Here is a 107,843-nt window from a genome sequence, read left to right on the forward strand (position 1 = left end):
TTATTTAACATCATATATACATTAAATATTGTACATAGTACTATACTCTATACATAGTTATATATTTAAAGAAGGGGAAAATAAATTAACCTTAGTATCAGCCTCAGTTACCACCCCTATATATTTATTTCAAAATACAATATACACTGTGTGGTTGCTTGTCGCAATAACCCCCTCACAAATTCACAATCCCACCCTCACAAATACACACAAATATTAACCACCTCCATAATTCCCTCTCTCCATTTTTCCATTATATACATATATATCTGTTTTTGAATTAGAACAGTACTAAAATCATCCCCTCTATATTTTCCTTTTCTATATTTTTTCTTTTCTTTCTTTTCATATTTTCATTCTTCTATTGATGCTGCAATTGTTGATATCCTCTGTTGAATTCGGTGTTTCATCCACGATGGATCGTCTCTTGGTCTTGTAATTTGTATCAATTTTTATATCATTTATTTGTGACATTTTACAAGTGATTTGTGATCTTTAAAAAATACTTGTTTAACCGATTGACAATTATTTTCAAATATTGTGATATAATATTAATAATTTTTATTTTTAATTATTTATTTGTGTTTTTTTTTTTTGTTTGTGTAATTAAAATGTATTTTTCAAGTGTTTAAATTATATTTTTTTTTTTGTTTTTATTGTATTATATGAAGATTATCTTGGTATGAAGTTTGAATCGGGGGAAGACACTTTCATTTGGTCTTGAACGTTGGTTGGTTGAAAGCCAGGACGAATGAGACATTGCGACATTGCGCGGGGTAAGCATTGCGCATATAAACCCCACTTTGTTAACTTGATGATGATATATATTTTTTTTTAAATATATATATACTTTTTTTGGATTTTTTAAACCGACGGTAAATTCAGCAATTGTGTACATAAACTCAATGAACGTGATAACATCCAGTGATCAAATTGATACAATATATATCAAAATAATAACAATTTTTTTCTTCTTTTTAAAAATTAAATTATAAATAAATAAATAATTTAAAATGCTACGATAGTGTGAAATAAAAAAAAATAAATTAAATTATATTTAAATTAATTTAACAAGTAGATTAATTTAAAAAAAAAAAAAAAGTGTGTTGCCAGTATGTCATTACCAAGAGGTGTTGGTTTAGGTGTTGATGTTGGACAGTTGATGCAACATCAACAACAACAACAGCAACAACAACAGCAACAACAACAACATCATGTATTACCAGCAGCATTTTTTTTACGTGCAAGTGCTGAACGTTATCAAAGAACTCCAAAATGTGCTAGATGTAGAAATCACGGTGTTGTATCAGCGCTAAAAGGACACAAACGTTATTGTCGTTGGCGTGATTGCGTATGTGCTAAATGTACATTAATTGCTGAAAGACAACGTGTCATGGCTGCTCAGGTTCGTGCCAATATTTTAAATATACCTATATACTATTACACTAATTCCCCTGATTAAAAAAGTAAAAAAAAAAATTAAAAATTCAAAAGGGTTGTTGTAAATTCCGTTACTATGTCGAGTGTATACATAAAATGTTGATTTAATTTTTATAAGTATATAATTCATACAACTACATTAAAAACATCAAAGGTGAAAATAAAAAAAAATTGTCGAGCTCCACCTCTACCCTGTGAGAGGAGAAAAAAATAAAAAATAAAATAATATGTATACATCCCTCGTAAGAATAACACTTTTGTAATTCAAGTATTTTTTTTTTTTTTTCATATTTATTTCAATTATGGGGACACAGTGTATCACGTGTGTTATAAAAATTCATCAGTCGAATGAACAAGGGGTGGGCAGGTAAAAAGCTAGGTAATATAACCGGCCTATCGTGTCACATTACGAGCCTAAAAAAAAAAAAACATGAAAATCATATATACCAAGATCCCCATATACTTGAAAAAAAAAAAAAATATATAATTTTATAGGATATTGTAACCCTCAATGTATACATCAAAGTTCATCTTACAATTTGTGTTAAATTTTATATTTCTATTGTCCCGAGAAAAACGACACTTGTATTAAATCCAAAAATAAAAATCAGGGAGGGATTATTGATAATATGAATTTATAAATAAAAAAAAAATTTAATGATTTAATTTAGGTTGCATTGAGAAGGCAACAAGCGCAAGAAGAAAGTGAAGCTCGTGAATTAGGATTACAATTGCAGTATAATAATGGTACATGTCAAAATGGACCAGTAATACCAGCAGCATCATCAACAGCACCTCCACCACCACCACCAACAACAACAACGACAACAATAACAACAGAAAGAAGTCCACCACCTCCATCACATCAAACTCATGTTGGTAGTCCAACTGGTTTAGCAATTGCTGCTGCTGCTGCACAAATACAAACACAGCTACATCATCAGCATCATCAACAACATCAACAACAGTCAGATTGTGGTGGTCTCCTTCGAATGAGAGTTGAACAAGATGATTACACATCGTCTGATAAAAATGACATTAATATGTCACTTGGACCAATGACTGGTAAGTCATTATTTATAATAAATACAATTAATTTTTTTATAATTTATTGTTTGATTAATGGTACTTGATGACTGGCACGTGACTTGCCTCAGGCTAAAATTTATATACACAAGATGCCAATAAGAGTATTTTTTAAATAACACCTTAAGCATACTTCGAGGGTGAACGCGTGGCCAATGGCATTTACCAGCCACAAGGGACTTTATCAAAATATATAAAAGAAATTATATTTTATTTTTTTTTTCTTTATTTCTTTTTATTACGTCAAAACGATATCAAATTTTTATTATATATTAAGTTAGAGTGTCGTTCAAGAGTTTATTATATATTTTTCAATTGTTATTGAATTTATTTTGTCGCGTGGCTAGTATAATTGTTTAATATATTTTTTTTATTTTTAATTATGCCATTGATATATTTAAATGGAAATCAAGTGGTGTTGATGTGTCAGACAATTTAATATACTGTCTGACTATTTTCTTGTATTTCTACTTGAAATAATTATAGCGTTACATTTTTTTAAATTAAAAAACAAAAACAATATCTCGTTATATTTCCTATTTCAATAGAAAGAAAAGAAAAAAGTCAATCTTAAATTTAAAAAGTATAATTGAATTTTTCGGTTGAATGATTTTTAACTTTGCAAAGAGAAAAGTCGTGATGCTTCGTTGGTTGGTTAGTATATTTGGTTTGAATTTAGCTAGAAGTAAAACTAGATGAAGAAGAAGATAACAAGTAAAGATCAAAATGTGCAAGGGTATAAAAGGTATATAGAATATGTATAACTGACATTGAGAAAAGTTGGACGATGATCCAAGTGTCTACCTAAACTCTCTCTCTTGAAAATATATGTACTAGACTAGATCTATATATGCGAACACTTAAATTGAGGAAATATCATATAATATACAGACAAATGGATATACGAGTTTGTGAATAACATAATAAAAAATATTTGTGTGTGTAAGAATGTGTTGGTGGGGTTGTGGTTGTATATTTGTGTGTGAGAAAAGGAATCCACTTGAAACTCTGGAGTTCATGCAACTTTGGACTTTGCTCTTTTCCCCCTTGGATCTTATACATCTTGTATATGTATATAAATTGTACCAGGGACATCATCATACACACAAAACATTTTCTTTGGTTATTACAAGAGGATATTATTCTCAGGTTTTCTCACTGTGAATATCATTTTAAAATTCAATTGCAGGAGGCTACTTGTGTATAGATATATTTATTTTTCCTTTTTCTTTTTAGGACAATTTAAAAATAAAAAAATATTGAGACTAAAAGTTTTCATGAATAGCCAAGAAAGTTTTATTTTTTATTTTTTTTTTTTTATCAACTTGTTTCCGGTTCTGTTTGCGACACCAGGAAATTATTTTTCAAATTTTTCTAACAACCGCTATTTAAATGATAATGAAAAAAAAAAATTAAAGAATAATTATTTAAAGTTTGTAGAAAAAAAATTAAATTTGATAATAAAGTTTTTAGAATATTTTTTAATTTAAATTAAAAAAAAAAAATAGAGAAACGTAGTCTCGAATGAAACCTCAATAAATAATGAAAAAAAAAAAATGATTTTTTTTTTTTTTTTTATATAAAAATAGATATACCCTTTGAGGTAGAAATAAAAATAAAAAAAAAGTTTAAAAAATTTACGAAAGGCTTCATTTATAATTGCTTGGATTTTTTTTTTATTTTTTATTTGTATCGTTGAAAATGAATATGTAACGTAGGGGTTGAAATAAAAAATATCCAAATTCGATGCAAAAGAGAGCATATCGATGTTTTTTTTATAAAATAAATAAAAATTAAAATAAAAAAAAATGAATAAGAGAAAACAAAAGGCAAAACTTGGCGTGAAACAATTAAAAACGTTTTGCTCGATCGCTTTCACACATACACCCACCCCTTATCAAAAAAAAATTTCTTTATTTTTTTCTTCACTTGCAAAAAAAAAAAAAAAAGGGGTGAAAAGCTTAACCCGATTACCCTGGTATGCAGTTTCTTTTTCTCTTCTTCTCAATTTTATTTTTCACCCCTCTCGTTTGAGCGAATCGAAGGAAAAAAAAAACGAGCCAAGAAGTCTAAATAAAAAAATAATAATAATACTAAATATTAAATATTGGGAGACCAATATATACGTGTCGAGGGTGGAGAAGAACAAAAGACAAATCGGCGACGATTTAATGACTGATCGCACGCTGTTGCTTGCTTCCATTCAACACAAAAACTAAATTAATAAAAAAATAAAAAACATTTTTCATTATTCGTATATATACAGTTGATTAAACTCCTTATTTTTTTTTTTTCACCTTTTTATTTTGCCCTCAGTAATCTATTGTTTATTAAATTTTTTTTTTCCATTTTCATACAATTATTGCTTTTTTTTTTTTTCGATTCGTAATAATGAGATTTTTATAAATAAATAAATTTTTATTTTTATTTTAGATATTAATTTTAAGTAAAGCTACAATTACAAAATAAATTTGCTAAAAAAAATCGTGTTAATTTAAATTATAACGAAAAAAAAAAAAATTTCGAAAAAAAAAAATTTCGAAAAAATAAATTTCGATATAGAAAAAAATATTAAAAATCAAAATAAAAATATTAAAATTAATTAATTAATTAAATTTAACTATTTTAAATTTATTATATTAAAAATTTAAATGATTTCTTTATTATATAATTTTTTTTGTCGCAATTTATTTGAATTTATTTGAATTTAATTGAAATATTTACAATTTAAAAATAAAACACATAAATTATTAGTTATTGTGTTGTGATATTAAAATATAGTTAAATTAAACAATGAATTTTGATAATTCATGAGGTATGTCTGCAACAAGACTTGATGATAATTTCAGTATGAACAAAGTGCCATAATATCTGAAAGCCAAGAGAGGGTAATGGGCGGGTTGGTATGACTGTGCTTGAAAACTGTGACGCCTCACTAGTTAATTTATCACCCTTAGCTATATAGTCGCGAAAAATTATTAAAATTATATTATATATATAAAAGAGCTTTCAAACTGAAAAGATAATTTTATCTCTTTGCTGAATTTTATTATTTTATAACCACAAGAATATTGAAACAATAAAAAAAAAAAAATTATTATCATAAAAGCTCAAATAGAAAAAATGCAATTTTCAAATTTAATTATTCAAGAGTTAAAATTAATAACCCGAATTCCAATTAAATTTATCATTTAAATAGTCATCTAAATAATAATTAAAAATATAAATAATATTTATTTATAAATATAAAAAAAAAGAGAAATGAAAAAATAAAAAATAAACATTGTGTTAAATATCAAAAGCAGCTGATGTTGATGAATGAAGAGAGTTAATCTAAAATTTATGGATATGTTTCGTGTCCTCAACATTAGCCAGGATCCCTTCCAAGTTCCACAAACCACCAGAGGGTGGTATAAAATTTAAATTTATATACATATATATGTGTGTCCTATTGCTCTATTCTCAAAGTTCCATTATACATAATATAAATACATAGACATGCAACCGTTGAATATGATGTGCAAGCAAACCACACATACATCTACACACATATACAAATATGCATCATAGATAGACCAAAAGCAACCTATCTATATTATGCCATTCTAAATTATTCTGTATTGTTCAAGCTTGATTCTATTGTTCATGTCTGTCTCCAACGTGACTATCACCGAGATACGCGACGCGACGCAACGTATTCGCGACGCCTGTTATCACACACACACACACATACATATGTTGAATGCATGCTTGTTTTCAACATCTATATATACACACCCCTTTTTTGATCTATATATATCAAACATCCCTTGTATTATATATATATTAACTGTCTCTTATTCTCATTCAAGTTTGACCCTTGAATATATTATTTTCATCCTGATACACACACACTCACATACAAATTATACCTTAATAAACATGTTAATAAAATTTCAAGTTATATTTATTTCAAGGACAATTTAATTATGCAGACAATTGTGTTATTAGATTTTATATATTTATAAAATTACGACCTGGGCAATTTTTTGTAGAAAAATTATCGAAAATCGAAATATTTCTATGGATTTTTAAATTTTATTTATGATGGTTATTTTTTTTTTTTTTTTAATTATAAATAAAATATGTAATTAAAAATTATAATTAATAATGTTTAATTTGTTTATATTTTTTTAATTTTAATATGATGGTTTAGTTGAATAATTATGATTTAATATTATGATATTGTCGAGAAATGTTCAACAGAGAATTTAAGGAATTGTCGAATAGTTAATTTTAAATGTAATAGAACGAGTATTAATGTATAATTTCTAGATTATAATATTCTTTGAATATAGACACTTGTGTGGAAGATTTTTAATAAAGTGTCGCCGACGTATTGTCGCATGGCAATGTCTATAATCTTGGCAATAAGTACTTATTTCGATGAGGTATTATATGAGGGTTATAAATTGAGACGAGGTCACACACCCCTGTTATACTTGAATTCTTGGCATGCCATTCGGATCATCCCCCTTGCAAGTGTTAATAATTTTTTTTATTTCATTAAATATATAAAATATTTTTTCTTCTTAAATTATATTATCATCTAAATTAAATTACATTTTAATATATCAAACAGTTGAATAAAAATCATAAATAAAATTCGCATTTCTCTTGGCTAAAAACGGAATATAATTTCAATCTTTTGTATACAATATATCATGTTAATATTAATTTTTTTTTTTAAACTAGAGTATGTATATGTGTGTAAATATTTTTTTTTTTTTTAAGGTGTATCATCCCTTTCACCCTTGACGCTGGTCTTTGAGAAAGAAAAATGATACGATGCTTTGAAAATTTGATGATTGTGTTGTTCGAGTGTATTTCGATACGAGAATAAAAAAAAAATATAAATAAAAAAGTTAATATAAGAAGATAGGGTGGGAAATGATTTCATATCAAACAACAAAAACTCTATACAAAAACCAATATAACACTGAAAAGAAAAATATAATATTAAATTTATATAGAAAAAATAATAAAAAAAATATTGCATTAAAATATTGCAAAGTATTTTTTTTTTATTTATTTCTTTATATTATTAATATTATTTTATTTGAATAAAAAATTATATGAACTGATGGTTTTTATTTAAATTAAATATGGCCAATTTAAAAAGTGACCATTGCAGGATTCCGCTGTTTTGAGTGTCTGATATACTTGAAGGGGTTGGTTTTAGTTAAAATATATTCAAGCGTGGGTTTGAGAAAATAAAAAAAAATTATTACTACGTTTGAATTGAGTATTTAACTAGGGGTTTAAAAATAATTTTTTTTTTTTTTTTTACTACTGAGTTTTAGCAAGAGTGGTTGAAAATAATTGCTAAACTGAAATTTTTTTGAAACTGAAAATAGACACTCAATATATAATGAAATAAATTTTTATTAAAAATTTTTAATTTACATTAATATTTTTTTTTTAAATTAAATTTTCGAAAAATTATTTATACAAAAGAAAAAAAAATATTTATTAATATAAATTTCCAATTTTGTTAAATCCAAAAATACAATAAAAAATTTTTTTTAAATTACATTGATTTATACAAAAGAACATGATGAAAAGCAACAACATAAATTCCAGTGTATTTATAAAAAAAATATAATTGTACCTGTCGATTGAACCTGTACACAAAATTAAATACAAAAAAGTACAAAAGTACTCTTGTAATACAGAGTATAAAAAAGTAAAAAAAGTAAAACCTCTTGAAGGGCTGATACAACAACAACAACAACAAAAAAAATGTGTTTAGAAAAATAAAAAGTAAAATAATAAATAGGAGTATATATATAATAAATAATAATATATACATGTATGTTGTAAAATCACGAAAGTTACCCGCAAGTGCACGTGTACTATACGCACTCACTGGGATAATGGCCGTGTTTCAAGTGGTGGTGGTTTAACTTTCAAGGACTATTAACGATAGTATATATAATATACATATATAACTTGTGCGGTGGCACGAGTATTCGCCCTCCTCTTTGCCTCGTTAGCAAGATTCATTCGAGCGAGGGACCAACGATTTTCAACAACTTATACTATAAAATAAAAAATAATATTTAAAAAAGAATCAAAAATACCCATCGGATATCAAAACTGTCCATTGTCCAATATCATCCCTTGCAAGATATACTTTTTACCCTATGAAATAACCTTTTAAAAAAATTTTATTCTCCATCAATACCTTCGTATTGAAAATTCAACATGGTCCATTGATAAATCATCTATACAATTTTACAAATAAATAATATTTTATATATTGATGTTGATTATTTTTTTTTTTCAAGGTAAAAGAACAAGACAAACTCTTCAAGATTCAATAAATGAAGATGACAGAGATTCAGATTCAGGAACAGAAGCAACACATGTATCAATAAAAGGTAGATCATCACGTTCACGTTCACGTTCAAGATCACATTCAGCAAGTCGTACACATGCTAGTGGTTCAAGTGGAGGTGGTCATCATGGCTTGACAACAGAAACTGAATCAATAAATGGTGTTAGAAAACGTGAAAATAGTATTAATGATTCAGATGATGCAAGTCCAGATCCAGCAACACCAAGTCCAACAAATACACCACCATTAACACCAGCATTAACACCACAACGTATTGATACACCATTACCAGAAAATTTAAGTTTAAGAAAAACAACAAATTCACCACAAACACATATACAACCTGTAGATCTTGTACAATCAAGACCAAGTCCACCACCAAATTCATTAGCTGTTGCTGCTGCTGCTGCTGCAGCTGCACATTTTTCACCTTATGCACCATTATATGGTCCAGCTGGTGCTTTATACTGTTCGCCAGCACTTTATCAACATCATCATCATCATCATCAACATCAACAGCAACAACAACAGCAACAACAACACATTAATGCTGATACACGTGATTTACAAATGCAAATGCAAATGCACATGCAAAATGTACAACAATCTTGTGGTATTCAAGTACAAAATCAACAAAGTCAACAGCATCAACAACAACAACAACAACAGAGATCACCTGTTGATGTTTTATTGAGAGTATTTCCAGGTAGACGTAGAGCTGATGTTGAAGCACTTCTTCATCGATGCAAAGGTAATTAAATTTGATTTTCATTTTTCAATTTGAAAATTAATTTTGAAATTTTTTGGTAGGTGATGTTGTATCAGCAATGGAGGCACTAGTTTGTGAAGATAATTTACAACCAAAATCAGCATTTTCACCACTTGCTGGAGCACTTGCATCAGCAGCAGCAGCCGCGGCTGCAGCAGCATCATCAACTGGTGCATATGTATCACGTTCTGGCTATTGTGGACCAAGTCCACCAACAAGACACAGATTTTTAGCTGCACCATATACAGGAACTGGATATTTACCAACAGTTATTAGACCACCAAATCAAGGCTCACATACAAATGGTGATGCATATAGAGAAACAAGTCCTGATGATGCTAGTGATAAAACAAGTTATTCCGAGTGACCTAATGAATTTTTACATCAAATACACTGGTCCTATCATCATCCATAGTTTTCGCAATAAATATATATATTCAATTTTTATTTACCTTTTTTTTTTTTAACACTTTATAGTATATATATTAACAATTAATAAAAATTTTAAATAAAAAAGAACTGAAATAATAAAAAATAAAAATTTTCATTTTTTCAGTTTTAAATCATTTTATGTGTATGTAGATAAATTTATATTTAAAAATTAAATTAATAAAGACTTATAGCGTGTCTAGCGTAGAATCGTTAATAAAAATAAAAATTTAAAAAAAAAAAAAAAAAGTGTATACACACATTGTAAATAATCGTTCACAATTTAAAATAAATAATAATCAAAATTATTTAAAAAAAAATATCACTTGCAATATGCTTTTAAAAAAAAAATTAAAATAAAATCATACATGTGTCCACTTGATGGTATCAAGAGAAAAACGTATTATAAAAATTCTTATATAAAAAAAAAATCAAATTATATATATATAGAGGTATAGAAATGGAAAAAAAAAAAAAAATTGAATTTTAGCACGTGATTGTGCGAAGATCAAATTGTATAGACCGGAAAACCTCAATAAATCAATCATCGAATAAAAAAAAAAAAAGTATCTGATAATTTTTTTTGACAATAATTTAGTATAAAATTTCACATGATGTCTCTTTCAGTTTGTATTTTTCCATAGGTTAATCTTGGATGATGCTCAGCCACGAAGAAAAAAGCAAAATAAACTACGTTAGCTGAATGAATTGTCCATTGAGCCATGAGTAATTCAGTCGTCCAAGAGTCCCCTCAATTAAGTCGTTCAACAAAGTATTCAATTTCCGGTAAAAATTTTCAGGTCAAAAAAAAAAAAAAATACATACATCCACCTCAACAAAATGAAATTGATATTATTCATGAAAATTTTTCTTCGCTTCTACGCCCACAAACGTCAAGTGTTCAATAAAATAAAGTAAAAAAATTTGAATGAAAAGATAAATAATTAAATCAAGATGTTGAATCGAGAAGAAATTTTTATCTTTTTCTAAAAAAAGCAGATGTTTATAAGGTAATAAATATAAAATATCAATTGCGTATGGTATTATGATGAATTGAATTGTGTGGTTTTGTTTCGTCTAGGTTTAATATTAAACAATGAAATTGGACTATCGATATACTAGCATATAATCCAGCATAAAGTTTATATCTTCAAAATATTTTATAACAATAGCTGGGTGTTATTAACGATCCCCGATTTATTTGTGTGTGTGGGTATTGACGAAGGGTTGCAAAATACTGGGTGGGAGTGCGCCCAACGAACAATATCACAACAGAAACTATAAACTGAATTTATATATTGTGATAGACACCCCCTTGACCCCTTCCCCTTCCACCCCGGACAATGACAATTAGAAAGGGATGATGGACAAAAAAAAAGAATGTGTTTTTTTTATATTAAAAATTATTTTTAAATTAGGTTTTAAAATGTTTATTAGAATATCAAGAAATTTTTGGAGTTTTTTTTTTTTTTTTTGGATGAAAGGTTTATGCGGATTCAATGAAATTTAAAATTCCCAGCTTTGGTTGTTAGTATGAGCTTTATGTTTGATGCTGCTGCTTGATTTTATGGGGAGCTTGAAGCCAGGGTTACACTGCGGGGGTTATATTGTCTGCAATTTGCAGCTAAATAGAAAATTCGGATGGAATTTTTAGCCCTATTTAATTGATATAAGGCAATTTACTATTATTTTTTTTCTTTAGATACTGTATTTATGTTAACTATATGGAATAATTTAAAAATATATTTTTAATCAATTTTTGAAAATTAAAAGAATTGTATATTTTTTTTTCTAATAAACGTGGGGATTTAAAAAACAAGAAAAAAAATCAATTTATATTTTTTAATTATTATTTAATATTTAGAATAAAAAAATTTATTTTTTTATAATTATTTGTACTAATAACTAGTAGGCATTTTTAAAACCTTGAAAGAATTTTTTTATAAATTGATTTTTAAATTGCCATTTAAAAAAAAAAAAATACAATTTCAATTTAATTTTTTAAAATGGTACTTATGATTCTTGACCTTTGATACGACAACATATTGATATCCAAATATTCTCCAAGTTATATATTATTGTTTTACTGTACTTTTAAATATTATCATAAGAAAAAAAATGAAAAAAAAAAAAAAAATACATTTCTAAGAATCATAATAAGAGATTCAAGTATCCGATGAATTTACTGTACTTGAAAAATACTCAACAAATAGACATTCATTTATACAAAGTCGGCAACACTTTTTATCTTTTTTTTTTTTTATTCTAAATATATATTTTTTTTTCTATAATAAATGAGACAGAGGCATAATATAAAAACTATATACTCGCCACCTGTGTGACGAGTATATATATTTAATAATATTTTTTTATTCAGTATATATTTTGTCTTTTAAAAAAATTTTATTTTTCATCTGAACAATGTATACATGATTTTTTTTTACCTCAAAGATATAACAGGTAGGTAGATTTTAAGAATATATTGGTATGCCACAATGAGAATATATATGTCTTGGGCAAAGTGAACACACTCGGCAAATATTGATACACCCGTACGCGGTTAAAAAAAAAAACGCTAAAAGCGAAAGAGCCACCATCCATCTACCGTTTCAAATATTATATTAAATATATTTTTTTTTTTTAAATTTAACAATTATTATTTTATTTTCTTTTTGCTTCTCTATGTAATCATATGTATTTTTTTTTTCTTTAAATATATTTTGATATTATTTTTAAGAAACTTTTCTTTAAATATTTAAATTCATATTATTTTTAATTGAAAAAATTACAATAAATAATTATTAAAATGTAAATTTATTGACAAAATAAATTATGAAAAATTTAATTTTAATAATATAAATTAATAAAAAAAATAAATCACAATGAAAATAATTTTTTTTCAAATTTTTATACATGAAAAACCATATGATAATAATTTAAATTTAATTTAAAATTTATTTCATCATAAATTTATATTTTTACTAATGCATTTTAACAAAATTCAAATCGTAATTTATTTTTTTATAATTTATTAAATTCTGTTGTAAATTTATATTATAAAAAAATTATTTAACTAATATTTAAGGATTAATTAAAAATAGTTAATTATAAAAAATAAATTAAATAAAAGTTGACAAAAATAAAAAATAAAATATTGAGTAACTAAATGTAAATTAATTGAGAATCAGTGTATAAGAACAGTGCAAGAGAGTTGGTGTAAAGAGGGTAATGGTATAATATTATTATGGATTTAATTAATATTTCATTTGTATGCTATTTCTCGCTTGTACGAATAACTCATTCCATATTGCAATTAATATCCCTTGACAATAAATATACATGTACAAGTCACAGCCTCAAAATTTCGTCAACTAATACACTAATCCAAGGGCCAAAGGGCCAACAAGTAGATTTAAAAAAAACAAATAATATATTACTACTTATTAAATTGAGTTGTGTTGGTCACAAACACCAAGCTACTATTTATTTTATTTTATTATCAAGTTTTATTTACAATAGTATATTTATATATTTGTATTTAATTTAATTTGTATATATTAAATCAGTATATATATATTCAAACGAGAGAAGACAACTACCAAGTCTGTATTTCAATTTAGCAGCTCTATTGTTTGATACTAATATTATTCAGTTGGGAATTGTTTCGTCGAAATTCCACTAAAGTCAAGATATAGAACAAAGTTTTGCAATCAAGACAATCTCACTAAAATCTGAATCAAAAAATAAAAAAAAATTATATATTTCATTTATTTAAATTAACAAAAGATTTAAATTAAAAAAAAATATAAATAAATTATTTTTATAAATTTTTAATTAATAATTTTATTTTATTTAAATTTTTTTTTTTTTTTCGATTCTAAACAAGTTGTTCGCTAATTTATTAACAATATTTTAATTATTTTTTTTTAGATGTTTTTTTAAATATAAGTATAAGGTATAAAAATACAATATCTACTTGAAAATTAAATTTTTATTTTTTTTGAAATATAGGTCGATGTGAATGTGTATGGATAAAAAAAAATAATATTTATTGAATGTGGAAAATGGGTTGTAATTTAGAAATGGTTTTGCGGTGACAATGAACATACCAAAGATCTTTCTCTCGTGTAATTCAGAATCATTCAAGACGAATTGTTAAATAATAATAAAAAAATATATATTGAATACCTTTTCACATACACAGTGTCAGATGAAATACTTTTATCTATTTTTTTTTTTATTGAAGATAAAAGTAAAACAAGTGTGTAAGAAGAGAATCCTTTTATTTATTTTCACATTTCTTTTGTGTTTTATTTCATTTGTATTTTAACTGGACAGTATATGTTTATTGAAAATTGTCTCTTTTATTTGATATTAGAGATAAAATATTCAACCCCTGGGTAAGAAGTCAACTGACAGGTTTTAATTTATTATTACTTATTGCTTTATTCGTATTGATAAATTTTAATATTTTATTTATCGCGAATGGTAAATACTCACAGACACGATTTTCCCCTTTCACAAAAGGACTATACGAGAATGGAATTTTCATTTATATACGTGACAATGAATTTATTTGATACCCATTGCACGTTGTATACGTGAGCTTGGTTATTATTACATTCTGACTATTTTTTTTCATTTTTTAATTTTAATTTTTAATGAATTTTGTATTGTAAATATATATACACTGTAGTTTTTTATTTTTATTTTTTAAATTTTTAATATTCATGTTTATATTAATTATTTATTTAAAAAAAAATAAAAAAATAATTTTAAAATATTGAAAAAATATAAATTTATTAAATTATAAATTTTAAATGTATTAAAAAAATTAAAAAATCATTTTTTTTAAATATTAAATAATATTTCTAATTTTTATAAAATTCAAAAAAATATATTTACTTAATTTTAAAAGCTAAAAATATCATGAAATAATTTTAAATACTCCGCAAGCAAATATAACACTTTTAAAATTATTAAAAATTTTTTTTCCTCCATGTTCACACAGTTTAAATAACACGCAGAAAAAAAAATAAAAATAAATAACAAAACTACCATTTAATATAGGGTGAATTTAAAAATTAAAAAAAAAAAAAAAAATATTTCACGACTTAATTTTAAAGCGATTAGCTACACGCGCGACAGAGCAAAGGTGTCGACCTGCAATTGACAACACACGATGAAGATAAGCCGAGGGTTGATTTTACGGGGGTGAAATATACCGCATTGATAAAAATAGCCACAAAAGCCACAATTTAAATTACCCAACAATCTTTAAATTAATATTTTTAAAACTATAAATAAATAACAATCCATCCATCCAATTATTTATTACAAAAAAAAAAGAAATCAACAATTTAATTGACAAATTGAATTAATTGACAGTCAACAAGTCAATTATATATATTTTATTATATTGATATATCACTTGATATCATAATGTACAATAATAAAATAAAACAACTTATAATCCCAGCCATTTGGTAAAATTTTTTAGTTAATGTTAATTAGTTGACACTGACATGATTGAGACTACTTGTCATGAATTTCGTGATGTCAATTTCAAAAACATCAAAATTCACTCATCAACATTTCCCCAATTAAATATTTAAAAAATTCAAATTTTAAAATTAAAAAAAAATAATTTACATAAATTTATTGTTGCACTTTTATTTAAATTATTAATTATTATTTATTTCAATCCCACCCTCATGTGGTGAACGATAAAAATAATAAAAAAATTTTTTTTTCTTTTTTTATATTTCGAATAACATTATCGAAACGTTGACGCGCGCGCGCGCCGTGTTTCCACTCGTAATACATATTACAGGATAAAAGTATATTATAAATAATATAAAAAGTTCAAGGATCCATTGTTGTGAATTGTTTTTGATGGTGGCCATGAGTGATATATGCAATGGATCAAAAATAAAACTAAAAGGGTAAAGAGAACATTAAGTATGTGCGTGGTTTTTATTTGAAAAAAATTAAAAAAAAAAAAACATTGAAGACGACGGGGTGTTCACCACGGGATTCTATAGTATGTTTTCCACGTAATTCACCAATCTCAATAAACCAGTAATAATATGTGCCTATGAGTTAAAGCATCAAATGTTCAGTCTATTACCAATTTTTTATATTTTTAAAACGCCCTCTTGTTAGTTTTGTTGTTTTTTTTTTTTTGTTAAAAAATTGAACCACGGGATATTGCAGAAGCTAGATGTTCGAGTGGATCACGGATACTTAAATACAAATTTTTATAATACTGATTTTTATATAGACCATATGAATTCAATCATTGAAATTTATTATTTAACTTTTTTTTTATTCATTTATTTTTCAAGATGAAATTATGATCTAAGAAAATTTCCAGATCACTTACAACAAATAACCGTAAATAAATTTTTTTTTTTGATTTTTTTTGGGAAATGTCTTGGCTTGGTGTGTTGTATTATGATGGGCGTTATTTTAAAATATTAAAATTAACATATCAAGACAATAAACTTGAATTTTACACGAAAAAAAATTATATATTTTGATTTTTTTTTTGATTTTTTTTTTTTTGGCTTTTTGGCATTTTGCGATGGTTGATGCAGCTGGATATATGAGTGTTGACTATTTCTGGTGACTCTGAATGAGGTGAAATATAAAAAATAAAAATAACACGTATCGCGGCTGTGAAAATCTCTCACAAATGTGGTTTGTACAAGTGCATACCCCAAAGCTATTATCTACCCGTTAACGCATCTGTTTGATATTGCTCTCGATAAAAATTTCCATGCAAATTATCATCACACGCCCCTATATTTTATTTTTAACATAAATATATTTACTTTTTTTTTTTTTTTAGATGTTCATTTTGTTATTTAAATTTTTTTTTTATTATTAATAAATAACTGAATGAAAAACCTGAATTTAAATATCAATTTTTTACTTGAAAAAAAATTTTTTTAATTTAATCGTTAATTTAGCAATAAATTTAAAAATCATTAATAATTTTTATTTGTATTTTATTTGTTATTATTCAATAAATAAATTAAAAAATATTAAATATAAATTATGGTAAATTAAATTGTTTAAAATTGACGGGGAAAGTAATTGAAATATTTTTTTTTTCTTTGAATTTTACCTGGATACAAAGCAAGGGGTTAATTCAACTGTTGCAAATTTAAACTGAGATAATATATCAAAGGAAAATTTACAAATGGGTTGAGAAAGGGTGGAGGAAGGAGGTAGTTCTTGTTTCGGCTGGTTAATCCTTGTTTTTTGATTGGTATGTCGATTCGCATGATGAGATTTTAAACCGCCGGACTAATAGTTGACACGTGCCACTTATTTTCCTTCCTATTTTGTAATTTTTTTAAACCAAAGGGGAATTAAATATACACACAACAAATTTACTTGTAAATTATTAAACATTTTTCAATATAAATTAAAGATAAAAAATATAAATAAATAAATTAAATATAGAATAATTTGTTATAGAAAAAAAATAAAAATACAAAAATGAGCTTGAATTTTGATTTTATATTATTTATTTTTAATTCTTTTGATTCATCTCTTGTGATCCATACGCACGACCATGAGTCCATCGAAAAACCATTGTCCTTTGTAAATATATCTATTCTGTCAAATGCAATGCTACCTTATATCTGGCTACCCTTTTGAATCTAACTGGAAAACGCGCGCGCGCCCGTCGCAAACTATTTTATAGCTTTTCTATCTCATCACCCTTTTTTTTTTTTTTTCTATGGTATTATATTTTCTTTATTGCACATTTGTTTCAGACCTCCCCTAAAAAATAAATATTAAAATAAATAAAAAAAAAAAAAAAACAATCTGTATCTTATTTCTCGTAATTTTTTTCACATTAAAAACAAAAGTTTCAAACTTTAATTTGTACTTTTTTATTTTTCAAAATAAATATATAAAAATACTAATTAAAATTGAAAATTATTTATTTTAAATAAAAGAAGACTCTATATATTTTCTTCGACTAATTAAATCGCCAATTTTAATTTTTTTTTAAATTTAATTTTGTATTTTAAATTATGAAATAAATATTAAAACAAAAAAAAAACAATACTAATGAGAATTTAAAAAGAAAGTTTTTCGTAAATAAATTATTTTGAATATATAAATTTGTTGGTCGAGTGGGTTTGGCTTTAAAATATGAATTTATAATTCTGAAACCTTGAGACTATACAGAATGACATTAAATCATTTCTCAGTATATAAAAATATATGTTAAAAATAATAAAATATTATATAAAAGAGATGGTATTTGCTGCTGTTTAAAATATATTTGTCTTTCTTTAAATGATTTCTTATATAATATATAAAACCTCCACACGAACAGGGCCATAATTTGAAAAACTTTCGGACGTTTAACAAAAGTAAGGACTTTTGTTCCAAGTTTTAGTTCGCGATAGCTGTTTGCGAGGTTAAAACGACGCCCCTGACAGTGTTTTGTTCGCTTTGTCATTCTTCCTGTAAGGTATATATAACTGCCATCGGCCACCCTTTTTTCAACCTCATCCACCCTCTCTTATATTATTTCATTTTTTTGTTCCTTCATCTTCTTCTTATTAATACAATTTTTGCTTCTTTTAACTATACTTATATACATAGCTCCAAAAGCTCCACTAAAAGCTCTTCAAATAAAATTATATTCAAACAATCTCAACACGCAAAATCTCACATGTAATTTCGATGCACAAAAATTATTCTTTGGATATAAATTTTTTCTTCTTTCCTCGCATCCTTTTTTTTCATTTATTTCTTTATTATTTATTTACAACTAAATACTGAATGGACAAGAGTAATAAATGTAAAATAAAGGAGAGAATAAAAATTCCAAAAGACCTTTGGAACTGAAGAGGGTAGTAAGGTTGCGACGTGAAATCTTGAGACAAAAAAATCTCGAATTCCCTTGAACAAATGGTTTCATTCTTTTTTTTTTTTATAATATTTCAATGTGTTTAGTCGTCTCTTACAGTCTTTCACATTTATTATTCTTATTTTTTTATTTTTATTATTTAGTTTTATATAAACCACAAGAAAATATAAATATAAATCTCGTATTACATTAATCGCAATAGATATTTATATACTCCGCCTTTTTAAATTTACCATATATATCGTAACTGAATTACATTGTTCCTCAATTACAGTGTAAAACGAGACAATATGTATATTCCAATAAAAAAAAAAAATCAGACAAAACAATAAACTTGGCTTCATTTTTCAATGAAGATAAAAAATATAAATGAAACTAATATTTTCATCATCAAATTGAACATGTATACAACAAAACTTTCTCATAAAAAAAACCTAAAAATAAAATATAAATAAATAAATAAATAAACACAAAAAACAGTTTAAAAAAAAAAGTAAAAGGGGCGATAATATAAAATTAAAAAGAAGAAGAATATAATAATTAAAATAGATTTTATATTTATTTTTTTTTGAATATGATCGAGTGATAGTCGAGTGACGATTGTATTAATGAAGTTGAAATGACATCAAGTCTAACAAAACATTCAAGAGAGAGAGGATAAATGACCCATGACAGAAATGCCTAGGCAGGACATAGTTGACGACAACGTCGTTGGATTAAACCCTCCTTGCCACTCGAAACAAACAACAACAACAACAACAACATCAACAATAATAATAATGATAATAATACAAGTACATGTTCTATATATTTTATGTAAATAATACATTGCACTCACTATCAACATATATATCTTCATCGTCGTACAACAGGACATGAAGCAAAGAGCTCCAGAGACAAGGGAAACAGACAGAGTTCCTGATCGGACAATACAATCGGAACAATGATGATTTTTAAATTTAACAATAGAAAAAAAGGGGAAAGAAAGTATTTAAATTGTCGTCTAAATTTTTTTGATATATTTTTTTTTTTTATCATTTATTTTATGGATTTAATAGTGAAACAAATTTGAGAATTAATTATGATTTTTTGTTTTTGGGAAATTTATTTTTTTTGATTGACAATAAAAAGAGAAATTAGAATTTATAAATTGAAGGTATTGAAGGGGAGGAAATAATATTTAGATGGAATTTTAAAGAGAGTTGAAATTAGAAATTTTGTTGAATTTTTCGGTGCGACAGGTAAATAGTGAGTTTGATGCTTTAATATTGTATTTTAAAAATTGAAATAAAGACGAAATTAATTGAGTTTAATTAGTGTGATTTATATGGTAATTTAATTTTAATCAAATTAAATTATTAAAATTAATAATTATATTAAATTTTTTAATGTCTATTGCTTGATTCTTATTTAAGAAATAAATTAGAAAAATGATATTTGTAACTTTAAAAATAATTTTAATATTTAAATAATAATATTAAAAATTATTTATTATTATTAAAATTGCAATATATTATAATTTAATAACGAAAAAAAATATAATCTTTAGAAACTTCCATCTTGAAACCAAAATAAAAAGACAAATTTCTTAAAAGAATTTTAAATATTGTTTATGAATAGAAATAATTTTTTTATTTTTATTTTCATTGATCAAAATAATAATATGAAAAATAAACAACAAATAAAAGTAATACAGGCTCAACTGGCAGTGGATAAAATAAAATGAGCAAAAAGAATTAAAAAAAAAAAAAAAAGACATATTGATGGGTTTTTGATGATGTGTAATATTGAATTTCGATTTCGATTATATATGAATGGGTTTTAAAAATAAAAGGGGTGAGTATATATATTTTTTAAATGATCCTCCGGCAATATCTTGTATTTTGATCAATTGTGGGTACATCAAATACATTAAATCTCAATTGAATAATATTGTCGTGGTTAAATAAAAAAAAAAAAACCTCGAGGCACGGATACAAATTAATGTCAGACAACAACTATTGTTATATTTTATTTTAAAAATAAACAAGTTACTCCCACGCTGTCGACTTTAACAAATTTTCTTCCCTTTTAAAATCCCTTTTTTTAGTATTATTTATAATCATTTAATTCGTCTCATTATTGATTATCTATCAAATTTTCTAATTTATATTTTTCTCCGCTAAAAAAAATTCCCTAAAAAATAATTTATAAAATTATTAACAATTAAATGCTTGTAATAATTAAAAAAAAAATATCGTCAATCGTTTTAGCATTATATTTAAATACTCTGTAAATAATTTTATAAATTTTTAATAATTTTATAAATGTTAAACACTCGCTAAAGCTCCGCCACAAATTTCGAAAAAATGAATTTTCAAATAAAATTAATCATTGAAAAAATATAAATTTTCTAAAGAAAAAAAAATTAAGGGTTAAATAATGATATCATAAAGATCTAAAAAAATCCCCTAATATAAAATAATGCATGAGTGAAGTTGGCGTAATAAATTTAATAAATAATATATTTAATATTCGTTATTCGTACAATTAGAATCTCTGGAGCATCGAATAGACTACAGATAATAAATACAATAGAACACAATAAAATAAATAATAAAAAAAAAATGAAAATTTAAAAATAGATAAAATATAATAATAATAATAATTAAATAACCCATCATGGACAAAATAAGGGCAATGTGTACCCAGGTGTTTGGAGAATTTGATTTACGCATGAACAAGTTATTTCATATCTTGTCAATTGGTCTTCCACCGTTCACTATAATAAATATGTACTGCACATATAATTTTTTTTCTAAATTATATTAACTTAAAGATCTTGATGTTTATATTTTTTTTTTTTTTTTTTCATATATACTTTGACTGGGTTTAATTGGAAAGGTTGAGTAAAATGATCATAATCAGTTGACGCACGTTCTTTGAATTTAAAAATGAAAAAAAAAATAAAAATAAATAAATAAAATAATTCTCATTTAGTTTACATGATTAAATGGTCAATTATTTTATTTTAAAACTCACCCTTATATTTTTTTATAGTATCAAAAAGGGCTATAAAATACCTGCTTTTAAAATTTTTTCTTTAAAGCTTTTAAACTCAAGTAAGGTCATGTTTTTAAAAAAAAGAAATGACCGCAATTTGAATGTAATTTAATTTTATTGATATATCATGTATATATATTTTTATTGAATAAAAAAAAAAGAGCTATGGTATATAATAGTAAAAAAAAAATAATAAAAATTGAGATAGAATTCAATATGAATGAAAGAGAGAAAGACGTTTAGTTGAATCTTTGGAGAAATATATATATTGGTGGCTGGATATTGAAATACTTGTTGGTAGTTTGAGTCTATCGAAGAAAACGAATACGTCGATGATAAAAGGGGGATGATGGTGACGTTGGAACATGCCATTCTCGATGCCATCTTGATTGTGCTATCGAGAAATCATTCGTATCAAATATATGCAATCAATTGATATCATGTATTTCAAATGAAAAATTACAGAAATTTTATAACAAAAAAATAATTTAATAGTGTCTTGAAATTTTTAATTATTAAATAAATATTTTTTTATCAATAACTTTTTAAAGTAACAAAATAATTAAATTGTAAAAATTGGGGATATAAATTCAATTAAAAATTCAGTTTGAAAAAATATAAAAACGAGTAAATTTTATCAAGAAAAAAATATATTTTTTACACTTTATACATTGATTTTTTTATGTAAAAAAAAATTAAATCAATATATATATATAAAAAATACGACAAGTGCGATAAAGATAGTGAATTTCATGGTGAAACGACAAGCGAGTCTCGAGAACGATACGACAGGATAGATAGAGTCAAGATTCAATTAGCTCTATCTGTCAGTCGCATGATACTTGTCGTCGATTCAATATACATTCAATAATATTAACTCGGCTGTGTCACAGTGTACATCCTCACCAGGCTAACTGCTGCATAATCAAATACATCAACCCCTTGTATACAATATAACAACAGATTTTAAAAATATATATCAATCCAGCAGGTCATCTTCAATCTTCATTTGCATATGACAAAATTAAAATATCCGCATAAAACATAATTAAGAAAATTTATAAATTTAAATTCAATCATCATTTTGATGAAACAAATATAGCATTGTAAAGATTTTCCATTTAAATTTCAAATTTATATTAAAATTTATATAAAAAAATTTAATATAGATTTGTAAATTTTTGTTAATTTTGAAAATAAAAATTTCTATTCTTACTTACGCCTTTTAACGCCTGAAAAATATACAATTTATTGTAAAAAAAAAATATATTGTTAAAAAAATAAAAAATAAATTGTATAACGGAGTTATTGAGGGAGGAAAAAAGGTGAGGATTGGAGGGTTGGAGGGTTATATCCAAGGCAGCTGGGCGATCCCAGAAATTTTCAATTTATTTCAAGTAGCTTTTGGTGGTGGCGGTGTGGTTTTCAGCGTGTAACTTGAAGATGAAAATTTTAAAATAAGTTGAACGTGATATAACAACAGATAGATACCTATGTATCTCCCCTACCAAATAAATAATTATTTTTAAATTTATCATTAATCTATTAACAAAAGAAAATTCATTTTATAAATTCAAAAGATAAAAATCGCATTCATAAAATTAAAAAAAAAAATATTACAAGGGTATAACAATTTTAATTCTTAAAAAAATTGGAAAATAATTAATTAGCTTTTTTTTGTTAATTAATAAAGATGCAATATAATTAAAAATATTAATTTAATTAATTATAATTAAGCTATTGTTTTGAAAAGGAAATTTTAATTTTTTTTTTTATTTCACTCGTGATAAGTGTCTGTTTAATAAGATACATAAAACATGTTAAAAAAATTACCGTACTTGCAAGTATGTGTACACAAGCATTAACATCGTTTTACCTTCGTAAAAGGACAATAAGTTAAAAAAATAAATGTAAAAAAGCCAAATAAATATAGTCACGTATTAACCACACGCGTCGAGTTTAACTACGAGACAAACACAGTGTTGAACAAATATTCTCACATGTTCATGTACATATTGTTAATGTACATATGTATATACTTTTGATGAGTCCCAGTTGACGATGCTTATTTCTTTGAAGCATATTGGTCTGCGTGAAAAACTTGTTTAATATAAATAACTGCTATTTTTTTATTTTAAAAATAATAAAAAAACAAATTTCATAATATTAAGAAAATTGTAAAAGAGAATCAAAAGAAAAAAAAAAAAAAAGGTCGTTGGTAATTAGCGAGATTACTAGGTACTTGAAAAAACGCAAGACTCATTTCGAGTTGGCATTTTACTAATTTAATAAACAATGCAAACACAAGTTGAAAAAAAAATTTAAAGCTAGGTGGTGGACTACTTGAAACTGTGTTGTGGTAAAACCAACAAGTATTTATTTTCAGTTTATTTTTAATTTTCATATTTGTAGAAAAAATTTAAAAATCTTTTGTTAAATTTACCTCATTCATTAACATTTTTATTTCGAATATTTAATTTTTTAATTTTTCCTGTTGACTAATAAGTATTTCTATAAAAATTTTTTTCGATTTATTGTCATAGAAATTTCTACCTGACAAAGACAATATTTTAGTTGATAAAATTTCATCTGTAAAATCATTAAAAAGTTAAAAAAAAAAAATATTAGATAAAAAAATAAATCTCTTCAAGTGTGTAATATAGTTACAGAGAGAAATGTAGTAACAAGGAAAAAAAAAGGGAGAATATATATAAGTAAAATTTTCAAGTAGTTTTACAATATATACATGACAAAACGACAGAGAAACCTGAACGAGTTTTACGCCTGCACGATTCTACAAAACCGTTTGAAAATGTGGAAAGGACCGCCAGTGAAAATAATACAACTTTTGGTATGTGTATGTGTATTTCTTGCGCGGGATCAAAGAGAATTGCACTGAGAATTTGAGAATAAGTAAAGACACGATTTAAATGTATATACCAAGTTGAATAAGGGTTGGATACCAAAGAGAAGAAACTATATACAGAATAAGCAAAAAGAAAAATAAAGAAGATGATGATGATACACCCTCACCTCAAGATGATATACCACTACCACCACCACGACCACCACCATAGTTTCATTTTCTTTCGAAATTATTCATCCAAAAGATTCGCCAAGATTTAAAATCCATTATCTTGTTTTAATTGTAAATTATCTTTTTTGTCATTTCAAATTTTAACAAGTTGCTTATCATTATTTTTAATAATTATTATAATTGTTTTTGATGATTAAATTTCTGGCAATGGATTTCGACCATCATTGTCAATAACTTGCTGCATAACTTTGATAATTTGACTTGGTGAACTGTAAAAATATTTGTGTTCTTCATCAGCATCTTGATGACGATTATAAGCATTTAAAATTAATTTTCCTTCTGGTGTAAAAAATAGTACTCTTGGTACATATGTTCCATCAGGTGAGTAATTTATACTTTTTATTAATTCAGAATCATTTTCAATGTTTATCATGACAAAACTAAAATTGAAAAAATTATTATTAATTTTTTTATAAATGTAAATGTGATTTGTAGACTAACCAACGTGATAGCTCAATGAGTTTTATTGATTTTGAAAATTTATCCTTGAGTTCAATGCAAGCTGGACAGGTTAATTTATGAACAACAAGAAATATTGGTTTTTTTAAATGTTTAGCTTGTTTGAAACCTTGGGTTAATGATTGCCATTTATATTCATTACCAAAACCATTGTCTGGTTGGACATTACTATTGCTCAATGATAAAACAACCTTATCAGCAAGAGATATTATACTAAAGCTTGAAAAATATTTGAAATATTGACGCATAATTTATGAATTCAAAATTAGTGACAGTTTAAAATAAATTTAAAAAAAAAAAACATATGAATAACTCGTCATGTTGATTTTACATAAAGAGATATATATATATTTCATGTTTTTTTATTTTTTTTTGTAGAAAAAAAAAAAGTCTGCTGGTTGATGCTTAACTGAGCGCGTAATTTTTAAGATCAACCCTCGTTTTGCGGCAAGATAACGAAACCGAGGTAACGCGTACCGACTCTTCTTGATGTTAACCGAATCCACTTGATATTTTTATTTTTTTAAAATAAAAAAAATTTTTTTGGGGACATATATGTACTTGCAACAGCATTGTGATAGTTTTTTTTTATTATATTTATTTTTATTGTGCGTATTTTATTTGAACTCGACAAGAGGCGACGGGAGCACATCCCTCACAGTCTGGCTGGTAAATGTAACATTCTGTATCTTGTGGACAATAATGACTCAAACACAAATCATCATAATCATGACAAGATTCATACACTAAAATTATAAATTATTCATATTATTAATAGTAAAAAATGTTATTTATAAATTTAAATAATTAATGATATTTATAATTAGTTTAAAATTTTTTCGATTGAATTTTTTGCTAATAATAATATTGTTAAATTAGAAAAAATAATTTTAAAATTAAATGAAATTTAAATTCTATTATTTAGCTTAATTTTTTTGTTATTAATAATTATTTTTAATACTGTTATTAATAATTATATTAATTAAAGTTTTATTTAATATCTTAAATTTATTTTCAAGTTTTTTAAAATGTATTTGTTATTGAAATAATATTGTAAAATTTAAAGAAATAATTTTAAAATTAAATTAAGATTTAAGTTTAAATTTATCATTTAATTAATAATAAACAAAATAAATCTTATCATTTGTTAATTAACTAATTATTTAAAATTAAATCAACTTACTCATGATACACTGATTATTTCGACAACAGCCACCACAACAAGCAGCATCATCAGAACACTTGAAAAAAATATTAAAAATTAAATAACAATAATTGCAATATTAATCCAAAAAAAATATATAAATAATAATTAACAAACAAAGTGACCAGGAACAGCACAATCTTGTGAAACAGCTAAATTTATGAAAATTGATAATAAAATTAGTAACTTAATGTTAAACATATTTTTAGTATTATTTTTGTATTTTTTTTTTTATTGAGGTGAGTTGATAGTGGTTTCACTTGTGTCTACTGACAATTTTTATTCAAGTAAAATTATTATATGCTGCCTTGATAAGTGTGACTATGTTAGTGATACTAAAACAGTTGTTTTTATTTGATTTACGAGTAATAATTTACGAATGTCTCGATTGGTGAAGGACATTTTATTACACGATCTTTATCATTGACATAACTATTTTTTTTTTATATTTCAAATTTTTTTTATTGCGTGCAACTTGAGTAAATAGTTGATGGTGTTGATAATATTCACATTACTGTTAATTCAATTTTTTTTTTTTGTCAATTAAATGACCCAGTTCAAGATGACATTGAAACGCTTGAAATAATTTTGCTGACAATTGTTGTAAAATATTAAATTGTTAGTTAATTTTTCAATTAAATTAATTCATGTTATATTAATTTATGAGATCTATTAAACACAGATAATAATTTTAATTTGATAAATTAATAAATTGAAATTTAAACTTTACTTACTTGCTTCTATTGCGAAAAAAATATTTAAAATAAATTGTTTTGTTGATTTTAAAAATATAATTCAATTACTTAACTATTTAAAAATAATTAGATAATTTTTTCAGTTAATAAATACTATTGTTTTTAAATAAATTATTTTATTTAAAAAAAAATCAGTACCTACATTTATTATTTGTATATTTTAATTTATTTATAAACCACCTTTGTAATCTTTGAGACTGCGAAGTTTTTTCTTTTCTCTGTACAGAACATTTGCTTGAACTAAAAATAAATAAACAACAATATTTGTTAAATATTTAACGGTGTTAATTGAATGTCTAATAAATTATTTTAATATTTTTAATTACCATGTGGATCAAATCCTATGAATTCTAATTTATCTCCAAGACGTTCACGAATTCGATTCATACAATGACCCGACACCATACTCTGGACCATCACCAATATATTTCTAAAAAAAATAGACAATTATAATTGACAATCAACAACATAATAATCATCATTAAAATTAAATATTATTGTCAAATCAAACTGTCATACTCCAAAAACTCAACAAACATTTTTTTTTTTTTTTTAAATAACTAAAAAAAAAATATATACAGGTATAAAATAGCTATAAAAAAATTAAATAATAATTTTTTAAATATAATTAACAACAATAGAATATGTCAATTTAATATTTGTGTTATTATTGCGAATTTATTAGTAGAGATTTATAATATAACCTTATTTTTAATGAATGTTTTTAGAGAATTTATTTTAACAAATTAAATTGACTTACTTGGTCTTTGTTTTTTTGGCTAATAATACAAGTGACAATTGCATTTTTAAATTAATTAATTAATAATATTTGTTTATTTATTTATGTATGTTTTTTTTTTTCTTATATGAAAAATGTGTTTGTCGGTTTTATTTTGCAGCTGATCTAAGGCTAAAGCAGCGTTTACAAAATTCTAGAAAAAAAAACGCCATTAATTATTAGCGGTAGGAATATCAACCATCTATTGTTTATAAAAAAAAAAAAAACTAATTATTTAAATTAATAAAAATTATGAATTTCATCTTAAATAATAATTTTTTAATCTTGAATAAAACAAGAATAATTATTAAACAAAAAAAAAAGCACAAAAAAAATATATTGTCAATTTTAATTTATTAAATAATTTTTTAAACGTCAATAATTATTTATTATTTTTTTTTGTAATTAAATAATTGTAATTAATTTATTGTCACACAAAATACATCTCAAAAAAATGATTTACCAATACCAAAAAAAAAAAAAAAAACCTTTTGATATTTAAATTAACCAAAGAAAGAAAGAAGAAAAAAAAAAGAAAAATTCAATATTAATTTTATAAAAAAAATTGCAAATTCATATGAAATTTATAATTGACTAAATTATCAGTACCAATACAAACCTGATAAATAAATATAATTACAATATCATTATGTATAAATAATCTCCATAAAAACTATTGGAGTAGTAAAGAAAAAAAAAACTAAAAATTATCATTCGAAATAATCGAAAAAGAAAAAGTGAAAAATCGAATTTAAATGTTTTTTTTTTATACTCTCAATAATGAATTTGCAATTCCTTCAAGCTTACTGATATTTTTGGCAAGTGATAAATCATAATCAAGATGAAGATAAACAATTTTTCTAACAATCCTAAAATCCATCCATCCTGGAATTTTTTCACATATTAATTTGATATGTTCTTCCAGTTCATTTGATGATAACTTTGTTCTATATGAATTATCTAATTTTTCAATAACAAAATTTAAATTTAATGTTTTTTTACTTTCAGTAACAAATATATTGTGTAGTATTTTAGCCATTTCTGGTAAACGTGAATGACGTGTTGCAGTGATATCTTGTTTTGGAGTACGTGTCATGGCATCAAGTGCTTTTGCTGCTTGTTTTGCTCGTATTTTTTCAAGCAAAGCTTTTGGAATGCCCTTTAATTTTTTATCAACAACTTGTTTATTACAAGTTGGTGTTGCTGGTGGTGTATCAACAACACTTGGATCATTATTATTCGATCCATTAGCCAATAACACTGATGAATCATTTGATGATGATGCTGCTGCTGCTGCTGCTTTTTTCTGAGCTAAACGTTCAAGTGCCTCTTCCATTCTTGAATTACATCCAAAGTAATTTTTAGCTTTTTCTATAAAACAAATAAAAACATTATTATTCATGAAAATTATTATAAATTAATTATAAAATTAACCTATTCTTTTAATTGCATCATAATGACTTAATTTTATTTTAAAACCATCATCAAATGACAACATATTTTCAATGAATTATCAACCAACTTTTAAAGCGTAAAAAAAATATAATAATTTTGCAAATAATTTGATAATACTATTTGCTCAATCATCAAGTAATTTTTTAATGTTTATATAAAAATTATTTTCACATGAATGTTATTAACATTGTGCAATTAATATTTTTAAATATCTCGGTCACCTATATACCAATTTAAATTAAGATCATTAACATACCAAGGACATCTTGTGCTGAATGATGTTTTTGTGCTGCTGGTGGTTTTGGTAAATCAGCTTCTTCAATTTTACCACAACTTTCAACATCAAATTCTGGATGCCAACGATTTATTTTATCCTTTGGCACAATCATTGGTGGTTCCAAATTTAATAAAAATTTTTCATGCTCATCTCTAACACGATCTGTAATGATAATTAAATATAATTAACAATGTTGATGATAATTTTATAATGAAAATTTTACCAATGAGAATATTGAAAAATATTCTACGACGTTCAAGTTGAATTGTTGATGTTAAATTTGTATCATTTATCATTGGAGTTAAACAAAGTTCATATTGTTCTTTTGATGAACAATCAAATGTCTTGACTTTTTCTTGTTTCAATGAAAATGCATCCGGATATAAATGTTGTATTTGAGCAAGATGTTCAAGTGATATATTACGTCTCAATAATTGTTGTACACCTGGTTTTAATTTAGTAAATGTTATGACCTCTTTACGATTGAATAACATTGCTGCTATCTGTTTAAACATATTAAAATTCAACTTTATTATAATTAATATTCCAAGGTTATAATTAGCTCAATTTGTAAATAATATATTACCGTATCAATGCCTCTAAATACTTCAGCTAAAAATTTATAATTATATGGTAATGGTAGAGCTTTTTCTTTTTCAGTAAGACACTGATAACGTTGATATGCTTGTACTTTTGTTGGACTACTTTTAACTGGACTTGATGGTGTTTCTTTTGGTTCAAATAATAAACGACGTTGTGGACTTGCTGATGATAATAAATAATTATTTTTTTTAGTTGGTGTTTTCATTGGTGAACGTGAAATTTTTTGTGGACTCAATGGTACTTCAACTTCAATTTTTCCAAATTTTTTTAATTTCACTGGTTTTAAATTATCATCATCACCATCATCATCATTTTGTTCGTGTTTATTTTTTTTTTCTATAATTTGACTCAACTTTTGATCACATTCTTTAAAACGATCAATTCTTGCTTTAAGCTCAGCTAGCCTTGATGATTTATTTAAACGTTTTTTAATTTCACCAAGACTCATTTCTTGTTTAGCCAATTTATCAATTAAATCTGTTGATTTTTTAGGTGTTGTTGAACCAATTGATGATTGTTCATTTGTTATTTGTCGTTTTGTTGGTGTTGTATTTTTTCTTGGACTTAATAATCCACATTTTTCAAATGGTACAATAACAGGTTCTTTATTATTTAATTGTTCATTCATTTTTAAAAATGATTCACGTATATCAACTTGTCCATCTTCAACAGAAACCTTTCTTGTTTTTGTTGCTCTTAAACGTGTCATCATTTTAGGTCTTGCTGCTGCTGCTGGTGATGATGGTGATGATGATGATTTATTTGTATCAAATTGAATATTACGAACAACAGATGATTTTAATTTAGTTATGCTTGGACTTGATGGTCTAGTTGATTTAACCTCACTGATAATAGAACCTTTATCATTATCCAAAATGAGTACTTTTGATTTACCACGTATATCATCAGATGCTCCTCTTTTTCTTGTATTAAAATATGATGTTACTGAAGGCTGCGACATGATTGTTTAACTTTTATATTGATGGTGCAGTTGGAAATTTAATGCAAATATACACACACAATTATTTTCTTGTGACAACAAATGAAGCTTCAATTTGTTCTGTGTCTCCTGGCTGTTCTTTTTTTTTTTTTTTAAATTAATTTATTAATAAATGTTTATTTGAGCAATCAAGCTATGAACAATTTTATCAATATTAATTTATAATTTCTTCTCATCAATGCCACGTTATTAATTCCTTTTGTCACACCTAAATGAACAAAAATTTTTTTTTCATCAATGCCACGTTAATTTATGATTTTTTTTTTTTTCTGGTTATCACAGCCAAGTGTGAACACAATGACTGTCACCCTGATAAAGACCGTCTTTTATTTTTGGAAACTCCAAGCTCCAAGAAACAATACACCTATAATTATAAAACACTTTATCAACGTTTTTTTTACACACAAAAAAATCTACATCAAAAATCAACAATAAACAACTACATACACAAAATAAAGCGTCGGTTTTTTTGTTGCTAATTCCAAACGGCTGTTGGCTTTTGTTGTTGTTGTTATTTAAAAATGGCTGAAATTTTAGTTGTTGATTTCTACAAATGATGGCGTAACTTTTAATGACTCCATTTTTAATTCTTGACAAAAAAAAAAAGTGACATGTATTATTCACAACTACAATAATAAAATATAAATATACACAATGTAATAAATAAATTAACAATTATTTATATTAATATATTTTTTATTTATAAATATCTATCTGACATATTGTCGAAAAAAAAAAATAATAATTACAAATTAAATGAATATTTGTAGGTTGTAATTTGGAGTAAATAAATATTGTTAATTGTTGTTAATAATAATAAATATATAGGTGTATAAACAAGTGAATTTGTGAATCATCACAATGACATCCAGCTCAAATATATCTGGTGATAATAGACAAGGTTCTAGACTTCGAAAAGTAAATACACGTTATTTTTCATTTAAATGGAAAACTGATACAAATGAAAGTACATCTGTTAAAAATGATGATAATTTAAATACAATGGATCATTTAAATGACTGTAAAAAATCTAATGGATTTTTTAGAAATATTACAAAAAATTTATCTGTTAAAAAATTTTATAAATTTAAAAGAAGAATAACAAATGCTGAGACATCAAAAGAGGATGATGGTGTTGAAGAAGAACTTTATAATACAGAAACAACATGTAATGATGATAATGATAATGAAAATATCAGTGAAATTATGGAACATATTGGTGGTGCATCAAATGTACCAGTTGTTGGAGAAAATCAATCAAATAATTTATTAGTTCAAGTAGCAAGTAATGATGGACCATCTTATGAAACAAGCACTAGCCAAACAACAACAACAACAACATCAACAACAGATGATAATGAAAGATCAACATCACAAGTTGTCAATAGATCTGTTGGTTTATCACAAGAATTATTAAAGCTACATAAATTTGGATGGTACTGGGGTGGAATACAACGTGATTTTACTGAGGAAAGACTTAAAACTGAACCTGATGGTTCATTTTTAATAAGAGATTCAGAAAATCATAGGTAAATAATTGTAATTTAATTTTAAAATATTGTAAAATATTAATATATTTTAATTTTTTTGTTAATTTGTTGACAGATATCTATTGACGTTGAGCTTTAGATCAGCTGGTAAAACTTTACATTCAAGAATTGAACACAGAGATGGTAAATTTTCTTTGTGTAATAGCTCAAATCAATCATTATCAAATGGATCATTCACATCAATTGCTGATTTGATTGAATACTCAATGGGTTTTAGTGAAAATGGTGTTTATTGTTATTCACGTCCACGATATCCAGGACATCCAGCTTTTCCAGTACGTTTAACAACACCAGTAAGTCGTTATACACAAGTTAAAAGTTTACAATATCTTTGTAGATTTGTCATAAGAAGAAATACACGTCTAGATAATATTAATAAACTACCATTACCAAATAAAATTAAAAAATTTCTCGAAGAAAATTATTTATAATTTTTCTTTTGTAATAATCAAAATTACCAAGACTTATTGACAATAATTAGATGATATATTTATATATTTTTTTTCCTATAATTTCAAATTAATTAATTGCTTTTTTTTAAAAAAAAAATTTTGATTGTTTTATTATATATATAAATAATAAAAATTGTTAATTATGTAACAGATGCTATTATTTGTTTGTTGATTGATCATGAAAAAAAAAATAATAATAATTATACTTAAAAGGATTTATACAATTTAAAATATAATATTTAATTAAGACACTTTGGTTATTCATTAATGGTGCTGTGCGCAAAATAAATAATTTCATTTATATTGCCAAGACTGAATTGACCATTTTTCAATTTAGATTTTTCAACATTTTAATTTATGACTAAATTAATTAGCACTATTAAGTTTTTTCTTTTTTTTTTTCTTTAATAGAAATATTTTATATTTATTATTTCTACGAGTTTGTATTATTTAAATGTCATCAATGACTCAACCTGTGACAATTATTTTATAATAAAAATAAAAAATAATATAGTGTTTACAGAATATTAATTTTGTTAATTTAATTTTTGAATCAATTATAAATAACTAGTTTTATTTATAAATACTGTGATTTTACATGAAAAAATAAATAATGTATTTTATCTATTCCAGTTTAAGCCAAGTATATTACGTGCCTGAAAATAATAAATTAAATATAATTAAAGTTCAAAGTATATAGACAAGAAAATATTATTTAAAAAAATATTAAATTACTGTTTTAAAAGCTGCACTAGCTGCTTCTGAAGCTTGATTGAATGCTTGATCAGCTGGTGGTAAATCTGTTGAATTTAAAACATCATGTAAATGAACAGCATCTTCAATACGTCTTTCTAAAAATTGCCATGTTGCTTTGTGATCAGCACTTGTATCTTGTAGTAAATAAAGTTCAGTTGTTTTATAAATTCCAGCTAATACAACACGTCTTGTGTACCAATTGAACTATAAATTAAAATTATTTAAATTATTATTTATAATTTACAAAGTTTAATTTTTAAAAATCATAATTTAATTACATCAACTGATCTGTCGCCTGCGTAGTAACAAATGTCATCAACCATTGTCAATAAATTAGCAAGAGATGTTGGTACATTTGGTGGCAGTGTCATCAGTGCCATTGCTTGTGGCCAAGTTGATTTATATGGCACCACCATTCGTAGTCTAGTTTCAACAGCATCTTTAACGTAAACATTTGGTGCTTTTTTCAACTCATCAGCAACACTCGACTCATTTTTCAATATTTTATTTAATTCAGCATTGCAATTGGAATAAAAATGTTGAACTAATTCAATTCCACCTTTTGGAAATAGACCATGAATAACACCTGGGTATCCAATTGATTCAGCACCTGTTTTTTTTCAAAAATAAATTATTAAAATGTTTTTTTTTTTTATTGATACAGGATTATTTTTGTTTGCTAAATTACCAGCACTTATTGCTTGTTGACTCCAACCATGTTCTGGCACAAATGACAATGATGCTGATAAAATTTTACGCTTAATTCCTTTCTCATATTCATCCTCGGTTTCTTGTTTATTTGAATTGGCTGTTTTTTCTTCCTTGGTGTTTGTCTGGCTTGACAAAGTTACCCTGGATGTCCATAGGCCTCTAAAACCTTCAAAAATTAAACAAATAAATCATCAAATTTATCAAGAAAATATTTATCAACACATTGAAATAAATAATTTAAAACTAAACACAAATTTTTATGATAAAAATTAATTTTTATTCAATCAATCTTTTACATGAACTTTATTTGATTTTAATTTCAATGGATTATTTTCTAGACATTCATTGACCCTGATTAAAATACTTTCAATCATATCAATGGCAGTAAGAGCTTGATGTCCCATTTTAATTTTTTCACTTGTTGAAATATCTGGAAGATTCATTCCACCAACAGAAACTGAAACTTTTGAATCATCATTTGATCCTCCTGGATGTTTTACTTTTTCTTCTAAACTATTTAGTTCAACTTTCCAGTGATTTCTTGATGCAACAATATGTTTTTGTATTTTTTCAAGATAATTTTGTTGTATAAAATCAGTCAACATCCAAATACCAGTTATATTTTCCTTATCACGAATAAATAAATACCTCAGTAGATTTAAAATACCAGTAACTTCATCAGAAATATCAACCAAGTCAGTGCTATCATCATCCGAAATTTTACAAATTTTTTTAACAATTGTCATGAGTTTATTGCCAATGAAATATTGACAGTGTGGTGTTGCTTCAAGTGATTTAATGATAAATGATTTTAAAAGATTAATAATCAATGCACGAAATCCTGAATGACGTTTTATATCAAAAAGATGTTGAATAAGTAAATAACGTGCTCGCATTGTAAATAAATCAACATAACATTTGAATATTTTTAAAGACAACTGTCGTTCACTTGAACAGTCATTGTACATCATGACTTGTGATAAAGTTGTCAATAAATTAATATGAATTGGTACTTTTAATGCCCCGTGTTGAATTGATTCATTGTCAACAGTTTGGATGACTGAATCAATCAACCTGAGACCCTTGGTGACCAGGGCATACTCTGGTTTAGCCAGAAGTTCATTTGCCAAGTAGCAACAGTTGATCATTACCCAGTGAGGATTATAAACTTGTGGAATTATTGATTTCAATTGACTTGATGTTAACAGAGTCAAATAAAAATATCCATATGTTAAATTTGACACTTCAACATCTAGAAATCTTTTTTCTATCATGTGAACTTTACTCTGATCTTCTTCATCATCAGAAGTATCATTACTAGCAATTTTTCTACGTCGATTGTCAATAATTTTTAGCAATTTAAATGGATCACATTCAAGTTTTACTATTTGCTCAGCTAGATTATGAAAATTTGTATTATTTTCATCATCATCTTTGATGTTCAAGTATATAAATGGTTTACCAAATAAATTTAATAATAAATTCAACATGCTGAGTATGATTTTTGGCTTGATGTTAAAATCACTTGACATGTCTTCAATCAATGGTTTTAAATGAACAACAATTGAATCTTGAATTGATAATAAACGTTGAGTAATTAATTTATCATCTTTTGACGGAACAGCAGATGTATTTTCATCATCAGGATTTTGATTTTGTGGTTGTGGTAAATCTTCAATGTATGCTCTTGTTGAAATTGTAAAAAAATCAACAGTCTCTGATAAATTACCTTTTCTCATTGACATTATTAGTGGCTTAAGAAGTGCCTGAAATTTAACATCATCATCTTCAGCCTGTTCACACAACAGCAGTACCATGTCAACTGGATCACATGTATCAGCAATTATTTCAAGTATATCTTCACATGTTTTAAATAATAATTTATTGCCATTTAAATTTGATGAATTTAAATTATTAGCAATAATTGGAACAAGTTCATTAGCTGTCTTGATGTATAGCTTTTCATTTTCATTATTTTTAAATAATTCAATGAGACTTTCTGGCTGGTTTCTCTCTAAACATTCTTTTGCTGCTTTCACAAATTCCAATGATGATATCTCGGTCATTGTTGGCTTGAAAGTTATCACACCTTATCTACGTGATAAATAACTTGATATTTTTTTTTTTTTTATCCTAATAAAACGTATATTCAGTTAGGATATATTTTTTTATTTATAGATTTATTATTTATTATTTAAAAACAATAATAATATAAAATTATCTTCAAGTAGGTATTTGTGATACCGACAATCAAAATGGCTGATGATGAGGAATGTTGTTGTTGTTAAAAAAAAAAAAAAAAAAAAACACTATTAGTTTTTGTATTTTGTAATAGTTAATAGAAAAAAAAAACTATGTCACAACACACTTTCTAATTGGTCTTGAATAAATTATCGAAATAATGTAATTTAATTTTGTAGAAAACCACAAAAATTAATAGAAAATATAATTTTTGTAAATAAAAAATTGGCGTTACACAGTTTCACGTTAGAGCGCTACTTGCAAAATAAATAAAAAAAACAATCAAAATAAATATGGCGACATTAGATGTAATTGTCATCCAGATGAAAAATTAAATTCCTCGTTAACACGTTGATGATTCACTCAAGTGATAATTAAATTTGAGTTATTAAATAATAAAATAAATGATAAATATATTTTAAAAATTTAAAATTACTTACCACTTGTCACAAGGCCTTTTCTAAATGCGAGCAAAGTTGACACAGCCATATCAAACTTGATTCCATATGACGACTGATTTTCTAAAACGATTTTTTTTCTTCTCTATTTTGCTTTCGCCTATAACCATGTGATCCAAGTGATTCACTAAAACTCACCCGGTAAAAGACCTCCTATCACTAATACAGCGATTTTTTTTGTTATTTGTTTTTATTTGTTGTTAAATCATCAACATAACCTTTGATGTGTGTTATTATCAAATGAAAATTATTTATATTTATTTATTTATATTAAATTAATTGGCTGTGTAAAAATGGGTGAATCTGATGAAGAAGATTACGTGAGTTTTGGTTGTGCATTAGATCCACTGGACGAAGGTAATAATCATCTTCAATTGTTTTTAAAAAATTTTTTTTTTCAACAAAAACAATTAATTAATGTGTTGTTTTTATTACAGATAATTTGCCAAGAAAAAAACCAATAACAATTGAAGAACAAGTTGCAACAGATGCTCAGGGTAGACGTAGATTTCATGGTGCATTTACTGGTGGTTTTTCAGCTGGATATTTTAATAGTGTTGGTACACGTGATGGCTGGAGACCACAACAATTTAAATCATCAAGAAGTAGTAAAGCAAATAATGTTGGTCAACGTCCAGAAGATTTTATGGATGAAGAAGACACTGGTGAATTTGGAATAGCACCATCAGGTATACGTGCAACAAATGATTTTACTGATCATAGTAAAGGCACCAAACGTCAAAGATCAACAACAAATAATGATGGACCAATTCCTGGTGTACCAGTATTACAAGATTTATTAAAACCAATAACGTAATATATTTTTTTAAAATTAATTTATAGCTAATTTAATGGATTTTCTAAAATTAATTAATTTATTTTATGCAGTGATACAGTTGGAGTTGTGTTATTAAAAAAAATGGGCTGGAAACCTGGACAAGGAGTTGGACCAAGAGTTACCAAAATTCAAAAACAAAAAACACGTAAAAGAAATGAAAAAAAAAAAATATATGGTTGTTCATTGCCTAATCAAGAAGTTGAAACAACAAAAAGTTGTACAGAAAGTTCTGAAGATGATGAAGATGATGATGATGATGGAGAAGAAATTTTATTTGCACCAGATGATTATGAGCCTTTTCGAAGTAATCCAAAAGATAATTTTTTTGGAATTGGTTACAGTGGATTAGATAGACGCTCAGTACTTGGTCATATAAATTTATTTGGTGATACGACATTTAAAATGCAAGATAAAAATAAAAAGTTATCAATACGAGGACAGGCATTTGGTGTGGGTGCATTTGAAGCTGATGATGAGGATATTTATGCACGTGAAGATATGTCAAATTATGATTTTACATTGGGTCCAGCTGAGGCTAAAAAAAAGCTACAAAAAAGTATTAATTCTGGTGCTAAATGTTTAGAAGGTTTTGTTTCTGCTAAAAATTCATTAGTTCAAAAAAAATTATTTAAGCCACCAGAATTACCAAGAGATTATAAACCAATTCATGTTGTTAGACAGAGTAGATTTTCACCTCAAAAAGTACCAGAAAATATTGATGATAATCACAAACGTAAAGGTCTTGGTCGACATGATTTAAATGCTGAAACAAGATCAGCAATTCTTGGTGAATCATCTAGGTCATCACCGGTTGTTAATATCATAACAAAAACATTAAATCTTTATGGTAAAGAAAAAACAGAAGAACGAGCAAAACAAGAATCAGCAAAATTAAAATCATCAACATCTTGGATGGATAAATTAAAAACAACAAGATTTGTTCGTGCAGGTGCTGAAGGAAACAATGATGAAGAAAATAAAAATCGTGTTCAAATGACAAAGCCATTTTCCGATGAAGCAAAACAGAAACGTTTTGAAAAATTTCAAGAATTTAATGCAGAAGAAAGACGAGAAAAACTTGAAAAATTACAGCCATTATCAATGACAGATTGGGAGAGAAATCAAGAGCTTCAAGACTTTGATTTAGCATTAAAATTATCTTGTAAAAATAATAATGATTCTGGACCAGTTGACAATGATGATAAATTATCAAAAATTGTAATTGATGAAGCACCAAAAGATCCAATGATTGAAGCAGCAAAATCAAAAATGTTTGGTAAATTAACACGAAGTCTTGAAGAATGGCAACCAACGAGTATTGTTTGTAAACGTTTTAATATACCAGAACCAATGACTGGTTGTGCACCACAAGATGTCAAGACAAATAAAAGGTATTCAGTATTTGATTCACTTACTTTTATAACTGATGATAAATTTAAAAAGGCAACTGATACTTCTGGTAGCTATGAATTGCCAAATATACCCTACAAATCATCAAATAAAAATATAAATAACTCAATGAATATACTTGACACAACTGACATTGTTGCAAGTACAAGTAATGATAATAAAAAAATTAATAACTTTGAAAAATCATATGAAAAAGTATTTGGTAGTTTAACAAATGATAATCAAGATAATTCAAGTAAAGTTCATGAAACAGCAACGAGTTCATCTTCAGTTTCATTAAAAGATAAAAATAATGAGAAAAAAGATTTATTTAAAGCTATTTTTTTAAGTAGCAGTGATGAAGATTCAGACAAGAATGATGGTGATGATGATGATGATAATGATGTTACTAGTGATGCAATAAAAAATGTGTTAATTGGTAAACCTGCAAATGTTGTTAACATTGAAAGAAATAATTCACCACCTCGTGGTATATTTGCAAAATTAGATCTTGATAATTTATTAAAACCAGATAAAAATTTAATTAAAGCTAATGATAATACTGACAGCTCAAATGATCAATTAAATTTACAAAATAATGATCAAATTGACATTGACATGTATGGTCCAGTATTGCCAAAAAAATTACCAGAAATAGTTTATGTAAATATTGAAAAGCAAGATAAAGAAAAATATAAAAATCTCTTAACAAAATTAAATAATTCAATTGAATGGGTTGAAAAAACAAAAGATAGTAAAAAAATTAAAAAAGATAAAAAAAAACATAAACATAAGGATAAAAAACATAAACATAAATCGAAAAAAAGTAAAAAATAAATTATTCATTTGTTTATATATATATAATTTTAAAATAAAAAACAATTTTTTCATTAATAAATATGCTTTTTTTTTTTTTTTTACAATAGAAACATTTATTTATAGATTTTTTTTTCTTTTGTTGAGATAAGACAACATTGTTGTTGTTGTTGTTGTTGTTGTTGATTTTGTATACAATTATTTAGTTTAGTTTTTTTTTTTGAATTTTATAAACCACTGATCCCCTGTAAATTGAGGGAAAGATTTATTTGAATTTGCGCATTTGAATTGTTCACCTCTAATTTATTTTTAATGTTGATTTAGCAGGCTCATTGTATCATCTCATCCAACAAACGCAAACTCTCAAATAAGTGCACACAAGATAATAGGTAGATAACACGAAATAAAAAAAATTCGTGAAAACATTTTTCCTATTTTTTTTTTCCTTCATTTTTTTTTTTTTTTTTTTTGTATTTTTTAAATTTTTTTATAATAAATTTCTTTTTAATTTACACAAATTTTTAGTCCATGTTAGAGATTCTTTTTTTTTTTTTTTTTCGACAATAGGGAACACAGATAGACCACAAAATTACGAAATAATTTAAATTTTGGGTCAAATATTTTTTTGCTTCGACAGAGCAGGTACGTGTTATTCCAGTCAGGAAAAAAAAGAGCTTGTAAATTAAGAATTGAAAAAAAAGCTCTCCAAAACTTTTTACAATGTACGAAAGATTTTGTCCTTTTTTTTTTTTTCTTAATTAATGAATTGTCTTTCTTTTTTTTTCTTATTTAATTTTCTTAATCAAGATTTTTTATTCAAATGCAGTGAAGCTTTTTTAGTTATTGTTTATGGATTGCTGAATAATCAGAAGTAGCTGATGATTGATCCACTTTGAATAAAGTTTACCATTAAAATGCTGATTCATATTGGTAATTCGTCAAACTTCTGTGAGTCTTTGTACTGAATTTATATCGAGTGCACAATTGCCAATTGTGTCTGGTGAATCTAGTAGTATTTCTAATGGCCTTATACCATCTTTTTGCATGTCATCTCGTACTTTTTCAACCTGTCAATAAATAAATAACAAAATAAATATATTTAAAACAATATAAAAAATAATATTATATATTTTATTGTAGAAAAAAAATAAATTTTTTCATTCAATCCGACTTACTTGTCTGAAAACCCTGAGCAAATTTAGTCCAGCAACTTTCTTTAGATCCTCAACATTCCATTTGCCGCTTCTCAGAAGCTCAGCAAAAAGTTCTGGATATCTTGAAACATCTTCCAAGCCCCGTGGTGTTCTTGAAACAATTGAAAATGTACACAAAGTTAATCCAATAAGTTTTGAATCAAGCCTCTTGAAAAACAAAATAAAAAAATATTATAAAAAGAAGCTTTTTTTTAAAACTTTAGCAATTTATTTTCTTTTTTTTTTTTTATGAAATTAAATTATAAAATTTACTTAATTATTTAATTTATTATTAATGCATGAGTATAATTATTTTTTTACTTGTTAATTCCATCAAAATCACCACCAACTCCAATGTAATCAACACCAATGAGATTTCTAATATAATAAATATGCTCAGCAACATCAGTCACACTTGCATCTGGTCCACATTTAACGAAATAATTGAAAAAAGTCACCATCACAAGTCCACCATTAACAGCCTGCAAAAAAAATATTTAAAATATATCTACAAATTAATTTTAATTATTATTAATTAAATTAATTAAAAATAAAATTATTCACATGAAATTTTAGACATTCTAAAAATTGTATAAAACAAATTCAGGTAAATAAAATAAATTAAATTATATTTTATACAATTTTCTGGCTGAAAAAATAATTAAAAATAATTTTCATTAATTTCATCTGTAAAAATATTAAGTTATTATCTACAATTTTTCTCTAGTAAATTTATAAATTCTCTCACTCAATTTAATAAAAGTGTAGTCGAAATATAAAACGACACAAAAAAAAAAAGAAAGAAATTGCTTAGTACATTCAATGCGAAATATTTGAAAAAAAAAAAAAAATAAAAAACGTAAAACTTTTACAAGTTACCCTTATATACTTTCTTATATAAAATTTTTTTATTTTTTATTTTTTTCTTGTTCAATTCTACTACCAACAGATTCATTTTATTGCATTACTTTGGTCAATAAATAGTAAAACTACGGTTATCGACACTTGCAGAATAAAAATACAATTCAACAATAATTTTTTTTTCCATGAAAAAATTCACATCAAGTCACCCTTTACCTAATATAATTTTTTTATAACTTGACCATAAATTTTATCATCAATTTTTATGTCAATAAATTCAAAATAATTTTGAATTTATATATATAATTTATGGTCAAATGGAGCAGTTGGATGACCATCAAGTTGGATGATATTGTTGAACGATTGAGGCCAAACAAATTGACTATACATATTGATGATTACACAAATTGTTAATATGTGGTTGATATATTGATTGGTGATTAAATAAACCATGTAAATAAAACCCAATTGAGTGTTTGACTTCTAAGGCCAAAATTTAATTATCAACAGTTGAATTGAGTAAATCATTGTAATGTTAATTTTACTTTATTTTTTTTTCATCATTTTATTTGTTTAATTAAATAAACTTTTTTTTTATTTATAAATTAATTAGTATTTCGAAAATTTAAATAATTGTTGTTTTAGCTAATGAGAGACTTTTATTTTTTTTTTGTGTTGATGTTTGTGTTTGGTCTAGAGAGTAAACACAAGTGGATCGAAATGATGAGGTCATTGAATTTAATTTTCTAGCAATTTAATTTTCGTACAATTATTGTCAGCACGTATATTTCCAAAGCTGTGCTTCTTTATCCACTTGTCTCGAGGATTTGGTCATTCTATTGGACTTTGTTGTTGTTGTTGTTGTTTATTTTTTTTTCATTTTATTTTTCGTCTTGAAAGAAAAGTCTTGTTGGCACATTGAGGTAGATATATAATGAAAAAAAAAAAAAGTAGAATGTTTTGATAATGTTGGAGTGATTGTATAACTCAATTGAAATGATAAAAATAAAATACAATTTTTGTAATAATACAATAGCCGACAAGGGGATTTGTTATCGGTGTTGACTTGTCTTGACGTTTATCGCGCTTTTTATACTATATCATGTTTTTTTTTCTTGTATTGTCAAATTTTTTTGTGTATTATGTAATTGACTAAAATCAGATAAATTTATATATTTTTTTTGTATTTTTTATTTGAAAGATTGAGTAGATTTTTGTCTGGCTCTAAAATAAAAAATAGATTCTTCATTGGATATGTTTAAATTGAAAAAAAATAATAATAGAAATCATTGGAAATTCGAAATGATACCTATCGTTTGTTATAATTTATAGCTTTCAATAATTTGTCTAGTATAATAAATCATAGAGGCATCACTGTAAGATTCTATTTCTAGAATTTCACCTCTATCTGCTCTAAATTAACGTAGACTTATGTAAAACTGTAACGCCTGAGCTTTCTTTTCACCTGTTCATCACCAGCGTGCACACGTTAAATAAATTTCTATCGTGAAATAAATTTTATTTCTTGATTTATTATCAGTGTAATCCTTGATTTCAACAATTGTTTATCAAAATTTTATTGTACATAATTTAATAATAATTATTAAACATGAAGCTGTTAGTTATTTTGTGTATAATTTCATTGATAATTGCTGGAATTCGCAGTGAACCAAGTGGCACATGTTCAAACTTGGCTTTTCCTGTAAGAAAACGTTAATTTATTTAAATATTTATTTTATTTATATTTATAATATATTGAGTTATTTTATTATTAATATTTCAGTGTGATAATGGTAGTCCACAATGCTGTTCTGGTTTACAATGCGGTGGATTGACCTGTCTTCGTAAACAATCTTGTTACCGTATTTGTATACCAAATTGGACACCAGAAGAAGACCCTCAAGACCTACAATGATTCAAAAAACTAACAATGATTTCTATTAAAAAATAAGAAATTAATTATAATGTTAATCAACTTCACAATTAATTGACTGGATCGGCTCATTGGTTTATGTTTTTCTTAGTTTATAATTTTTTAAAAATTTTCTCACTTGAATATTTTATCTTTTACTTATTATTTTATTTCTAAAAATATTTTTGCTTATATTATTTTTCAATTGGTTTTATTTTTTTTTTCTATGTCATTATATTTGTCATAGATATTTTCAGGACACGAGGCAACTTACTCGTGACCTATATTACAAACTAAATTGATTTTATACCTCTGATATTGTTATTACTTTTTTTATTTTCATTTCAAATTTATAATCAGCAAAATAAATATATATCCACGATTTTTTTCTACTTTTATTTATTTAAAAAATTAACAATTTTATCATGGCAATGCTTCACCTGTCTCTCCTCAAAATAAATTTTAAAAAAATAAATTTTTAAAAGATTGACGATTGACATAATTATTCAAATGAAAAACGAAAATATCTTTTCATATTAAATATTATATAACTGAATAAATTATTGATGTTTTCAAGTGACAATAGATGTCCCCTGAATTAAAAATTATTTGCCAAGTTTAATAAATCATAGCTGCATTACTGCAAAATATTTTTCGCTTAGAATTTCGCATCTATTTATCGATCAAACTCTAATGATCGTGAACTTATATAATCTGTAACATCTTGGACTTTGATTACTTCGCCACATCACGACTTACCTACACGACAAATAAATTTTATTAATATCAATTTTATTTAAGCTTAACAATTGTTATCCAACATTTTATTTTACTCGCTATAACATCAATTATTTAAAATGAATCTGTTATTTATTTTGAGTATAATTTCATTGATCATTGCTGTTATTAGTGATGCACCAAATCAGCTATTGGTGCAACCATGTGGAACCAAAGGTTCAAGTGTAAGAAAATATAAACTTATTTAAAATTTTATTCATATATTATTCACTTATATATCTATAATATATTTTGTAATTTTATTATTAATTTTTTAGTGTGATAATGATTATAAACGATGCTGTCGTGGATTGGCCTGTGATACTAGAATATGTCGACCTCGGCTCGAGATTTAATTTCCTGAAGCAAGACAACTCCACAAAATTAAATAAATAATAATAATTTTCATCAAACTGTTGAAATTAATTGACTCGATTGGCTTATGGTTTATGATTTTCTTAGTTTAGATTTTTTTTTCCAATCTAAAAATAAATATAATTCAATAAAAAATAAAAACAATAATGAAAATATATTTGCTTAATTTATTTTTCATTTACTAAATATTTATTTTAATAAATCAAATTTATTTTTATATAAACAAAGCTTGAGAGAATAAATTGAATAAATTTTTGATGTTTTTAAGTGACAATACATGTTCTCTGAATTTATATTATTTTGGTATTAATTTATCATAAATAGTTTATTAATAAAAAAATAAAAAACAATTGTATCTACATTATCATTAATCAATAATTAATAACTTGCCAAGTTTAATAAATCATAGAGGCATCACTACTGTAAGATTTTTTGCTTAGAATTTCGCATCTATTAATCTATCAAACTCTAATGATCGTAGACTTATATAAAGCTGTAACATCTTGGACTTCGATCGCTTCGATCACTCAGTCACATCACTGCCTACCTACACGTCAAATAAATTTGATTTATATAATATCAATTTTATTTAAGTTTAATAATATTAATAATTTAAAATGAATTTCTTATTTATTTTGAGTTTAATTTCAATGATCATTGCTGTAATTAGTGGTGCACCAAATCAACCATCGGAGCAGCAATGTAGAACTGCAGGTGCAAGTGTAAGAAAATATATAAATTTATTCAAAAATTTATTCATTTATATATTTGTAATATATTTTGTAATTTTATTATTCATTTTTCAGTGTGATAATAATGACACACAATGCTGTTATGGATTGCTTTGTGATATTACATCATGTAAATCTGCGATGGAGGTTTTATTTCCTCCAGGATATGGACCACCTAGAAATACAACTCCACAAAATTAAATAATAATAATTTTTATCAAATTGTTAAAATTAATTAACTCGATATTGGCATATGGCTCATGATTTTCTTAGTTTATAATTTTTTTTTCTCAATCTAAAAATACATATAATTCAATAAAAAATAAAAATAATAATGAAAAAAAAATATTTGCTGAATTTATTTTTTAATTTACTGAATAATCATTATTTTAATAAATCAAATTTATTTTTTTATATAAATAAAGCTTGACAGAATTAAAAGAAAAAAATATTTATCTATTCATGGTATATATATTAATGAATATAATTGAATAGATTTTTGATGTTTTCAAGTGACAATACATGTTTTCTGAATTTATATTATTTATATATTTATTATTCATAAATATTAATTAATAAAAAAAAAAAATATTCATAGGATTTACTACTGAAGAACCATATGTATAATTAATTTACATTCAAGAGTTTTTATTCAAAGTATTTGTCGATTTGTTTGTTATTAATTGAATAATTTTATTATCATTATTTTAGTAGTGATAAGCCACAATGCTGCTCTAGATTTCTATGCGATGATGTTGGGGTTAAAGATGAAGGTCACGGATGTATGTTAATTTTTTTTTGTATGCCAGAAAATAATTTTAAAAAAGCTTAAAATAATAGACTATTTAATTTTAATTTATTCGATAATTCCCAAGGGGTTTGAAATTAAAAAAATAATAAAAATAAGTTATTGGAAATTCATGGCGAAGAAGTGTGTGCAACGGTTCGTTGAAAAAAAAGCTTCTGTTTATACACTTGGTGATTAATAGTTGTGACTTTGAAAAAAAAAAAAAACAACTATCAAGGAATTTTTTAATTTTTATTTCTCCCCTATTTATTTAGCTTGACATATTTTTTTCTCGACATTTTATTTTAAATTGATAAAATAAAAAAAATAAAACGATTGAAATTTATATAAAATAAATTTATAAATATATTTTAGTGTTTATTTATTTTTATAGACCTTGACACAAGTTTATCTTCTAATTCTTCTATTTTTAATTTTCTATTTCTTATCTATCTAATTTAGCGAGTTTTTCGATAAACAAAGTAATAAAAATCTAATTTTGAATTATATAAAAATTTGTTTTCAAATAAACAAAATTAATATAAAAAAATGACAATAAATAATTTATTATTTTAAATATTTTTTTTTGTTATTAAAAAAAAATAAATAAATAATTTAATAATAAAAATTTTCCAGACACGTATAAGACTTGATTCAAGTTATTTCAATGAGATTGTTGAAAATAAAATGATTGAATACTTGGACAGAGAGTTGAATGTTAATTTCAGTAAAAAGGGGTTGATGTAGTTTTATTCAGTAACGATGTCAGTGTGGATATAGAAGATTGGTATTCTTAATGACGTAGAAAACTTGTGCAATAGAAAGGAATCGTTGCTGGTAATTGTTTCAGACCAATAAAACCCATTGGTCTGGTGAGCTGGCTAATTATCAGTCTCACTTTTCTCATACAAAAACCACACATATATTATTTACACTCTTGCAAATATATATATACACATATGCTTTGCAAATATGTATATGTGAGATAAAATTTTGGAAAAGTGTGTACATTTAGAATGTCAGTGGAATTGTAAATTTCTACTGTGGTTAAAATTAAGACGTCGAAGAATAAAACCGCAAGCGAATCGTGTTTAACTTGAAATTATTTTATCTAAAATCTCATTTTACTTTTGGATACTAAAATTTAACATTGCTCATTTTAAATTATTATCAAAATTTAAAATATATATTTTTTACTTATCATGATAAATTTAAGAAATATTTTATCAAATAATTTTAAATTTTAAAATTTATAAATTTAATTTATAAAAAAAAAAAAAAACAATAATTCTAGCTTTTTTTTTTTCAAATTAAAATTTAAAACTTTCTAGTATCTATTTTATTTTTTTTTGTTTTTAAAAAATAAAATTATCATTTAAAAATTTAATTATTAGAAAAATTTAAAAAACAAATTAAATATAAATATTTAAAAATTGAAATATATTTTAATAATAAAATAAGTCAAGTAGAATATAAGGAAAAAAATTTTTTTTAAAACTTACAAGCTGCTTTAAAACGTCGTCTGGTACATTTCTCGTTGAATTACAAATTGAGAATGCAGATGAATGTGAGAATATAAGTGGTGCTTTGCTGACTTCAAGTGCATCTCTCATTGTAACCCTAGCAGTATGACTGAGATCAATCAGCATACCCAACCGGTTCATCTCACGTACAACGACTTTTCCAAAATCAGTTAGTCCACCACCTGGAAACACTCAATTGTTATTATTCAACTGACTGTAGAGAAATTGTAAATTAATTCTAGAAGGTTTTCCCAAGACCCCAAATAGGTATCTCTCAATAGACCATAGAATTATATATTGTATAAATTTTAGAATTGTTGTGTTAGCTAAAATTTGTGTAAAACTCACCATTGCCATTGTCCTCTTCTTCAACTGATGAACTTTTTGCCCATGGTGTATTGCAAGTATGAGTCAGCGTTAAATAACGTACACCCAATTGATAAAGTGTTCTCAATACAGCTAGACTACTGCCTAAACTGTGACCACCTTCAACACCAATAAGACCTGCTATCTTACCCCTTGAATGAGCTTCCAGTATTTCTATAATTTAATCATTTATTTCATCAAAAAAAAATTATATTTTTAATTAATTATTTATTTAAAAGAATTCAAAAAAAAAAAAAAATACTAATACTGATTGAGACTAATATTGATTAATTAAAATTGAAAAAAAAAAATTAGCAGCTTTGTATGCCCAAGAAGGGGCAGAAACAATTTTTCAATTTTCATTTTTAAAATAAAAGAAAATTAAAAAGTTTGTATTTATTTTACTGTCATTGTTTAATTTACTTTTCAATTTTTTAATTAAAATTTAAACTAACCTCTTGATGATGATGCAAATTCCATGTAATCAGAGTACTTATCAATGAGCCTTTTGATAAGATCAACTTGTTCCAAAGTCAGCTGTACGGCATTGAGATATTGAGATTTACATGGCACATAAGCAACCCAAAACTGTAATAATAAAAATAAATAAAATAAATACAATATATTCGAGGTATTTTCAAATATATATAAAATTCAATTAAATTATTTTTCTAAAAAAAAAAAAACGATAAAAGTTGATAATATATATGAAAAGTTAAAAAATTGATGTTACATTTTTATTATTATATTTTTTTTGTCACGTTAGCCAAGCATAGCGTAAACGTAACAAAAATAGTTTGGCTTGGTTATTCAAGTACGTGACTGTCGAGTTTTTCAGCTATATATCAAGACGTGTGTACATATATATGCAGTGGGGTTGTTGGCTGTTGGTGGACGCCCTGAAGTAGTGTATCATGTTGAGAATAAGGGTCGACACAAATTGCTAAATGTACCAATAGCTGCAAAGATCGTTGGTTGTTGTTGTTGTACATAGTTGATAAATCCAGCAAAGAAATTCAATAATAATTCAGACAAAATACTTGATACCATTTACAATTATTCAAAAGTTTTAATTGAAATAATTTGTATCTAATTTGTGTTGAATTTATAAATCGAAATTCAATTTTATTTAGAAAAATTGACAGATTTTTTCGATAAATTTGTCTTTTCTATTTTATAATTTTTTTTATAAATGTATTTATTATTAACAAAATTTAATTAAATACTTTTTGCGACATATAGAGTCTAGCTTGTAATTTTCATCGTGATATATACGTGATTTACTGGAACAGTATGTATACATCCATGAAGGACAACAAGTGCATATCAGTACGATGAGGTAACATGTAATCTAATGGATATGCTGTTTAATCGAGACTGAGCATTAATTAAGTGCCCTGATGATCCTATTATTTTAAATCAAATTATCTATTTAATTTTGTTCTTTAAAATTACACTTTTATTTATCATATTATTATTTCCATCAAGAAGCATCAATGTACCAGTTGAAGTTATCCACAAAGAAAATAAAAAAAAATAAATAAAAAGCCACGTAGTGGACTGGTTTTAGGCTAAAATAAGGATCTCTTTAGGTGGTTTGTTAAAGAAACGTCTCTTGAGATTAAAAGACAAAAAAAAAAGCAAAAAAAAAATACCTTCTTGTGTGTTGGCTTGGTTGGAACATTGGGAGGAGTACTGGAAGACTGAGCACGAGCCACTGTGGACGCTCTAGGGCATAAGTGAATCGATGAATTAGTGAACGACTCTATTTATATATAAAACTTTAACAGTTGAAGCATCGTATACACGTAGATCTTGTTGAGTTATCCAACTTATATATCCAACATTGAATGAAGTTTTAGAGATGGACGATGCGAGTTCATCTCTTGAGAATCAACACTGCCATTCAACTTACTTGAAATTCTTGTCTTTCATTTTATACTGTAGTATTATTATTATTTTATAAATTAAATTGCACCTTGGTTCGTTTATGTTTTGATAAAACAGAGCATGATATACACACACAAATAAAATGAATAAATAATTTTTGAATTTATCAAGAAATAAAATATATAATTTTATTGTGTCAATAATTTTTTGTTGATTCAACATGATAATATTTGATTTTCAAGATAAAAAATTTGCAATTTAATATTAAAAATAAACTGAAGGAATTATTTATGTAATTAAAAATTTTTTTTAGTAGTAAAAAATATAAATTTTGATATTTGAGAATTTTAAAATTATAAAAAGCATTTTAATTAGTAATAATTAATTAAAAATTTTTAATATTATAATTATAAAATTTATTAATTAAAAAAAATTATTAGATTAGAAAATTTTAAAATATATTTTTATAGCTTTTTTTTTTGCAAAGATAAATATTTGTTGCTTTAATTTAATTCATTTATTTTATTTTTTATATTCTATTTATTTCCTCGTTTTTAAATTGTAATATTTGAAATAAAAAAAAATGAAAAACTTTATAGCATTAAAAATTGTCAGAGATTGCAAAGCGACCGAGGATAAATAAGTTGCAAGTATATGTTATGTATGAGAAGAGGATGAAGAAGAAGAAGAAGAAGAAGATGAAGAAAATAAATAAAAAATAAAATAGTAAAAGGCCAAAAGGTATATACTACAAGGATGCATAAGTGAAATTTCAGTTGAAAGCAGACTTTAAGAATCCTCGGGTGTTATGTGTTGACTACTTTTAAATTCATATACAGTGTATCTGCATTTACCATGTGTGACTGGATCTCTTCTTGCGCATCGTCGAAAATAAGATTGCATTATGTACATTGCATTTGAAAATATACATGTACATAATTTTATTGGTATGCTAGTTGGCTCTTGAAAAAATCTACATGTTTTTAAAGTTTGAGCTTGTAAAAAAGCAAATAAAAAAATATACACACAGTATTCTCATGGGACTCGTATAAAAATATGCGACATGATATTTAATATTTTTAAAAAATTGAAAATTTATTCACCTGACCACCAACCATTCCCTGCTGTAATCTGAGTAAATCTGTTTGACTCCATGCACTTTTACTCCAAGGTGAAATTTGTCGTAGATCTTTATCAAAATCAAATTCATTAAGTTGATTATGAACAAAATTACGTATATTCCATGGTAAATCATTGTGTCCATCAATAAGTGGTACTTCTTTGAGTACTTGATGTACTGTTTGTAATCTTTCACGTGTTGATGTTAATGTTGCTAATTCACCATCAGCTGGACGTGGTCCAACACGTCCCATCCAACTACCAATTGCAAAAAATGTCACTGTCAATTTCCAGACGCGACTGTGTCCAGCACCCTGCAAACAAATATAAATAATTATTATTTTCATTGTCTTGATGATGTACCAGTTGGTCATTATCAATGACAAAGTATTATGTTATAAATTTTTATTTTTTATACTGAATAATATATTAAGCTTGAGTGCCCGGATAAGCTCAGGTATCCTGTCGTCATGGATATATTTTTTTTTTCATAAATACAACAAATGAAAATACTGCGAGTTTGGATTACTTGCAGACGAAACAATGGTCAAACTATGTCAACATAAATATTTCAAATAAAATATACAATATCTAGATTATACCCTAGTAAAAAATAATAATTTTATATGAAAAAAAAAAGGTGAAAATGCATAAAGCCAGTCCTCTTTCAATATTGAAATTTGTCTGGCAGACAAGAAGACTTGCAAATATATAACTTGTTATCCAGGATGAGAGACTCTTCAGGTCTTTTTGCTTTTTGGTTTATTATGTTTACTGGTATAATTGCGAACACCAGATGGAAGCTAGTTTCTCTTTCAATTTATCCTTTTATCAACATTCAGAGAATATTATTATTTTATTTTTCATATCATTTTTAGCATTTTTTTTTTATAAAACGTAAAATAACAGAGATACTGCTACTGTGTATAAATATGATTTAATTTATTTTTTAATTTTTAATAAAATGTGTTAAATTTAAATTTTGAATGATGGTTTTTTATTTGAATATGATTTATTACATACTGTTTCTTATTTTTATCGAAAATAAAAATTTCCATTCATTTTTATACGAAAATAGCAAATAAAATTAATAAAAAGAAATTTTTTTTTTTTAAATAATCAATCATCTGAGGAGAATATTGTCTCTCATTATTATGAATTTTTATGAATATTTTTTTGCCCTGGAATAATTCCAAGTTTTCATTTGACAATTTAACAAAATTTTTTTTTAAAAGTATACTCTGTATATTTAAAAAAAAAAAAATAATAAATATACTAAATGAAGATGGAATTCTTGAAGAATATATACAATATTAAAAAAATAAAGTATAAAAATTGAGTGGCAGAAGCTTCTGAAAGCGAGTTGTCGAGAGAAAAATAAGAAAAAAAAAAATAAGAAAAATTACAAGAAGCCTGATTAAATGAAGACCCGGGTTAAAATAATAAACGCGTGACGGTTTCACTATGATAAAGTAGCACGTATAAAGTTAGCCAACGATTTTGATTAAAGTTCACAAGTTGAGTGTACTTTTAACCTCATCCAAAATCATCATCATATTTTTATCTCTAATTTTTTCATTTCTGAGCTTTCAAAAAATTTTGTATCTAAATTGTTCATGTATATATATTTAATATTTTCTTTATTCTCTTTGACTTGTAAACTTGTAAAATGTTTAAATGAAAAAAATAATACATGCGTTGACTTGAATGAAATTTAACGTTAAAAATTTAATTAAAGCAAAACATGAAGTAGTTTGTGATGATGGTGGTATGGTTGCCAATGCTAACAGGCAACAAGCAATATCTAGAGGTGGTACTATCTTCACTTTTGTTGATTGTGTTGATACATACATGTATGTATATATTGTGTGTATAAACATGTAGACTACAGAGAAATTCAGCGAGGGAGAGAAGGTGAGACTGAAGGTAACTCACCGTGCCAATGATCAAAGCAAATTTGAAGGCGAGCAAGCGATACCAACTCTATGGATTTATAAAATCGTAAACTTTTGAAAATATTAAAATTTGCAACATGAAAAGAACACTATCCAACCTGTATTTCTATACTTTTATTTTTATTTTTTTATTTATGAATTTTTTTGAAAACTAGCCAGATAAATATTTCTATCAATGAGAAAAAAATTATTTTACATATACGTTATTTCAATGAAAAAAAAAACGATAAATAGCTTGCCTAATATCTAAAATAAAAAGGCTAAAGAACTCTCGTGTAGGATTTTTTAATTTTCGTTTTAGTGTAGCGAAGAAAAAAATAAAATATCAAAATGCAAAAATTAAAAAGAAAAAAAAAGGGTGAATTTTTTACTTGTTATTTATAAAAAGCTCAAAAAAAAATATTTCTAAACAAATTTTTCATAAAGTTGTGCTTTTATAATTTAAATAAAAATGAAATATAATTATTCTTAAAGTTTTGAAAATTAATTTTAATTATTTTTATTTTTTTTTCAATTATATAATTTGCCATGACTCGCAGACAAAATTCATAATTTTTCGCTGAAGGTTATATTTGATAAAAAAAAATATTTTTAAATAAAATTTTCATGAAATTATGCTTTGATAATTTAAACAACACTCAAATATAATTATCCCTGATGTTTTAAAAAATTAATTTCAATTATTTTTATTTTTTAATTGTTGATTAATTTTTTTTTTTTTTGATCGATTTTTAAGTTTAGAATATCTTGACCATAATAGCCGCCAATTGCACAAAAAAAAAAAATACATAAACTGTTTGTTTTTTTTTTAAATAAAATATAAATTGTGCTGCAAACTGGATAGTGCAGTAATTTTGATGAACGAATTGAGTTGTCGGGTTGTACACTTGACTTTATGATCCCTATATATTTGTTGTTCATCGTAAAACTTTTCATTAAAAGTACTTAAAATTTCTGGTAATAATAATTCATAGTACAAATAAATATCATGAAACACCACATCGTTCACATACCCCTCGAATAATATATAAAACAAAAATTAACAGCGTATTTTTATATTTAAAATTTGTAAATAATATTGTGTAAAAAAAAAATAAAAATAAATAAAAAAAGAAGGTAGTTTTGATTTTTCAGGTGCCTCATTAAATCGTCAACTTTCAACTTGCAAGGAAATAATATTACAAAGAGAACAATAAAATAAAAAGAATTATTAAAAAAAAAGCAAAATAAAAAATGAATAAAAGCAGGAAGTTGTAAGCACAAAGCTGAGGCTTTTCATTAAAACAGACTCGTCTAAAAATTATATATATAAAAAAATAAAAAAATGAATAATTATTATAAATAAAAAATTAAGACGGAAAAGAATAATTTTTCCAGCAGGTTATTCGTTTTGTGTGGTTTTTTTTTTTTTTTTATTTTTTTACATCAGACTTTTTGCTGCTTTATTTTTTTTATTTCTAAATTACAAAAGCTAAAACCTTAACATTTTCACCTGAAGCAAAAAAAAAACTTTGAAATAAAAAAATATCCAGAAAGGTTGAAAAAAAATATTTTTTTTATAGTGGGTAAAAGTTTTCATCAAGGTATCGACTTATATTTTGTCTTTTTTTTTTTTCTCTCAAGTCATATCATGTTCAAAAGTAACACTTTACTTTCCATCACACTGTCGAATAAAAAACTTTGATGATATTCAATAAAGTTATACAGCGTTGCATTAAACTTACAAAAAATGTCATTTTTTTTCATTTTTTTTTCTCTTTAAAAATATAAATAAATATTTTTTTTTAAGCAATTATTTATTATTTAAAAGTTTTTTAAATCTATGATAAAAAGAGCAATACGCTCTGAATATTTTTCATAATAGTTAATTCATTATTTCATGCTATATTCAATTTTAAATTTAAAATAATTATAAAATCAATTGCTGTTTAAATATCATCATATTTTTTTCTCCAAAAAATTATTAAATTCAGTAAAAAATATTTATCAACATCAAAAAAAAATCATTAAATTTCCTCCCAAGTTTTAATAAAATCCAGATTTTTTTTTTGACGTCCAGTTCAACTGCCACGTGATTGAGCTGATGTCTGACTCGAAGTAAAACTTCCACATAAATTTGTAGCATATGAATTTGGGTTTTGAAAAATATATATATAGTACACCGTGTGTAGCATGTTTATGTGAAATACATGTATGTGAACGTGACATGTAATACCGTTGACAATTCGCGCCTATCAGAACATGCACATGCACCAACCTACATCCATACACATGTATATAAAATAATCTCCAGTCACTTCTATTCTCCTGGAAGCAAGAAGGTCTATATACATGTACACACATTTGTATATACGCATATACAGATAACATCTCTACATTGTCTTTAGTTTTCTTGGCAACATGACAATGTAATAGCTTGTCGCATGGAGCTTGCAACGATCCAACAATCCAACGACTACTGTAGACTAAGTTACTGATCCATTCGAGATGCGCGCACATATAGAGCTTATTTTAAATTTTTCATATCATTTTTTTCATGTTCAAACAAACATACATACATGTATGTACATAAATATTGCTTAAAGAAAAATTTATCTTTATTAAATTAATAATTATTTTTTGATATTTAAATAATTGCAAAATTAATTAAATAATTTAAAAAATAATATTGCAATTTTTAAACTTAATTATTAAATTAAATATATAGAAAATTTGTTTATTAATTTTTTTAATTTTTAAAAATGATTTTAATTATTTCAGTTGAATAATTATCAGTGTAATTCGAGTGTAAATTAATGCCTTGAATGACTTGGTATTTCTATATAGTTGTACAATTGAGTCGCTGTTATTGGTGGACTATATATCCTTTCAAAATAGCATATGCACGTGTTTCAACAGCCAACACAAGCTTCTACTTATTCTCAATGGGTAAATGCTATTTTGTACAATTGACGAATACATCCATATAGATAGATATGTATATTGTTGGACAGACTATATATACATGTATATAGTTTGAAAGATAAAGCTTGTGAAGCTTAGAGACGAAAGCTCGGTCAACCCTGATTAATCAACCACAGTATCTCGACTATGCTATGAAATTTCAGACAAAGTTATCAACAAAATTTTCGGACACTTGAAATTAAAAAATATTATATATATTGAAAATTATATTTTAAATAAATTTTAACACTTGGAAAATATATTTAGCTTGTAATTAAAATATTTTTTTATTTTTAATTTTTTATATTTGTTAATTTTCATTTTGCAAATTAAAGTTGAGTTAATGGCTTTTAGTATATACTCTGAGATTGGCTGGCATAAATCTAATATTCAGAAAATATGTATTTCACAAATTTTATTATTAAAAGTTTCATATTTCCTTAAACTTGACGAGTTTCCTTATCTCACTTGAAAAAAAAAAAAAAAAATACAATGAGTTTAATATTTTTATAATAAAAAAATATTATTACTCCGAGTATTTTATATTTCATTTTAAAAAAATATTTCATTACTGCTCGATTACGATGCTGAAAGACAGTTGACGCTATTTTATTTTCAATTTACTCTAGAAAATTATTATTAAATTCTAACAAAAGAAAATTTAAATTTTTCATTCAAAAAAAGCTCCCTGTATTATTTAACAATAATTTTTTTATTTTTCAATTATATGTAAAATTGCCAAATTAAAACCAAAGCCACGTTAAATTACCTTTTTTTAAAAAATTTTACTTTCATATTGAAAATAATAATAATTCGCTGACTCAAAGGATAGAAAAAAAAAAAAAAATTATTGACAAGCTAGTGGTTGGTGTTCTACATGTGATCGCTGAACAGGAAAAGTATCGCATTCGACATGCTACAACGTTTTATGAAAAAAATAGAAAATACAATTTTTTTTTTTTTCTCAGGTTGATTAAATTTTCCGCTACAACAAACGTGGTCAAAGATGTATTAAATTCATCCTCACTGAATTGATTTAATATTCACAAATTAGGTTTATTAAAAAAAAAAATTTAAAACAAAAAACAACATTGCTAATTGTTTAAAGTATAGATTAGCTTTTTAAAAAATAATAAATAAATAGTATTATGTAAAATATATATACTGGTTGATGTAACTTTAAACTAATACAAATTGGCAAGTACGATACAGTCTACACATACAGATTGTAACACGTTATATCATGGTGTAAATTCTATATCGGTCTAACTTCACAGTCTCCAGGGAAACCCACATGATGCAGCTGGCCATTCGCAATTAGCTATGGATAGTTGATACTTTCTGCCAACTAAGCACTAGTAAGTTTTCCCCGCAGCTTAACTTAAATTTCATCCATCGTTCTATTTATACACGTTGGCTCTGTTGAAACACGTATTGTAATATTTTTTTTCATCAAAGTTCCAAGTGACTTTGAAAAATCAAACGAGCATAAATTCACGACAGTTTTTTTGTGCTTTTTTTAAATAATTAATCAATTTTTTTTTAGCGAAATTACAAATGAAAATAGCTGGCTAATGACAAATGCTGAAAATTTACCAACAAAATAAATATTTTGCTGAGGAAAAAATAAGTTGAAGCTGTATTTTAGTGTGAATGAATGTTTGAAAATCAGTCAGAGATCGTTAACGTCATGCTGTTGGATATACATTTTCAAATTTATATGTCCCAGTTGGTTGATCTCAAGTATTAAGCAAGAATTATTTGCTACATATCCAGTGTGAATAAGGGAGAAAAGATTGATTGACTGTATATATTTATTAATGGAATAACAGAGGGATGATTTGAAAAGTTGTTGTTTATTGAGCAAGGTTCTTCATCCTCACCTTTTGTGGTTTCAAGTCAAAATTTTATACCATCAGGTAAATTCCCAAGGTGGTTCGTACAAATATATATTATGCAGTATTAATATTCTCTCCAAGTTTGTTAATCTAGGTCAAAACTGAATATTAATTCACTTGATATGACAAGTTTTGTGGTGATAGGCTCATGTAAATTTAATTTACAAAAATCATGATTAATAGATTGTATCATGATTAATTACAAACTTGCTTAAAATTTAATTAAATAAACAAAAATTTATCACTAATATCAAACCAATCATTTTTTTATTTTGCATTTGGAATCAAGCCAGTTCCTATTATGTTTTTTTAAAAAATTTTTTTACAAAATGAACAAGTTTTTTGAGGGTTGATGCTCCGGAAACATTTCAAGATATTTACGATGAAAACATACTACTGTGCAAAGAGAGGAAGAGAGACAAAATTATGGTACCCTTTTTAGCGATGCTACACAAGTGGGCTAAGGTTTTTTTTTTTTTTTTTTTTTTATTGAAGAGGTGCGGTCTAGCAAATTACCACACTCGAGCGGATGCACGAATTAATTTTCGTTTTTTTTTTTGTTTTTTCATTGTTCACTTTTTTCTGTTAACATAAATCGTTAATGGAGTGGTAAAAAAAAAAGAAAAGAAATGATAATAATAATTACGGAAAAAATTTTGAAAATGTAATTATGATAAATACGTATCTGGTTCTTTTCAAATATATCTGGAGTTTTTCATGCTCAGTATTTTCTTTATTTATTTGATATTTTATTTTTACTGACCCCGAGGCTTACAGATACAGATACTTGGTGTATATCAAAATCAGTGTATGTGTATGTATAATTGTTGGCTGTGTGTAAGGTGGCACGAGCGTTTCGATTTATTTTCCGAGCACATATACACACCGACAACCCTTCGGAAACCCAATAAATCAAACCAAAGTAATAAACGTTCACGCTCGGTGGCAAACTCTCTGGCGATTCTTTTCCTCTCAAGAGAAAACTGCCCTCCATACTATGTCCATGGAAAAATATAATTTAAAAAAAAAACCTACCCTACAGAGAGAGAGGATCGTTAAAAAACGGATAAAAAATATGCCTCTGGAGCTAGAAATCGACGTTATTAATGCTGGCAAAATATGAGAATATATATTTCCAAAAAAAAAAAAAACAAAGTAAATAACTAAAAAAATAAAGCGTTTATTATATATCTATAGATGCAGTTGTGTTTTTATAATATATTTTTTTCTTTCTTTTCATGCTATAAATTTTATTTTTTTCTATGAAAAAAACAAACGAAATAATTCTCCATTTTTTTCTTCAATAAGAGGAAGAAAAAAAAAAAAAAATTATATATCTGAAGCTTTTTAAAATAACGAGAGAATAATAAAATAAAAATATATTATTTATTTTGTTGAAAAAAAAGGAGGAAAAGGGAGTATGAAAAGTTTGATGAATTTGAATTTAGTTTGTAGTTTGTAGCATGACTCAAGAGGATGTCACTAATTGGCGTGGCAAATACTCAATCTCATAACCTTTCATGTAATATAGAGTATGTACAAAGCACAGGAAAGCATACCTAGCACAATAGCATAGACTGGCTCAGATGATAAAGTCACTAAAGTTCAAGCAAAAAGACGAGGCAGGATGTCAGACTATTGGGATTTACAACGGAAGTACATACGATGTTACGCACCAGTGTCTAATTTGAAGTTTTCGTTAACATAATATATTGTGTTCAAATATCTACATACGTTCAGTTGAAATTTAAATAATTCAAAATACTCCAAGCATCTTTTTAATACGAAAATGAGCTTTTTAATTCAATTAAATTCACAGAATACATCAACCTTGATTATATTTTTTTTGTCAATAAAAAATAGCACAGTCAATCGAAAAATTTATTTGCCATTTTCAGTATCAATTCAAGTATCTACTGTAAAATTTTCAAGCAATTTGAATACTGCATTAATATTTTATCAGCGAAAAAAAATGGTAAAAAAAATTCAGAAAATATGAGCTTTCGTTTTATCTTAATAAGCTAATTTTTAAAATGTTATATTAGTTAAAAAAAAAAAATTAACACTCGTATTGTGAAGCATTTTGAATTTAGTAAAATAAAATATTCAAACAGTCGATATTTAATTTACGAGATAAATATCAAGCATCTCATTAAAATAGAAAATTCAGATGTATAAAGTGCAGATTTAAGTCATCAAATTTTAATGAGGAAGTTGTTCATATTTTATTGAAATAATGTTAGTTATGATTATAAATTATAATGCTGAAAATTGGTTGATGTAATTTCCACCAACACTTGGTTACTTCTATCAACAATTTACAGTATATAAATCAAAATTCCTTTAGTTTCAAATATTCATGTGGTCTCGACTAAAATTTCCAAAGCAATATAAATTAATTTCAAATCTCCCATGTCAAAATTGATGCATTTTAAATTAAAAACTTTACACATTAATAATTATTTTGATAAATTCCAGCAATATACTCAGGTGTTTAATATTTATTTTTTATTACTTGACAAGTTGTCATCATGCATAAATAATCTACAAAAAATAAAAGACAATTTTAAAAGTATTTTGTAATATTGATAGCATGTTTATGTATGAGTACATAGTTTAGTCAAACAATGATCATGAAAATGTTGTGTAAAGTTTTGCAGCATTAGTTGAGTCTCTATGTAGATTTGAAGTTTGTAAAATTTTGGTTAAAAGTACTAAAACAGTGGTCGCTAACAAAGTCAGTTGAGTTCAAGCTTCCTGTCGTTCTCTTCCTCTCTAAGCTGAGTGTGTGTTTAAAAAAAAAGTCATAAAAAGAATTTTAAATATCGACAAACTGAATTTAGAATTAATGTCATTGTTTAATAATCCATTGAAATTTAGTTTAACAATGAATATTTATTGGCCAATTCAAGATGTGATAGATTCATAAAAAAAAAAGTCAACAAAGCTTTTAAAAAATTATAATACATTAATTAATTCAAGTTGGACAATTTTAAATGATAATCCACATGTGTATTGTGATCTAATCAAATTGCATTGTTGCATTGTTGCAATTTCCCCCTCTCAGTATCAATTCCCATTATTCGAAAATGTCGAATCCAATTACACTGTTAATCTTCCGTGGACTTCAAATGATGATTATATACATCGTCAAGGAATGCATTTGTATTGATAATTCTCTTGGTCTAATATTCGTAAAGCTCAATTCTCAATACGTCAATACGTGATGTTTCTATAACATGTCAAGTAGCTGCTGATATAAATTTAACGATATGCTTCAGCTTATATATGCTCATGACAATGACCACTTGAAATTATCTACAATAATTGCTCTATTGATTTTTATATTTTTTACAATGGTTAATTAACATGTCATAAAATTTAAGCTCAATGAATTTTTATATTCAACACTGACATATCTATTATTTTATCCAATTTATTTTTTATTATTTTTTTTTATTTATTTCCAATGCAGAAAAATACATTCTCGACAAATGCACAACGAATCACTCTGTGAATCCAATCATTTCCATAAATTTTTGTATTTTTTTCATTTTTTTTATTTTTGGTTTCTTTGGCACGTGAAGCTTTCAATTGAATCTTCACAATAAAAAAATATATATTATTTTAAAATCGATGAGATATTTACGACACGAGATTTTTATTTTAAAAAAAAAAGTTTAACTTTTTTTTTTTTTTTTTTATCAATTGATGTTAGAATAAATATTACTATTTTCAATATATTATTTTTTGTTATTAATTTTTCAGGGAATCAGATATATTTGCATATGGAAGTGTGTGTGTGTAGAATTGAGAAGAAAATTGTTTTTCCATTTGGCCCTTGAGAGTTTATCTTGTATTTTATTTGATATCTTCGACATTTTAATATTCGACCTCTTTGGAATATATGTATATTACTTTTTTTTTTTTTCAAATACTTTATACTATTTTTTATTATTTTTCTATACTTTTTTGTGTGAGGAAAAGATATTTTTTTTTCGATCGGCAGTTTGATGCAGCCGTCATTTTCCATTCGCATACAAATATACATTTTATTATTTTATTTTATTTTTTTTTCGATATTAAATATCTTAAGTTCACCACAGATGCCACTAAAACTAACCGTACTATTCTTCATATAAAAATATAAAGGTTATTTTTATTTTATTACTTTTTTTAAAAATATATTCTATGGAGCCCAAGGGCGTCAAATTTTTTTTTTTCTGATATATAAAAGAGACGTAGATTTTACATGAAAATAATAAAATGGTCAAAAAAGTAAGTTCAAAGAGTTTATAAAGTATACATTTGACAAGCACGACTAGAAGCTTTATATTTTTTTTTTTTGATTTGTAAAACCCAAAGTAAATTTAAACAAAGAAAAAATTGTTGTTGAATTTTTCATTTGAAAAAAATACTGTAATTTCTTTTTATCTTTTCAAATTCAAAGTTGAAAAAAAATATTTAGAATAAAAGATATAAAAATATCCAAGTTATATTTTTTAGATGAAAAATTGATAAATATATTTATCGGAAAATTTAATAAAGTCTTTATCAAGTACATACGATACATGTTTCAGAGAAAATAATTTTATATTTTTATAAATATCGAATGTAGTAAAAATAAATTTATAAAAATAAATTTATTGACTTTCAGCGTCAACCTTTAACTATTGCCTACATAGTACATGACCTGTATGTTATTTAATTTATTTTTCATGTTTTTTTATTATTTTAAATAAATCCAGCTTGTCAAAAAGCAATCATATGACACTTGATGTTGTATTTTTTATTTTTTATTTAAAAAATTAATCAATATGTTCAATCGAATGTGTGATTTGTACATTTTCATGTATAAAATTGAATGTAATGTGTATTGGATCTATATAGATGTACTGGTAAATTGCGGAATGGCAATTTCCTCATTTCCGTGGTGTACAACTGTTGAAGCACCTCTAGATATTTTGGTCAAAATGCGGTCAGACCAATTCGAATCCTCGCTTACCATCAATTTGTAATCAACGGAGTCTTGTCCTTTCTACTCATACATTCTTCAACAATTTAATCTTTTTTAAAAAAATCTCTTTATCGTTTTTCTTGATCAATAAATAAATCAATAAATATATAAATAAAATAATAAATAATTAAATAAACAAATAAATAAATAAATAAATAAATAAATAAATAAAAAAATAAAAAAATAAATAGATGAATAAATAATTAAATATAATAATTGAATTTAAATTGGATAAATTTCTTAAAATGTTATTCAAATTTAATAATAATGAAATAAATAAATAAATAAATTTCAAAACTACTCAAATTAAAAGCCCAAGCTTTAAATAATTTTTCCTTCAAGTTTCAAATTATTTCATCAAATAAAAACCCAAAGTTTATCGTCAAGTTGTTTATACACTTGCTAAAAAAATTATTTCTTCATTAAAAAAAAATTTTTCATTGTGGATAATTTATTTCGTGGCTTCTAGCAGTCATTCTAAAAATATACATATATATTTTCAAATATTTAACACAGTAAATATACAATATGAAAAAAAAAAAAAGAAAATTGTTTATATATTTAATGAGCAAGTTAAGTCGACAAGTGGGTTGGTTGAAAAAGGGGTAAAACGATTAGTAAAATTAATATTAATTACAAACGTGTTGCTTGTATGGCTAATTACCTCTGAAACATTATATTTTCATATTATAAATTCTATTTCACTTTTTGAAAATTAAACAGTCTCTGTTTGATGAAAAAATATATAAAAAAAAAAAAAACTTTATAAATTATTAAATTACTAAAATAAATTTTAATTAAATTTTTAAAATTTATAAAAAAACAAAACAATTTAATTAATTCACAAATTCATTGTCATAAACCATATAAATTTTTTTTTTATCATCACATTGAAACATCAAAAAAAAATAATAAAATTTTCATTTGTTTATTAATTGTTAATTATAATTTGGTTGACAATTTTGTATAAATTTATAGATTTAATTGTGCTATGTATTCAAAATTTCCAGAGTGATGAAAACATGTGTTTGTAGTATTTTTTTTAATAAAAAAAAAAAAAGGGTTTCAAGTAAATTCGAATGAGGAAATCTATGGAGGAATATTTATATAATATATATGTGTGCAGGTGCAATGCTTATGTGCATCCGTGCCACCCATGGCCAACTTGATAATTGAATAATAAATATCCATAATTATGAAAGTTCGTTGGTGTCGTTAGTATTTTGACGACGAGAGTAAAGAGAATGAAGAAGAAGAAGAACTACTACTACTTCTACTACGACTACTATACTACTTTTACTATTACTACTTTGTCATAGTGATGGTGAGATGAGAGAAAGATCGACACAGTGTGTATATAAAGTAAAGCTTACAGTTGAAACTTGCTTCATTATGTATGCAATGTCTGGACAAACTTTGAGTTCATGTTTGCTTATATTATTAGAGCTTTATATATATTTTTTTTTTCATTGTTTTTTGTAATATTTATAAATAGATATTTTTTTTTATCAATAAATAATTGGATTTTAATGTTTTAATTATAATTAAAATATAAAAAATTATAATTTTCAATTTTTAATTGAATTAGTATTTTTTTAAAATTTTTAAAACGAGGAAAAAATTATAAATTCTTTTGATAAATTATTTTAATATTTTTAAAAAATGTTTATAATAATATTCTATTCATCATTTTAAATCTTGAATAATTTATTCTATACAATTTTCTTTATATAATTGAAAATTATATAAGATGAAAAATTTAATTTGTGAGAAAAGATGAAAAGAAAAAATTTGAAAAAAAATATTTTATCATTTGAAAAGACTTGATTAATTATCATGTTTATTATTTGTGTTTTTAATTTATATTATGATTAAATGAATTTAGTCATTAGTCATGCATTCACAATATTCCAGTAATTATTTAACGGAAAATAGTGAAAGAAAAAAAAGACACAGTTGCTTATAGTGCTGTGAATAGAGTTTTCTCACTTAATATTTAATCAATTGAATTTATTAGCGATGTCACGGTGTCACGACTGTATCGTATTTGAGACTGATTTAAGCTTTTCAGAGTCATATACGAGAGGTCGTGCATGCTTTTAATTAAATTACCCGAGTAATTTAGTGCTGGTTAATCGAATTTGTTGGATAGTCAGAAGCTTGCACCTTGAACACCAATTTTATTTTTTCGATTTTAGATAGAAAATAGTCTCAAACTGCACGTCTGCTTTGAAAAAAAAAAATATATATAAATAAATAAATAAAATAAATACATAAAAAATATTTCGCTGATCTAAATAATTATTTTCTTATTTATTTTGCACTCGATTCAACATGGAAAAGAAAAATTCACACAAATACAATTTATGCAAATATTTTTTTTCCCATTCCAAGTTTATCCAGTAAACACTTTTAAAATGTTGATAGATTTTTTTTTAATTTTATTTATCCAATTAAACATATTTTAATGTCAATAATTTTCAATTAAAATGTCAAAATAAATTCAGCTATTATTTAAATTTAAAAAATGACAAATATAAATAATTAAAAAAAAAAATAATAATTTATGTCAAAAGTAAAATAAAACAATGTATGATTTATAAATTAAAATTTCAATATTTAAAAACTTTATTATGTCATTTAAATTTAGCAAGAAAATTTCATTGATAAAAATAATTTTATCATGACAGTGACTTTTTGTGTTGATTCAACGAAATATATACTGTAATAACAGCAAAATTAATTTTTATAATAATTATTATTATCACGTTATTAATAATACAATAATAATATTATTTTAAATAATAATAACTATTCAAAAAATAATAATTTAACTACTAGAATTTTGTTGACTCGACAAAATAAAAAGAAAACAAATTATCCAAAATAAATTTCGATAATATTACAATTATTTTTCCATGATTTTTTAAAAAATATTTGTATTCGTTAAAAATTTATAATTAAATTAAATATTGAATGATTATTTGTGTTAATTTATAAATAAAGACAACTGTTAAAAAATTACAATTATTTTAATTTTTTTTTATAAAAGAAATTAAAAAAAATTAAAATTAAACTTGGCAATTTCAATTTCCATGAATATTATTATTTTTTTCTACCCCTAAGTATAAGTACTAAAACTTTTCTCTATTTTTTTAAATTTCTAGTAGTGTATACCTGCATATATATAAAGTGTTCAAGTAGTGTAACGTGTTTCATGGTCTACTTGGAATGTGTGTTAGCCGACAACTAGTTTGAAAACTTGAATTAGTTTGGCTCCACACGAATGTACATGCTGACTTTGACCATAAACTTTATTCCTTGTTGTTTCCTTTCATGATACATATTGCGCCCACTATAAAGTTACGTTGATTATCCCATATCCAATAAATTTCAATGGAATTTATTTGATAAATAAAAATAATCGGACAGTATTATCCAGCTAAAAAACAAATATTTGATATACTCAAAAAAAAAATACGAAAAAAACATAAATAAAAAAATAAAATACAGAAGAGCTATCAGCTCTATTGAAGTATTTTTTTTATTTTTTAAATTGATTTCTTTAATGTTTTATAAGGGAAATTTATGAGGCCAACTGGCAGTCAGAGAGAGGTGTATATATCTCTATCTAGGGGTCGCAATGGCCTCCAATATTTATGGTGGTAACATCGATATGGCGGATGTTTCATACATATCTCGTTGGCCAAAAGAGTTAAATTAATATAGAAAAATAATTCTACAATATATATATTGAGCTACAAAAATTCTCTAAAACAATAGACTGGTCAAAAGAACAAAAATAAAAAACGAAAATATTTTATAAAATTTTTAAAAATATTTTAATTTATTTTAAAGTTTAATTTTTTCAAAAATTCTCATTCAAAAACGCGTAAATAGAAATTTTTGAAATTTGTCAGGCAAATAGAGATGGGTTTCAAATATTTCCAAAAAAATTCTCGTTGTTGTCCAAGCATTATTTATCCCAAAAAAAATTAACATATATCGTCATGATTTTTTTACATAAACAGAGCCTAATGATATTTAAATTTTCATTCGAGAATAAATCAGTAGATATTTCTTAAAATAATCAGGCAAATAGAGTCAAGTTTTGATAATTAATAAAAAATATAAAACAGATTTAAAATTTTACTATATAAAGTTGGTATGTTTGTATAAAGAAACTATGAAAGACTCAAAATCAACAAGAGTACAGCAATCCTTTATCAAAGTTTCATGGTATCTCAAGGGTATGAATGTATCTTTGCTGAAAACTTTGATGTAAAAGTTACACGAATACTCGTAAAATATATTTCAACAGTCTAAAATAACATTTCACGAATAGGATCATACATGAGATAAAAAAAAAAAAAATTATACATAAAAATAAAACAGAGAAAAAATTCATGATGGATAATATGACACACATTATAATTATCACCATAAAATTATAATAATAAAATAACAATTAAATTAATTCTATTGTTTAAACAATAATACCAAAATCCTCATTTACAAATTTATTAATTAATTTTTATTGTCCAAGCCCAGCACTTGTTAATAAAAAATAAAAAATAAAAAAACAAAATAATAAATAATGTAAAACGAAATATAATTACTGACTGGATAACAATAACAATAATATATTTAATAAATAATAATAATAATTATTATTATCATTGCTATAATTATAATAATCAAAATAAAATTGTATAAAAATTTATAAGTGCCTTTGGGTCAACTGGATTATGGGAATATGGTATTTCCGACTGAAATTGTATATGTATTTTATAAATTTTATGTATATAGTTGAATTCATTTGCACGTGATTCTATTTAAACCACAAGTGCCATTGGCCGCAACAATTCTTGCTTTGTATCTATATAGACTACAAAATAACCACATAGTTTTGATATTAGTTTTTGTGTATCATTTACTAAAATTATTGTATTCTTGCTATTGTCATTTAATTGTCAATTGTCATGTTAATAATTTTTTTAAATTATTTAATTAATAAAATAATTATTACATTTTTTATATTTTTAATATTAATTATTAAAGGTAATTAATATAACAAAACAACCCTCTGGAATGAGTTACATCGTATTTAAAAAGAACAAATTCAAGGGTTGTTTGCTAAATAATTTTTTTAACTATGATAGAGTTGAGCTATCCTCGTAATTTTTTTTTTATTAAATTGTCTAGGGTCTAAACTAGTTCAGAAAAAAAAATGGAAATTTTTGAAATGGTCAAAAAAGGGTAGGGGGCGGATTCTAATTGTTTTTAATTTTTTTGTCTATGATGGGGTTGAGCTATCCTCGTAATTTTTTTTTCATCAAATTGTCTAAGATCTAAGCTTATTTAGAAAAAAAAATTATAATTTTTGAAATGGTCAAAAGGGGGTAGGGGGTGGATTTCAACTATTTTTATTTTTTTTGTCTATGATAGAGTTGAGCTATCCCCGTAATTTTTTTAAAATTAAATTGTCTAGGACCTAAGATAGTTTAGGAAAAAAAATGAAAATTTTTGAAGTCGTCAAAGGCGGTGGATTTCAATTGTTTTAAATTACAACCACCGCCTACCCCCTTTTGACCATTTCAAAAACTTCCATATTTTTATCTGAACTAGCTTAAATCCTAGACAATTCAATAAAAAAAAAATTACAAGGATAGCTCTATTTAAATAATAATTGATTATAGGAATTAAAGGCCAGGCCCAAGAAGACTCTTATGTTCCCTGTACTTTTAATTTCGAGACGCTAACTCAGACGCTAGCTTCATTAATTTTATGTAACCACACTTTTTTGAGTACTTAATTTTATTTTTAAAATATTATTTGATTTAAAAAAAAAATGGCTTGTTCAACTTGTAAGTTTAACAATATTTTTGCTTATATTTTTCGATTCTTTTTACTTTTGTATATCCCATTTCATTCGTCTATGTATTCCCAGGATACAAACCGACGTGCTCGTAAACTCATTTCCAAACTACGCCTCGACATAAATTGATTTTATTCCCCTGATATATCGTGATTGGATTTTTTTTTCAAATAGTTATAAATTTATAATAAGCAAAATGTATATGAACAAAAAGAAAAAAAGAATAATTCTTTTATTTTTAAAATATTTGTATACGAAAATATATTTGAAACTCAGTATGTAGTTTTTTTTTTTTGACATTTTTTTTTATCATCATAATAGTAAAAAGAAAAGAAGGAAAAAATAGAAAAAATATATAGACTTTTGTCAACAAACACATTCAGTGTGTCACCCTGAATATTGAATAACAATAAAAAGAAAAACAGATATAAAAAAATTACGTTGAGAAAAGAAAAAAAAAAATAGAAAAAAGTGATGGAATAAAATTGTCTTGTAGAAACCAGATTTCAGTGGTTAGTCCAACGTCTGGGTCAGACAATCCTCCACACCGTCTGCGAAATTTTCGATAAATTATACAGAACTATGAGAAAATAAAGATAGAGTAAAACTTTACTTTAACTTGATACTTTTCTTAAGAATTCCAAAATATATATCAACGCTAATTTTCAATCCAACTTTAGGTATAACATACTTTTATTATAATCATTAATTTTTTTTTATTTCAAATTTAAATTTAATTCCATGTAATCATTTCAACCATAAATGCAATCTTTTATATCATAAAAAAATCCAAGAGATTTATATTGACAATAAAATCTGGTAAACACTTTTATAATAATGATAGATTTTTTCAAAATTTTATTTATCCAATTTAACATATTTTAATGTCAATAATTTTCAATTAAAATGTCAAAATAAATTCAGCTATTATTTAAATTTAAAAAATCACAAATATAAATAATTAAAAAAAAAATAATAATTTATGTCAAAAGTAAAATAAAACAATGTATGATTTATAAATGAAAATTTTAATATTTAAAAATTTTATTATGTCATTTAAATTTAGCAAGAAAATTTCATTGATAAAAATAATTTTATCATGACAGTGACTTTTTGTGTTGATTCAACGAAATATATACTGTAATAACAGCAAAATTAATTTTTATAATAATTATTATTATCACGTTATTAATAATACAATAATAATATTATTTTAAATAATAATAACTATTTAAAAAATAATAATTTAACTACTAGAATTTTGTTGACTCGACAAAATAAAAAGAAAAACAAATTATCCAAAATAAATTTCGATAATATTACAATTATTTTTCCATGATTTTTTGAAATATATTTGTTTTTTCAAAATTTATTAATGGATAAAATATTGAATGATTATTAGAGTGTTAATTTGTAAATGTCTAGTTAAAATTTTATTGAAATTGATTATCTGGAGAATTTGTCTCTTGACCCTGATGCAATTACCGGATTCATTAGTCTTTGTTTAAATGATGCAAAACGATGTATATTTTCTGTTTTTACTATGTTGTTATTGCCATGTTTTTAAATATATAGTTATAGCACTAAAAGTTTGAATATATTTTGAACCATTCAGTTAACGAGAAAGCGTGTTTGGGATAAACAAACTAGTGAACGCGCTTGGGGAAATCCGTGAGAGTTTTTCGACTGGTTTAAAAATAAAAAATAATAAAAAAATAATAAAAAGCTCGTTGGCCTTTTATTCAGAATAACAATTTTCAGTGAGTATAAAAATTCGATCGTGCTTTCGATATACAGGCCAAAATTGTAGGCCGAAAAAATACAAATAAAATGCTGACGACTATATTTAAAAAAAAAAAAAAATGTGTTTTTCCTTTCAGATTAACAATGCACAGTGGAAAGAAAGAACTCTTCATTATTTCTTATTTTTTCATACACCAACACCAGGCCTGTAGTCTCTATTATATTATTTATTTTCTTTTGTTTAATAAATTTTTATTTTGTCTATTCTTCTTTGGATCTATTTTTAATTTTTTTTTATTTTATTTTCTTTAATATTTTTTTATTTTCGAGCAAACAAGAAAGTAATAAACAAAAAAACAAAAAAAATTCACTGAAAAATAAAGAGGAAAATAAAGAATAATTTTCACATAACTCTGGTTAATTGAGATAGCTGAATAATGAAAGCGTATAATTTTAGTGTAATCCTTGTGTCGTGGTGTGTTTAAGGTATCCACGGATTACACACGTACTCATGATAAACAAAAGCAACAGCTTCAGTTGGTCCCCAGTGTCCCTGAAGGAGTTTTTAAAAGACTGGAATTTTTTTTACAGATAAAATATTACCAAAAATAACAAGAGAATATATTCTCTTTTCTTATTTTCCATTAAATTTTTTTTCAAATATTTTTTTGTTGATTTTATATGTATATTTAGCCTCGAATTTTTGGTCAGACAAATAGAAAAAGGTTTCAACTATTATCAAAATAAAATTTCATTGTGGTCCAGGCATTAATTTTTTTTTTTTTGCAGTGTATATATTTGTATTTTTTTTTATTTATAAAAACACTTGTTTCACTTTAAAAGCTTGGAATTACTGGCATATATTTTTATTGCTCTTAATGTCATTTTAACTTTTCGAGTAAAATAATAAATTTTAAAACGTGTTACGCCACTAGAATCTTTAAAATGTCATCATGACTTAACGCATTTTACTCTCAATATATACTGTTGATAGAAATTTTTTTATGTGCATTTGTCGCATTAAAAATAAATGAAGCAAAAAAATTGTCACTACCGTTAAATAAATATTAAATAGTAAAAAAAAATTAAAATTCCAAATAAAGTTTCAAAAATTATGTCTCTTTTAAATTATCCTTTCTATTATTTTAATATTTTTCATATTTAAAACAAAATTTAAAATACTCTCGTTCACCTTAAATTCACGACTACACTATTGTTTATATTTTTATTTACAAAATAAATTATTTTAACATAAATTTATAAAAATTTTTCCATATACAAAAACGTGACATTTTATCAAGACTTATCAGCGATGAATACACACATATTTATAAATTTTTCTTTTAACAAAAACGTGGATTAAAATGGAAAAAAAATATTTCGTGAATTTATAAAAATAAAACTGGAAAAGCTAAGCGTCAGAGTATCTGTCATGTAAATCAACTGAAAGGATATACAAAAAAAAAAAAAAAAAGTATCTTTCGAGAGACAAAAAAAGAGAGTAAAACGAAAATATATATATTGCAGCTCGACAGTGGCGGTTTTGTCGGGTTTGTTCGTAATCTCATTACGAGCTTGCAACAAGTTAACTTGTATCGGGTTGAATTCGTTGTTGCTGTATATAGAATATAGATATATATATAACCCAATATGAAACTAGCGAAGAACGTTAAATTTGTGAATTTCAAGAGTGCAATAGAAAATATAATCAAAGTGAGATATAAAATTAGATAAAGTGAGTACGAGAAAACAAGTATAAAGGCGCACTCTCACCCCCTGGGCATATAAGTCGCGTACAATAAATTTTCATAGTCTAGTACAATTTTGCAAGTTGGTAGCTTGGTTTATATATATTATATCTATACATATAACCCAAGTACTCAGAAATGTCATCCCCGATTTGTTATCGTTTGTGCATTTTGTTTTCAATGCACGTAATGTACTATTTTCACAAATTTTACATTTAAACAACTTTTATATATTAATAAAAATTATATTAAATTTATTTTTCAAAGTTTGATATAAAAATAATAATTTATTAATTTACAAAATTAGTTCATAAAAAAATATATATATATTCAATTTTGTTTTCTATTAAATTATTTATGTGAAAAATATTATTTAATAGAAAATAATGTAAATATTTAAAATAGCGTAATTTAATTAATAAAAAATATTTTAAATTTGTTTTTTTGCAGGTATTTTGATGAATTTAAATCTTAAAAATATATTATAATTTATTTTCACAAGTGTATAATGATAATTTGTCGTAAAACTATTTAAATTAATTAAACTTATACACGACTTTGCATTATGTTTGATTAAAAAAAATATAAATTGAAATAAAAAAATATATTTGTTTTGTTGTGTGAACGTTTGAGTTTAAGTGAAAAGCCAAGGTTGATGGATAAAGTTTCTTATATATAAATGTAATTCCCTATCACGTATTTGAATTATTGGTGGTGGCAGTTAACGGATGTACGTGTTTGTAAAACTCTTCAGAGTTGGTCAAGTCTACAAGTCATTGGCAAGTAGTATACGATTTTACCTCGGATTTTACTATAGAAAAACCATTAGTAATTTCCGGTTTTGCTTAGTTACCGTCAAACTACACTCATCGATCACCCTTCAGTTTGACAAAAACAACTGCAACAAATATATATATATATATTTGCCAACCACCAACAACACACATGACTTTCATGTCGAGCTCAAACTCACAAAATATATATATTCTCGGCTGTTTTTGTTTCTCCATTTCCGCTCAACGGGCATGTGCACTGACGGAAAAATAAAAAACCTATATAAACAAAAAAAAATTCAATAGTTTTTTCTGCCACAAAAGCCATTTATTTTAGCCAGCTTTTCTTGTTCTATAAAATTGCATTAATTATAAAATTTTCAATTGAAAAAAAAAGCATAAAAAAATTAATTTAAATAATTTCTTTGTTTTTTTTTTTTTTTTCTGTAAATTTAAATTAATATATATGTTAAAATTGTATCAATGAAATATTTAAATTTTGAAAAGTTTATGTAGGAAACATTTGTAATAATAAAATAAAATTACAGTTTATAAATTTTGTGGAGTACCAAAATTTTGAAAATCCCTCGGGGAATTTTGGTTTACGATTAAACATATATAAAGCAAGTTATATGGATAAAAGTGACCAAAAACATGAATATTTATTGAGTTAACACTTACTCTCTCGCTTCATCACATTTATACTGTTCAAAATACAAAATATATAGACATTTTACTATATACAAAATAATACAGCCATATATAACATTGGCATTGTTTCTATTTTAAATGAACACGAAAATGAAAATAGAATCTATTATATATACAAACCGACCAATATACATTCACATTGTTGTATTAAAACTAGATAGAATCCAATTGTTGTTGATTAATCTACGATTAAAATGTTTAACACAATACTCTTGTATTATTTTCATTTAAATAAAATATTATTTCATCCATAAATTTATGATTTTTCTGGACGAAATTTTTAACCATTTAATTTTTAAAATAGTCAAAATAATTTGATAAATTATTATTAATATCTTTAAATTATTATTTTCATTTTGTCTTTTTATTTTTGTGATTTTCTAATCAACCTGATTAAAAATTTTAAAAAAATTAAAGCTCGGAGTAAGCTAAAATTAAATAGAAAAAAAAAATTAAATTAACGGTATAGTTTTAATTTCAAAGACAAGGTATTTTTTATTTATAAAATAGAAAAATAGAAATAATTGTAAATTGACAAGTGAAAATATACATATGATAAAATGAGTAGTCACTGTTTGAAATTAATATTGAAATTGGTTGTCTGGTTTTCGTGGTGTAACAACAAGTTGAAGGGTATCATTATATATTTTATAGTTGGGGTAAAAGCTCTGCACTATTATATATATTACATATACATATAAATATAAATATATATATATGTAAATGGTAATTTTAGTGTGAGATGAAGCGAGACAGCAATAAATAAACCAAAAGGATGAACGTGAAATTTTACTGGTAAAATGGGATGGCCAACAAATCGTTGGTAATGAGCCTAAATACGCCTGGGCATTTATCAACGCCTCTACTTCAACCCCTCTTCTTCTTTAACCCCCTTTTTCCACCCTTACACAAAATACACTCATACACTTGTGTTTATATGCCTCGAGGCCATGTGTTCATATAAATTTTGGATTTTCTCTTGTCGATATATATTCGACAATAAATATATCTATATTGCTTATTTTATTTAATTTTATATAATCATAAATTTTACTTGCTATATAATTTATCAGATGAAATACTTAACTGCAGTTATATGATTTTTTTTTTTTTTTTGTTTAATTTTTCTTATGGATTATTTTTTGATTTATGTTTGAAAAATAAATAGGTCGAGTTTGGATTATTTTTTATTTTAGTTGTTTTTTGTTTTTTTTTTCATTTAGCCTTTATATTTTTCTACCCTTGTGTTTTGTTAGTTTGAAGGTAAAAAAAAAATAAGTTGGACGAACAAAAAAATATTAAACAAATATACAACAGATTTCTAGGATTCGTGGATAATATGAGCTTTTTTTTTTGAATTGAAAAATGAAGGTGGTTTGTTGGAGGAATTGAGGAAAGGCAGATATTGAACACGTCAGATATAAAATGAAGAAAAAAAAAATACCAAGAAGAATGAGAAAAAAACAAAAGAGGTTAAAATTGTTGTGAGAAAAATAGTCTTGTGGTTTTCAAATCAATTGAAAAATATTTTTCTCCATCACCCTTTTAAATTGAAATTTTCGTTTAAATTTCTTTTGATTTACTTGCTGCAAAACATACGCTGTCTCATCATTTCATCGTACTTTAATTTTTTCATGGAAAATCTGGTAATTGAGTTGACGTTATTGTGAATTTTATTTTACTGAAAAATAAAAAAAAATAAATAAAAAAAAACCTTAACGACTTTATTTTTCGTTATTTTTTGCTTTTCAATTTGAATTTTATTAAAAAAAAAAAAAATGCTTTTTTTCTTTTTGCTTCTTTGTTCATCTCATTTTTTTCAATTATTCATGATTGATGAATAAATAAAATAAAAAAAAAAAATATCATCGTTGAAATTGTGTTGTTAAAAATTTATAATTCACAGTGAAAGATCGTATAACATTTGTGTCGTGGTAACCAGTATAAAATATCGTTTTTATATCTATATATACAAGCCCAACACTCGGCACGTGATATTTATATCTAAACTTTTTCTCAGTCACTTTTCTTTCCATGATCCTCATTTTCCACTTCACTTTATCACCCAACGTCCTATGGTTACCTCCCATTTATTTTTTTATCATTTATTTTTATTCCAATTTTATTTATTTTCAAGCATGACGATTTTAGCTTTTACTACTTTACTCCAATGTTCAATAATATTTTTTTTTTTTCATCCGTCTTTTATATTAAACTATATTTTTTTTTACAAGCTCATTCTTTTTTTTTTTTTAAATACATGATTATGATGTGCTTGAAGAGAATATATGAAAAAAAAAAATGAATAAATAATAAAAGTAATAAAAGTTTATAAAAAAAGAAAAAAAAAATTTATGGAAGCAGGTGATTCAACTCACTAAAAAATGAATAGATGTTTCAGTTTGTTTAAGTCGGGTAGTCTGGTCACCCTAATGGTCACTGTAATATTCAGCTCCATTGGGAAAAACCAGTCAAACAATTTATTATCCATCTACGCATACGCAAACAAAAAAAATACAGAAAAAAAAAGAATCTTCTGTCAGCAAAGTATGAGATTTTTTTATTTTCATTATTATTTTTTTCTCCTCATCTTATCCTTTCTGTACAGTTTTGTGATGAGTAAAAAGAAATAAAAAAAAATAAAAATCTCGGATTGTCTCGTTGCAACGTAAAGATCAGAGAAGGTTGACAAAAAAAAAAAATAGAAAAGAAAAAAAATGACACTAGGAAGAAGAGCAAAAAAAAGCTCAAAAAAAAATAAAGGCAAAAGCCGTGTGCAGTCATCAGCAAAAAGCTTGACAAACTTTTATATTTTGTAGTGTGAAATTTGTAAAATTTATTTTAAAAACTAAAATATAATATTTGTTTAAAAAAATTAAATTTATAATTAACATTTGTTATTAATTGCTGCAATTATTATTTAAACTTTACGATATTATTTAACTTTGAAAATCAATTAATTTTAATTTAGATGAATTATTATTTTTTCTTAGCTTTTTCATTTGTTATTTAAGAATTCTTGATTAATCATAAGTTTGAAAAAATAAATGAATTTATATAAAACAAATAGTTAAGATAGTAAATGGTCATTGCCGAGGGCCAACTAATCACGTCTAGTTTGTTAAGCTTTGGCCAAGTGTAATGAGATACTTGGATCAATTGGCCAATGGCTGGTTTTGCTCTCTTCACCAACTTTTATTATCTCTTTGTTTAAAATCGTGCTTTCTAAAATTACTCTGTAAATTTCTGATACTATTTAACTAACGCTTCCATCAATTTTTATATTTCAAACAATCGTATCTTTTTATTTTTTCATCTAAAAGCTCATTTTGTTTTTTATTTATTTTTCATTTCATTTAATTAGTTGATGCTTTTTCATGTAAAAAAATTGATAAGCAAGTAAATTTTATTAAAAATAAATATAAATTACATTTAGCCAAATATCAAATAAATTTTAAACATATTTAATAATTATTTTCATGTAAATAAAATTATTCAAAATAAATATAAATTTTATAAATGTAATTTACATGATATTTAAATATATAATTTATGCAAATTTAAATATAATTTAAATGTACATTGTACTTTGGTCTTTGAGCTAGGCAAAATTTATTTTTCAATATTAAATTAAATTTATAAAAATATATCTCAATGATTTTTTTGTTAATTGAAATATAAATAATTTAATAAATGTAAACACTAGAGACTCGTGCATTTTATCATTTCAACTCTTTTTTTTTTTTATTTTCTTTATGGCTTTTTAAAGAATAAGAAGTTGACTGTGGTGATGATAGCCAACCTTGGGGGTGAACTCTCTTTACAATGCCTTGACAACTTAAATTATACAAAAGCTAAATTTTTCTTTATTCTTTTTTTCTTTTACTCTATATTTTCTTAATATCTTTTTTTTTTTTTTTTTTCATTCTCTTCCACTGCTATTATCATCATTGTCTGTTTTATGAATAATCTATGTGGTTTTTTTTTTTTTCAGTTTCGTTTTTTCAAACCATAATGTGCTTTTGAATTTTTTATGGTTCTCCAACCGGGTGAGATCCCTCAAGGGACCCCAGCTTCAAGATGAGGGTGATAAGAATTTTTTAACATCATCATTATTATTGCAATATTTGTTATTTATAAATTTTAAAAATATTGCCAAATAAAAGTTAAATTTTTTTGTTAATTTTTCAACATGTAGTTTTTGAAACATCATCACTAAGATGAAAAAGCTCAGTTGAAAAAAAAATTGAAACTTCAATATGAAAAACACCGGATGCAATCATACATATTTTTTATTTTTTTTATTTTTTCAACGTTATTACTGGAAAATTTCCATTTTCAAGAAATAACTTGGAAAAAAAAAGGAAAAAAATGTTCAAACGATTTTCTCTTTGTAGTGTATTTTAATTTATTTTTTTTATTTTTCATAGACATTTACATTTTGTCTATACAAAAATGAAAAAAATATATTGTTAAAGATTGTAAAAAATTTAATGACATATTGGTGTTAAAAAATAATGTAGATGTGAATAAATTTTGTGAGAAAAAAAAAAAAAAAAGTTGAGGGCACTTTACAACAATTGAGCCACATATAAAAAAGTAAAGTGCTTGAAAATATATATAAGCATTATATAAAAATATATGTGAATAAATCGTTTTTGATAGTGCACATATATATTTCCATCACCTTTTGAATTTTGAATGAATGTATTAGAGATAAATCCAGCCTATATATATTTTAACGGACAAGGATGAATTTACGTTCAATTGATTGGTTATTCATATAAAAAAAAAAAAAATAAAACCATTATAAAAAAAATCGACAAAGCAAATAAATATCCTACTATATTTACAAAAGAAAATGATCATAAATTCTTTGATGAATATGAAAAAAATAAAATGTGCATACATATAAAAGCGATAATAGAAAATTCAATATTTTTTCAGACAAAATATTGTACGCTTTGATAATATTTATATATATAATATCCCAGGAGATTTATATTTTTTCTTTTTACATTATCCGAACATCTAAAGATCTCATCAAATAAAAAAAAATTTTTAAATATATATATACTTATATATTTTTAATTCAAATAATATTATGTTTATAATTTTTTTTTTTGTCATTTTTAAATTTACAAGACGACTGATCGTGTTTATTATGATATTTAATTTAATTATTTAAGAATGATAGTAATTAAAATAATTATGTTGAATGTGTAAAAAAATATATGGGGTTATTTATTTATTGGAAATAAAAAAAACCATAGATGCAAAAATAAATCATTGTGTAATTTATTTTTTAAATAATATTTGAATTCTGATAAATGATTAAAATACTATTTTCGAAATATGATTAGTTTTATTTTTACAGATATTTTTAATATTATATACAGATAACAAAAATAAAAAATAAAAAAAAAACCGATGATAAGATGTGTAGTTTAAAATCGTCATAGAAAGCCCCAGGGGCTACTGATAAGTCAAAATACATCAGAGCATAGAACACGTCAGAGCATCAAATAGAAAAAAAAAAAAACCTTAATTATAATAAACGAATAATACTTATGACTCATAGCTTATGACTATTTTAAAATTATTTTTTGTGTCAGTATTGATAATAGATGAATCATTTATTTTTAAAATATTTCAACATGATAAATCCTCGATCTAGATTGTAATTATTTTGTTTATTAGTAAATTAATGTATTACTTGTTAAAAAATTATTTTATTAAAAAAACAACATTGTCAAATTAGCAACGAGCTATTAATAATGACAAATTTTTTATTATTTCAAATTAACAGAAAAAAAAAAAAATATATTTATAATTTTACTAAAGTTGGCTAAGCGAGTTTTATCGAACGTAAAATAGTGAATCGATACAAAATCGATATGTATTGTATGTATGTGTGTGAGCCAACATGAGCCAATCATATCACGAATGTGGCACACACATTATGCACACATATATGAAAAGTTGTGGAGGTGGAAATCCGCCAGAAAAATAAAAAGCGACACTTGAAGTTAGTCGACGGACGATTGTTCTCTTTAGAATAGAAATCATAAAATATTTTACTTATTAAATAACGTGGTAAATTTATTTGTTCGTTTAACTTTCATAGAAAGTCAGTGCTTTTATGAAATATTTATTGTGTATTTTAACTTCTTGTAATAGCTGTTGCATATATAAAACAACTGATCATAAAAATTTATGTTGTAACATACTTCAACATTTTGGTAATCAACTACAAATTATATATCAAAAGCTATTCAATCAAGACGTGAAAAAATTTATGAAATAAATAATTTTGGACCAGCAAAAGAATATGGATAAGAATCTAAAATATTGGCTTTCATGTGGTTCAATTTTATTATTATTATTATTATTATTGTTTACATCATGTATCATTTTTGGTCAAACAGAAATACCTGTAAATAATTCAACAGATATTCCGAAAACTATTGAATCTGAATCAAAAACAAACGAAGAAATAATTGAAGAAAGTAAGTAAATTATAATTAATCTAAAAATATTACTCTATTATAAAAATAATCTTAATGTGAATATATTTTTATAGGTAGCATTATTTATCTAACAAAAATATCTGATAATAATTCAAAATCAAACAAGGAAATAATTGAAGAAAGTAAGTAGATATAATTAATTTAAAAATCATTACTCTATTATGAAAATAATCTTTATGTAAATTTATTTTTCTTTAATTAAAATAAATAATAAGGTTGGCCAATTAACAAGCCAAGAAATATTAGTATTTACATACGACTATTTGATAATACAACAATAATTGAACCAATTAAACGATGTAATTCATCTGGGACATATTTAAATATAATTGTTATATCGGCGATTAAGCATGAAGAAAAAAGATTGGCCATAAGACAAGCATGGGGTAGTCAAAATAAAATAAATAACAAAAGTATTGTAATTAATTTTTTGGTTGGTCAAACAGATGATAATAATCTCACTGTAAGTATCGAATATCAATCCAATTTATTAATCATCTAACAAATAAAATTGATATAAATGATAATTGTAATAATTGTTGTTTTTTAGAAAAAAATAAAAGAAGAAGCTGACAAATATGGTGATATTATTCAAGAATCATTCCATGATTCTTATTATAATTTAACAATTAAAAGTGGAATGATGCTTAAATGGTTTATAAAACATTGTCCAGGTACAAAACTTCTTATGAAATGTGATGATGATATGTATGTTAGCATTGAAAATTTATTGAAAAGTATATCTGGTAATGAGAAACGTGGAACAAATTTTTTATTGGGACATTTTGGATCTACTTACCCAATAAGAGATCCTCAAAGTAAATGGTAATTATTTTATCTCTTTATTGGAATTATTTTTTGTATTAAAAATTTTATATGATAATTAGGTACATGCCAGAATATATATTTGATGGAGCTAGGTATCCACCTTATACTACTGGACCTAGTTACGTTATGACTAGACAAGTTGCAAAAAAAATATATAATGAATCATTATTAGTTAATTTTTTTTATCTTGAGGATGTTTTTTTTACTGGAATTTGTGCTTACAAAGCCAATGTGACACTTGTTAATGACAATAATTTTCAATGTAAAGATTATTCTCGTGAAATGATTACAATGCATAATGTTAATGTTACACAAATTAGTCAAATGTGGAACAATCGAACAAAACGACATTAATTAATTTATCAAGAAAATGATTGTGTTTTACTTATCTATTTATAATTATCTTCTTTTAAAATAAATAAATAAATAAACAATTTAAAAAATATATTTAAAAAAAAAAAAATCATTTTGTTATTTGAGACGTTGAAATTATTTTTTTATTTTTTCATTTTTTTAATATTAAAATATGTCTTACAAGTATATAATATAATCCAATTATACGTGGAAAAAAATTTCATATATTGTGCATTTCTTATTTAGTTATCTTCGTTTTTAGAGGGAGAGGGAAGTCCGTCAGAAAAATCTACCATGAAAGGATATCCTTAATAAAAGGTGACACTTGAAGTTAGTCAATGGACTAACTGTTCTTATTGGAAAGCGTATCCAATGCAAAAGATCAATATTAAAATACAATTGTTTAGGTAAAGTCAACAAAAGAATAGTCAAAGAATCAGCGTGAAATGATTGTCCATCATTTTCAGGTAGACGACATTCAAGGACACAGGAAAAGGAACTCTAAGTTTCCAGGAAAAATAACATATTATATTTTACTTTTTGGGTTTACGTTTTCGAATTTTTCTTTTAGATTGTTAGTTAGCTTGCAGACCATTGCAGGCACTAAAAGGGACGCTCTCTCTATAAAATATATTTGTCGTCTAGATTTTACTTTGCCTTTTAACTCAACTTACAACAGTTTTTTTTAAAAGTAGAAATAATAAAATAATATTTTTTATTTGTTCAGCAACATTGTAAATATATTTGTTTATTTAACTTTCATAAAATGTCTGTGTTTTTATAAAAAATATTTATTGTGTATTTTAACGGCCTGTAATAACTGTTGCCAATATAAAACAGCTGATCATAAAAATTATGTTTTGACATATTTCAACACTTTGATAATCAACTGCAAGTTATACATCAAAAGTCATTCAATCAAGACGTGAAAAAATTAATTAAATTAATAATTTTAAACCAGTAAAAGAATATGGATAATATCCTAAAATTTTGGCCATCACGTGGTTCAGTTTTATTATTGTTATTTTGTTTATCTGGTTGCATTGTTAGCCTAACAGCAAAATCAAGCAAAGAAATAATTGAAGCAAGTAAGTAAATTAAAATTAAATTAATTAAAATATTACTCTATTTTGAAAATAATCTTTATGTAAATTGATTTTTTTTTTTATTATAATTTTTATGTTAAAATTAATAAAAGGCTGGCCAATTGACAAGCCAAGAAATATTAGTCTTTACATACGACCATTTGAAAATACGACAATAATTGAACCAATTAAACGATGTAATTCATCTCGGACATATTTAAATATAATTGTCATATCGGCGATTAAGCATGAAGAAAAAAGATTGGCCATAAGACAAGCATGGGGTAGTCAAAATAAAATAAATAACAAAAGTATTGTAATTAATTTTTTGGTCGGTCAAACAGATGATAATAATCTCACTGTAAGTATCAATCGTCTAATAAATAAAATATAAATATAGCATAATTATAATAATTGTTATTTTTTAGAAAAAAATAAGAGGAGAAGCTGATAAATATGGTGATATTATTCAAGAATCATTCCATGATTCTTATTATAATTTAACAATAAAAAGTGGAATGATGCTTAAATGGTTTATAAAACATTGTCCAGGTACAAGATTTCTTATGAAATGTGATGATGATATATATGTCAATATTGAAAATTTATTAAAAAGTATATCTGCTAATAAAAAACTCAAAAAAAATTTTTTATTGGGACATTTTGGATCTACTTACCCAATAAGAGATCCTCAAAGTAAATGGTAATTATTTTATCTCTTTATTGAAATTATTTTTTGTATTAAAAATTTTATATGATAATCAGGTACATGCCGAAATATATATTTGATAGATATTGGTATCCAACTTATACCACTGGACCTAGTTACGTTATGACTAGAGAAGTTGCAAAAAAAATATATAATGAATCATTGTTGGTTAAATTTTTTCATCTTGAAGATGTTTTTTTTACTGGAATTTGTGCTGACAAAGCCAATGTGGCACTTGTCAATGACGATAATTTTCAATGTGAAAATTGTTCTCGTAAAATGATTACTAAGCATGATGTTGATGTTAAAAAAATTCTTGAAATGTGGAACAATCAAACAAAACAACATTAATTAATTTTTCAAGAATAAATAAATAAATAAAATAAAAACCATATGAAGGAAAATTCATTTTAAAATTATTAGTTTTTTATTTTTTCAATATTAAAATATGTCCTTCAAGTATATAATTCATAATCAAGTGCATTCCTTTTTTATTAACTTACCACTAATATTATATTATTATCATTTTTAATATTTTTTTATTTTGCTTTTATCACCCAAGTTTCTAGAAATATTTTTACAACAATAAAAAAATTAATTGCCACATAAATAAATAATTAACTCAATTTTCATTGCCACTAGTATTCGACATTTCATTTCGAACTTAATACAGTCATAAAATTAAATCAATTAAGTTGATATAAAAATTTGTGACTTTTAATTATTCCCAGCTAATAAATCACGTAAATTATAATTTCAACTCAAACAGAATTAATTATCAAAGTATTTTTTTTTTTTTTTGCTAATTAAATAATATTAAAAATTTCGATTCTTTACGATATATCGATTGAATTACATACTCGGTTAAACAAATATACTTTGCAATTATATACGTATGTATCAGACCTGAGGCAGAATCAATGAGTTCACATGTTTCTGCTGTTGACAAGCAACCAACATCACCACAAATATTTCCATCAATATATTTACATTATAAACAAAAAAAAAAACAAACTATTTTCATATATTTTCAATCATTTATAATTTATAAAACATTTAAAGGAAAAAAAAATTTTATCCTTGACAAAAGTACTTGTCAATAAGTTTGAATAAATATAAAATTAAAATATCCCCATCATTGACATTTTAAACAATAGTAAAATAAAAAAATTAATTAGAAAATATTGATTATTATTCAACCACCCCAATTCAACTTGATGATAATTATTATTATTTTTCGACTAACAAAAAAACAATTTATCCCAAAAAAATTAATTTATATTGTGTTGAAATATATATTAAAACTAATAAAGTATTTCATTTATTTTCTTCAACATTCTCAAGACAAAAAAAAAAAAAAAATCAAAACTAATCAACAAGATAAAAATTGATTATCAAAAATTGACAGACAATTATTTCCAATGACGATAAAACTATCATTTTATAAAATATATTTTCTAATCGATAAAGTAGTAGATAAAAAAAAATAATAAAAAAATAGATTACCATTAATTTTCATTTATGTAGACAATGCATCTGTGTACAGTCTAAAACGAGTGGAATTAAACTATCCAAGTCTCTTTATCTTGTGCTTTTTTTTGCTCTCGAAACTTTAAGATATTTTAGCTTTATCCTCCCTTTTTTTTTTTACAATATAAAATGTCTTTTGTTTATTTATTTTTTTTCTCAAGTCAGAATTGGCTGGTGGGTGTTGAACGACATCGTAAGAGGAAAAGAAATTAAAGTTTTTAAAAGAGAGGTTTGGTATAGTTTCAAGCTGCCGAAACTGTCACGAAATAATTTTTTTTTTTTATTATTTTAATTTTATTTTCACACTGTTTCTATAGAATTTTTTTTTTGTATACAATGCAATTCTTTCATTTGGTTCTTTATCATTGGCCTGGGTCTTTACACTGGATGTATATATAAATTTTATCTTGCCTTATTCTTGTCTACTTTTATTTTATCTTTGTAAACGTTTGGACTCGTTAAAAATAAGAAAAAAAAAAATAGAAAAAAGTAATGACAATGGGATTAATCAAGGTACATCTCCTTGGAGATGTTCATTCAATCTTTCGCTATACAATCTCATTCTATTTCGCATGACTTTTATTATTACTATTATTATTTTCACTAACAATAGACAAACTTGTTGTTATATAGATTTTTTTTGAATGAAAAAAAAATTTAATCAATTAAGATTTTTAAATTATTAAATGAACAAATAAATTTTGCAATTAAATATATTTTTAAAATTTTTTTTTGAGAAAAAATGTAATTGTTTTACTTTGAAGAAAAAAATTATAAAAAATTCAAGTTATTTATTTTTTTCTTGACTTCTTTTAACTGAAAGCTTTTATAGCTTTTATATTCTCATATATTTTTATTTTATTTATTTTATTATTTTTATTTTATACGTGTAAAATATCTGCAGTATCAGTTGACTCTTATTTTTATACCTTAGATGGAAATTTGATCGAGAAAAAAAAATAAAATAAAAAGCATTTCAAGAGAGACATTCTACAATTTATTTTTCTTCTCACGTAGCTACGATATTTTCTGCTATATGATGCTTCAGCACTTTTGACTGGTAAAACAAGATATATATATTTATTTTTCTGGACAAAATTTTTGATGGATGTTTGGTAAACAATGACATGTCAAATGCATGTATATGTCAAAATTTTTTTTTTACTTTTCAAGTTTACATATGCAAGCAAATTTTTTTACATATAAAACTATTTTTTTTTTTTCTTTTCAAATATAAATTGCTTAGATAAGTTATCTTTTTTCATTTGAAATTCAAGTATATACAATAAAGAAAAAAAATAATTAAACATCTATTAATTTTAAAATATGTTTCAAATAAAAATTCATAATTCATTTCAATTGAAATTTAAATTACTCATCTGTGTCAATTTAAATTCAAAGTAAGCATAGATAAGAAGATTAAAAAGAAAAAATAATAATCATTTTTTTACATCAAGTACTATTTTTAAGTCATTTAAATATTATTTAAAAAAAAAAAATAAATACTCAAATTTTATATAATATTTTTCATAATGAAAAAATTTATCTATGGCTCATAAATATTGGCTGACTAATAATGGCTTTTTCCACTTGACTGAGAAATGATTTTTTTTTAATTTATTGAATTGAAAAAAAAAAAAGAAAATTACATTTATTCATTCTTTTAAAATAAAGTGTATAATAAATTTTGAATGAATGGAGTAAAAAAAATTTCAAATGGCTGAAAATAGAATTTAATTAATATGGTTGCTGAATGGACAATGAAATTTTGATGTACATTTGGATGTTAACCAAAATTTCTGGTATTGCAAGTATGGACAAGATCGTATATTGATTGTTCATTTTGGCTGCGGTAACTTGAACATTAACATATCAACATTCTCTCATAATTATTTGATAAAATTGTCCACCATTTGTAAAATTAACTATCAACAAAATTCATAATTTAATTTAATTTATTTTCATTTTTAATTTGATACTTTAACAGCTATTTAGTTTGTTTAAAAATAAATTAAAAAATGTAAATTTAAAAGCCAACTATATTAATTTAAGTCTATTTAAAAAAAAATATAACTTGAATTTTTTTTATCAAAAATTTATATTCATTAATTAACTGTAATATATTTTAAAAAAAATAAAAAATTATTCAATAAATATTTAATAATAATAGTGATAATAAATTTATTCTTTTTTTTTTTTTTTTCGACTCTTACGCCATTATACTGTTGACTAAAATAAAAACTTTAAAAGCAATCAAATTGTTATTAATTTTAATTTGATAAAATCAAGCAAACAAAATTTATAAATTAAATATTTTTTCAATTAGACATTTCAATTAGTATAATTTTCAAACGATAAAATTAATTTATTGATTATCAACTAATTGACGTACAAATAAATATACTGCATTACTACATACGATGTTAAATATCATTGATTTTATAATTATAGAAAAGCTCAGTTTAATGGAATGAATTGAGGTGGAATTATGGACAAGATGGTTGAGTTTGCTCCTTCAACTTTGGCAAGTAACAAGTTTCTATCCAACTGGGGTGTTATAACGAGCGTCTAATTACAGTAACTATCGTCAAGATAGCACCCTCTGCACCACTTTAACCAACTCAAACATGTAATGATCTCTTTTTTTTTATTTTTATATTTTTCATATTTACAAATGTGTGACAAATAAAATGCCAAAGTAAAATTCTTCTTCTCATTCTTTAAAAATATTTCATGGAGGAATAGAATAGTATACAAAAAAAAAAATAAAGTCATTGAATTTCTCAAGTATTTATTGGACTTGGTTGTCGTTGATTTGAAGTTGGATTGATATGCTCAAGAAACATGTGAATATTTTTGGCTTACGAATGAGCTGAAATATAAGATTAAAGTTAAAACTTGATCTTGTGTATATATTGGTAAGGTGCAGATGACGCACCGCGCCAAAATGCAGATATTTTTAGATATACATATACCTATATCTCAATTTTATAGTATATGTGCATCAATGTACCTCGTATCTTCTGCAGATCAATGTTGTAATGATTTTTATATTTTATTTTTTCTTATTGAACAACGTGGCTGGAATATAATATTTCAAATGTACTATTCAAACGTTAGTTGAATAATTTATCTTCACACGATTGAGATTGTACATACTTTTTCTGCTGGCCGATTACATTCAACAAATTGTATCAAAGTCTCATTTTTTTATTATCAACCTATATATATTATTTTATCAAATATTTATTTATTTTTTTTATATTTATTCAATTCAATTCAATATTCGCGTCTGCAGTCAAGTAAAAGTTTTTTTTTATTTTAACTTTGGCATATAAATTGTCGTGTAATTTTTTTCACCCCAATTTTACTGCATAGTCATTCTCAATTGTATGGATCAACACACAGAAAGATGGCTTTTGCTACTGGCAAAATACCATTTTAATTCTATTTTTAGTTTACTCGGGTATTCTTGATTTTTTTTTTTTTTTACTTATATTTTTATTAAACAGAGGATATTAGATTTGATATTTTTTGATTCTTTTTTCTAATGCATTTTTGTAGTCAAGTGATTTAATAATTGCAGATAATTCAAAATGACTTTATACGACTTTAAATGACTTTTAAATATTTTCACTTATTGTCCAATGACAATTTTTTAAAATTAAATTTAAATTATTATTATTTTATAACTTGTAATTTTTATTAGCACAAGTAGAACAACTCAATTTTTAGTCAGACATAAAAACCCGTATTTCACAATATACAATGTATAAATGAGTAAAAATAAAAATAAAAAAAAATTAAAGCAGCGCAAATTAAGACCTAATATTAAATGAATTTTCCAGATGATAATAAAATATAATTATTTATTTTTTATTCTTGAATAAACAATTGATCAAGTACAATAAATAAATACAAGAGTTGAAATTTTTTTTTTATTTTTAAAAAACATCTTTTGTTCCGGGTCGAACCACATGTCTGTCGGTCCCAGACTGACCAGATTTTTATTCTTTTTATTTTTTAAACAAAATACAATAAGTTGATAAGTTTTAAACATTACTCTGTTTTTTATGGCTAGATCACGAGATCATACAATTTCAAATAACATATGACTAACAATTTTGGTTTATATTTTTTCTAAAATATTTTAAACAACGATTTAATTTATGTACTTTTAATAGCTTTTTACAAACTCGAATATTCCCACACATGGTCAACTCATGCATAGACTTTTGAGTAAAAATCACGTAACAAATAAAACCATAAACTCAAGTTTCTCTTTGGCACTATTATAACATATTTTTTAAAACATTATTTGTCAAGAATTAGAGAAAATCTCACATCTGTCATACAACTGCACTAACGTATTTTCGATACACAGAATGATCGTAAAATCGACAATAAAAAAGTAAATTTATAACTTTTTAAAATAAACTAAATTCATGAAAACGTCTTGGACTTTCCGGTCGTAAAATCTATATTTTTTGTTTACACATGGTATTTTTTATGTCACCCTTTGGACCACACAAGGCCCAATTTTATGTCTAAAAATCCCACCACCTACACCTAGTTTTTTACCCTCTCTTGAACTAATTTTTGACCAATTAAAACTAATTTTAACTAAGTATACACCCATTTTTTGGACTTAACAATTTTCAACAAACTGAGAAATCAGTTGCTCTTCAACACTCGTTTACGTAACATCTCTGATTAATATTGATTCGCGTACAACGGGATTTCTTTATACTTACAATATAAAAAGTAGTGTCTGTCCATGACAACACTTGTTAGAGTCAACTCAATATACAATATACAATACAATTAATTATAATTTTAGTGAAATAATAAAGTGAATATATTAATAGAATTTAAGCCACAGTGTTTGGATTTATTTAAAGTGTTATTCCTATTATTTCAATTTACAACCTATCCTCCACATCCTTTGATAGCCCTGTATCAAACATAAGGCCTTACAACCCTTGTGAAATTATCGTGGTATATTTGGATACGTGGTGTGATACATCTTTTGACATTTGTTGTTGTCGACGACAGTCACTTGGGAGAGATCGATAATCGTCAATGTCTTTTATCATGTTCATTTTATATATTTATACATATATATTTTTATTTCATTATGGTTTTATTTTGATTTGAACGACGAGTGCGAACATCCGCATGCTCGTTTAAAGGAAAAGCCACATAGAATATTCACGAGTTGGCACAGTAGGAATGGTGTACGATGAGTGCCAAGCGAAACAGACTCGATGAACGGAAACACAAAAAGAGATAGAAAGCCTCTGTCAAGGGAAAATAATAAAAAATAAATAAAAGCAACATTGAAAAAGGGTAAAAAAGCAAAGATCAAGAGTCACAAAAATAAACTAAAAAAATATAAAAATAAATAACAAGAAAAGAGTATAAAAAGTTTAAATAAAATATAAAACTTCAAAAAAACAAAAAGAGAAAAAATCTCACTTGCCAGTCACAAATGAAAAACATAAATCTCATGAATAAACAGTAGATTGACAAATGATTCTTTCTTTTTATTTTTCTAAATATAATAATAATATACCTTTTTACTATTTTTAATATTAAAAATAAGCAAAGAAACATTTCTCTGATTATATACAATTTATTTCGTAAAATAAAATTATCTTTTCATTCGAAATTATGCATTTCATATTTAAAAATTTTTATGACTAGCAAAAAAAATATTGAAATAGCTTCATTAATAAAAATAATAATTATTTTTTTTTATTTTTATCACTATGAATTACTTGGATAGAATGTAAAAAAAGAAATTCCAATTTTTCTAGGTGTGCATAAAGCGAACAATGGAAAGCATTGGATGACCACTCGCGGATAAACAAAATTGAGATAAAAAAAAGAGGGAGGTCAAATCGATTCTCTATATGTCGTTTTGGCTGAATTTCATGTGCACACTGTTCAAACATATACACACTCATACACACACAGTACATACACAGCAAAAAAAAAATAAAAATAAAAAAAAAATACAAGAGAAAATAGTGAACGAAAGCCACATTGGCTATCAAAAAGAGGAACAAATGTGAGAGACCATTGTCTCGTCAAGCCTTCAATTGCCAATGATGACACACCTTAGCGTGAAATAAATGCAAATATTGCCTCAATGCTACATACACTCGAATGACCTCAACCACATTTTTTTATTATTCATTTTATTGTAGTTTTTTTTTTTATCACTACCTTTGGATTATCTGCAATTTTTTTATTATTATTTCTTTTTTTTTTTCATCATCTACGTGTGGATTAATTCTACAGTTATAAAATATAATAGACAGTAAAAAAATTAAAATAAAAACAGAGAGAAAAATAAATATATACATAGTGAAACGACGTTTGTCAAATCAAATTTTTATGATCGTTAAAAGGGGCTTATATAATCCACCATACGCAATTTAAAAATTCAAAATAAAAAGTTTTAAAAATATATCCGTGTTGTATTGTTGCAAGAGACTATAAAATTTTATATTTACAACAGTCAAACCATTGGTTAAAAATATTATAAAATTTTTTTTTTTTAATTTAGAGATCACTGAAATTTTACAGATTTTTTTTTCATTTATTGCTTGTGATTGAGTCATTGTTTGAAGGAAAATTTGTATACTTAAAATTAATTTAAAATTACTGATTTATTCTGAGAACACTGAATTTGTTTTTTTTTTCAAAATTATAAATTTCTAATTCTTTTGAAAATATTAATAGCTATTTATGAAAATTTTAAGTCATTAACATCAATAGCTTCGTCAATTCAATTGTCCAATTGTATTTTTTTTTGATAGATTTTTAATAATAATTTGAATGATTGAAGTGCGATATAATTATGTAAAAATGAAATACTTTAAACGAAAATATTTTACATGAAAAATATTGACTATCAAGTTGAAAATAAATCAAGAAAATAAATTTTCAACCAAGACATCAAGCCATGATAAAATTTTTTTATTTCTTCATTAATCAATTAATTAAAAACCACTAATTACTATTTAATTTATTAGAGACATGAAAATCTGTATAAATATAATTTTTTATTTACATTATCTTGAGTGCTAAATTGTGAGTAGATAAAGTCAATAATACGTCAGCCATACAACATTTATGTCATAAAAAAAATAAAAAAAATTACGTCTTAGCTTACTATCATTTGACGGGCAATAAAGTGGCTTAATCGTTTTGGCCAAGTCATTGATAAAATACGTATAAACGATAAAAAAAAACATACAAGAAAATAAAAAGAAAATTTAAGAAAAAAAATAGATGAAAATATACGAACAAAACTGGTTGGCGCCAAACTAACTGTTTTTTTTTTTTTTCAAACTTTAAATATATATATTTAAATTGATATTGAGGTTGCATAAAATTTTTATTTACTATTATCAACTCTAATAATCGATCATTTCCATAAACTTGAATCATCAAAAAAAAATAAAAAACTTGTTTTTATTTTTAAAATTAAAATTTATACCAACTTAAATTAATTTTCTATTAATTTATTTAATTGGATAAATAAAATTTGATAATATATATTCTTCAATTACATGATTATATTTATTTAATTTTTTCAAATAAATAAAAATCAATAAATATTATAGAAATGTTTGGTTTTTGTTTGTGTCAGAATTTCAGAAAAAGTTTTATTGAGAAACCGAATGTCGAAGAATGTTATATCACATGACATTGAGTACAGACGAAAATCGTAAATGCTGCTTTATCGAATACCATAGATTTATTTTATTTTTTCCAAAAGTCAAGCTATGTATTTTTATGAAAGAAACTATAAATATGTGGCACTTGTGTACTTTTAATAATACTCAAACAATTTTCAGATATTTAAAAGGTATTTATATATTTTTTTTTCATGTAATAATGTCATTAATTATATGACAGGCAATAAAATTATTGATAGTTTATTCTTTTATTTTGCGGAAAAATAAAAAAAAATGAAAAAAAAATGAAAAAATAAATGAAAATAGTGTGTTTACACATACATGCATGAGAAAAGGTGATAAAACAAAAAACGACAAGTTCAAAAAGCACACCTTATACTGTCTTGAAGATCGTGAAAAACGACTCCCATGAGAAAAAATAAAAAGTCAAAAAAAAAAAAATACGAAAAAGAGTCAAAGTACCTCTGACTGAGCTTTTTTCTTTTATGGTCACTCGAAAATGTGTTTGAAAAGTTAAAGCAAGAATACTTTACTAAACTTTATCTTCTTTATTTGAGCATATAATGGAAGCATCTATCCCCACTGACATTTTATAACAAATAACAAATAACAAATAAATAAGTGAGAGACTATTTATCAAGCTTTCGATTGACAATATTATTTTTAAATAAAAATTTATTTTATCAATGATTGCCATGACTTTTAAACGTCAATATTTTCAATGACCTCTAAAAAATATTTTAACAAATTTCACAACTTTTTTTAAAGGCATGATATTAAAATTAAATATTGAAAAGAAAAAAGATTATTATGGTAATTATTAAATAGCAATTTATTCAAAAAAATTAATGAAATTAAATATTTATTTTATTTCATGCTTTTTGATCTTCTGCCAATCACGAAATATAATATAAAAATAATATTTAAAATCTGCCAAATATAAATTTATGATTAATGCTTGTAATTGAAAATAAATTTATAAATGTATTTTTTTTTTTTTAATCAAATTTACCAATGTTATTCTACATTCGAAATTTTATTCATATACATAGTACATTTGACAATTTAGTAAACATAACATGAAAAAAAAAAATTGATGTTAATGAATTCGATGGCACTGGATGGACGATGATAAATTGAAAATTGACATTTTTTTTTTTTTAAATAAAAATTTAATCCATATGTTATATGATATCATACGCATTGAAATAAAAAAATAAAATAAAAATAATGTTAAAATTGTAACGTAATATTTATTTAAAAAAAAAAAAAAAGATTATTTTAATTTTTGAAAATATTTTGACATTTAGAAAGTGGGGTTAAATCCCGGAAGCTTCCTAATTCTATTTTAATTTTTTTTTTTTTATTCTTCCTGATCGACCTGAATTTTCGTTTATTATTTTTTCTAGGATTTTTCGATCCGATGGCACTGCGACGATATGCCAGTCTCGATTTGGTATATATATATTTAATAGATTGAAGCTGATGTATAGAAGACCCGGAACACGGAAGAGTTTTTTATGCGAAGCCGGAACGACCTTCGATCTCACTCGACCTGGTTCTTTTTGTCTTTATCTATTTTCTTTTTTTTTTATTATTATTTCTTTCACTCCAATTCTTTCAGTCTCGATCAGTTATTATCCACCAGGTTAGAGCCACAATGACTCTTCACGAGTCTCGAAACCAAGTCACTCTATGTATATATATGACGACATGCTTTTCAATAATAGAAAAGTCTTTTGAATTTATGCTATCAAGGTAAAAATTGCTTTTACCAGGAAAACCACGAACCAAGATTATTTAACGAATATAGATTATATTTTTTTTTTTTTTTTTCAATTATATATTGTGATTTAAAATATTTACGCCTGACTGAAACCTGAGTTGTTCTACTTTTAAAATATACATGATAAAAAATATTGACGATTATCGATCTCTCCCAAGTGACTGTCGTCGACAACAACAAATGCCAAAAGATGTTTTTTAAAAATAAAAAAAAAATTCAACTCTTGTATTTATTTATTGTACTTGATCAATTGTTCATTCAAGAATAAAAAATAAATAATTATATTTTATTATCATCTGGAAAATTCATTTAATATTAGGTCTTAATTTGCGTTGCTTTAATTTTTTTTTATTTTTATTTTTACTCATTTATACATTGTATATTGTGAAATACAGGTTTTTATGTCTGACTAAAAATTGAGTTGTTCTACTTGTGCTAATAAAAATTACAAGTTATAAAATAATAATAATTTAAATTTAATTTTAAAAAATTGTCATTGGACAATAAGTGAAAATGTTTGAAAGTCATTTAAAGTCGTATAAAGTCATTTTGAATTATCTGCAATTATTAAATCACTTGACTACAAAAATGCATTAGAAAAAAGAATAAAAATGTATCATTAAAAAAATTCAAACAAACAAAAAAACTCTCTTCTATTTATTAAATATAAAAATTTAATTTTGTCATTTTTAATAATGAAAAAAAAAAAAGTAAATAAAGTCAAGGATATCCGAGCAAACTAAATGTAGAATTAAAATGTTTTTTTGCCAGTAGCAATAGTCAAGATGAAATAAAAATATAAATAATATAAATTGAATAAAAGATAAAAATTGTCATTTGTAATAACTTGAAATAATAATGTAAAATAATTTACAATTTAAAATATCCAGTTTCAAATTTCTCAGTTAATATTTATTTATTTTTTTTTTCATTTTATTATGCAGATTGTTGTAAATATTCAAGTGCATTTTTCCAGCTCGTCTGCACACAAGATACCCTCGACCCACATTTATAAAACAAACTTTTAATTTTTTTTTTTATTTAATTTTATTATTATTTTCAACCTTTCTCTTACTATTCGCAATAGCACGAATTAATACTCTCGAGTAAGTTTCAGGGGTGCATCTCTGTGGTGGCATGTACTTCACGCGCTATTTTTTCATTTTTCACTCGACCCACTTTTTTTTTTATTTTTACCTCACACTCACTTTCACCGTATTATAAAAAAAAACTACAAGAATTTAACCTATTTTTATTCCTTCTTAAAATTAAGCATCCAACATAAAAAAAAAAAAAAATAAATAAAGCTCCATAAAACAAGAAAAAGTATAAATAAAACAATTTGTTTTCTTGAATTTTATTTTATTCAAAATCCAAGTAAAATATCAGCATCAAAAAAAAAAAAAAAAAAATGAATTGCAAAATAATCCAAATATATCAATAGACTAAAATCAATTTACCACGAAATTTTCAAATGCTTTTTTTTTATTTTCATTGATATCCAAAGACGAAAAAAAAATACATGAAAAAAATAAATAAAAAGAGTTGAGAAAACAGTACAAGATATACCAGGATACGTAATGAAAGAAAGTATCACCTTCACAACTATCAAAAAAAAAAAAAAAAAAAACGAAAACAGTTTTATATAAACCAAACTCAAGCAACTCTAGCAATCTTACTTTTTGGTCCTTGGCTTTTCAACCCCCACAGCAATACCTAGCCAGTCTTGCGACGCTTTTCATTTAGACGACGTAATACTCTTTCCTCTCTTTTATTTTTTTTTTTTTACCTTCATTCCCTGTCTGTTTTTTTTTCCCTTATTTTCCTATTTTTCTTCTTTGGTATTTCTTCCCCCGAGAAAGCTTGATAACGCCTGAGGATTGTGATTCGGTGAACTGTACTTTTGATACATTTTTTTCTTCCTCGTTTCAATTTTTTTTTATTTTAGTCATATATACAAGGCAAACTGTTCTGGTATTGAGCCCTTTCTTTATTTCATCTTTCACTGATTTTATGTACATTGCCATAAAAAGCATTTAATATCGCAATGAAAAATACGTTCAAATAAATTACCCATTCACCAATCAAATCGTCATTAATTCAAAATTAAAATAAATTTATATTTTTTAATTTGTTTGATGTAATAATATGTGATATAATGTGATTTATTAATTAAGATAATGGAAATAGTGTGTTTTGTTAATACACAAAACAATATTGTATGACAGTAATGGTAACTAAACTGGCAAGAAACTTTTGTTAACAAAGAAACAACAATAAAACAACATAAAGCCACAAGAATCAACATTACTCGGTCTAGATAATCTCAGCAAGAACATGCGATGTCTTTGTTGCTTTGTATTTCATTATACGATACCTATGAGACTCACTGTTTACAAAAACTTTTTGACAATACCTTTAATTCCTCTGTTTTATATATATATTTAACCCTAACATATACTGAGATCCTATAGCTTTAGTGGTATACTAAATAACACGTATAATTTTAAATTATATTTAAGATACTTTATTGTTAATTTAATTATCAAACTATTGTATTGGCTAATGGAGAAAAAGAATAAGTTCAAAATGTGTCACATTCATGTAAATATTTAGAAAATTATAAAAGCATAATTTTATCAAAATTTTTACTTGAAAATATTTTTTTTTTTAAATACAAACTTGCGTTAGGGCGTTGAGAAAATTATGAAATAATTAAAAAATAATTTTTATATTTAGCAGTCATCTAAATGTCAGTAAGTGGGCAATTATTTTCGAATATAAAAATATAAAAAATATAAAATAAATATAAAATTTTTATATGGCCAATTATTTATTTATTTTTTATTTTTATTTAATATTAATTTATTAATTTTTACTGGGGTAGTTCAGTCTTGCTAATGATAACCTTCAAGTCATTTAAAATTAAATAACCAAGTATCACTTTAATGATAAATAAAAATAGTTAATTTTATTTTGTAAAATAATATACGCGTATTTATGAAAATATATAAAGTTTTTACATGTAATCCCCGTGTAATTTATTCACAAAATTATTTATTTTATTTTCCAGAATTTTAATTATTTCACAGTGAAAATAAATTTAAAAAAAAAAAAACTAAAAATATTCACTTTGCCTTTGAATTATTTTCCGACGTGAACTAATTTAGCATGTACCACACATTGTCATGTTGTTGTTGTTGTTTTTTTTTATTTAAATTTTTTTTTTTGTTCAACGTCATTGTTGGGGTGTATGACAGAGATCATGGGGTCTCGTGTTTCGTTGTGGTGTATCAGGGTTCAGCTAATTACCCAGTATAACGTGGTGATGATAATTATCATCGTACTCCCGTTGCAAGTGTATCCCTAATGACATGCAAAATTACATTCTCATTTTTAATCATTAATTTTAATTTATATATTGTTACTGTTTATTCAGCAAATAAAAAATATAATTTTTTTTCTATAAATTAAAAATTTTATTAAATAATAATTAATTAATCAACTTGATTTTTTTTTTAAATCAATATTTGCATTATTTATAATACGAGCACATTGGCGCGCTACGCGCGCCTGTATCTATACCTTCTAAAAGGTTTATTGTTCATTGATTTTATAAACACAAGTATTATCATAAAAAAAAAAAAGAATGAATAAATTGACGAAAAATTTTAATTTATTTATTTACACATAAAACACACATAATTCACACGTAATTTTTAGTCTAATAACATCAAGATTGAATGTTTACTGAAAAAGTTGTGCTACCTTAATATGTCAATTTTAAAAAAAAATATATGAAATATTTAAAAAAATTTTGTTTTTGAATTATTTCTTCACACATAAAAAACACATAATTCGCACAAAATTTTGAGCCCAATTGCATTAAGATCTAATGATTATTGAAAAAGTTATGCTAGCTTAATATGTCAATTTTTAAAAAAAATATAAAAAATATTTTAAAAAATTTTCTTTCAAATTTATTTCTTCACACATAAAAAACACATAATTCGCACAAAATTTTAAGCCCAATTGCATCGAGATCCGATAATTATTGAGAAAGTTGTGCTAGCTTAATATGTGAATTTTTAAAAAAAATGTAAAATAGTATATTTCGTTACAAGTGCCCACTCAGAGAGTGTGCTCTCAACGAATTTGGAGGGGCAAGCACGAGCCTTGGCGAGTGTTTCCCCTCCAAATGAGTTGTGAGCGGGCTCTCTGATTGGGCACATGTAACGAACCATATTTTATGTTACTAGGGACAGTGGTAATAATGTGTGAATTTCTAAAAAGCGCACTACCCCTCTTACGCTTTGGAAATTCACACATTATTCCCACTGCCCTTGTAACATAAAATATTTTAAAAAATTTTGTTTTTAAATTATTTCTTCACACATAAAAAACACATAATTCGCACAAAATTTTGAGCCCAAGTGCATTGAGATCCGATGATTATTGAGAAAGTTGTGCTACCTTAATATGTCAATTTTAAAAAAAAATATAAAAAATATTTTTAAAAATTTTCTTTCAAATTTGTTTCTTCACACATAAAAAACACATAATTCGCACAAAATTTCAAGCCCAATTGCATCAAGATCCGATGATTATTGAAAAAGTTGTGCTAGCTTAATATTTGAATTTTTAAAAAAAATTTGAAAAATAAAAAAAAAAATTTCTTTCAAATTTATTTCTTCACACATGAAAAACACATAATTCGCACAAAATTTTAGGCCCAATTGCATCGAGATCCAATGATTAATGAGAATGTTGTGCTAGCTTAATATTTGATTTTTTTAAAAAAATGTAAAAAATATTTTAAAAAATTTTCTTTCAAATTTATTTCTTCACATATAAAAAACACATAATTCGCACAAAATTTTAAGCCCAATTGCATCGAGATCCGATGATTATTAAAAAAGTTGTGCTAGCTTAATATGTCAATTTTTAAAAAAAATATAAAAAATATTTAAAAAAATTTTGTTTTTGAATTAATTCTTCACACATAAAAAACACATAATTCGCAAAAAATTTTAAGCCCAATTGCATCGAGATCCGATGATTATTGAGAAAGTTGTGCTAGCTTAATATTTGTATTTTTAAAAAAAATGTAAAAAATAAAAAAAAAAATTTTCTTTCAAATTTATTTCTTCACACATAAAAAACACACAATTCGCACAAAATTTCAAGCCCAATTGCATCGAGATCCGATGATTATTAAAAAAGTTGTGCTAGCTTAATATGTCAATTTTAAAAAAAAAAATATCAAACAGTTAATATTTTTTTTAATGTTTCGTAATTTTTATTTGTAAAAAAAAAATTTTTTCAATATTGAATTATTGAATTATAAAAAAAATAAATATAATTAATATTTTAAATTATCATGTAGCTGATTAGACACATAATATGTATGGAAAATATAATCAAGACAAGAACATGATATTAAATTTAATAATCAATGCTTGTGTATATTTTAACCAACAAATTTACTTATTAACAACGGCCAACATGTTTATCTATAAATTGAGTTGAAAATAACGATCCTCAAGAATATATTAAACATTAATATATTATATATATTACGTGGATAAAAGATGCACATTTGGCCGAGTATCATCGTAATGTTTGCAAGCTCAATGAGGGCATACGCTTGATAGATGCTTTTGTAAAAATCTAGCTGTACTCGAATGAGGCCACGAGCTTGCTTATAGATATAAAATAAAATAAAAAAAAAACTATATCGAGAATACTCGAGAGAATTTGAAATAGCTTGTTGGGGACTTTCTGGTTTTATATTATTCAAAGTATATAAATATATCCATTTCCCTATGTACCGATACGCATGTACCTTTTTTTTTTTTTTAAAAAAAACCAGCTACCCGAGGAAAAAAATCATTGTTAAATTAAACAAAATTGATCTTGTAAAATTTCGCCGAGTCAACAATAATAAAAATTTAAATTTTACAATTTCAATAAAGCTGTTGAACTATTTTTTTTTTTAACTGTTATTATTACAAATAATTAAATTGGTTTTTAAATTTTTAAATTTTATAATAATTATGAAAATTTAAATTGTTAATTTATCGTAAATATTATTTTTATAAAATTTTATTATCATTAATTAAATTAAACAAAATTACCATCAAAATTAATTTTAAAAAATTAAAAAAAAAGTGAAAATGATTTTTTTTTTTTTTTGTAAATTAAAATGTTCATTTTTTTTTCAACTAATATTACCATATTTTTAACTGACTCAATATCAATTTTATGTAAACATTTACGTGGTTGAATAAAAATTTTAATTTAATTAATTATCGATCAAAAACCACACAGTAAATTCAGACGTCAATTATTAAAATACCTTATGAATAAATTTGAGAAAAAAAAAATTGAAAAACAAAAATTATTATTGTTTAAAAAACATAATATACAGGAATTTTAACTTTGGAATTTTAAAATGAATTAAATTGATTAAATAAATATTTAAATAAAATTTATAATAATCAATAGAAATTTGATATTCGAAGATGCAAAGTGGTGTAAGGTAAATTTAAACTTGAGTGGATCATAAACTGCAGCTCGATAATGATTCATAATGGACGCTTTTGGTTGTCTATAGTTTATCTTGCATTTTCATGATTGCATATACGAATATATTTATATAGACAAGCTGCCTAGACCAACGATGCTCAACATTAAGTACAAGAGAAAAAACCTCCAAAGCATAACGATTATGCTTCTTGCGTTTTGCGAATTAAGTCCTTCGACGTGACGTGAAAATGAAACGACGTCTGCAAAAGACTTTTAACCCAGTCTGTTTTTTTTTTTTTTTCATTCTTTTTTTTCATTTTATTTCAACTGATACAAATATAAATTCAAGAATTCAATAGCAGCATCATCAACTACATACATCAACTATCAAGCATCATTATTATTATTATATTATTATTATTGTAATTTTCATTAACATTTTCTTTTCAAATCAATGTACATATATACGTGTATACAATGATGAGATATCTATTTGCCAAAATATGATATTTTATTGTTGTATATTAACAGTACATTGATTTTTATTTTATAAAATTAAGTGGTAGCAGTACAAAATCCTATCATTCGTTAGAACACAGTTTAAAATACTGATGACCTCGACTTTTTTTTTTTCGACCATTTTTATGTATTCTTTAAAATTCTTTTATTACAAAACTTTTTTTTTTTTTTGTTAAATCTTGAAAAAAAAATAAAATAAATTCAAAGTTTAATAATTTAAATTATTAATTCTATAAAATTTTAAAAAAAATATTTATGTAATTAATAAATTAATTGATTTAAATTATATAATTTATTTAGTCTTGAAATTTATAAAAAAATTTTGAAAAAAAAAATTCAATAACGCCTTAACAATTTCAATTTTCCATTGAAAATTATTTTTTTTCACTTCAAATAGTATGAATGTTATGAAGCCAATATTGAGTCTGTAGAAATAAAAATAAAAAAATAAAAATAAAAACTTTTGTTCTTGAAGAGGGTCGTTTAATATATAGTGGTAGAATTTTCATGTAAGTACCAAAGAGTCTTGCTCAGCTTGGCATGTAACTTTAATGTTTTTTTTTTTTTTTTCAACACAAAGATTCAGCTAGATAGAGTATTTACTCGTAAAAATCTTGTCCATCCAGGCATTTACTTGTTCATATATATACACGTGTAAGAACATACTGCACCAATTTATATATTTATAAAAAAAAAGTTGACAAAAAATTTTAAGGATCAAACTATAAAATAAATATATAAAAAAAATGAGCGAATGAAAAAGAAAAAAAAAAAAACGATAGGGGTGGCAATAGATGAAAACCTGCAGGGTTGAAAATGTCATTTTGAAAATGAGAAATAACAGAGCTGTCACCACTGAGTGTCTTGGATGGGTAACTTGGCCTTGTTTTTCATTTTTTTTTTTTTTTTTATTCTTTTAACAAAGTGGCAATGTAGGCGGGGAAGAAAAATGTACATATATATGAGAAAAAACGTTACCGTTAAACGTGACAATCGCGTCCGCACTTTACCCTCCATCGAAAGGGACCACTTTAACTAGCGAAAAAAAAAACCCTTGCTGTATCACGAGTTGCTTTTTTTTAAAAAAAAAAAAACTTTTAACACAACTAAAAAAAAAATAATAAAATAAAAAAGAAAACAATTTAAATTATTTTATTTTTAATAAAGTTTTTAATTTTGTTTTTAAATAAGATATTGTTTTTTAAAAAAAACATAAAACACTTACCTTCATGATCGAAAGCTCACATCGTTCCCTCAACACTGCAAAACACTTTCAGTTACCCTTGGTATAAATTCTCACTGTCATCACTCATTCTTTCACAGTTGCTATATATATATAGTATGACACCGCACGTTTTAACTTTAAACAACAAACAAACTTTTTTTTATATATACTTGAAATAATCAGTAAAGCACTGTCGAACGAAAGAAAAAAAAATGTATAAAATAAATTCACTCAGTTGCACTGTTAATTATTTTTTTTTTTTCTTTGTTTTTTCAACAAGTCACTGGATTTTTTTTTAATTCAAAAAGTTTATTATAAAAAAATTAAATATACTGATTGATATATAGAAAAATAAAGCTTAACTAGTTGTTGATTTTTTAAATGATTTTTTGATAATGACAATGTACGTTTTGAATGGAAGATTAATTTTGAAATTTAATGAGACAAATTGTATTTTTTTTTTTTTTAACTTTCAACCACCTGATTTTGATAAACATGCACGTTTGTGTATTTAAATGCGTAAAATAATATGCGATGATACGATACCGTTGCCCGGCAAAAACCGACTGGCTTGCCCGAACAACGCCTCGAGCATTTACGAAGGTTTGTCCTTTCCCGCGGTCCATGCGCAAGCTCGTAAACTCTCTCCAGTAGCGCCTGGATGAATTTTATTTTATGCAGCGAGTAGTTTGTACATGACTGAAAAAAAAAAAACAGCCAATGAATGTAACCAATGGTATAAAAAAATACATCATTGCGTTACAAATAAAGAAGCACAAGTGTCATTTTTAATTTTTTTTTTTTTAAAAAAAAAGTTCAAAATAATGTGAATTTAAAAATATTCTTGTAAATATTCAAAACATAAATATAAATTATATATTGAGAAGAGAAAATTTAATTTATATTTAAATTGTATAATAAATATAAATATAAATTGTTTTTTAAAAAAATAAATTCATATAAATTATATTTAAATTTGTAGGCGTAAAAATTTTAGGCATATTTTACTTTTTCATATGAAAATTGTTAAATGAATAAATATCAAATTAAATATAATTCAAATTCCCTTTAAAATAAAATTTAAATTTATTTTTTATCTACTGGAAAATTATTTGTCTATTAAAAATTTAAAAAATTAAATTTAAAAAATTTTGGAAATTAAAAAAAAATTATCAATTCAATGTAAACGAAATAATTAAATTTAAATTTAAAAAAATAAGGAAATTAATTATTAGTAATTATTGATAATCATTAATTACTAAACAACTTGTAATTTATATTTTTTATTATTTAAAAAAAATTAATAAAAAAAAATCCTGCAACGAGTGAAATTAAAAGTTGCGCTTTGGCCTTTGCTATATTTTCAATAATTTTTAAAAACGTTTTAAAATGTTTTAAATAAATTATTTAAAAACCAAAATTACATATTACATCACATACATAATTCATAAATACAGTTCAGTGATTTTTATTCGTTAACACATCACTTATTTCTTATTATCCAAAAAAAAAAAAAAATATATATATATTTATACTTTTTTATCAAAAATATTGTCTGAAAAAATTTTTTTTCTTTACTCTAGAAATGTATAAAGTTTAAAACTATAATATACATTCAATTTCTTGTTATTATTCATCCTTTTTTTATTTTTTTGAACTTGTTTTTGTATGTGTGTGTGTATGTATGTTCACCAAAAGTTTGTCCGATAAATGAAAAACTAAACTTTTTGTTCGAAGCATGTTTTTCTGAATATTTTTTTGATTTTTTTTTTTTTTTTCATGCTTCAAAAGAGTCGTAAAACGTTGATGGAAAATTTTTCCTTTAGCTCTATTTACGAGGTTACGTTAAAAAGATTGTAAAAAAAAAAGAAAATTTACAGTTAATTATTTTAGTTGTTTTTATTGTTTGAAATTTTATTATCCTTTTTTTTTTTTCCTCGAAATATTTTAAGTTGTAAATTTATAAATTGTCATGTTGTTATTTATTAATTTAATATTTATTTTTTTTCATTTAATCTTGTTGTAGAAACGTAAGGTGGTAGTTTAGTCTTGTGGGTACTTTTGTTGTGAGTTAAGTACCAAGGGACACAATTGCGGCTAGAGTGACCAAGCGTAAAGCGCTTAATTACTCCATCCCAAAGCATCAACATATATATTCAACGACAAAGAGTAAAACCATCAGTTTTGTCTGAGCGGTTAATTGTTGTTAATTTAAAGGTGAAAACAGTAAATACAACAATTTTATTTTTTTATTTTAACTATATGCTTTTATGTAGAAAAAAAATGCAAAAAAAAAAAAGACAAAAATTGTAATTAAAAATATGAAAAAATAAATTATTTTGTCTAATTTTTAAAAAATGTTTTAAATGAGTAATATGGAGAATAAAAAAAAAAAGCTTGGAATATGATGATTTTACTCTTGGGAGTGGCATACTCTCATGCCCAATTGGAAACTTTTGAAAAGTCTTTGACGGTTCTCTTAATTACTAAGTTTTAGACTCCAATTTAGACCCTTTTAAATTAACGCCATTCTTTAAAAAACTTTTAAAACAATTTATTAATATGGTTTTTCAACATTTTACCATGAAAATATATATATAGATAAGGAGAGTGTCTATTTATATATTCCAGTAAATTCAAAAGTCCAAATTCCAACATAATTAAATTGTCGTATTTAATTAATCATGTCAAATATATTAATTATGATTTTCAAATTTAAATGACAATAAATTTATCGTTCTATAAGAAAGACGACGAATTAATTTAACTATCTTAGTATTTTTATTTTTTTATTCATTCCTCAATTTAAAGAAAAAAAAAAAAAATTAATTATTAATTTTTTAATGAAAAAATTTCAAAATTGTTAATTAGTTTTTTGATTTATTTAGTTTTATAATTATAGATATTTTTAATGACTCGAGTTGAAGCTTATAAATAGTTTTTAGTAATTATAAAAAAAAAAATTACATTTATAATGAAACAAGCTTTTTTTTTTATCTAAAAAAATATAATTTAAAAAGAAAATAATTTTTTTTTTTAATAAATAAATTATTGTAGTTAATAAATTGGTTATATTGTTAAAATAATTTTAATTTTTCTCTTTCAAATTACTGTTAAAGTCTGACTAAAACTCGAGTTGTTCTACTTGCTCCAACAAAAATTGAAAGTAATTTTAATTTAATAAACAATCCTAACAGTATAAAACTAATTTTTAAAAAATATTATTCAATTTATAAGTTTATTTTATTACTCGTAATATTTAAAATAAAAAATTGTTTATATTGTTTGATTTTAAAAATAAAAAATGATGCAATTCCAGATGTTGAATAAAAACTATCAGATATATGTGAATTTTCAATCGTACGTAGAATTTTAAAAACTTTCAAGAAGAAAAAATACGATGGAAAAAGTTTAACCATTTGAAATCACAAATATCCATGACCATCTGGGATCTGACCATTCATTTGGTTGTCTTTTTAAAATAATAGAAGTGATTTAAATCGAAATGAGGCCAAATACATTAATTTTACTTACAAATACAAACAATATAAATAAACTTAAAAAATATAATAATATTTTCTTGATTTATAACGTCAATTATAAATAACATTTCTAATTTTAAATATTATTTATACTCATATATAAAATCCTCATGAGTCTATTAATTATTCTATATATTTCCAGTTGAATTCTTAATTATTTGACTTGAATGTTTCATTTACCAAAATAACTCATATTGCAATAGAAATAATATTAAAAAATAAAAGCCTTCTTCTTTATTAAGCAACATTCTATTTTCTAATTTTACTAAAATCATTACCATCTCTCTTGAGGGAGAGAGCATACAATTTTACTGGAATTTTCACCCTCGTGCAATGTGTATATGTGTCGTTTTACTTAAACACAAGACGATTTATGTTTTTAATTTTCAAGACTGTTAACGACAACCAA

General features: G+C 24.4%; 9 protein-coding genes across 11 annotated transcripts; 3 read left to right on the top strand and 6 right to left on the bottom strand.

Moving 5' to 3' along the window:
• Window positions 1–1,092: 1,092 nt before the first annotated feature.
• LOC122850108 (dual specificity protein kinase splA) lies at window positions 1,093–10,094 on the top strand. Its single transcript, XM_044149131.1, has 4 exons — window positions 1,093–1,405; window positions 2,112–2,505; window positions 8,856–9,656; window positions 9,716–10,094. Exons 1-4 carry the CDS (start codon window positions 1,115–1,117, stop codon window positions 10,039–10,041), a joined length of 1,812 nt encoding a protein of 603 aa, XP_044005066.1. The 5' UTR covers window positions 1,093–1,114; the 3' UTR covers window positions 10,042–10,094.
• A 13,696-nt stretch (window positions 10,095–23,790) lies between these two features.
• Window positions 23,791–25,925, bottom strand: LOC122850198 (thioredoxin domain-containing protein 12-like). Its single transcript, XM_044149278.1, has 3 exons — window positions 25,586–25,925; window positions 25,081–25,524; window positions 23,791–24,636 (listed from the first exon to the last, which is right to left on the bottom strand). Exons 1-2 carry the CDS (start codon window positions 25,849–25,851, stop codon window positions 25,278–25,280), a joined length of 513 nt encoding a protein of 170 aa, XP_044005213.1. The 5' UTR covers window positions 25,852–25,925; the 3' UTR covers window positions 23,791–24,636; window positions 25,081–25,277.
• A 1,733-nt stretch (window positions 25,926–27,658) lies between these two features.
• Window positions 27,659–28,473, bottom strand: LOC122850221 (39S ribosomal protein L33, mitochondrial). Its single transcript, XM_044149302.1, has 3 exons — window positions 28,323–28,473; window positions 27,889–27,992; window positions 27,659–27,802 (listed from the first exon to the last, which is right to left on the bottom strand). Exons 1-3 carry the CDS (start codon window positions 28,364–28,366, stop codon window positions 27,732–27,734), a joined length of 219 nt encoding a protein of 72 aa, XP_044005237.1. The 5' UTR covers window positions 28,367–28,473; the 3' UTR covers window positions 27,659–27,731.
• Window positions 28,474–28,560: 87 nt separating this feature from the next.
• Window positions 28,561–32,187, bottom strand: LOC122850096 (DNA replication factor Cdt1). Of its 3 annotated transcripts, none has more exons than XM_044149111.1 (5): window positions 32,123–32,187; window positions 30,659–32,039; window positions 30,296–30,575; window positions 30,052–30,234; window positions 28,965–29,711 (listed from the first exon to the last, which is right to left on the bottom strand). In XM_044149111.1, the coding sequence occupies exons 2-5, from the start codon at window positions 31,634–31,636 to the stop codon at window positions 29,107–29,109; spliced, it is 2,046 nt and encodes a 681-aa protein (XP_044005046.1). In that variant the 5' UTR covers window positions 31,637–32,039; window positions 32,123–32,187; the 3' UTR covers window positions 28,965–29,106. The 3 variants fall into 3 exon arrangements, with proteins under 3 accessions (XP_044005047.1, XP_044005046.1, XP_044005048.1); XM_044149113.1 differs by lacking the exon at window positions 32,123–32,187 and having other exon boundaries at window positions 30,659–31,883; window positions 31,996–32,100; XM_044149112.1 differs by lacking the exon at window positions 32,123–32,187 and having other exon boundaries at window positions 28,561–29,711; window positions 30,659–32,113.
• A 110-nt stretch (window positions 32,188–32,297) lies between these two features.
• On the top strand, window positions 32,298–33,656 carry LOC122850155 (suppressor of cytokine signaling 6). Its single transcript, XM_044149227.1, has 2 exons — window positions 32,298–33,204; window positions 33,281–33,656. Exons 1-2 carry the CDS (start codon window positions 32,537–32,539, stop codon window positions 33,654–33,656), a joined length of 1,044 nt encoding a protein of 347 aa, XP_044005162.1. The 5' UTR covers window positions 32,298–32,536.
• LOC122850171 (ubiquinone biosynthesis protein COQ9, mitochondrial) lies at window positions 33,436–37,995 on the bottom strand. The gene is made up of 5 exons (XM_044149245.1): window positions 37,826–37,995; window positions 35,122–35,310; window positions 34,712–35,043; window positions 34,413–34,637; window positions 33,436–34,333 (listed from the first exon to the last, which is right to left on the bottom strand). The coding sequence occupies exons 1-5, from the start codon at window positions 37,872–37,874 to the stop codon at window positions 34,298–34,300; spliced, it is 831 nt and encodes a 276-aa protein (XP_044005180.1). The 5' UTR covers window positions 37,875–37,995; the 3' UTR covers window positions 33,436–34,297.
• Window positions 35,388–37,404, bottom strand: LOC122850112 (glomulin). Its single transcript, XM_044149137.1, has one exon. The coding sequence runs from the start codon at window positions 37,208–37,210 to the stop codon at window positions 35,429–35,431; it is 1,782 nt and encodes a 593-aa protein (XP_044005072.1). The 5' UTR covers window positions 37,211–37,404; the 3' UTR covers window positions 35,388–35,428.
• On the top strand, window positions 37,970–40,968 carry LOC122850089 (G patch domain-containing protein 1 homolog). The gene is made up of 3 exons (XM_044149099.1): window positions 37,970–38,200; window positions 38,281–38,656; window positions 38,732–40,968. Exons 1-3 carry the CDS (start codon window positions 38,137–38,139, stop codon window positions 40,905–40,907), a joined length of 2,616 nt encoding a protein of 871 aa, XP_044005034.1. The 5' UTR covers window positions 37,970–38,136; the 3' UTR covers window positions 40,908–40,968.
• Window positions 40,969–41,445: 477 nt separating this feature from the next.
• LOC122850135 (dipeptidase 1-like) lies at window positions 41,446–104,460 on the bottom strand. Its single transcript, XM_044149165.1, has 8 exons — window positions 103,893–104,460; window positions 52,405–52,734; window positions 49,867–49,999; window positions 49,394–49,585; window positions 49,025–49,227; window positions 42,401–42,561; window positions 42,062–42,191; window positions 41,446–41,953 (listed from the first exon to the last, which is right to left on the bottom strand). Exons 1-8 carry the CDS (start codon window positions 103,896–103,898, stop codon window positions 41,825–41,827), a joined length of 1,284 nt encoding a protein of 427 aa, XP_044005100.1. The 5' UTR covers window positions 103,899–104,460; the 3' UTR covers window positions 41,446–41,824.
• Window positions 104,461–107,843: the final 3,383 nt, after the last annotated feature.

Source organism: Aphidius gifuensis, linkage group LG2 (assembly GCF_014905175.1).
Source record: "Aphidius gifuensis isolate YNYX2018 linkage group LG2, ASM1490517v1, whole genome shotgun sequence".
NCBI classification, from domain to species: Eukaryota; Metazoa; Arthropoda; class Insecta; order Hymenoptera; family Braconidae; genus Aphidius; species Aphidius gifuensis.

Bases quoted from the DNA above. Each gene is read 5' to 3' on its own strand.
- LOC122850171 (XM_044149245.1), bottom strand. From the start codon at position 37,874: ATGGCTGTGTCAACTTTGCTCGCATTTAGAAAAGGCCTTGTGACAAGT. The intron at 35,311-37,825 runs GTAAGTAATTTT...TAATTTTTGAAG, and splicing joins AAAAGGCCTTGTGACAAGTG to GTTTTAGAGGCCTATGGACA. The intron at 35,044-35,121 runs GTAATTTAGCAA...GAAAAAAAACAG, and splicing joins TCAACAAGCAATAAGTGCTG to GTGCTGAATCAATTGGATAC.
- LOC122850155 (XM_044149227.1), top strand. From the start codon at position 32,537: ATGACATCCAGCTCAAATATATCTGGTGATAATAGACAAGGTTCTAGA. The intron at 33,205-33,280 runs GTAAATAATTGT...ATTTGTTGACAG, and splicing joins AGAGATTCAGAAAATCATAG to ATATCTATTGACGTTGAGCT.
- LOC122850198 (XM_044149278.1), bottom strand. From the start codon at position 25,851: ATGCGTCAATATTTCAAATATTTTTCAAGCTTTAGTATAATATCTCTT. The intron at 25,525-25,585 runs GTTAGTCTACAA...TTTCAATTTTAG, and splicing joins CTCATTGAGCTATCACGTTG to TTTTGTCATGATAAACATTG.
- LOC122850221 (XM_044149302.1), bottom strand. From the start codon at position 28,366: ATGCAATTGTCACTTGTATTATTAGCCAAAAAAACAAAGACCAA. The intron at 27,993-28,322 runs GTAAGTCAATTT...TATTTTTTTTAG, and splicing joins GCCAAAAAAACAAAGACCAA to AAATATATTGGTGATGGTCC. The intron at 27,803-27,888 runs GTAATTAAAAAT...ATTTATTTTTAG, and splicing joins CATAGGATTTGATCCACATG to TTCAAGCAAATGTTCTGTAC.
- LOC122850108 (XM_044149131.1), top strand. From the start codon at position 1,115: ATGTCATTACCAAGAGGTGTTGGTTTAGGTGTTGATGTTGGACAGTTG. The intron at 1,406-2,111 runs GTTCGTGCCAAT...GATTTAATTTAG, and splicing joins AACGTGTCATGGCTGCTCAG to GTTGCATTGAGAAGGCAACA. The intron at 9,657-9,715 runs GTAATTAAATTT...ATTTTTTGGTAG, and splicing joins ACTTCTTCATCGATGCAAAG to GTGATGTTGTATCAGCAATG.
- LOC122850096 (XM_044149112.1), bottom strand. From the start codon at position 31,636: ATGTCGCAGCCTTCAGTAACATCATATTTTAATACAAGAAAAAGAGGA. The intron at 30,576-30,658 runs GTAATATATTAT...ATGTTTAAACAG, and splicing joins TATTTAGAGGCATTGATACG to ATAGCAGCAATGTTATTCAA. The intron at 30,235-30,295 runs GTAAAATTTTCA...TTATCATTACAG, and splicing joins ATTTTTCAATATTCTCATTG to ATCGTGTTAGAGATGAGCAT.
- LOC122850112 (XM_044149137.1), bottom strand. From the start codon at position 37,210: ATGACCGAGATATCATCATTGGAATTTGTGAAAGCAGCAAAAGAATGT.
- LOC122850135 (XM_044149165.1), bottom strand. The intron at 49,586-49,866 runs GTTAGTTTAAAT...ATTAAATTATAG, and splicing joins ATTTGCATCATCATCAAGAG to AAATACTGGAAGCTCATTCA. The intron at 42,562-49,024 runs GTAAGTTTTAAA...TTTTTTTTGCAG, and splicing joins ACGACGTTTTAAAGCAGCTT to GCTGTTAATGGTGGACTTGT.
- LOC122850089 (XM_044149099.1), top strand. From the start codon at position 38,137: ATGGGTGAATCTGATGAAGAAGATTACGTGAGTTTTGGTTGTGCATTA. The intron at 38,201-38,280 runs GTAATAATCATC...TTTTTATTACAG, and splicing joins ATTAGATCCACTGGACGAAG to ATAATTTGCCAAGAAAAAAA. The intron at 38,657-38,731 runs GTAATATATTTT...TATTTTATGCAG, and splicing joins GATTTATTAAAACCAATAAC to TGATACAGTTGGAGTTGTGT.